The following is a 136,250-nucleotide window of genomic DNA, read 5'->3' on the forward strand; positions in this document are numbered from 1 at the left end:
GTGTCACACTTGTATATGCCATATTCCATGGGTGCTCAACCTGTGGCTCTCCAGCTGTTGCAGAACTTCAAGTCCCATCATGCCTCTGCCTTTGGGAGTCATGCTTGTAACAGTCAGTAGCTTGCAATGCCTCATGGGAATTGTAGTTCTGAAACAGCTGGAGAGCCACAGGTTGAGCACCTATGCGGCATATTCCTTTCTGTAAAAGTAGAGTTACCCTTTAAGCCATATTGGCAGCATATTTGACTTGTTGCTCATAAAAATGCCCAGCCATATGCCCGATAGGCAATCATAACATACAGTGACATACGAACAGAGACACAATGAGACATAAGAAATTGTTTTATTTGACAATAGGAAGAAAACCCTTTTAAAACACAGCACAGATTGGTAGGGTGTATATAAGGGGTAGCCATATAGGTGAAGGGAGGTGTGTGCAAAAACATTGTGTAGTGTGGGACACAGTCAGAGGGAATTGTATTGCACATGAAACTTGCATTTGCCACACCTTTGAGGCTTAAAGGGCCGTCACACAAGCACTCACTTACCCCCTTTGTAAAAGTTTATTTCATTATAAAAACCACCATGGCAATGGATATTTCTGCTGTCACTAGCCAGCACATGACGGTTTAAAAAAAAAATCCAGATATGATTTTTATGAAGGATGTTAGATCCCAATTTGATGCTGCAACGTGTTGTGCATTAAAATAAACTGAATAGAGTGCAAAAACTCAACAGCCCCTATACACAAAGGGGCGCCTGAGGAATTTTGGGTAAAAAACAAAAAAAAAACTTGGAAACAAAATGGCGCCAGAAACGAAAAGTATCTAAAGCATATTAGTTGGAAAAAAAGAAGCCAGTGTGTTTCAGGGATCCCAGGGGGCGTTACTGTAGCCCTGATAGGGGAGGGCCCCTTGAACCTCCAAATCGCACCGACTGGTCTTTTATAATATACATGGAGGAAATGAATACACTTCAAACTTTTAACATGGCAACCTTTTCATTCCAAATATTTGATTTTTATAATGAACATCTCTCTGGACAATTACATTTTCAGGGGTAACCTATACAGATTGATACCTGAAAGCTGCTTGAATGACAAATGCCCTTTAACTAGAGGGTGGCCATCTTAATATTCAGGACCAAGACAGTTAAAAACAGATGGATGTGTGTGCTTTCATTTGCACATATTCATACAAAGACATACATAAATACTGATCTGTAAACTACATCACAAATAAAATGACTTCTGTAAACATGACAGCTTCTTATCTGCACCTTACACCCAGTTAACCTGTCAGTTTATTAGGAAGTGATGCCTCATGCTTCAAGTGAACACATCCTCATGAATGTTGTCCCAGAGCAAAAAATGGCCGCCATTACTCCTCATTGATGTAGAAGGAAATGAGAGCTAACCGAAAATATTAAATCCGATTCTTGCTGGTGTCATTTCAGTACAAGGTGGAGGGTTAGAAACGGTTGCAACACTTCTGTTTCCATCTTTTCTTTTCATGAGCAAGGTCTACTTTATATTGGCATTAACATATACCAGCAGTGTCTATAGGAAACCAGCCCTTGCAGCTCACAGCAACCACATTATTACTTCTATTCTCCTATGTGGGAGAATGAAAGACACACATCCGATTGCTTCACAGTGCATCGAGAGACCGTGTAATTATAGGAGAACTGGGGCAACCAAGAGCCATTCTTCCTTCAAATACTATTGTAAACTGATCTGTTATAGGTCAAGATCAAGAGGGAGATTACAAACGCAAAATGTCTCATCTGGGGTGTGCAACAAAAAGTTTTAAACGCAAAAGAGGTTTTCTGGGAAAAACGCACTACAGAGGCACAATTAGCCCCTAGATCATGGTCATCAAGGGTCTCACTGCCTGAGAACCAGCCCCGGGTCTGTCCTCTGTGACTGACATTATGGAAAATGGGCCAAACTGCCCACGTACCTGCTAACAATTGGCTAAGACGTGGCATGTTTCTATACACCCAGTACCAGCACCGAGGGCAGCCATATCACTGTTGACTAACCAATCAAATAGTGCAGCAGTTGGCTCCATTCTGATGAGGGCAACGATGGACAGTCGGCAAGAACCTTGATTGCCAGCCTGACCTGTTTGAGTGCAATTTATTTAAAAGGGAATGGGTTCTTATTAACAAATAAAAATTTAAATAAAGTTTCACAGAAAGTTTGGAGTTTAAATGATAGGCTTTTGTTCTTTAATTTAACCAGTAAAAGCCTAACTATCTATTCCTAATAATGTTCCCTATGTTAAAAAAAAAAAGTGTGTGTACTTGCCTCTTTTTAATCTGCTCTGGTCCAGTTACATGATCCTGCAGCACCGTCTCCCTTGCGTCAGGGAGCGGTGGCCACAGAGGAGGAGTGAGCACAGACAATGGCTGAGCCAATGGAGCCTATGGATGAAATTATAGCTTCCAGTTTACAGCTGTCAAGCGCTCTCATGGGATCTGGACCTACAAGATCACATGACTGGACCGGATTAAAAAAAGGCAAGTACACAAATCTTTTTTTTTTTTTTTTTACACAGGGTAAGCAGAATGGGTAGGAGAGGGGAGGGAATGTTTTTGTGAATAGTTTGTGTTCGACTTTTCTTACATTTTTAGTTTTTACAGATTAAAGTTTTCGGGATGTCTTGAAATCCTTCTTTAGGCTTTATATATTTTGCAGAAATAAAAAGCTTGAAGGCATCCAAGACAGTCTGCATCTTTAGGCCCCATGTACAATGAGCCCAACTCTTCTAAATGCCTTTTTCCTGGCAGGAGAAAAGCAGCGTTGCAAACGTGTTTATGCATGTAAACGCTTGAATATTCATTAATTTCATTGACCAGAATATCAACTTATTCTGGCCATTGAAATGAAATAAGGTTCAAGTAGTTTGACATGCATTTAGATGAGTTTACGCACGTTTGACATTTTTTAGCAGCAAAACACTCCCTCTCCTGAACTCGCTGACTTTAGTTTTTTTTTTCTTGCCTCTAAAGGTCTATTTGTGCATGGACACATACGCCAACATGGAGAGGCGTTTTGAGGCGGGGGGAAATAAAAATGACAAACACCCTTAAAAGTGGTGTTTTTGACATAAGGCCTAATAAAAAAATAAATAAAAAAAACTTAAAGTGGAAGTAAAGTTTAAAGAAAAAAAATCTCCCTACAAGGTAAGTCATAATGTGCTAGTATGCAACGCACTGCTGACAGGGCTTCCTTCTTCAACCTAGCAAATGAATATGGACTACTAGGGGGAGAACCTTGGTAGTAAGGTACAGCTGGTCACAAGGTTGTATTGCCACAACAGTGTGTAGACAATTGGGGATGGTCCGCCCGTATAAGCAATATATGCAAATTGTGCAGTCTTTGGTTATATGCAAATTATCCAATCAGTGCAATCTCGAAAATAAAATATTTAAAATAAAGTCTATGTTTCTGCAATAGTAGCCAGTGTAGGGGAGCTAGAAAATATCTCTGCAAACAGTAATGGAGAGAGAAAACACAGCGCATCTAAGTGCAGTATGTATGGTAATGGTTTAATAATGAGAAGTCAGCTACTCACAAGAAAACTAAAATCAGCTCTTCATATGACATGGCAGTCCCCACTCTGAGACCCAAGGACAGTTCGTTCTGTTGTGTCTGTGTCTCTGCTTTTCAAGCCGGCAGCTTGTACGGATGGTATCCAGCATTGGCAGCTCAGTCCAGGCAAAGGAGAACGCTGATGGCTCAGAGCCTACCAGTGTTGGATACCACCCATACAAGCTGCAGGCTGAAAATACAGAGACGCAGACACAACGGGACTGTCCTTGGGTCTCTAAGAGCAGGACTGTCATGTAATTTGAAGCACAGATTTTAAGTTTTCTTGTGGGTAGCGGACTTCTCATTAATAAACCGTTACAATACATACTGCACTTGGGGCGCTGTGTCTCCTATTTTCCCTTTCATCTTCCTTCTGGGTTTGCAGGCTGTGGTCCTTTGAGAGGCCAAGCCGCAATGACGTCACTCCTTACTGCACAGGGCTCTAAAAGAACGGCATGGGTATGCCGTTTATTCAGAGCACATGCACCAGTGACATCACGGGCTGCAGGGACACTGAATATCTCCTAGAGAATGCAGGTTTAGGAGATCTTCCTTGTACCTACAGGTAAGCTATATTATAAGCGTACCGGTATGCAGAAGAGGCCAGGGGACTTTACTACCACTTTACGTTTGCCAATAAAAAGAATTACTTAAACTCCAACCTTTCTGTATTATTCAATGGCTAACAGGGGACAGTACTCTACTACTAAATAAAGTTTCCAAAGACTTTGCAAAAAAACAACTCAAATGTCAGGAAGAAAGATTATAGTCTTCTGTGGTTTAAGCAAAATAAACGGTTCCCATGGAGAAAGACTGTGGCTAAGCCACCATTTCATGCCAGAATGACATGCATACTTAACATACGCAGTAGTGTTTGTGAAATTACACACTAAAAAATGTAAGACAAACACACAAATTAGTAGGCTGGAACAGGCATGCATGTCCAACACCATGGCCAGACACAGCTAGAGTCTTCTGCTCTGTGCTGCAGCATGAGCTAATGGCTGACGTCCTAAAACTGGTCAGCACAAAGAAAAGTGCTGTAATGCATACAGGTAAGCCAAGTACTGTCTTATTCTGAACATGTCAGTACAAATATGGCCTGTAGCTACATAATGTTAAAAATACCTCCGATTATGGCCACAGGTAGTGTGGCCTAATTGTGCTGACTGGCAATCAAAACTAAAAAAGTATTTTCATGCCAAATACACATTTGGTGGAAGTTTTTTTTCCGTTTAATGTTGTCCTTTAGGTTTTGGAAAACATTAGGATTTATTTAAAGTGTATGTAAAGATAAATCTTTTTCTAGTTTTGGACAGACCGGTGAAGGGTTAGACCCAGTCAGGTTTTTCTTGCTGTCAGTGTCCCTGTTGGGTAGTGTCACCCCCATTTACCCTGGTGACCCTTTAGAGGAGCTGTCACCAGAGGAAGCGGTAAAGGGAAATCTTCCAATAGTTAGAAAGGTTCCAGTGGCATCTATTTAAGATGGAATTCACCGCTCTTTTGTGAGATGTCATTTATTGTTGCGTTTCCAGGACAGGACATGAATCAATGTTCCCTTGGTACACAGACAGCAAAAAAAAAAAAAAAAAAAAAAAGTTTTAACCTTCACCTATTCTATCCAAATCACAAAAGATTTGGCTATACATTCACTTCAATAACATTGTACAAATTAAAATTATGTTCTGTAACACATAGCAGCCACACATCAACATTCTTTGGTTCTATGTGGCTACTAATATGTTATTAAATAAAACCAACATAATACACATACTTTTTTGTGGACGCCATTTAGGTCCACAAATACATAAAATATGTTTATGTAGACACAACTGCACTGTTGTACAAATACATAGACCCATACAAGATGGCCACCCTCCTGCTTTTATCTTTTCATCACAGCAGGACTTTGATTTAGTTTACATCAAGTGTAACAGCTGCTGGTCAGCACCAAGTGAACTAAGCCCGTTACAAAGTCAGAAGATATCAAGCCTGCCATTGAACGTACACTTGACTCTGCTCAGCTGCCTGTGGTCCTGAATCTGCAAGATACAAAAAAGTGGCCAAGATCACAGGATCAGCACTAAATCCCAAGTACAACTAGACTTCCTTGCCACACACATAGCCCTATGTGATCTAACTATTTCTAAATCTCTTTCAGGTGAACAGCATTGTGATTTACTACACATCCTGAATAATAAAAAAGGGTAGGAAGTAAACAAAAATAAACACAAACGTCGTTCCAACTGGGGTTGAGGTCTTCAGGTCTTGGAAAGTATGGTCCACAGAAGAACATGCTCTGGTAGTCCGTATGCTAAACCTAGTAGCGCAAAATAGTTAGGCCTTTTAGAACCTCACTCCAAAAAGGAAAAAAATGGACCTCTCAGCCAGAGTACAAGTTAGAGCTTACAGCAAACAGGCTGGATTTTTTTTATAGGTGCTGTGAATAGGACATTTCCCACCCCTATATGTCAAAACCCATATATCACCCTAGAATGTCCTGGTCATAAAGATTTAATTATTTGGAGACAATACCAAACGTGTTGGACCCCAGGGTCTGAAGCTATTGTCAGGAGACTAGTGTAGTGTAACACAGTAAGTGCGATGTATAGAAGGCAAGACTGAAAAAAACCTAGAATATCATACTGCAGATAACTGGAGATACCACCATGTGAGGACAATCAGAAGGTTCAGTTAATGTCAACGACAGTCGTCCTCCATGACAATTCCCAAAGCCAGTAACAGTCCAGTGTATGGGGGATAGGGGGTTAGATATCAGCTTGTGTCCCTTTATCCAGAAACCCGTAAAATTGCCTCTTTTCTCCAAAAAGTCCCAGTTGGGGAAAGTCCCAGCATGAAGTGAATGAGCTGTATTTTTAAACTGTGCAAATTCCATTACCTGCAGGAATAGTGTCCGCCCTTATTGCCATCATATGGGGAAGCAATGTTTAGAATCAACTGAATGTCCTCAAATGGGAACCCGTTTCATATTATCCTTTGGGGCCCCAATTCTTAAGGCGAGATCACTGGGGGTTCAAAAAGTATTTAGGGAAAACAGAAGAGGAAACCCCAAGAGTCGGAAGAATCAATCCTATAAGAAAAAAAAACACAAGATTAAACCTTGAAAATGATTATCCGCATGCTGGAGAACTCGGGGTAAACAGATCCTTAAAAAGACATGTGTTATGTAAAGACTCTCGCGCCTCCACGTGAACTAAATTATGTGTAATTGGCAACTGCAGCTCAATCTAAAGTGTAAACAAGTGCACCAAGGTAAATAGAATGAATAAATATGATGAGCACAACTGCCTACATATAAATAACAAAAAATTAATATCACAAATGTGTAAAATCCCAATGATCCAACAGTCCAATGAGTGCATGTGGAAATAATTCCTAGAATGATGAAACTGTATCTTCGTGTTAGTAAACACACCATTTCCTATGAATCTTCTTTCAGGTTTCAATACTCTCAGAGCGCTTACATCCCTCCTGGTAAAATACGCCTTTGGTTTATCTCCTGGCTTTCTCTGGTGTCCGGTCCTGGTCGTGTTGTACTTCCAGCAGCCCCACTCAGTATGCCAAAAATCGTCCCGGAGATAATGTGGGTGTCCATAGTGTTTTGTGGGTAAGAGTCTCAGTATGAGGATACAAACATAAAAAATAGCCTCCCATAGTGTAATAAAGTTAAAAAAGGTGAGGATTTTATTCAAAATATAATGCTCTTACATGAAAGCAAAGGATCGTATGCAAAAAGATAATTACATTCACGTTCCACGTCACTTCCGTCCTTTCGGGTATATCCGGCCCTTACATGTTACGCCATGTCACGTCTGATGAAGCCACGTTTTACGTTTGTATCCTCATATTGAGACACTTACCCACGAAACACTACGGACACCTACATCATCTCCGGGACCATTTTTGGCATACTGAGTGGGGCTGCTGGAAGTACAACACGACCAGGACCGGACACTAGAGAAAGCCAGGAGATAAACCAAAGGCGTATTTTGCCAGGAAGGAGGTAAGCGCTCTGAGAGCATTGAAACCTGAAAGAACCCTCCAATAGAAGATTCATAGAAAATGGTGTGTTTACTAACACGGATATACAGTTTCATCATTATAGGAATTATTTCCACATGCACTCATTGCACTATTATATTAATTTTGCACTGTTGCACTTTTTAGTTTATTGGACTGTTGAATCATTGTGATTTTACTTTTTTGTTATTTATATGTAGGAAGTTGCGCTCATCACATTTATTCATTCTCTTAAAAAGACATGGGCCTGGCCCATGTTGGACAAAGTAACAGTGTCTTCAAAAGGACCCCCTCGCCACCCTATTACTCACCTTGTCTGTGCTCCCTCAACATTCCTTTTTCTATCACAGCAGGTGCTTACAATGTAAGCTCTAACGAGCAGGGCCCTCTGATTCCTCCTGTACCTCATCCTGCTTGCCCCCTCAAGAGGCTTTCTTCACACCAGGGAGAAAGCCTCGCATTACTGTGTGGAGTTACAGACAGAAGAACAGGAAGTGAGGATTTCTCAGAAGAAATAAGGACATTTAAAAGCAAAATGGAAGGATGGATGATGTAAGTGAAGGAGGACTGCACTAAGGTAAAAGAAGCTATTTAGGGGCATTTTTTTTTATCTTTACAACCCCTTTAAGCTTTCTCACTTCCTGTTCCTCCTCAGCAAAGCTAGTGCTGTTTTTATAACGCTATTTTAACGTACAGTGTGCATGAGGCCTAATGGTAACACGATTTGCTTCTGTGTGCAGGCAAAAACCATCAACCAGCCAGCAAAACAGACAGTGCCAGGTTGGAGCAGATGTATTGAGCATTGTCAGTTGCAAAGCTTTTAGTTTCAGCAAAGTTAAGCTGGACTAAGCCAAGTGTCCAAGAGATCATAAAACGTGAATTCATCTTGCAAGAAAATTCACAAAAACGTCCGCTATCACAGCACAACCTAGCCACAAAGTAGATGGTTTACTCTACATTTAATCACTTCCCACTAGAAAAGCAATGCTTTCATGGTCATTTATCAAGCATTCTTGAAGCTGAATAAGCCCTCAGTTTTATGTGTATCGCTGGTTCCATAGAAACTATAGAAGAGGCTAAATTAATACCTTATAGTGTTATAACGTTCAGACTTGGGTCTGGTTCTGAAGAGGCATCCCGCAGTAAGTCCTCTAGCTCTCTGTCGCTGTAGGTTTCAAGAGAATCTGTGTAAAAACGAGATGGGGGGGGGGGGGGGGGGTTACATTTTTTTCTATTTAAAAGACTGTTACATATATTAATTTTTGTATTTTAGCTCTTCAGATTTAGGCTTTAGTAGCAGACATTATGCTCCAAAGGAAAACAGAAAGTGTCCTGGCCCCCAGGGTAAACTTGCGGCAATGGAACCCTACTGTTTTGATGCCAGACCAAGGAGGGCCTAAGTGAATGATTTAGGTGGTAGATGGATCGGTTGTCTCTTTTAATCGGTATATTTGGTTGATGTTTTATGAAATGCAAACAAAGTTTGATATGCTCGGCTGTCCCTGCCTAACAACATTGTTTAACAAAACAGAAATTTCATTTTGAAGAGATTCATTGAGATTCAGTCTCTTGGTTCTGGGGAAGGTCAATGTAAAGCTGTGAACTATAAAGGAAATCTATAGTTGCAGGATACGCAACAAGCTATGGTAATTTTTGACAGTCCAATATCAGCTTACTTGAAAAACCTCCTTTCATGTTGTGAGTTCTGCCTGCTGGCTATCGCTTTCCATAACTTCCTGGATTCCCAGCATGCTTTGCAGTATGATGTAGTGCGTTTCCTGTGCTCGCGCTGCCTCCTGAACCGCCTCCTCTCAGCACCTCTGTAGTTCAGAAGGCAGGCTCTGTGACAGGTGTGACACAGACATGCTTACTCACCGGGCATAGCGATTGTGTGTCACAGAATTCAAAGTAGTACGTGGGATTCGTCAAAAGAAAGTTTATAAGCTTCAAAACCAGATTATTAAGCGTGGGTTAGTAATATTTCAAATTTAACACAGAAGTAAATATGGGATTTAAAACTGACCACAGATAAACATCAACTCTGAGATCACATGCTGTATAATCTCTCTTTTGGTGCCTGAGTATCCAGCACATATTGTGTGCCAGAACTCTATGGGGCCAAGTGCCAGGAGTCAAACTGTATACAAGGTTATCACAATAATAGAAAACACGTGCAATTCACAGCTTACCTCCCCCAGATCCAGAGTATAAACTATTAGGGAGAGTCTTTAACATGTAGCACAGATCAGCTCTGACCAACGACAAAGAAACTTTGTTCACCTTCATTTGTGCATAAATAATACATAAAATAAATAGCAGTAAAGAATAGAGCAGGGGTCACTAATGAGGTGGAGATCTACCTGAACAACATGGGAGAAGTAAAAGATCACCGGGCACAGTGTCACTTCCTCGCATCAGATTTAAACCTCCATTTGGCATACTACCGTGTCACAATCGCATGCATTGCGCAGCATCATGGGTTTAAATCAGGTGTTGAGGAGGCAACATATCGCCTCCTCACCACCTATCAAAACACACTTTGAGAGGAGCAGCAGTGCCCACTGGACTTGTAAATAAGCCATTTTCAGAAAGTGCACCAAACCCACAGGATATAATAGAAGTCTATGGCCAAGTACAGCAAACCCACATGATATAATAGAAGTCTATGGCTAAGTGCAGCAACCCCGCAGGAAAGCTGCAGGAACACTGCACCCGCTGTGTGGGTAAACCGCAGCACATCAGTGTGAAAGCAGCCCTATACTATTATGCCCAGTGTATTGTTTCACACTGACCCGAAGATCTCTTCTTTCCTGTTGCTGGCACCAATCTGGAGAGCGCTAGCTGGGAAAGGAGGTGGAGTGCAGTGGGTATCACTATGCATGGAACAGGAGCCAGCACTACAGAGGAGGCATTCAGCTTATGCGGCTATTGCTCCCTACTGCAGCTCCAACTTTACAAGTAGCTTCTATGTACTGCAATGTTAGATGCCCTGGGATGGGGGGGGGGGGGGGGGGTCGTCTGTAAGACAAGACTGAGATCTATCAGGTACCTGTCCTTAATCTACTGGCAGATCGCGATCTACAGGTTGCTGACCCCCAGAATAGAGCAAATAGAGTCTGCCCTATATGGTCTACTGTGCATGTGAATGCCAGTCTTTTCATGAAAACAAAGTTATAATGTAGGCTGATCTTGCTGAAGGCAGCTAGTAATGGCAGCCACCACATTTCCCTCACGATAGTCACTTCAAGCAGCAATTCTCTGATGTACTTCCATCACTTCTGTGAAACACTACCTATAAATTAAGGACAGGCAGATGAATGAGAAGTCCACCTCCTCCATTCATAGAGCACTTTTTATTTATAGAAGCTATAGTACAGCTTTTATTAATGAAGGAGAGGGAGCAGAAAGGATGATCATAGTCAACACTCTTAATAAGTGCCTGTCATAGGGCCAGTGCTTGTATTAATCCCGGCAGCACCAGAAGATTACAGCTGCAGGGGGAAGGGGGTGTAGAGGACTTCAGATTTTAACAGACCAGCCAGTAGCACAAGGGACACTGGACTGGATTCAAGTACTGTCCATTGTGCGGATTTAGGAGAAAAAAAATACGTGATTAAACTTGAACTATATTAAGGTCAGACAGATTGGATCTTTAATAATTTTTGGAATATATCTGGCCTCATTTATCGCTTGCTTTAAGAACTGCTATATGTTGCCTCACAAGCACCAATAATCATATTAAACTTTTCATTTTGCAAATAATATTTTCCAGAATATGTTTAAACCTAAAAGGTATAATAAGTACATCAGTATCTTTAAAGCCGAGTACACACTAGAAATCCCAATGGGCTGAAAAAAAAAAAAAAAACACACGGATCGCTATACTAACTCAAGTGATGTTTGTGCGGCAATCTCCTCTGCTGTGCCATTTTATTCTGACAGGGGGACTGCCCCCCCAAACCAGAACACACTTAATTTTTGAGTGCCCAGGCTGCTCCCATTCCTTAAACCAGGGATATGCAATTAGCGGACCTCCAGCTGTTGCAAAACTACAAGTCCCATCATGCCTCTGACTCTGGGTGTCATGCTTGTGGCTGTCAGAGTCTTGCTATGCCTCATGGGAATCGTAGTTCTGCAACAGCTGGAGGTCCGCCTAATTGCATATCCCCGCCCTAAACCAAACTATACTATGTCCAAGTTGTGCTAGATTTGAAGCTACTCCCTGCCCTTTCCCCAAACTAAACCCAGTCCGTCCAACTGGTCAATGAAGCTCAGAAACTGGACTGTGGAGTGGGGCTCTGTGCAACATTGTGCCCAATGTATAGTGTGCATAAAGGATCCAAGAGCTAGTTGGGAGGCCCTAACCTTGTTTACTTGCAGGCACCACATATCTGTGCTTTGGTAGTATTGTCGGGTTAGACATGCTGACGGGCTTGATAGGTACCACAAATGGCCTGCATTTGGCTGTATTGTCAGTGTAGAAATGCTGATGTACTTGATATGTAAAACATGAAGACAAATAATAAATGTGACACATTTTACACATACCCTTATTGTCACAGCTGCTTTCTTTTCTGCCCAACTCAGCCTCAAGTCCATTGGCAAGTGAAGGACCCGCTGGGGAAGTCACTCCTGTCGGCGAGGAGCCTTTAACACCCTGGGCTGTCAATCCTCCTGTTGCGTTTGTATTCTCTACACGGGTAACCAAAAAGATCTTGTGACCTCGACCTGGACTGGACACTGCCACCTGCCCTGGAGGATTCTGAACAGAGTTCACTACAGGCTTTGTCTCTGCTACAGGCTTTGTCTCTGCTACTGGCTTTGTCTCTGCTACTGGCTTTGTCTCTGCTACTGGCTTTTCCTCCTCCAATTCATCTTCTGTATCAGAGTCTGAATCTGGTCCCTGAGGGTCTGGGTCAGGCGTGATCTCTTCCTCATCCTGTTTGGATGAATTATTAGTTGTGGTATCCTCAGGGGCAGTGTTGCAATCTTCCGAAGGAAGGCTATTCTCCTCAGGGGCAGTATTTGAATCTTCTTCCTCAGCAGCGCTAGCAATCTCTGCCATCGATGCGGACTGCTGGAGGCGCTCCTCTTTCTCTTTGGCCAAGATAAAATTCCGCCGGCAGCCATTTTGAATCTCAGCCAACAGCGCTTTCTGTGTTTCAATAAAGCTCTTTACCTGGAAATAGAAGTGAAATCGGTAATGATATGTAAACCTAAAGTAAACAAGGGCACCAATGGTGACTAAAAATAAAGTTGTAAATAAACATCTGCAAGCTAAAGTCAACCTGATCAATGTTTTTTTAAACACATTTAGATTCACCAGTAGGACATTTTAAAGTCTAAAAGGCGGCCATAGACAGTTTGACTCATGGCTTGTTCAGCAGGTACCGGCCAAGATTCGAACCATGTATAGGCAAGGCTGATTGTACCCAAGTTGATCGGTCAATCAACTTGGGCACAACCAGCCTGTCAGATTTTTCATGCAATTATTGCCAGTGGCTATAGCCACTAGCAATAATCACTGTGTGTTCTCTCAGTTGGAATTGCTCCCCCCGCTGGGAGAATACAATAGCTCTGCACAGTCTATGGCTGGCTTAAAGTCACCTATATTAAATCAAGCATCTGTCCTTGTCCTATCAGCCTCTGCAAGATCAGAAACCTTTACCGAACACAAGTCCTGTTTCCAAAAACAGTGCCTGCATCCTCCTGGTTCTGAAAAAACTGCTCCAGGGAAGACATGTTGCTCATTCAGCTCAATGTTGAGCAAGCCTCCTCCAAACAGCTCCTGTTCCCAGCCTAGATGAATGCACATAGAAACCAGGCAACAGGATTTATCTTGAGACAAGGTAACCTTATATATCAGAGTTTCTTCATAGGCTGCAATGAAATGCATAGTGTTTACTTATCTCTCTCTCTCATAATTTTTTTTTAATTTTAATTAGATTATATAACATAACAATTAAAAGCATAACATATATTCCAATGATATATCACATAAACATAGAACTTCCATCGTAAAAAAAAAAAAAAAAAAAAAGTTTAAAAAGGTATGTAATCCCAGTGATTGTGTTACCACTGTTTAAGTGCAAAAATAAAAAAAGGAAAAAATGCATGTCATTTGTGCCAGAAATTTCATCAGCTGGACTTTACCTGACTTGGGAACAAGTATACATTAAATCAATAAACATTCTGAGCAGAACAACAAGGAGGGAGGTTAGTATTATGCCATCAACACTCACTGTCTCTTTCTTCGGTTCTCTGTCCAGATCCAGCCTAAGTAGTGACTGGTTAACACGAAGAGCCAACGAGAGAGCCATTAAGCCTCCAGTCTTGATCTCATTCTCCCGAAGATCAAGTCTCAGGAGCCGTGGGGATTCAGCCACAAATTCTGCTACGGCCACAGCACCTGAAGACCCAAATAACAAAAAACTCTAAAAACAACACAAACATGCAACACAAAATACATTTGGGTACAACAATGCTCACGCTGGGCTTCACTGAGGTGACACATTTAAGTCTCCAAGGACACCATCTGCATGGAGCGTGCGTTTACTTATTTCTATAGGGTATTTGACCAAATGCTCCGTTCTCCTCCGAAACAAACTGGTAGGTTTTAATTTTTTATTTTTTTTTGCTTACATATACAAGGGTTGATTTACTAAAACTGGAGAGTGCAAAATCTGATGCAGCTCTGTATAGAAACCAATACGTTTCCATTTTTATTTTATTTTTTGTCAAAGCTTAAAGGGGAGTTCCACCCACAATTTCACTTTTTAAATATAAATACCCCTGTAATACACAAGCTTAATGTATTCTAGTAAAGTTAGTCTGTAAACTAAGGTCCGTTTTGTTAGGTTGTTACAGGATTTAGATAGTTTATAATCTAGAAATAGACCGTGGCCATCTTAAGTGTGGGCATCATGAAGCCAGACTGTATGACTTCCTGGATTTCAGCTTTGCATATCTCGCACATGCTCAGTGCACAAGAAATGTAATAGGTTTCAGTCAGGTTTGCAAGGACCACTGGGAAACATGATGCCTATCCCAGAAACCCTTGCAAATAGCCTAGGCTAATAAGGAGGAGGAAGTAATGAAGGACTACAAAATAAAGGTATTTACAAGCAACAAATTAAATAAAAATTGTCCATTCTGAACACTATGAGATTAGAGCATGCAGCACAGACAAACATAAAAAAATGGGTGGAACTCCACTTTAAGCTAAAGTTAGAAGTTGATTGGCTACCATGCACAGCTGCACCCGATTTTTAACTCTCTAGTTCTAGTAAATCAACCCCATAGTGTCAACCCTATTTTCAGAGCACTTGACAAAAGGCATTTTCTGGGGGGAATACTGTGATCTCTGTGTGATAATAAATACCTGGAAGTGCTACATTTACAAAATATTTAGCACAGATGCACTTAACATTAAATATAATATCTGAAGCTAGGGCCACTTTAACCCAGGTTCAAAACACTGCAAGCCAAGAGTGCCATTTACACTGCTTCTATGCCAAGTCAGGTCAACTGGATATTTTGCAAACACTGTACATGCGCCCAAAAATTACTAGAAAGTGGACATTACCTTCGCAAGTCAGTTTAGCAGATGCCAAGCCAAGCCTGAGGACACTGCGGTTTCCAATTAGACCGTTCTTAAGATGGCGGACACCTTCATTGCCAATAGCATTGTGACCAAGATTCAAAGTTTCCAAAGTCTGAGTATGAGGCTAGGATGGAAACGAACACAACTACTGCATTAGTGGGATATTTCTACAGGTAAAGGGTAACGGACAACGTTAAATACAAAAGAAAGACGTTACAGTCAAAACTTCTGACTCCCAATACGTTCTCCTAAACCACACAGTTCTCTCCTCCTCTGTACATCATCCTCAACCCAGGTACCCCATCTCTATACACAAAAAATCTTGTTTATACACCTTTCTTAAATCACACACACACACCATCCCCATCTTTTGTACAACTTCCTGCCTAAAGATTTTTCACTTCTTTTGTCTGTTCCCTATGAATTGCCCAGCTCCCCTTTCTCTATATACTATACATCTGGGGGGAGGCAGGGTCTCACCTGCCATGAACACACACACACACACACACACACATTACATACATACATACATACATACATATATATATAAAAAATATAAAAACGAACGTCAAGGGTCGTAGCTCTGCGACCTGGGGTAAGACAAAGCCTATTTCCTACCCCACCACTGGTAACAATTTGGGGCTCCACCACTGGTAACAATTTGGGGCTTCTGCGCGGCCTGTCAGAAGTTAAATACAGAGTTGCCACTTACAAGCTGACACACGCTGTTTGCAGCAAACAGAGGTTGAGCTCACAGTGCCTCATTTCTTGTCAGAGGTACTGAGCTCAATGGACAGCTTGGAGTCTTTGACCAATGGTAAAGTACCATTGGTCCAAGCTGCCCAACAAAAATGCTGCAGTGGAGGCACGCCTCTCACTGCAGTGTCAAAGAAGTGGCAAAAAAGACAAAACGCTCCCTTCCAGCCCAGCCCTTTTAACTACAAGGAAAAAACAAGTGTTTATGTGTATAAGATTTACCCATAATCCCATGTTTTTCCTCACACAGTAAAGAGGGAAAGACCAATTCTGTTGAAAAGGTACCGTTATATTCAAGCTGAATCATATTTTTATGATAGATGTTATAACATAATCATTTATTATTTATCCATTTACTGTGAAATTACTGGTTGGAAGTTATAACTTCAGTGATTTGTCCGTTAAGCCACCTGCTTGAGTAAAGTTTTTGAAAATATAATAAATTACCTTAAAAACAATATATAATAATAATTTGTATATTACTTATGGTAATTAACCCCTTGCCCCCCAGGCCAATTCATGTAAAAATCATAATTTTTTTGCTAGAAAATGACTCGGAATCCCCAAACATATATATTGTTTTAGAATACACCCTAGGGAATAAAACGGCGGCCATTGCAACTTTTTATGTCACACAGTATTTGCACAGCAATTTTTTTTTAAACGCTTTTTTTTAGGGAACAAAACAGTTTCACGAATAAAAAACAAACACTAACGTTGGTCCCATTTTTTGTATAATGTGAAAGATGTTACGCTGAGTAAACAGATACCCAACATGTCACACTTTAAAATTGCGCACACTTGTGGAATAGCGCCAAACTTCAGTACTTTTAAATCTCCATAGCTTTAATTTTTTTTTTTTTTTTACAGATTACATGTTTAGAGTTACAGAGGAGGTCTAGTGCTAGAATTATTGTTCTCGCTCTAATGATCGCGGCGTATGTAATGTGTGTGTATCTGGCTCTGATACTAGCCAGTGCCTCACCAGCTACTGACCCCACCGCATGTCCCCGATAAGCTGAGTGACGGAGAAAAACCGAGGGAGAGGAGAAACACTCGGTACTAGTGTGCCAGTGTATTTGCTTTGTAAGAATACATCACCTCTAATGTTGGGTGTCCTATGCAGGGCTGCTGTTAGAAACCACGAGGCCCCGTACAGCCTACCTGACAGGGCTTGAGGCGTGACCCTGACCACCGCTCCCCCTAGCTCGCAGGCAGCAAGCAGAGAAAAAAAACAAGGCAGCGTGGACTGTGTGCCTTGGAGAAATAAGGATGTGGCAAAACTGCACTAACAGTGGGAGGGCAGGTATCAGGTGTATGTATAACATTTTGCAGGTGTCAAAAATTTCTAGTGTAGGACTATGTAACTTACACAGTGTAGTTTCAGGAGTATGTACTGTACAGTTTGCGGGAGTCAGAGGTACTTTATAGTGCAGGGGTCAGGAGTGTTTAATATACAGAGTGCAGAGGTCAGGAGTGGGTAATGTATGGAATGCAGGGGTCTGGGATATTTTATGTACAGAATTCAGTGCTTAGGGAGGGGGTAATGGCAAAAGCAGAAAATGAGGATATTCAAAATTATCCCCCCATTACATTCAGTGGCCAAATGCATCCCACTCCACTGAATGGAGACTCCTCACAACCATGTACAACGAACACAGTTGCAGCGAGGTGGTGCAGGTTTTTAGGGATTAAATCAGGTGGCGAGGAGCCAATATAATGCTTTCTTGCCACCTGTCAAACACCCTCTGAAAAGTGATCCACTGTGGTTCACTCTTCCGAGGGCAACACTAGTATACCCTAATCTACAGCAATGCCCTTGGATGTGTCACTCCAAATGTGCTTGGTATTACCAAAGAGTTCAGACTGCTCTCTGGGGGACAGAGAGCGGTCCATTTCTTAATTTTCGAGTTGAGGCGGACTTATCCGCTGCAACGCTCCAGGCTGGACAATGTGTATGCATATTGAGGAAGCCAGGCTTCAGCTGTGTAGCGCAATGCATCAGATTAATCTGCCTCAACCCGAAAGTTAAGAAATAATCCGCTTACTGTCCCCCGGCTCCCACTCAACATAGGGGGCCCGGAGAGCTTTGTTTTCTAAATAGCTGTACAGTGCGGGATGAGCTTATTGGTGGACAGGATTTGCCAGTCCCCACTCGCTCTACCTCCAGGCCCTGCCTCCTGAGATGGCAGCTCTGGGCCCGGTACGGAAGGGCTGGTGGTTCAACCTCATCAGTGGCCCTGGTCCTGTGTGTGTGTTGATGTTGCCACATTATGTAAAACTATTATGGCAGCATAGTGGTGCAGTGAGTAGCACTTTCGCCTAGCAGCAAAAAGGTCGCTGGTTCGAATCCCGACCACGACACTATCTGCTTGGAGTTTGCATGTTCTCCCTGTGCCTGCGTGGGTTTCCTCCCACACTCCAAAGACATGCTGGTAGGTAAATTGGATCATGTCCAAAAATTGGCCCAGTATATATATGTATATCTGTGTGTCTGAAGTGTGTCGAGATCCTTAGGGGTAAAATGACCGCACCAGCCAAGCAGACACTGGCTGGAAAAAGCACCCAGAGGCGATTCAGTTCGCATGTGTAGCGCTATACAAGTCATTCATTCATTCATTCATTCATATTATAATAGTTTACATTTTTATAATGGGGTGCCTTGAGATTGTCCATAATTTTAAAAGGGTGCCTTGACTGAACAAAGTTTGAGAAACACTGCTATATACCATACATTTTCCAGATGCCCTTCTTCTGTCCACCACCAATTTTCCAGCGCCACTGCCTCAGTACACACTTTTTAACTCGCACACCTCCCCTTTCCCAAGTACACACTCCTCATCTGTATAATCACAGATCCCCCAGCTTTCTTCCCCTGTACAGCATAAATCCCATAGCTCCCCCAGAATCTCCCTCAATCACACACAAATATCCTTGTACACAGTATTATATGCCTAACTCACTCATCTATTGGCCCCACTCTTTTGTATACCACAAGCTTCTCCATCTCTAAACACCATTCTTCCTTGTACACCCCCTTTGTCCCAAATATATTGCCTTCCTTGTACATAAAACTCATTCACCCCAAAGAGTCTCCTCTGTACACACCGCTCTACCTTGCACACAACATATATTGCAACAAATCTCACCAAGCACATGCTCATGTAGACCATGCCAGCATGCGTTAGCTGATTGTTCCAGAGGACCAATGTGACCAATCCCTGCCGTTGCTCCTTTAGCCCCTCACAGATATAAGCCAATCCTAGATGTGGAGTAAAAATATGCAAAATACTTCAGCCAAGATCTGCAACTCACCTAATGAACAAATCAAATATTGCAGTCACACTACACAGAATAAAAATACAGCTCACTGACCATTAATAATAGTCTATGCAACTTTTATATCCTAAGGTCAGCCAAACAGGCAAAAATTGTTGGGTAGCAACAGAATTGTTCCCACTATACATCCCTACAGGTTTTACCCCTCCTAGGTTGCATGTATTGTAAAAGCAACCACAGAGTGTTTACACCATGGACAGAATGTGATGAACACTTTTGATTACAATTGATTATAGTTCAGGAATTAGCCTCTGCACAGGTATTGCATACTATGTTCAACTTGCCTGCACTACTTACACATAAACTGTGAATTTCCATCTTAAACAGAGAATACACAGATACGCAGTTGTAATCTGAAAAGAATATGCAGTACAGCAATTTACCCGTCTTATTTAATAGGCATTTGTTTTAATTTAAAAAACTTACAATAACAACTAATAAGTTAAGTGTATGTAAAGCCAAAATGATTAGGTATTAGGTAGATTCACCATCTCCATTCCTGCAACAGGACCTAAAGGGAAATCTCTTTAATGGGACAAAGATAGCAAGAAAAAAAAAAAAAAAACTAAAGTGTTTTAACCCTTCCCTACTTCATCCAGCAAAGTTTTTGGTAGACACGCAGGAGGAGAAGTATAGCCAAAGCTTTTTTTGGCTGTATTTTTCTTATGGATCACAGGAGTGCAGTTTGTGCTGCACTGCCGTTTCCCGTCTTCAGCCGACAGCTAAAGTCAAAGCCGGTCAAGGCTCTGAAAAGATCCCAACCATATGGTTTGGATCCACCTAGATGCCTGGCAGCTAGCTCAGCTTCTCAGCGATGGGCTTGAGGGGCAGAGCAAAGAGCCAGTGACTGAATGTAACCAGCTCTTTGCCACCTGAAGGCTGAGAGCTGGAGCAATCAGCAGTGTTTGATTGCTCAGTTCTCAGTCTGGAGCTTGTGGGGGGCAGATGCAGCATTGGATTGATACTGCATTAACCTTTGTGAGAGGATTTTTCTTTTCCCCATGAATACCAAAACTTCTCTTTTAAAAGTGGGATTCCAGGCTAGACCAAGGCTTTAAACAGCCCTCCCTCCCTTACAACGCCTACACCAACTACTCCAAATGAGGAAGATGCTTATAATCGGAGCGCTCCGATCTGGTCATGTGATCTCCCCAGCATCCCACTTCATCGCTGACAATGACTGGAATGCCTGGGCGATGACGTCACCCATTGCCTTACCATGGAGCATCCATTATTGGCTGTTCCTCCTTTCCCCTGAAGCCGACCCCTGGGAGCCAATCATGTGACTGGACTGGAGCACCCTGAGAATAGAGAAGCATAAGCATCTTCCTTCTACGGGTTAGTTAGTATAGGAGTGGAAGGTGGGGGCAGTTTTAAGCCTAGTTAGTTCTAGCCTTGAATTCCACTTTACAGTAAACAGGTGTGTGTAAAAACTTAGGTGAATGGTCTAAAAGCTCAACGGCAACATGGGCCAGGTACATGTGCATGCACATGGCTTTCCAGAGACATGGCAAGAAGCACCACCTAGTGTAGAGTACACGTGACTGTCAGCGTAAATCTGCTGCGGGCAGTAAAACTTGGTCAGCGTGAGGGGTAGGGTCAAAGTGTAATGGAGCAACGAGTGAACATCAAGTTCTGCTACAAATTGGGGAAAACTGCAACAGAAGCAACGAGCAGAAAATGCGTTTACGACTGGTTCAACTGCTTTCGCGACGGAAAGGAAACAACCAAGGATGAGCCACGTTCAGGTCTACTGTCGACAAGCAGTACCCCAGACATTATTGAGTGAGTGTTGGCACCAGATTAGCGAATGACTCAATGATTTATGGCAGAGGAATTGGGCACTAGCAAGGACACAGCATGTACCAATGCTCACGAAGATTGGGGTAAGTGGCAATTATTTTTAAGACCAATAAAAAGGTAATTTGTTTTTATCTTCTGTTTTGTTTTCCGATACCATTCACCAAACTTTTTAGACACACCTCGCAAATATAATGAAGGTAAAGCAGAGTTTTTGATCAGCAGCAATGGCTGCTGGGATTTTCTCAGCTCTATCTGTACCAGTAATTGTGTACTCTCTCATTACTAGCCCATGAAACACAGATTCTTTAAACAGTATTGGAGAGTGAAAAGTACCACAGTCGTAGGGACACACATGCAAGCAACACTCACCTGAGTCCATGATGTGATTGTTCCGCAGGTCCAGAATCTGTATGCAGCCGTTGAACTTTAATACATTTCCCAGCTGAGCAGAGTCCTGCAGGCTGTTTAGGCGGTTGTCAGCGAGGTACAACTCCCGTAACACTATGTTCATCTTCAGTGCAGTGGCTTAAACAGGAGAGTAATGGGAGAACAGAGTTGCTGATACATTGAATAAAAAGCATGGCACTGCTGAGAAAGTTACAATTCAAAGAGGCAGCCCCAAAAAAACTCAACTGCATAGCTGACAGCGCCAGGTCTTAGGACTTGTTCACATCATGTACATTGAGCTGCGCCTTTCTCCAACATACAGGAATAGAATGAACAGGGCACAAAACAACTGTTTTCTATGTGCAGTGGTTTGAGGAAAAACTCAACGTTCATGGTGTAAACTATCCCTTAGCAATGTATTTGTAAACTAAATTCTCTCAATACACAGTATTATCATTGATATTTTCTGAAGCCATCAAGCTTCCTAGGTCTAAAGACAATTTCTAGCTACCCAAGAATGAGATTCTTAAAGCGGAGTTCCACCCAAAAATGTTACTTCTGCTATTATTTTTTACGGTTACACCCCCAACCCCCCCCCCCCCTTTCGGTGTCACATTGGACACCTTTCAGGGTGGAGCAGATACCTGTCCAATAAAAGGTATTTGCTCCCACTTCTGGCAATAGATCGCAGCAGATTCCCTGGCGATCTACGCCATGTCCAACCCCCTCCTCCGTCCGTCCGCCCGCTGTCTGGGAGACAGAGGTCTCAGAAGACAGCAGTGACCAGTGAGGATGTGCAGTGCGACTCGCGCATGCACAGTAGGGAACCAGGCTGTGAAGCCGCAAAGCTTCACTTCATGATTCCCTTACTGAAGATGCCTGCACCCAGGAGCCGAGGGACAAATCTGCTTTGGGTGAGGACATCATGGGCACCCTGGACAGGTAGTTTCCCTAGTATTAAAAAAGTCAGCAGCTGCAGTTTTTCTAGCTGCTGACTTAAGTCTCTTTTTGGGCGGAACTCTTTAAATGCAATTCTTTATTTTGTTCTTTTCGTTTCTCCAAATAGTTTAGCTCCTACTCTATTTCCAGTCACAAAACATATGGCCGCAGTAATATCCCAGGCTGCATTTTGTGAAAGGCCAAATATAGAGGTAGATGGGGACACAACACTGATGTTGGTGGTGGACCAGAAAGAGGGGGAGTGAATTATCCTGGGAAATGAAAAAAAAAAAAAACTCTTTAGCAGTTTGAAGAAAGCCAACATGTAGTTACAAAACAGCAGCATGTACATACAGTTGTGCTAAAAAATTTGCATACCCTAGCAGAAATTGTGAAATTTTGGTATTGATATTGAAAATATGACTGATCGTGCCAAAGGAACGTCTTTTAAGGATAGTGATCATATGAAGCCATTTATTATCACGTAGTTTGGCTTCTTTTTAAAACCATAACAGAAATCACCCAAATGGCCCTGATCAAAAGTTTACATACCCTGGAATGTTTGGCCTTTGTACAGACACACAAGGTGCTACAAGAAACAGATATCAGATACAATGGTGGTGTAAAAGGTACATATGGTATCCCAAAGCTAGGTGGATGCTGCCTTCCTCAGATGGGGTAATCCAAAAGGAACTACAAGAACTACACAAGGTTTCACACACAGGTTAAAATGGCAATTAAAAGGGGTAATTTGCCACATCTGTGGCTTTTTAAATTGCAATTAGTGTCTGTGTATAAATAGTCAATGAGTTTGTAAGCTCTCACATAGATTCATTGAGCAGGCTAGACACGGAGTTGTGTTAGAAGAAAAGAACTGTCAAAAGACCTGTGTAACAAGGTAATGGAACTTAATAAAGAGGGAGAAAGATCTAAAAAAGATATCCAAAGCCTTGAATATGCCAGTCAATACTGTTCAATCACTAAGAAATGGAAAATTCAGAAATCTCAAGCCAAAGTCAGGTAGACCAAGAAATATTGCAGCCACAACTGACAGAAGAATTATTCGGGATACAAAGAAAAACCCACAGGTAACCTCATGAGAAATACAGGCTGCTCTGGAAAAAGATGGTGTGGTTGTTTCAAGGAGCACAATACAATACTTTAGCAAAAATAAGCTGCATGGTTGAGTTGTCAGAAAGACAATATACCCAACAACACTTTGACACGCCTCACAGCTTCTGGCACACAGTAATCTGGCGTGGCGAGAAATAAATTGAGCTTTATAATCACTGTGTTTGAAGGGGGATTAACATGGCCTAGAGTGACAAGAATATTTATCCCCAATGCAAAGCATGTTGGTGGCTCACTGATGTTTTGGGGGGGGGGTGAGAGCTTGTGGAATTATTGTGAAAATTGATGGCAAGATGAATGCAGTATGTTATCAGAAAACACTGGCAGACAATTTGCATTCTTCTGCACAAAAGCTGCACATGGGACACTCTTGGAATTGCCAACATGACAATAATTCTATGCACAAGGCCAAGTTGACGATTCTGGAGTGACCATCACAGGTCTCCTGACCTTAATATCATCAAGCCACTCTGGGGAGATCTCAAACGTGCAGTTCATGCAAGATGACTAAAGACTGCATGACCTGGAGGCATTTTGCCAAGATGAATGGGCAGCTATACCACCTGCAAGAATTCAGGGCCTCAACTAGTCAACTAGTACAAAGACTGCACGCCGTCATTGATGCTAAAGGGAGCAATACACAGTATTAAGAACTAAGGGTATGCAGACTTGTGAACAGGGGTCATTTCATTTGTTTATTCGTTCCCAGGTTTTATTTTTTTACAATTGTGTAATTCTGTTATTGCCTACAGTTAATTATGAATCAGGGCTTCCTGTCAGCTTTTCGAAAGGTCATGAAGCCCTTAGGACAGGCGGTTGTAAATTAACCTGTATGTATTTACACCAGCCTACCTCCAGGTCCGTTCAGGTCTGAGAGAGATTAGGTTATATTATATTAAAATTCATAATATATATATATTTTTTTGCAGACTGGACCATATGCAGCCTGATCCAAACGGATAGTCCGTTTAAAGAAACTAAACAGGCATGGCTGTGACATCAGTCCCGTTCGGCTTTCACCAGCAGGGAATCTGCTCACAGATCCCCTGCTAATCAGAGCAGACTCTGCAAGAAGCCTTGCTGCAAGAAATAAAACAAGAAAGAAATAAATAAGAAATAAATAAATAAGAAAGCTGTGAAAGCACAAGGTTCAATTCACAAAGCTCAAACACCAGGCTAAGGATCCTTATTTTCAAAAACATTACCACCATTTTCAGAGTACAATAAGATTATAGTCAAATGGCTGAACATAAAGATCCCTTTCCTTGTGAAAAGCTTTCTGGATTTAGCCTCTGGTGGATTAAAGAGTAACTCCACTTTTGTTAAAAAAAAAAAAACAAACAAAACAAAAAAACATTCCCCTTTGCAGAGTCCTACCTTTTCTTATTCTGAAGAACTAGCTGTTTGTCTGTGGCCATGTGCCCAGTGACATTATAAATTATCAATCTGCTGCTGCACCTGCAGGACTCTAATGGGGGATGTGGCAGGCTCTGAATCCCTATGGGAGTATCTCACCACAAATTACATTTTTGTTCCAGGGGATGCTCAAAAATCTGACTTGTATTGTAGTGCAAACTTCTGGGAAAAATAATGTGAGCCAAAATCACATAAGCAGGAAATTGTGCGTTGTGCGCACCATCTCTGTACAGAAAATCTCCAGGTAGCCATATTGCATTGTATTTTACAGAAAATTACAGTGCTGCAAAAGGAAAAGTAATTTTTATTAAAATTCAATTACAATATGACTTTTGTAGCAACTGTATACACCATTTATTTTTAATTTGCCATATTTTTTCCACAAAAGTGGAGTTACTCTCTAAAGTATTCTGGATATAAAACAAGTCAATACAGTTGAATGCAATCTGGGGATATGTTAGGCAGGCAGCCTCAAGAGGGCACTCACCCAGTAACATGAGCGGTCTCCCAGACAGGCTGGTGTTTTCAAGGTGAAGGACGGTTAAGCTGCTACTAATGCGGAGTGCTCGAGCCACAAATGGAGCCGAGTGGTCCAGCAAAGGGGTATTGCGAGCATCCAGGTATTGCAGACAGTTTGTCTGTCACATATCAAAATGTACATGTTACATAACATTTTAAATTTTAAAAAAATATATATACTTATTTCTTTAATGATCGCCTTAAAAAAAAGCAACAAAAAGGTTAACATGTCATAAGTATGCACATACCCCTGTGGCAACATATGTCAGTGTCTGACTTTGGTCCACAGTGTATGTAAACAGACTAATATAGAGGGTGCAAAATTAACATAAGCATTATCTTACAAACCCCCTTTAACCACACACATAAAATGCATCACTTGAGTATAAAATGGGGTTGATTTACTAAAACTGGAGTGTGCAAAATCTGGTGCAGTTGTGTATGATAGCCAATCAACTTCTAACTTCTGCTTGTTCATATAAGCTTTGTTTAAAAAACAAAAAACAAAAAAAAAAAAAATGGAAGCCGATTTGTTTCTATGAAGAGCTGCACCCGATTTTGCACTCTCAACGGGTTTAGAATGCAGTATAATGTGTACTTATAGCCACTTATATTGTGAAGTTTTTTTGGTCTTCCCGATTGTGGTCACTTAGGCCGCGTACACACGGTCGGTCAAAACCGATGGAAACGGACTAAAGGACCGTTTCATCGGTCAAAACCGATGGTGTGTGGGCCCCATCGGTCAGTTATCCTTTGGTCAAAAATTTTAGAACTTGCTTTAAAATTGAACCGTTGGGACGCCTAACCAATAGGTCAAAACCGACGGTTAGTATGCAAAAGCTTCGGTTAAAAGCCTGCGCATGCTCAGAATCAAGTCGACGCATGCTTGGAAGCATTGAACTTCATTTTTCTCAGCACGTCGTCGTGTTTTACGTCATCGCGTTGGACTCGACCGTTTTTTTTAACTAATGGTGTGTAGGCACATCAGACCATCAGTCAGCTTCATCGGTTAACCAATGAGAACGGTCCTTCAGACCGTTCTCATCGGATGGACTGATCGCGTGTACAGGGCTTTACACATTTTTCAGTAAAACTTTTCTGTGTCCAAAGGGTCATGCATTATCTCACCAACCTTACATAGGTCGAAGTACACAATGAAAAGGATCGTGCTCAATCTTGTATGGTATGGTGCATGAAGATATTACATTGCTGTGACCACATACAAGCTGTATGAATAGTTCAACCCTCTTTATACTATACTGTATCCGTAAACTGACTTCAAGTACTGTATTATAGTCTAACTCCAGGCAATTTTTTTTCGTATTCAGTTTTCAACACACAAGGAAATGTTTAACCGGTTTGCGACCTGTGTCCCCCGTGCCCCTGTTGCATTGTACCTTTGTGTCACTGGTAGAGGAAGCAAACATAATCAAGAGCCAAAAACAGCAATAAAATCACTTTTATTAGTAAAGGACTCTGTATAGAACCTCTGACAACATTTTTGGCCTGGTCTGTGTCCCAGTTGGTGATTTTTTTTTTTTTCCTCACGTGTTCATCTGACAAGTTTTTAGTACAGGAAATCTTTCTAATAGGGACATGCATATCAATAAAAACCTTACATAGATTCTAACCCCTTCCTATTCAACGTAAATATATTTTTGGAATATAGGGATCTGTGGTCATCCTGCGGTGCCTGCTGTCAGGAAAATGGATACCATTAGTAAAACGTACAGTGCATGAAAAGTATTCATAACCCTTGAAAATCCTCCACATTTTGTCATGTTACAACCAAAAACGTGAATGTTTTTTATTGGGATTTTATGTAATAGACCAACATAAAGCGGTACATAAATTGTGAAGTGGAAGGAAAATGATAAATGGCTTTTTAAAATTGGGGGCCTTTCACTCGGGCGGACCGTATGTCCGCTTTTTCATCCATCCATCCATGCACGGATGAAAAGGGGACATACATTGGTCCCTATGAGATCACTGGTGTCAGCTCTCGCTTCTGCATTCCTCCGATTCTGCAGACGGAGGAAAACCCTATTGTTGCTTCCGTCTTCAGATCGGATCGGGTGAACACGGACAGACGGTCCGTGTTCATCCGCTCCCCCCCATAGGGGAGAGCGGAGAGGACCGCCCTGTCATCCGCTGGCTCAGCGGGCATCAAGGGATCGATCCCCGCTGAGCAAGCAGAGGTTCACGGGGCGGATCATTAGTGATACGCCCCGTGTGAAAGGGCCCTTACTCTGATACGCCTAACTAAAATCTAGTGGAACCAATTGCCACCTGAATTCACCTAATTAGTAAATAGAGTCCACCTCTGTGCAATTTAATCTCAGTATAAATACTGGTGTTCTGTAAGGGCCAGTTCACACCAGATGCAGTTCAGTTTTTTCTGCACCAATACAGTCAGTTCCGGTCAGTTTCTGCACCGGAAACGGACTCCATGGTGTGAAATAGAGCCACTTGAATACATGGGAAAACACTGTGAACGCATTTTTAGTGCAGAAAAAATGCACACGGAACTGAACGGAACTGCGTCTGGTGTGAACTGGCCCATAGGCTGCATTCACACCTGAGCGTAGGTCGTTCGGTCGTTTTTTTCTGGCGTTTTGTCGCACGTATTCATGCTTATTTGCACGTTTGCATACAGCATCGTCCGACGTTTTTGTACTTTAAAGTTTTTTTATTTTAGCCAATAGGAAAAATGATCATCTTTTCATCACTTGTTGGTAGATTTTTTTTATCTTCTGCCTGGGTGAAATGTTCTATTGATTAAAGCGACAAAACGCCCGTAGCAAACGCTCGTTGTCGCGCTAGTCGCTTGAATTGAGCGTTTCCATTACTTTCAATGGGAAATAGAAACGCTCAAAAACGCCCGATTCGCGCAACAAAAAGGGTCCGGAACTTGTTTGAGCTTCAGGCGTTTTGGAGTGGAGATGTGAACCATCTCCATAGGGAATAATGTATTTTTTCCCCTCTAGCGTTTTTGAGCGTCGCGCTGCAGGCGACAAAACGCTCAGGTGTGAATGCAGCCTAAAGCCTTCAGGAGGTTAGAGAACTTTAGTGAACAACTAGTATCATGAAGGCCAAGAAACACACCACGGATAAAGTTGTGGAGAAGTGTAAAGCAGGGTTAAGTTATAAAAAAATCTCACGCTTTGAACATCTCACTGAGCACTGTTCAATCCATCATCAGAAAATGGAAAGAGTATGGCACAACTGCAAACCTACCAAGACATGGCCGTCTACCTAAACTGACAGGCCAGGTAAGGAGAGCATTAATCAGAGAAGCAGCCAAGTGGCCCATGGTAACTCTGGAGGAGCTGCAGAGATCCACAGCTCAGGTGGGAGAATCTGTCCACAGGACAACTATTAGTGGTGCTCTCCACAAATCTGGCCTTTATGGAAGAGTTGCAAGAAGAAAACGATTGTTGAAAGAAAGCCATAAGAAGTCCCATTTGCAGTTTGGGGGACACAGAAAACGTGGAAGAAGGTGCTCTGGTCAGATGAGACCAAAATTTAACTTTTTGGCCTAAAAAAAAAAAAAAACACTATGTGTGGTGGAAAACTAACACTGCACATCACCCTGAACACACCTTCCCCACAATGAAACATGGTGGTGGCAGCATAATGTTGTGGGGTGATTTTCTTCAGCAGGGACAGAGAAGCTGGTCAGAGTTCATGGGAAGATGGATGGAGCCAAATACAGGGCAATCTTAGAAAAAAACCTGTTAGAATCTGCAAAAGAATCTGCAAAAGACTTAAGACTTGGGTGGAGGTTCACCTTCCAGCAAGACCCTAAACATACAGCCAGATCTACAATGGAATGGTTTACATCAAAGCATATTCATTTGTTCGAATGGCCCAAAGTTCAGACCTAAATCCAAATGAGAATCCGTGGCAAGACTTGAAAATGACTGTTCACAGACGCTCTCCATCCAATCTGACAGAGCTTGAGCTATTTTGCAAAGAAGAATGGGCAGAAATTTCAATCTCTAGATGTGCAAAGCTGGTAGAGACATCCCCAAAAAGACTTTCAACTATAATTGCAGCGAAAGGGGGTTCTACAAAATATTGACCCAGGGGGCTGAATATAAATGCAAGCCAACATTTTCAGATTTTTGTAAAACATTTTGAAAATCATTTATCATTTTCCATCCACTTTACAATTACGTGCCACTCTGTGCTGGTCCATCACATAAAATACATTTACGTTTTTGGTTGCAACATGAAAAATTTGGAAAAGGGGGAAGGAATACTTTTTCAAGGCACTGTATGTGGGAAGGAGGATTCATTTAACAGAATCACTGATAGTTGTGAGAAAATTTACCTAAAAAGGCAATATTTTCATTCCATCTACACAAAGTACTTAACCTGTGTACTCGATGTCCGCCATTGTCTCACGACCGTGCGTCATGGAGTTGCAGAACGGGGAGATGCCTGTGTAAACCTAACTGAGCCAGTCACTCCCGCCCCCTCCACAGCCCGGAGACGGTGACTGACAGTTACTACTCTTTGTTCACTAAATACTGAGAACTGAGTGATCAGTGGTCCCTGATCACTCGTGTAGACAATAGGTGACAGATGCAGCTGGGATTGGTGCTGCAGCCATCTAGGCAAGTGCGATTCTTATTTTTGATTTCCACACTTATTTAAAGTGGTTCTAAAGGCAGAAGGTTTTTTATCTTAATGCATTCTATGCTACTTCCATTTGCTGCCACTGCTGTCAATCAGTCTGCGAGCCAATGAAGAGAGAGATGGGGCTGGGCCAAGTCCCGTCTCCTTGTCTGAATGGACACAGAGCAGCGGCTCGGCTTGGGTGCCCCCACAGCAAGATGCTTGCTGTGGGGGCACTCAGCAGGAAGGAGGGGCCAGGAGCGCTGTTGAGGGATCCAAGAAGAGGAGGACCTGGGCTACTCTGTGCGAAACCACTTCACTGAGCAGGCAAGCATGACAGGTTTGTTATTTAAACAAGACTTTATAACTTTAACAAAAATTCATAAATAGGTCTCTTTCACTATAAACATACACTTACCTTGCGCATCATGTGTGAGGCAGCTTGCCATCCCCGAGTGCCAATGTGCTTATTGAAGGAAATGTTGAGATGCGTTGCCGATTCATAATACTCAATCATGTCAAATAAAGCGGAGGCACCCTGCAAACACCAGAAAAAATAAATAAAAGAGTGACATCTCTACAAAAGGAAAACTTTAGTCTCCATGCTCTTTCAGATGGGCGACGGGAGTCAGGAAAATTAAAGCAGCTGAGCCTTGGTTTTATAACCCCCTGGCTGCCCACCCAAACTGTAACAATACAGCCGGACAGGGCTGAACACCTTGTTAAACTTGGGATGCAGAGTTTAACAAGCGGCACTGCTCGTCAATTTCACCCAATAAATTAAGGAACTGTGCCACAACCGCCGGCAATGCGCGTGACCATGGAAAAGTAGGCTGGCATTACAGGGTTAAACCAGTCAGTGAGGAGGAGATACAACCCATCCTCCCTGACTGTTAAATGCGTTCAAAAAAGCAATCTGAGGATCGCTCCTCAGAGGCACTGCAGAAGTGAAGAGCCCTTATTAAAGGGACGGGCATTATTTTCCAATGAGGATCTGCTGGGTCACTTAGAATAACCAACTCATATTTGTATCTGCTTTCCTCAAACAAAGAGCAGCTAACATGCAAACCTAGTGCCTATTATCCATCGCTATATACAGCAGCAGAACACAGGCAGCTATCACAGCATTGTGTCTGGTGAGTTTTCCTTGGCTTAGAATTAACAAGACTGCAAAATGCTGAGGAAGAAGGAAACCGATTCACATATCAAAATTTTTTTTACATTTTTGCACATGCATTTGGCAACTGGAGGGATAATGTGATGCTTGAGAAAATGCTTGTAATGTTCAAGCTGAATGCACACGGGCGCAAAAACCATGCAATATTAAAATGGCCATCTGCCAGCAATCCACTCACTCACACTGCCAGCTAAGACTAAGGCAACCCATACATTATGCATTTTTTTCCCATTCAACCAGTTGGTTGAGCAAAAGAAAATGTCTTGATTCCCTCATTCAATGTGGATGGGGAAAACCTTCCTGCTGTGGCATTGTATTGTTTCAGTGAGAAGCCTTCCCCGCCGTCAGACTACAATAATCAGTGATGCCCACGGCACCGAATGTTTGGGGGAAAAGCCAGACAGGCTGGTTGCATACAAGTCAATCAATAGATTAACTTGTGTACAACCAGCCTGCCCTTACATGGATTAAATTATCTGAATTTCACCTTAAAAGGGGTTGTGGGTCCATGGAAAGCAATAGACAGCCATGCGCCATGCCTCAATTGCATAGTTACATAGTAGGTGAGATTGAAAAAAAGTCCATCAAGTCTAACCTGTGTGCGATTACATGTCAGCATTACATTGTATATCCCTGTATGTTGTGGTCGTTTAGGTGCTTATCTAATAGTTTTTTTAAAACCATTGATGCTCCACGCGGATACCACAGCCTGTGGAAGGGAATCCTTGCCGCTCTTACAGTAAAGAACCCTCTACACAGTTTAAGGTTAAACCTCTTTTCTTCAAATTTTAATGAGTGGCCACGTGTCTTGTTAAACTCCCTCCCGCGAAAAAGTTTTATGCCCATTTGTAAATTGAAATCATATCCCCTCTCAAGCCTCTCTTCTCCAGAGAGACTAAGTTCAGTGCTCACAACCTTTCTTTATAACCAATGTCCTCCAGACCCATTTTTTAGCTTTGTTGCCCTTCTTTGTACTCGCTCCATTTCCAGTACATCCTTCCTGAGGACTAGTGCCCAGAACTGGACAGCATACTCTAGGTGCAGCTGGACCAGAGTCTTGTAGAGTGGGAGAATTATTGTTTTATCTCTAGAGTTGATCCCCTTTTTAATGCATGCCAATATTCTGTTTGCTTTGTTAGCAAAAGCTTGGCATTGCATGCCATTGCTGAGCCTATCTACTAGGACCTAGGGGTGTAACGGATCGTCACCGATCCGTGATCCGAACGGGCCACCCCGTTCGGATCGGCACACCCCGCGATCCGCGGAGCGCTCCGGAGCCTAGGCCTAGGAAAGTCCCCGGCTTCGGCCTAGCTCCGGAGCGGCGGCCAGTCTGCTTGCCAGAGCCCAGCGTGACACGCCTCCCCGGGGAGGCGTGTCACGCTGTGCACTGGGCACTAGCAAGCTGAATGGGAATGTTAGCAGTGAAGCACTGGTGTGAGAGGAGGGGGGGGGGAAAGGGGGAAAAAAGAGCACAATAGCAATTCACAGGGGTGGATTAAAGAGGAAGCAGGTGAGGCTGTTTGAGACTTAAAGTACAATCTTGATGTTTTTACAGCAAAAAATAAATAAATAAATATATATATATATATATATATATATATATATATATATATATTGCTGTAAAAACATCAAGATTGTACTTTAAGTCCCAAACAGCCTCGCCTGCTTCCTCTTTAATCCACCCCTGTGAATTGCTATTGTGCTCTTTTTTCGGATCAGCAAAAAAAAAAAAAAAAGGTTCCTTTTTTTAATTGGTCCAAAAAAAAAATATATATTATATTATTTTATTATATATATATATATATATATATATATATATATATATATATATATATAATAAAATAATATAATATATATTTTTTTTTTGGACCAATTAAAAAAAGGAACCTTTTTTTTTTTTTTTGCTGATCCGAAAATGATCCGATCCGTGACTCCTGATCCGAGGATCGATCCGATCCGTGAGTTTTTTGATCCGTTGCACCCCTACTAGGACCCCCAGGTCCTTTTCCATCCTAGATTCCCCCAGAGGTTCTCCCCCCAGTGTATAGATTGCATTCATATTTTTGCTAACTTTTAGACAACTGCAGCATGCCTGACCACTCTGATGTATACTGTTCCAGTCTTTCAGGAGGCAATTGGCAGGAGTCAGAACAGCCCACCAAATTCCTCCTAGTTCAACCCATGTGAATTGGAATGCACAGCAAGTTATACAATTACAATCTATATACTCTTTCATTACATCGACAGGATTTATTTCACATTTATATCTAGGACACCGAAAAGACCAAAACATTCCTTTGAAAAGATGATGACAAGATCACAAGTCTAGATGATAAAGTTCTAATGATAGGGTAGGTGCGACTTTTTTTTCAAACACAGCAACCTGCTACTAATTTTGTCTATTAAAAGCCACAAGAAACTGACCTTTTCCTATTACTCATGACTCACAATGGAGAGCTAGGTCGATCTACAAATCGATTGCAAATGTATTGTTAGGCTCCATGCACACTGGGCTTAAAATATTAAAGGCATTTTTTTTTTTTTTTTTTTTAAACAAACATGTCATACTTACCTGCTCTGTGCAGTGGTTTTGAACAGGGCAGGGCCCAATCCTCCTCTTCTCATGGTTTCCTGTCTGGTAAAAAAAGTTGTCCCCTAGGACGGAAAGTGAAAATCTCTCTAACAGCAGTACAGTCAAAATGAAAAGGTCTTCTTTAGTAACCCAAATAAGGGAATGCTAGAACCCTTTTCAAGTTTTTGCTGTTGCCCATTTCACTATTGGAGATTTGCCATCACTTCCTGTCTGCAAATACATCACTAGAACAGAAAGCAAGGGGAAATCGTGCTGATGGAGCCCAGGAGAGCAAAAACACCTGACAGGGGTTCTAACTAGCGTTGTCCCGATACCGATACTAGTATCGGTATCGGTACCGATACTAGTATCGGTACCGATACTGAGCATTTGCGCGAGTACTTGTACTTGTCATATAAAGCCCTTCCCACTTGTCCGGGCACTTTGATAGACAGATCACCCATCCGGCGGTGGCGGGGGGGGGGGGGGGGGGGAGCTTGGCTTTCTCTTTGGGGACAAGGCTGCATTTGGGGACAAGGCTGCATTTGGGGACAAGGCTGCATTTGGGGACACATGGCTGCATTTGGGGACACATGGCTGCATTTGGGGACACATGGCTGCATTTGGGGACACATGGCTGCATTTGGGGACACAAATGTGTTAAAATTAAGTCAGAAGATCTACCGCAGGCAAATGGGGAGAATTAAAATATAAAATGATTGCATACTTAACCCCTGCCTAAACATAAGTAATTTATGGACACTGGCATCAGATAGTGTGGCTTTGAATAGCATTTTGCATGCTTGATACTCTCTCACATTTAAAAAAAATAAAATAATAGAGTCCGATGACCCTCAAGGGACCAGAAATCCTTGTAAACAACCATTTTTACTTACGGTACTTAAAAAAATAAAAAGTGATCAGAAACAGCCACAAGAAGTAAAGCAAGCAAGCCCTCAGTGATCTCTGTAGCTGCAAACATTGCAGAGCAATTTATTATCAACATTCACAACAGACACACTGAAGTCATTCAAGCTGTCCTCTCGGCATCTCAGCTCACCCAGTTACACCTCACAGTACCAGCTCTGTGCTGATATAGAGTATAAAAGTCAGCTTCGTCACTGCTGGCAAGGGGGGGGGAGCATGATGAGCTTAGTTGTTGAGAGAAGGACTTCTGTGCTTTTGCCGCAAACTTCATAAGATATTTCCGACTAGTCATAGACTTACTACAGAGTAACTTTGACATGCAATATTATATACTGCCAATGTAGAACCATCAGACTTTACTGGGAGCTTCTCCTTGGGAATGTCCATGCGACCGTTATCTGCAGAGCCTGTTGGGGATTTATGAAGATTGCTGTTTAGCTTTCTAGCCCTTCTTTTTCCTACAAGACTGGCCTATACACCACTGGTTCAGCTATTTTTTGGATCATAATGGCAGTGTTAGCAGATACTGCATATCTGGTGGACTCTACACGATTGCTTCAGAAGATTTATGTACAGTGGGAGGACTATAAAAAGATTTCTGCCCGTGGTAACTTTTGGCATATTATACTCAGAAGTCCCTCCTTGGGTCATCCATCCATAAATTAATCTGATGACAATTGTGTATGCTGCCTGCCTGGTTCCTGTATGCTCCAGTGCCCGCCCTGGGGAATCTTCCATGCCATCCATGCAAACATTTGCAAGTTACTGCTACTAACTTTTCAAGTGTCCTAATGAAGCGTAAACGGGAAAGGTGTTGACTCGTGAGGACATATTTGCATATTTTATTATTATGTAATAAAGTATAATATATTTATATGAAAATGTATGCGTTTCTTTTAATTAAAGTAAAGTCTGATGATTCTAGTTATATTATTGTTTATAAGGAGGGAAGTGAAGAAGAGGCACCCAGGATCAACTAGACTTTCAGGAACCCAGAGGAACCTGCAGTGTACTGTAGCGCAGAGTTAGGTAACTGTTTTACACTTGCAGTTCAGTTCAAGGTTAATTAGAGCTTACATCTTCATCTAGGTTGGTCTGTTCCAGATCTACCATCTTAAATTGTACACGTTTGAAGATTTCCTCCAGAGCTTCACAGGCCTTGTGATCCAGCTTCTCTCCTGAAAAAGGAAAGCAACTTAGTCCATAAGCACAAACAGCATTTCTCAGCAAGAATAGGCCTATCAAGTACTGAAGACATCATGGGTAAAAACTACTGATGTTTTCTACCTTTGAGATCCAGGCTTTCAACTCTCCCTGAAAGATCAGTAAGTTCCTAAAAAATAAATGTAAGAGAATTATTAAATATCTGCTATATAAACCAACAAGTAAATTATGTTTAGTGGCCTTCATATTCCTAGACAGAGGTTTTCTTTTTAAGGCCCGGTTCACACTTGTGTGATGCGAGAACCCTGCGAATCCACTACGGGTTCCCGCATCGCACCTGACTCGCACGGCAGTTCACACTGCCATATACAAACTGCGGGGGAGTGTCATATGTTAACGACACCCCTATTTCAGCTTGCGTATTGCACTGCGAACCGACAGTTTGGACATTAATTTAAGACGCATATGTGTGAACACCCATGCGATCCGATTCTGGTTCAAACAGAAAAAAAGGGTCCTGTGCGTGTTTGGATCTAATGCGGTGTGATATCAGCCATACTATCTGTATTGCTGAAATCGCATTGCATGTAATGTGAACAGCAGTGCGCTGCGAATCACACGCAATTTCTGGCATTGCACAAGTGTGAACCGGCTCTTACTGTTAAAACCGTGTTTGTTCTACTGGGTATGTATATACCTTCTTTAAAGCGGTGGTTCACCCTAAATAACAACTTTCTACCATGCCATTCCGCATACTAGCGCGACCTACAGTATGCCGATATTTTATTTTTTTGCGCCGTACTCACAGTTTAATCAGGTAGTGAAGTTTCAGACTCCCCGCGGGGAATGGGCGTTCCTATGCAGAGGGAACATGATTGACGGCCCGCTATGGCTCGTCACACTTCCCGAAATTAGCCGGAGTAGGACTCGGCTCTTCACGGCGCTATACGGCGCCTGCGCACAGACTAGGAGCTGACTGCGCAGGCGCCGTGAAGAGCCAAGTCCTATTTCGGCTATTTCCGGGAAGCGTGACGCGCCATAGCCGGTCGTCACTCATGTTCCACTCTGCATAAGAACGCCCATTCCCCTCGGGGAGTCTGAAACTTCACTACGTGATTAAACTGAGTACGGCGCAACAAAAATAAAATAAAAGGCATACTGTAGGTCGCGCTAGTATGCGGAATGGCATGGTAGAAAAACATTTTTTTTTTTTTTTTAGGGTGAACCCCCGCTTTAACTCTTAAAATGTTAAATATTTTGCATCTTTAAAAATAAAAGGAAAAAAAAAACAACACAGCTGTGAAGTCTTGTCAGAAGCAATGACCTGGATCCAAGGTAACCAACGGGGGCTATAATTGCACGTTGCTATGGAAAGCGACATATAATCCTGTGTTAGCATAAGATGCCGTCTGGTCACAGAACTCTTCAAACATTTTAGAAGAACACCGGTTACACAAAAATCCTTTTTCTAGCAGCATTCTGCATTACAATGTAAGTAAACCGAGGAACTTACTTGTAGCTGTCGAATAAGTTTTGGACTTTGCTTGCAGTTGAGTTTCTGGCAGGCTTGTGTATAGGATGCGATGACATCCTCCACAGTGACATTCTGAGCTGAAGGAACAAATAGAACTTATGTCACATTCTCTAACAATATCTAGTAGAAACATAAAAGCCCACAGCAGGTCATGAAAACCTCTAAAAGTACCTATACCGGATTGTACACAATAACACCAACATCAACTCTAATTTCATCCATTGAAATTTCGATTACAGCCTGCTCATTACCCAAGGAACCAACATCCCTCCACCTGTCCAGTTAGCATGGGTGATCAAGGAAACTGTGAAGCTGAACCAGGATTAACAGCAAATGTCTTGGCTGTGCAGTGTGTCAATGTGTAAATTGCAGATTCAAACAGTAAACATATATGCATTTTAATTTTTTTTATTTTTCCATCTGCCTAGATTCCCACGTTAAAATGCAAAGTGTTGTTTAGTAAGAAGATCAAATATACACTATAGTGCCAAAAGCATTGGGACACCCCCCACCAAATCAATGGATTCAGGTATTCCAATCACCTCCATGGCCACAGGTGTATGAAGCCAAGCACCTAGGCATGCAGACGGCTTCTACAAAACTTTTGTGAAAGATTGGGTTGCCACTTGTGCAATAAGTCCATCTGTAAAATTTCCTTGCTGCTAAACATTCCACTGAACTGTTAGTGGCAGTATAACAAAGTGGAAGCAACTGGGAACAAGAGCAATGAAGTGGTAGGCCATGTAAAATGACAAAGTGGGGTCAGCGCATGCTGAAGCTCTCGGTGCGTAGAAATCGGCAACTGTCTGCAGAGTTAATACCTACAGACCTCCAAACTTTTGTGTGACTTTCAGATTTGCACAACAGTGCTTAGAGAGCTTCATGCAATGGGTTTCCATGGCCGAGCAGCTGCATCAAGCCTTACCTCACCATGTGCAGTGGATGTAGTGGTGTAAATCAGTGGTTCTCAACCCTGTCCTCAAGTATCCCCAACAGGCCATGTTTTGGGAATTTCTCTTAGATGAAATAGCTGTCTAAGGCTGGGTTCACACTACTACACTACTTTCATCCTACTTTGCTCTGCTACATTGGTCCTACATTTATCCTACATTGGTCCTACATCCATCCTACTTTCATGAACAGGATACTACTTTGGTCCGACTTCAATGATATTCAATGGGCCTGAAGTAGGATCAATGTAGGACCAAAAGTAGTACAGGGAGCATTTTCAAAGTCGGACCGACTTGTGTAGGACGCTACAAGACGCTCTCATAGGGAAACATTGATTTTCACACATCATGTGACATGAGGCTCCCAATGTAGGACCGTTTGTCGGACAAGTGTGAACCCAGCCTCAAATATCAAGCAATTGATTCTGATTTAAAACACCTGTGCAAGATAAAAGGAAAACCTGCAAACATGGCCTGTTGGGGGTACTTGAGGACCAGGGTTGAGAACCACTGGTGTAAATGTATGCCACCACTGGACCCTAGAGCAGTAGAGATGTGTTCTCTGGAGTGACAAATCACACTTCTTGGTCTGGCAATCCAATGGATGTGTCTGGGATTGATGGTTGCCAGGAGAACGGTACTTAGGTGTGGGTAAAGGCATAAGTGCAGTATCCAGCCTCGCTGTTGGCAGCCTGTAAAACTCTGAAGTCCAACAGCCGCTTCTCTGGATAGTGCACTGAGAGCTACTAACATTTTAGGGCAGCATGCACACAAGGAGGATGCCCTGGATGCAAAAAGTCTGCATTTCAGGCATTTGTCCCTGGGGTGTGTGTGTGTATGTGTGTGTGTGTGTGTGTGTGAGTGAGTGTGTGTGTGTGTGTGTGTGTGAGTGAGTGAGTGAGTGTGAGTGTACACTACCTATGGGGTCCTAGTGTCTCATGCAGCGTAATGGGTTTGTTGTGACAAATGGGGAGATTTTACAGACTGGTATATCTCTTAGAACAGGCTAGTACTCACTGGAGCCATATACAGTATCTACTTGTTGATGGTCAGCTGATGTTTAGCACAAGTCATTATCTTAATAATGTGATGTAATGGGGGATGACAACTTAATCTAAACTTTAGTAGATTTTGGACAGCTTTATTTTTGCTCATTTAGAAACTGCTGTGTTATATTCTTTAACCACTTCACATCCCGCCCATAGTCAAAAGACGTCCACAGATAGGATCTCCCATCCTGGGTCGACGTCATACGACGTCCTGGGTTTCCCTGCCATCTAGGGGGCGCACGCGCCTGCGACATAGCTCGGGACCCGGTGCGCGTGCCAGGCGGCTACGATGTCTGCTGGGCACCCGAAATCATGGCAGGACCGTCAGAGGTGAGGGGGCCAATGTGTGTTCCCACCCAGCTCGGTCTCCTCCCCTTGTGAGTCCCCACCCCCTACAGTTAGAATCACTCCCAGGGAACATATTGAATCTTTGTGCATTTCTTCAAGATCTGTGCTTTAATCTAGCGTTGCCTTTGCCTTGCCTGTGCAGGAGCTTCCGGTAATAAAGACCAGTCATTGCTGCTCTCTACTTGTGCAGAGCGACTGGTCTTGTACTTCTCTCCAGGTAGATTGAGTGGGGCCGGCTGGCTTCCCCTTACAGATCATCTCTCTGCACTAGCTTCGTGCAGCACAGCGATGATATTGCTGTTACTTTTACAAGGTACAAACTAGGTTTTTAAATGCATTTGGTGCACACAAAACATTTACATGTTTTGTGGCTATTAAAGGAACACTAAAGGTTCGTTTTTTATTAGATCAATTGATTGCTGTAAGCTAGAGCATTTAAATATCACTTACCTCGTTTTTCCTTTTGACCTCCAAAATACAGTAATCCAGGTTTGAAAATGCCATTTCCTGTCTCTCCTCTTCTTGCTTTCCACCAGCATCTGAGCCGTTTTGCATGGTGGAAAGCAGAATGTGCTCACCCCCTCCCTATGACTACAGCCCTGCATGAAGATGCTCTCTTGTCCCTCACAGGCATGGAGGCTAAGCTTAATGGGAACTGTAGTTCCCATTAGGCCGTGATATAGCAAGAATGAATGTGCACCGCAAACCAGGAAGTCAGTGAGAATAATGATTCAGGAGTGACGGAGGTGAATAAAACGGCTCGATTTCAACAGGTATCAAACTAGTTATAATGCAAAACATTACTTTTTACTTTATAAGCTACTGTCAGACTTTAATTTAAGAGGAAAATATTTTTGTCTTTACAACCCCTTTAATAGTGAAAATAAATTTTTGCCTTAAGTTTAGCATTCAAGCAAACCTGCTGCTGTGACCTAAAATGGACAAAAGCACAGGCATGCTTTTAAACATTCTCCTTTCTGCTTTGGAATGACGCCTGCAATTTAAGTCTACTTTGACAATATCGGCAGAAAGATTTTTTAAGAAGAGCTCCTGCTATTTCACAAAGCTCCACCGTCTGGCTGCAAATGGCGCAAATTTTAACACAGAGAAAGAAAAACAATTTAAGCTCATTTGTTAAGCTGAATGTTACAATGCCTCATGCACACTGCATGCTCGATGCTTTTTTTTTTCCCCCCTATAGGAGTTAAGCAGCAGCAAAAATGTAGTAAAGAACATTTTGCATGGGCGTTCATGAGCTTTGTCACGTCTGGCATTAACACATTTTATTGGCTAGAATCCTGGCCATTAGAGTGCATTAATGTAAAAACGCACCCAGCGTTAACATGCGTTAGGGAGCCTTTGAGTGTGTTTTTATGCTCAAAAGCTCCTCTCCAAAATGCACAAGTGATGGGGTTTTTTTCTGCCTGTTGACTTCTGAAAACGCCTATAGTGTGCATGAACATATAGGCCAACATGGAGAGGAGTTAAAGTGTTACTAAACCCAGGACCCTGCATTCACTATATCTGGTCTCCCACAGTACACAGAACATGGAAATGCAATAATTTTTGTACATATAAACTACTAAACACCCTCTCTCATCAGCAGTATATAGCAGTCTTGTGGCTTCTATCATATAGTTACATAGTCAGGTTGAAAAAAACACAAGTTCATCCAGTTTAGGGGTGCAACGGATCAAAAAACTCACGGTTCGGATCGTTCCTCGGATCAGCAAAAAAAAAAAAATCTCCCCCACTGTAATATCCACATCTCCCCCCCCCCCCCACCAACTATAGTACCCCCTCGGTGCAGACACCCCCCTCCCTCTTAGTACAGAGACCCCCCCCCCTCCTCTCAGAACAGTGACCCCCCCCCCTCCTTCACCAGACAACTTGAGAAACACCACCCAAAGTGCAAAGGATAAATAATCTGCTTACCAGATGTATTCAACTTCTTTAATTAAAAAGAAAGTCAGATATCGTTTTGGCAGGATAATGCCTGCTCACATTTGGATATGACAGGAGTAGTGTGATCAACCTATTCCTCATAGTTAAAGGCAGGATAAATAAAAAGAATGGAAGACATCCATAGAGTAATACTGATTTAATTGTTAAAAAAAAGCATAAAAAACAACAGCCAAATGGCTCCTTACATTAAAAAGTGCCTTTCCCGGCACTGGGGCTGATGGCTTGTCTGAATCAAATTTGCGTCCACCTCCAGTGAATCAGGTGTTTTTTCACTTTTTAAGGGGAGCAGCATTTTTCTCATTAGTTGAATATATTTTATTTATGCGGGCTCCTCCTCTGTGGGTGTAAACAGAGGAGGGCCTCCGCCGGGTGTACCAAGATGGCCGCAGCTCCGGAGCTAGGCCGAAGCCGCGGCCTTTCCTAATGTTACGGCGGCGGCTCCGGAGCTAGGCCCAAGCCGCTAACTTTCCTAGCGTTATGGTCGCGGCTCCGGAGGTAGGCCGAAGCCGCGGCCATAACATTAGGAAAGGCTGCGGCTTCGGCCTAGCTCCGGAGCCGCCGCCGTAACATTAGGAAAGGCCGCGGCTTCGGCCTAGCTCCGGAGCCATGGCAATTCACGGATCACAGTGTGTTCCGGTCCGAAGGGGGTGACCCGTTCGGATCACGGATCAACTGTGATCCGTTGCACCCCTAATCCAGTTCAACCAAAATAAATAAATAAATAAAATAAAAAAATATCGTACAATCCCATGTACCCAATTCTATACCCACAGTTGATCCAGAGGAAGGCGAAAAACCCCAGCAGAGCATGATGCAATTTGCTACAGCAGGGAAAAAAATCCTTCCGGATCCCCCGAGAGGCAATCGGATTTACCCTGGATCAACTTTACCTACAAATCTTAGTACTCAGTTATATTCTGTACATTTAGGAAAGTATCCAGACCTTTCTTAAAGCAATCTACTGAGCTGGCCAGAACCACCTCTGGAGGGAGTCTGTTCCACATTTTCACAGCTCTTACTGTGAAGAAACCTTTCCCTATTTGGAGGTGAAATCTCTTTTCCTCTAGATGTAAAGAGTGCCCCCTTGTCTTTTGTGTTGACCGTGAAGTAAATAACAAAGTTCACTATATGAACCCCTTATATAATCGGTGTCTGGTTAAAGCTTGTAGGAGGAGTTTTCATTCTCCTCTGACTATCCTTGGAGGTTGCGGCAGGACTCGCCAAAATCTGGGCGCCCGGTCACAATAGCGACAAGAAATTGTGACCTGGCGCCCACGCCCACCGGAAATTGAGGCCGCGGCTTTGTGGCCTTCTGTGATCTGGCGCCATCTTGTGGTGGCTGTTTGGCATTACAACTAAAACAGTTCTAGCAGTTCTAATGTGTTTTTTCACAGTTTTCACTGCCATCTCCTTCCCTCTAATTAGAACCCCCAAACATATACATACATATATTATTCTAACCCTAGAGAATAAAATGGCGGTCATTGCAATACTTTCTGTCACACCGTATTTGCGCAGCGGTCTTGCAAGCGCACTTTTTGGGGGGGAATATACACTTTTTTTGTTATAAAAAAATAAGACAACAAGAAAGTTAGCCCAATTTTTTTTTATATTGTGAAAGATAATGTTACGCCGAGTAAATTGATACCCAACATGTCACGCTTCAAAATTGCGTCCGCTCGTGGAATGGCGACAAACTTTTTGCCTTTAAAATCTCCATAGGCGACGTTTAAAGAATTCTACAGGTTGCATGTTTTAAGTTAATGAGGAGGTCTAGGGCTAGAATTATTGCTCTCGCTCTAACGATTGCGGCGATACCTCACATGTGTGGTTTGAAAACCGTTTACATATGCGGGCGCTACTCACATAGGTGTTCGCTTCTGCGTGTGAGCTTGGCGGGACGGGGCGCGTTTTCTGGCTTCTAACTTTTTTAGCTGGCTCCTAAATTCCAAGCAAATTTGTCAAACCCTGGGTTGTGGGACCCCCGACTGTCTGGACAGTTCAGATTGAGAGGGTGCATGTGATCAGCACAGGACCAAAGAAGAGAGAAAAAAAAAAAACACACACACACACACACACACACACACACAACCTTACTAGCAATACACCCCATAACTGAGCATGTGCAGAGTGACTCCAAGGCTCTGTCTGATCAGGAGATTATTTGGGGACAGTGGAAGTGTCGGAGGATTAACCCCTTAGGTTCCACAGTGAGTATAACAAGAATGCTTTACTGCATATACAGACTGATTTTACTGTTGTGGATTAAGACTAAACAGGCAGAGAAGAACAAAAAAACACACACACACACACACACACACACACACACACACACACGGCTTAAAACGCTCCATGATTCAGCTTCTTTGAGCTGCAGTGTGCATGAGGCCTTAGAGGCACATATACAAAAAACTAAGCAGACCATGTACCCTTTTACTATTTAAATTTGACTAGAGAACAATGCAAACATTTGCTGGGTTAATTGTGTTTTATTTCAGCAATATGGGAGATGAGCTTGTACAGCAGAAACAAGGTTATTACTACGTTATCATACAGCTATTTGTACAAGGAGGAACCAATTTCTTATAAAGCAAACAATGATTCCAGGGAAGGTTACAAGCTGGAATGACATAAGGAACGCACCTGACCTACAAGGATAGGAAGACAGGACTAAACTAATGACCATACAATGGTAAAAAAAAAAAAAAAGCTTACCGATGCCTCCATCCACTACAGGGCAAATGTACGTCTGTTGGACTAATTGTATTCTGACAACCTGTGTTGGCTGTCAGAACACCCAAACAGGAGCTGCATCCAACTGGATTCATCTGCTGTTCAGGCCAGTTTGATTTAAGGTTTACTAAGCCCCGCAGTGCCTTTGTTATTTGATGCTACACAGAAATGTCATGAGTGTCTGAGTCTGAGTGACAACATGCTACAAGTTCCGATGGCAGGTAATAGAATTTGTAACTTTCAATTTCCCGCAAAATTGGAAGGTTCTTTACTCAGGCTAGACTACAGCTGGCTTTGGCAAAAAGCAACCAGTCGCTGAAGAAAAAAATTATAGAAAAGTCAGTGAGTTTTGGCCTACCAAGAAGCTTTAAGGCCACTTTTAGACATTCAGGTAAAATTGCCGTGGCTCTGAAAAGTGATTTTCATTTGGAACTCTTTTCAGAGGCTTTTGACAGGCAGTTTAACCTCATAAATGCCACACTAACACATGGGTTGCACTTTAACCAGCACTACCACCAAACTCAACCGGGTATATTTTTTGCTATGGGCACAAAGCAAACCATTGCAGCTTAACCCCTTCCATACAGGGCATTTTCACCCCCTTCCTGCCAAGACCAATTTTTAGTTTTCAGCGCTGTTGCACTTTGAATGACAATTGCGTGGTCATGCAACACTGTACCCAAATAAAATCTTTATGTTTTTTCCCCCACAAATAGAGCTTTCGTTTGGTGGTATTTGATCATCTCTGCGGTTCTTATTTTTTGCGCTATAAACAAAAGAGCAATTTTTTTATTTATTTTTAAAACACAATTTTTTACTTTTTTATTTAATAAAATATCACAATTTTTTTTTTTTTTTTTTTTAAAACATGTTTTTTTCCTCAGTTTAGGCCGATACGTCTTCTACATATTTTTGGTAAAAAAAAATAAAAATAAAAAAAAAATCGCAATAATCGTATATTGATTGGTTTGCGCAAAAGTTATAGCATATACAAAATAGGTGATAGATTTATGGCATTTTTATTTTATTAATTTTTTTACACACACAGATCCACACTCCTACCGTGATCACCGGAAATCGTGGGAACGTGCACCGGGTCACGTGCGCCCCCTAGATCGCTGGGAACAAAGGATGTCATATGACATCGACCCGGATAGAGGGAGGGTTCCTGCCGGCGTTATTTTACAATGCGCCGGTAAGGAAGGGGTTAAGAGGGAGCAGTTGGGGGGACCCAAAAATGTGGCTCAATTGCGTGTTTTTACTGCCCCCAACTGCTAGTCTAGACAAACCCCCAAGAACCCAGCAATCAAATTTTGGCATTTACCCACTTCAGCCCCAGAAGAATATACCAACTTCCTGACCAGAGCACTTTTTGCGATTCGGCACTGCGTCGCTTTAACCTCCAATTGCACGGTCGCGCGACGTGGCTCCCAAACAAAATTGACGTCCTTTTTTTCCCCACAAATAGAGCTTTCTATTGGTGGTATTTGATCACCTCTGCAGTTTTTATTTTTTGCGCTATAAACAAAAAAAAAAAAAAAAAAAAAAGAGCGAAAATTTTGAAAACAAAAAATAAAATATACAATATTTTTTTCTTTTTGCTATAATAAATATCCCCCAAAAAATACATAAAAAATTGTCTCAGTTTAGGCAGATATGTATTCTTCATTTGAAAAAAAAAAAAAAAAAAAATCGCAGGCTTTTTATCTTAATGCATTACATTGATTGCAAGGCTGGAGTCACACCTATGCATTTTTAGTGCTTCTTGCATTTTACAGATTTGCACTACAGTCCATTAACAAGGATTCCTATGGAACATGTTCTGTAGAGCAAATCTGCAAAATGCACTAAAAAAAATGCATAGGTGTGAATCCAACCTAAAGTCTCTTTGCTGCTCCTGATGGGTTTGCGCAAAAGTTATAGCGTCTACAAAATGGGGCATTTATGTAATCATTATGGACACGGGTAGGGGGCCACGTTCCCCTCACACATCTCCATACCAAGCCAGGAAGAGGATGCGATCGCCTCCACCATCTGCTACCGACGGCTCCAGTAAGCGGCGGAGGGCACTGGAGCACGGCGGGAGGAGGGCCCCCTCTCCCACCACCGATAAATGTGATCTTGCAGCGAATCCCCCGCAGAGACCACTTTTATATCGGAAAGCAGACCGCCCGCTGAAGAGGATACCGGGGTTATGGTAGCTAGCTGCTGCCATAACAACAGTATTCCTTTTCAAAGTACCAGCGTAAAACGGCAGCAGGTGGTCCGAAAGTGGCAGAGATGCCCCCTAAAAGGAAGCCCTCCCTGCAGTCACAGTGGTTTTCTCAGTGCCGCTCCGGATCGCTGGATGTCCAGACAGACACTCACAGAGGAGCAGGGAGGATCCAAGATGTTGACGGGTGAGCACGCTGCCCGTGCCACTACTCCAATTCAGTCACCTTGTCTGCCTTTACCCTCGCTTCCTCCCGCTCTTGCTCGGACAGCCAGGAGAGATCCTCTGACATGGGAGACACATTGGGAGATAGAGATCGGTGCTCCCATATCCTCTCCCTACCCACCAAGAGTGACCAGAGAGTCGAGAAAGCCCTGCAACAAACAGGACATTGAGACTCTACATTGTCTCCATTGGAGTCAAAATGGATGATGATTTCGAAAATCGGAGTCGCAGAGTTAACATCCACATTAGAGGCCTACCTGAGGCTACTGCACCTCGGTCCCTACATTGCAGGGTGTCTTAGCAAATCCTGGGCTGGGAGGCTCCTGAGCATATTGAAATGGACCGTGCTCATAGTGCCCTCCGCCCACCTTCTAAGAACCCCGACAAGCTGCAGGATACTATATGCAAGCTTCATACATATTCCCTGAAAGAATGCATCATGTTCCATGTCAGAGGAACCCATTATGTGGACATTGATGGTGCCAAAATATCCTTTTTTCCCAGATCTATCCCGACGCACCCTGATGCAGCAAAAAACAGATAAAAATATCCACCCTGCGCTGCATGGGTTAACTGCTTGTTTTTGTCTAGGGGAATTGCGTAACGAAGATATACTTATCCAATATCTAATCCACTGACCATAAGACCGTTCCAAACCCCCATAGACTAAACCCCTTAGGGGGGGGGGGGGGTAGACTGAGGGTTCTGGATAATAGCACAAATATTAGTCCCCTGCCCAGCCCCCTCCACTCTCACAATCTCCTGGGACATGCCACTTATCCCATGAGGCTGTAGGATCATTCACAGAGTGCTGGACGAACTCACGCATGTGCAGTGGGAAGACTCAGCCGGCTCCCATATCCAAGATGGTGACCCACAGCGGTAAGAAGAACCCACTGCGGGAAGACAGAGCTGGACCCCGGCACTGGCAAGTACCCGATTTTTAAAACTCATCAGCTACAGTATCTGAAGCTGCTGACTTAAAGATCAAGCTGAGGTTCCCCTACACAGCTAACCATTAGGTCTAATATTTCAGAAAGCACTGTGCAAGGATGATATACAGCAAATTTCCCCTAGAAGACCATGCAGAAATCTAACCAGATCTGTAGAGCAACTGTAGTAGATTGGCTCTAGGACTGTATAGTCTTTAGTATTTATCAATGAGGTCATGAGAGCTCCAAAACCCAGGGCAGTTAAAAACACAAGTACCAAAATTATGGGTATCCCTGGAGCAGGAATCTGTACAGGCCCCCTTAGCCAATCTTCCGTGGATAGGGGTTTGATACTTCCGACTCTCGTCTCCACATCCCTTGATCGAACCCACTTTACTGGAACTATGTAGGTACTATAGGTTGGCCAAGATTTCTGGCTTCCCTCACCACTAACGGCTATTATTGGCCACCAAGACTTCATTCCGGGTATCTATGATAAAGCCTTTCAGTTGCAGCTGGACCGGATTAGAGGTTCTGCTTTTCTTGGTCCTTCGGGATGAGTCCGTCCATCGGTCCAGTATGGACAGCTTAACTCCTCTGTTCTGGGCAGGTGGAAGATTTTGCAATGGTCTCATTTCCTCCGGTCCCTCCCAGACCATATCCGTTTCCACAGACAACCTACTTGATTTGAAGACCTTTGTCTGGGAGAGGAGCCTCACGGATAGCTCTCTCCTCCTCTTATGGTATCTTACTTGCAGGTAAATCCCAACACGATCCTCCATTTAAGCAAATGGGAAAAATACATTAAGGCTTCATGTATACTACAGATCCTAAAAACTTGACCTTGGGAGCTTTTGGCGTTTTTTTGCCAAAGCTCCTAAACAACTCCATAAAAGCCTATGCGTCCATGTACACATAGGCTTTTAGTATCGGTTAGGAGCGGCTGCGGTTAGGGGAGGTTCAACCTCCCTCAACTAAACACAGAAGAATTATGTTCAGGATAGGAACGTTTTGACCGCTGGTCGCAAAATTCAGTGCCATTTTGCTTTTTCCCGCACCCGGCGGTCATAATAGGCTATGCATACATAAAGTCTATCGTTATGTTCTTGGGGGACCAAAATAACCACATACTCCTCTTTGCTCACAAGTCTTCTCTTTGAAGTAAATACAAAAAGATCACATTTAAAATCTTGACGCACTGGTATTAGACCCTTCAGTACTAGCTTCACTATTCCCTGCACACAGCCCGTCGTGCCGACGATGTAGCACTAAGGCTGGCACATCACTCTACATCTTCTGCGAATGTGTAAAGCTCCGTCTTTTTTGGCAACACAAACTTACGGACATTTTAGTGACAGACCAGCTGCAGTGCTCTTTAACTACTATGTCCAGTAAGATATACCGCAAGTCCATGTTGAAATATCGCTTTTAAATGCCACCAGTGCATGTGGAAACAACAATCACCACTACTGTGTTGCAATGACTTGCCTGAGTGAGCGAACTTTAACAGATGGAAAATGCTATCCGGCATGCTCTGACCATTCAGTGCGACTGCTTTAAAGCAGGGGCATGGTTGCCCTCCACCATATGAGGTTTTCAATCCCCCCCACATCTCATAATAGTTATGTGCCTACCAGTCTGAACCATCTTCTCAGTGTGTACAAGTCTGTCATGTTCTCCTATATGACTCGCACCACTATGCAGTATATACCAACCATGGATGCCACAGCCATAAGTCTTTAAGCGTGGAATGTTATTGTGAAGGAACTTGGTCTATTTTCTGTCTTTTAACCCCTTGCTTGCACATCCTTAATATATTACTGTTTATGGTTATCATTGAGAACAGACTGGAATGTCGTACTACATTGTCTTGTGGCATACCTTAACCACTTCAGTACCGCACAGTCATATGACGTCCACAGAGGGGATCTCCCATCCCGGGTGGACGTCATATGACGTCCTGGACTTTGTGCGGTGATATCTAAATGATGCCTGCAGCTAGAGGCATCAGATATCATTGTTTGCCGGCGGCGATCCTGCGCACCATAAGAACGATCATAGCGGCGGGTAAGCATGAGATCGGTGAATTTTTTTTTCACGATCTCATGCTTTCCAGCCTGGAGGAGAGATGTGGGGTCTTATTGACCCCCGCATATCTCCTTAAAGAGGACCTGTCACACACTATTCCTATTACAATGGATGTTTACATTCCTTGTAATAAGAATAAAAAAAAAAAAAAGTGATTTAAAAGAAAAGAAAAGAAAAGAAAAAAAAAAAATGTAAAAAACCCCCTGTCCCCGGTAGCTCGCGCTCAGAAGCAAACGCACACGTAAGTCCCGCCCACGTATGTAAACGCCATTCAATCCACATACGCGTGCGTTAGAGCGTGTGCAACAATTCTAGCACTAGACCTCCTATGTAACTCTAAACTGGTAACCTGAAAACATTTTCAAAGTGTCGCCTATGGAGATTTAGTAATGAAGTTTGGCGCCATTCCATAAGTGTGCGCAATTTTAAAGCGTGACATGTTAGGTATATATTTAATCGGCGTAACATCATCTTTCATATTTTACAAAAAAAATTGTGCTAACTTTACTGTTTTGTTATTTTTTAATTCATAAAACCATATTTTTTCCAAAAAAAAGGTGCTAAAAAAATTATTGCGCAAATACCGTGCAAGATAAAAAGTTGCAATAACCGCCATTTTATTCCCTAGGGTGTCTGTTAAAAAAAAAAAAACATATATAATGTTTGGGGGTTCTGAGTAATTTTCTAGCAAAAGAAATATGACGATTTGTACATGTAGGAGAGAAGTACCAGAATAGGCCCGTTATGGAAGTGGGTATAAAAGCCCTGTATTGAAGGAGTTAAAGAATTAAATTATGAAATTGGCACTCGACTTTGCCTCTTCCCAATCCTGACCTCTAGTGCAATAACCTGATGGGCACTGACCAGGAATGAGGTGCCACATAGGATGAGACGGGGTCAAGTGGTGATTTCAGAGTTGGGGTCAGTATCTGCATTGTAGAGCAATAGACAATACCTTGTGCAAGCCCCTGTAGCTGCCTGCTATATCATAACCATAGTCAATTTACTACTGTAGGACTGGCTACAAGTACACTTTAAAACAAGAAGATGATGCGTGCATATGAACAAAAAGCACAAGCACGCATTGTCCCCTTAGAAACGTTGCTGACAACTTGCTCACCAATGAGTCAGACCTTTAATGTGATGGAAATAAACCTTCTGATATCTTGTCTGATTCATAACTTCAGTAAAACATGCTGGATGTTCCAGCAGCAGTGTCATTTGTTAAAGAAAATTCATCGCTATGAATACATCGATATGATTATAATAGGGCGCTCTCAGTGCAGGAACAACAAGTGTGGTTAATGAATAACTCATAAGCGCTCAGTTTAATTTATAATTAAACAACCTAGGAAAGGGTCAGATCTGGTTTCAGATGAAGGTAACACTATAAGGACCAGAGTTATCCAGCTTTACGACTGGTTACATGCCGCAATTGAACGTGCGACGTTGCTATATTACCATCACTTACAGTACACAAAATGTTTCATGATGCAGAACATATTTTAAAGCAATTGTGTACATAAATGTTGGAGTTGCATTGTAAATTAGTCAATCGTGCACCTATAAATGTATACCGTATATACTCGAGTATGCAGTGTCCTTGTCACTTCCTGAAGAATATATTCCTTCCTAGCTATCTTCTGTAAACTATCTGCCTTTCCCACCGTGGAAGATGAAGCGATAACAGACATGTCTTTAGTCCATATCAGGAGAGAAACCTAGGATGACAACCATGCCTCCCTCCAGAAATACAGTGGAGGAGTGATGTAGTCACCCAGGGACAGCAAGTGTGTTATTTGTAGTATCAACAGGTGAAAAAAAAAGAAAATACAGTCGCCACACTAAGCACTAGTAATCTGCAATGTATTAGGCTCCTTTCACACGAAGGGTCTGATCAGGTCTGCCTCTCAGGTTTTTCAGGCAGACCTGATTAGACAGCTTATTCACCCCCATTGGACTGACGGGTGTAAACAAACTTGTACCAGTTTAAACCCTACCTCTGATCTGATTAAAATAAAATGGAAGGGTATCTGTCCTTTTCCATCTAGGCAGATCGGATTGGAGGACAGACAGGTAAAGCAAAGCAGGTTCTGCCCGTGTCCGCCCTGCAGAAACTGACTGGACACAGACCCGTCATCTGCCTGCTCCGCTCAGCAAAGGTTCAGCAGACGGGATCTCCTGCTGAGCAAAACAATCCACCCCCTGTGAAAGGAACCTTACATTTTTGCTTTTGGAGTTAGATACACTTTATTTGCACTAAGCAGCCCATTTCATAAAGTAATGAATGTGACTTTTAAACAATGCACCTGGAAAATTCGATTTCAGTGAATGTCATTAACTGCTTTAGAAATATGCACTTTAAGGCCGCATTCACACCTGAGCGTAGCGTTTTCGGTCATATTTTCCGGCCTTTTGTCGCATGTTTTGTTGCGTGTATTCACGCGTTTGCATACAGCGTTGTCCGCCGTTTTTGAACTTCGTCGTTTATTTTAGCCAATAGGAAAAATCATCATCTTTCATCACTTGTTGCTATGTCTGTAGATTTTTTTTTATCTTCTTCCTGGGTGAATATTCTATTTCACAGAACAGATTAAAGCGTCAAAACGCCCGTAGAAACGCTCATTGTCGCGCTAGAATCAAGAGTTTCCATTAGTTTCTATGGGAATACAAACGTTCAAAAACGCCCAAATTAGCCCGATTCGCGTGACAAAAAAGGGTCCAGAACTTGTTTGAGCTTCAGGCGTTCGGCTTCAGGCGTTTTGCAGTGGAGATGTGAACCATCTCCATTGAGAATGGATTTTTTCCCCCTCCAGCGTTTTATAGCTTCAGGCTACAAAATGCTCAGGTGTGAATGCAGCCTTAATGCTTCAGCCCCGAAAGATTTTACCCTTTCCCGACCAGAGTACTTTACAATTTGGCACTGCGCCACTTAAACTGACAATTACGCAGTAATTCAACGCTGTACCCAAAATGAAATTTGCGCCCTTTTTTCTCCCCACAAATGGAGCTTTCTTGTGGTGGCATTTCATCACAATATTATATATATTTCATCACAATATTATATCGTCAAATTTGCTTGGAATCTAGGAGCCAGCTAAAAAAGTTAGGAGCCAGGAACGCGCCCCGTCTCACCGAGCTTGCGCACAGAAGCATAATCGAGTAGTGCCCGCATATGAAAGCGGTGTTCAAACCACACGGGTGAGCGATCGCCACGATTGGTAGAGCGAGAGAAATAATTCTAGCCCTAGACCTCCTCTGTAACTCAAAACATGCAACCTGTAGAATTTTTAAAACGTCGCCTATGGAGATTTTAAGCGGTAAAAGTTTGTCGCCATTCCACGAGCGGACGCAATTTACTCTGCATAACATTATCTTTCTCAATATTAAAAAAAAAAAAAAAAAAAAAATTGGGCTAATTTTACTGGTGTCCTATTTTTTAATTAAAAAAAAAAGTTGATGATTTTTTCCCCAAAAAAGTGTGCTTGTAAGAACACTGCGCAAATACATCTCTAGGGTGTTTTTTATATATATATATATATATATATATATATATATATATATATATATATATATATATCTTTGGGGGTTCTAATTGGAGGGAAGGAGATGGCAGTGAAAACAGACAGGGGAAGCTCCATTAGCATTGCTGGTTGTCTTGTCATACCATCGGCCACCACAAGATGGCGCCAGATCACAGAAGGAAGCATAGACCTGCAGAAGGCCGCAAAGCCGCGGCCTCAATTACCGGCCGGCGCGGGAGCATGGAGACACAGAATACCCCAGCTGTGCTACCCCAGGTGCTAGGTCGCTTATTCTAGTCACAATTGCGACCTGGCGCTCGGGTTTGTCGAACCCTATATATTTTACTTTTTGCTATAATAAAATATCCCCAAAAGTTTTTATGAGGAAATAAAATCGCAATAAGCGTATATTGATTGGTTTGCACAAAAGTTATAGCGTCTACAAACCATGGGAAAGATTTATGGCATTTTCATCATTTTTATTAGTAATGGTGATCTGCGATTTTTAGCGGTACTATGACATTGCAACGGACAGATGAAAATGCACCGATTACTGCGTAAATGTCACTGCAGTGAAGGGGTTAACACTAGGGGTTGATCAAGGGGTTAAATGTGTGTTCCCTCAACATGTTCTAACTGTGTGGGGATGCTAGTGACTAGGAGAGAAGCCATATAGTTTTTCCTACTCAGTTTACACACACAAATCCTCGTTTTGCCGATCGCTCCAACCAGCCAAACGCATCGGGTTCCCCGGCGTGCAGCAGGTGCATGCGCCCTCTGGTGGCCGAAAACGGGTAGGACATACCCGTACGGAATTTCGCCCAGGAAAGCCATTGTGCCGCAGTATATCTGTGTGACATAGTCGGCAAGTGGTTAAAGCCAGCCATAGATTTGAACCATGTATGGGCAGGCTGAATGTACCAAAGTTGATCAATCAAATTGGGTAAAACTAGCCTGTGATTTTATAGCCGCTAGCAATAGTCATTGTCTTCTCCCGGCGGGACGGCATCCCCCACGCTGGGAGAAGGGGAAGCAGCACAAGGAACCAATAAGTTGTGCTGCAGTGCTCGTGTGCTAGCAAGGAACATGCTGAAAAGAATAGGTGGGAATCGTTCTGTATCTCCTTTAACTGTCAAGTCACAGTCTGGAGGAGGGACAAGACCTGCAAGTGTAAATGAACTGCATTCAAGAACAACCAGGTTCCCTGACAGGGCTATGTTGTGTGGCAGAGCAGTGTAAATATCAAGCCTGGACAGGGATAAATGCAAATCCTTTGGCAGGTAAAAAGGCATATATACATTTCATTCTTTGTATTTTTCTGTTTTCATGGAGTTCAGTTTTAAACAAAGGCTCCAGTCAGAAAGGGTTACATTTAATAACAACCTGACAGGACAGTAATAAGGGAGTGAAGACCCCTAATCAGAATACTTATTCCATGTCTGTGACTCACCAAAGCTTATTTTCCATTAGCTTTAAAAAGGAAGTCTTTATCAGATGTTTCTGAATCCAGCTAAGAATCCCCTGGCTACCCGGTCCAAAAATATCTGTCAAAGGGCTCAGCATATTGCTACACATCGCCATGAACAGTATATGCAGAAATTAGCCATTGGAGGGGGGGGGGGGGTGAGGCAGAGAGACCACTCCACAGGAGATGCAACGCGAGGAAAGCTTAAAGCTTTACTTCTGCATCCAGCAGTGTGGAGTTTAGGCAGAAAGGATAAGGAGGTCTTCTGCTCCCTTTAAAGTGGTTGTAAACCTACAGGTAAGTCTGGATTAAGGCTTACCTGAAGGTGTTCGAAATGTCCTCGAACGATTACTTCTAGTGCTGGGGTCATGCCGTGACTGGCGGCTCCCACGCGCCATACTCTGGCCAGTCACAGAGCTGGCGTTTTCGCGGCCTCTGGAAAAAGAGGGGTGAAGAATGGACGCTCGCTGCCAGCGAGGAAGACGGGGACATCGCGGGCTTCTCCTGCAGGTAAGTGTCACATAATGGGCTACTATGCGATGCATAGTAGCCCATTACACTTTACACCTTTGCAGGGAAAAAAGGAGGAAGTAAAACCCATCAGGGTTTACTTCTTTAAAGTTTAACTACAGTCAAAACAAAAAGCTAAGAGTGGTATTTAACAAGCTCCAATATAGTAGGAATGATGCGTGAAATCTTTAACAGCACAGCCTTTTGCACAGACATTACAACTTACTGAGGTTTATACTCAGGATGATGTTGATAGGAAAATGTTCCTTAACCACTTGCTTACTGGGCACTTAAACCCCCCCGCCCAGACCAATTTTCAACTTTCAGTGCCATCACTCTTTGAATGACAATTTGCGCGGTCATACAACACTGTACCCAAATGAAATTATAATTTTTTTCCCACAAAGCTTTTTCTTTGGTGCCATTTGATCACCTCTGCGGTTTTTTTTTTTTTTTTAAACAATAATAAGAAAAATACAAAAAACGTTTTATACTTTGTTATAAAATTTTGAAAACAGGTAATTTCTCTCCTTCATTGATGTATGCTGATGAGGCTACACTGGTGGGCACAGATAAGGCAGCACTGAAGGGCATCGATAGGTGGCACTAAGCGGCACTGATAAGGCACCACTGGTGGGCATTGATAGGTGGTATTGTTTTGCACTGGCAGGCGGTACTGGTGGGCACAGATGAGGCGATGTGCCTCTTCCTCTTCGGGACTGATGTCCCTTGCACAAAAGCCAGTGATCGACTTTTTTTCCCCCCTCACACGGTCAGCGTGAGAAAAAAAAAAATGATTACTGAGCTTTTGTTTACATCACGTGATCACGTGGTAAGGGGGTCGGGATCGGTGATCACTTCGATCTGTGATCACCCGAGTCACAGTGACTCGGTGATCAAAGCGCGTGGGGAGCGTGCAAGGGGGACGATGTCTATTGATGGCCTCCAGGCAAATCAGATGCGCGCTGTAGCCGTCATTTGGCTATATATCGCGGCTCTGAAGGAGTTAAGGACCGTGTGTACGAGCATAAACATGAGTATGCATATACATGCGTAAAATATTTCTTCGTCCTCTTCTAGTTGTCAGTGTTGCAATATACGTGTACAGTTGTGGCCAAAGGTTTTGAGAATGACACAAATATTAGTTTTCACAAAGTTTGCTGCTAAACTGCTTTTAGATCTTTGTTTCAGTTTCTGTGATGTGCGTGTAATTATATTTCACTACTTCATACGTTTCAAAGGCTTTTATCGACAATTACATGACATTTTATGCAAAGAGTCAGTATTTGCAGTGTTGGCCCTTCTTTTTCAGGACCTCTGCAATTGGACTGGACATGCTCTCAATCAACTTCTGGGCTGATAGCAACCCATTCTTTCATAATCACTTCTTGGAGTTTGTCAGAATTAGTGGGTTTTTGTTTGTCCACCCGCCTCTTGAGGATTGACCACAAGTTCTCAATGGGATTAAGATCTGGGGAGTTTCCAGGCCATGGACCCAAAATGTCAACGTTTTGGTCCCCGAGCCACTTATTTATCACTTTTGCCTTATGGCACGGTGCTTCATTGTGCTGGAAAATGCATTGTTCTTCACCAAACTGTTGTTGGAAGAAGTTGCTGTTGGAGGGTGTTTTGGTACCATTCTTAATTCATGGCTGCGTTTTTGGGCAAAATTGTGAGTGAGCCCACTCCCTTGGATGAGAAGCAACCCCACACATGAATGGTCTCAGGATGCTTTGGTGTTGGCATGACACAGGACTGATGGTAGCGCTCACCTTTTCTTCTCCAGACAAGCCTTTTTCCTGAAGCCCCAATCGGAAAGAGGCTTCATCAGAGAATATGACTTTGCCCCAGTCCTCAGCAGTCCATTCACCATATTTTCTGCAGAAGATCAATCTGTCCCTGATGGTTTTTTTTGGAGAGAAGTGGCTTCTTTGCTGTCCTTCTTGACACCAGGCCATCTTCCAAAAGTCTTCGCCTCACTGTGCGTGCAGATGCGCTCACACCTGCCTGCTGCCATTCCTGAGCAAGCTCTGCACTGGTGGGACTCCGATCCCGCAGCTGAATTCCCTTTAGGAGACAGTCTTGGCGCTTGCTGGACTTTCTTGGGCACCCTGAAGCCTTCTTCACAAATGCAGTGGAATATTTTTTTTATGGGATTAAGTTCATTTTCATGGCAAAAGAGGAACTTTGCAATTAATTGCAATACGTCTGATCACTCTTCATAACATTCTGGAGTATATGCAATTTCCCATCTCAAAAACTGAGGCAGCAGACTTTGTGAAAATTTGTATTTGTGTCATTCTCAAAACTTTTGGCCATGGCTTGTATATACATGCATTTATGTACATACTGCATGTTCATGAATCACTGCACTCAAACTTAAAAATGTTAATTTACAGCTCTGTACTCATCTCTGTATTACTGAGCTTTACAAAGCTGTGTGTATTGTTCCATAGACAAAAATGCACTTGTCAGCCAGGAACTATGACGTCACCCAGGAACCATGATATCACCCATTAGCTTCCATGGCCCAGACGTAGGGCTGGGGAAAAAAAATAATAATCGATTTGAATCAAGTTGTGAGGGCAAATCGATTCAGATTTTGACCAATTTTTTATTTTTTTATCCATAGGACGAGCGCTCCGCGGACTAGGCCGAATCCGTGGCCTTGATTAAAAAATCCTGCGCGCAGCTCGCCGCGATCCTGGGAAAAGGCCGCGAGGCCGGACACTGCTCGCCTAAAAATTTAGGACCGGCGCGGTGTCCATCAGGAAAAAAAATAATAATAATTTGAATCAAATCGCAGATTTTTTTGGGGGGCCAAAATCGCCCAGCTCTACCCAGACGTTGTCGTAGCTCCCTCCTCTCCGCTGCAGCAGCTGCTCGCTGACACAGGGAAGCCAGAGCTGCGGGATCATGTGACCAGAGCAGAATGGACCAAGTATAAAACATCTTTTTTACACAGGTTAGGTAGCAGGGGGGGTGTGGGAACATTTTTAAGCATAATTAAGCTAGTAATAAGCAAACCTACAAGACAGAGTTCATACATTGTCTTAAATTATTACCATACAAAAATTGTCAAAATCAATAATGTTTTAAAGCTGAACTCCAGATATGGTGTTTTTTGCAGCGTTATATTGGTTCAGCTTAGACCAATGTAATTATGCATACGCCTCTTCTGTGGAAGACAAAAATCATTGCAGTAGTCACGAGTAGTAGTATGGTGACCTCTGCTATCTTCTGGGTCCCATGCGGAGCGCGAGCCCTAATGCAGAACGAACACAAAGGGCCAGATCCACAAAGCGTTTATGCTGGCGTATCTATTGATACGCCGCGTAACTTCTAGTTTGCTCCGGCGTATCTTTGTTTTGTATCCACAAAACATGATACGCCTGAAGCTGGGCTAGATCCGACTGGCGTACGTCTTAGTACGCCCTGGGATCTAAGGTGCATATTTCCGCTGGCCGCTAGGTGGCGCTTCCGTCGATTTCCGCGTCGAGTATGCAAATGAGCTAGATACGACGATCCACGAACGTCTGTTCGGCGCATTTTTTTACGTCGTTTCCGTAAGGCTTTTTTCGGCGTATAGTTACCCCTGCTTTATGAGGCGTACGCAATGTTAAGTATGGACGTCGGGCCAGCATCGAATTTTCCGTTGTGTACGTCGTTTACGTAAAACGTTCGCGAATAGGGCTTTGCGTAGAATTACGTTCACGTCTAAAGCATTGGCATGCTGCGGGTTAATTTGGAGCATGAGCAATGGGATACCCTCATGGACGGCGCATGCGCCGTTTAAAAAAAACGTCAATTACGCCGGCAGATTAACGCTACGCCGCCGTAACTTTAGAGGCAAGTGCTTTGTAAATACAGCACTTGCCTCTCAAAGTTGCGGCGGCGTAGCGTTACTACGATCCGCTCCGCCTGCCTAAAATTACGATCCGCTACGTGGATCTGGCCCAAAGTGTTGCATGTCTGGAAAGTGCACAATTCACACGTCTTTCATTTTTTTTTTTTTTATTCAATGAATGCAGAGCATTCTAATTGGACTAGGGTAGATTTGATTGAAATCAAGTTGATTTAACCACTTCAACACCAGGCACTTACCCCCTTTCCTGCCAAGCCAATTTTCAGCGCTGTTTAAATGACAATGCTACACTGTACCCAAACAAGATTTTTTATCATTTCTCTTGTTTGTAATAAAATATTGTAAATAAGTATGTTATCTCCTTTAATGATTAGGCGGCCCCAATATTCAGCACTGATGGGCACTAATGGGTGGCACTGGTGGGCACTGATAGGCGACACTGATGGGTACTTATGGGTGGCACTGGCAGACATTGCTGATGGGCACTGATTGCCATCTCCCTGGTGGTCCGTCAAAGGCTCTTTACAGAGATCAGTGTGTCAGACTGACACGCCGCAACAACGGTCTCCGCGATGCACGCCCCCCACGGGTGTGTGCCGGCAGATATTCTGCTGGACGTCATACACTGCCCAGTCAGGATAACAGAACCACCGCCCAGCCATCATTGTGCTATAGGCCAGACGGGAAGTGGTTAAAACACGATTTAATATCACTAGTAAAGAGGCTTGATTTAAATTATATTTTTAAAGAGAAACTGTCATCTATGTCCTGCGCTCCTCCTCTGACCCGCTGTTGACTCACCGACAGTCCCATTCACTTTAATTAGGACGGTTGGTGATGTGGAAGTGACACAATAAGGTGAGGGACATGGCGGCATCAGGTGAGTGGATGCCCGCTAACAGGCGCTGCCATGATGGATCTGAAATGACAGGTGCTCTTTAACCACTTTCTGACCAGTTAGTTTCCTCTGCAGTTATACTGCGGCAGGTTGGCACAGCTGCGCGAACAGTCGTAGATGTATACTGGCTCTTTTTAAAGACACTGTAGCAGGCGCGATGACAGCGGGCACCTGCAAACGCTCATGAGAAAACACAAAAATCCCGGTTCTGTCAGGGGAGAGGAGACAGATCTCTCTAGTCAGCCACATTCGCCCCACAGTTAGAAAACACACATAGGGAACACAGTTAACCCCTTGATCACCCCCTTCCCAGGAAGCGCACCCACATTAGTGCCCTGTTGGACTTTTGGGTCTCAGAGGGGGCACTCAATGTGAAGTGGAGCCAGGAGTACTGATGGGGGACCCCCGGAAGAGGAGGATCAGGGACACTGTGCAAAACCCATGTACGGAGGAGTTAAGTATACCATGTTTTGTTTTTTTAAACTCGACACTCTTTATCAGGTTTCTGATAATGTAAAAATTAAGGAATTATTTATGACTCAGAGGTTGATTTACTAAAACTGGAGAATTCAAAATCTGGTGCAGCTCTGCATAGAAACCAATCAGCTACCATTTGTTTTTCTTTTGTCAAAGCTTAAAGCGGGAGTTCACCCATAAAACAATTTTTTCAAACAATCCCCTTAGCTTCATGCTCATTTTGTCTAGGGGAATCGGCTAGTTGTTTTAAAATATGAGCAGTACTTACCGTTTTCGAGATGCATCTTCTCCGTCGCTTCCGGGTATGGGTCTTCGGGAGCGGGCGTTCCTTCTTGATTGACAGTCTTCCGAGAGGCTTCCGACGGTCGCATCCATCGCGTCACTAGTAGCCGAAAGAAGCCGAACGTCGGTGCGGCTCTATACTGCGCACCGACGTTCGGCTTCTTTCGGAAAATCGTGACGCGATTGATGCGACCGTCGGAAGCCTCTCGGAAGACTGTCAATCAAAATAGGAACGCCCAGTCCCGCAGCCCATACCCGGAAGCGGCGGAGAAGATGCATCTCGTAAACGGTAAGTACAGCTCATATTTTAAAACAACTAGCCGATTCCCCTAGACAAAATGAGCATGAAGCTAAGGGAAAAAAGTGTTATGTACGGGTGAACCTCCGCTTTAAATTGATCAAACTGAAATTATTAGCAGATTGGTTACCATGCACAGCTGCACCAGATATTGCACTCTTCGGTTTTAGTAAACCAATCCCAATGTGATGGTGAGCACTGACATCTAGATCTAGACAATTTTAGAAAAAGAACCAATAGAGCTTTTTACCTGAAACGTGAATCTCATCTTCATAATTCTTTTTGTACTTTTCATGTTACAAATCAGGCTGAACCCACTGCTGTTTATATTCCCTAGACACTAGCCCTTTAGTTTTGACATAATAGAAATTATAGAAGCAAAATGACATGAAGAATAAAGGATCCACATCATCAACTTTCACCAAGAGCTGCAGGACAAAACTAAAATTTTAGCTTAGGTGAGTGAATACTGCATTTGAGCTTTCATTACAGATCTTCATTTCATTTAGGTATTATATGATGGGCTACCGTAATGATAAAAATAAAAAGACCATCCAACCAAAAGAAAACACTCCTCACCATGCCTCCATGGATCTTTGGGTTCTAGGGCACCTGATACAATGTCATCATCACTTGGAAATGTGACCCTTTTGGGCCCATGTTTACTGCGCCCATTGTCGTCCCCTTGGGACCCTTCCTCTTGGACATGAATACCAGAATTCACTTGGTCTGTTCTCTCAGTGGATTTTATCAACTCCACTGTATCTACTTTAGTTTCCTCTGGATTGGAAGATGCCTCTTGGGTTCTGTGAGGCAAAGTTTCCACATTCTGGTTTATTAGTGAAGCATTGGAAGACCCCTCTTCAGTCTTTTCCTGGTCCCCATCCACAGTGCATTGGCCCCCTGAAGTCTTATCAATATTTGGTTCCTCTGTTGTGCTTTCTGGGTGGGCAGAATCGTTTGTTGCTTCCTGGTCATTGTGTGTAGGTTCCTCAAAAACATCTTCTGCGCCTTCCTCCTGTTTAGTGTTTTCATTGGAACAAGTCCCAATACCTGAACCATCCTCTGGGAAGCAGGAGTCACTACTCTTCTCTGCATGCTCCTGTTCTCCGGGTGACTCCTCAGAGGGCAAATTTGCACTTTCCAAGACTGCAGGCATCTCCATAGTAGCAAGTGCTTTACCCAGCAACAGCCGCCATCTTTTATACATGCACCATAAAAAGGCTCCAAAATATCAATAGTTCATGTTTCAATTGCATAAAAAAAAAAAAAAAATATGATAAACAAGAAAAGATCCCCGAAAAGTCCCCCTTAAGTTAGTGCAACAATATCAAAAAGTTTCAAAATGTCTTGACCACAGCTGGCGCCGGCTGAGTACTGCAATTCCAGAAACATGCAAACTTAACAAAATTTCCCAACAACTTGCAGTTTTACTTCTTCATAAAGTGGAGGTTCAGTCTCTGTGTATGTTTGTGTTATAACACTTGAAGAGATCAGACAGGGTGAAGTTCTAAGAGTGGTGTGGAAGAGGGGAATGAATCACTCCTCACAGGCTGGTGTGGAATAGTAAAGAGTCACTGCAGCTTCTCACACTTAGTCTCTACATGTCTCAGCCCAGGTCTCATGATCCATCTCACCAAGCCTGGCTGTCCTAGGCTCTGCTAAGTCAAGAGATGGTGCTCTCTCTGGTTTCTTCTCAATGTCCTGGATGACTTCAGATGGGATGTCTGCTGTTGTTTATATCCCGCTCTGTGACGGCATGTCAGTCTCTGGTTCTAGACGCTCTTGGATATCTCCAGATAGGCTGCCTCTACCTCACTCTGATGAGATGTCAGTCTCTGGGTGGGCTGCCTGCACCCTTCTCTGTGTTGGGATATCAGTTTCTGGTTCTCTCTCTGGATGGGCTGTCTACTGCTCTGTCTATCCCACCCTGTAATGGGATGTCAGTCTCTGGTTTGTGCCTCTCTTTCTTAATTGTCTCTGGATGGGCTGTCTCTATACTTCTCTGTGATTGGATGGCAGTCTTTGGTTGATGTCTCTATACTTCTCTGTGATTGGATGGCAGTCTTTGGTTGATGTCTCTGGATGGACTGTCACTATCCTTCTCTGTGATTGGATGGCAGTCTCTTGTTGATGTGGTGGGCAGTCTACTTCTGTCTCTATCCTCTGTGATTCGATGGCAGTCTCTAGTTGATGTGGTGGGCTGTCTACTGCTGTCTCTATCCTTCTCTGTGATTGGATGGCAGTCTCTTGTTGATGTGGTGGGCTGTCTACTGCTGTCTCTATCCTTCTCTGTGATTGGATGGCAGTCTCTTGTTGATGTGGTGGGCTGTCTACTGCTGTCTCTATCCTTGTCTGTGATTGGATGGCAGTCTGTGGATGGACTGCCTGTATTCTTCTCTATGATGGGATGGCAGTCTGTGGCTTGTGTTTCTCCCAGCTGGCTGTGTTCAGTGCTGCAGGTGCCCCATGCGGTCTCTTCCTCCTCCCTCTCTGTCTCTTCTTCTCCTGAGGGCTGCAGGTACCCCAGGGCGGGCAGTCTCCTGTTGTCACTCAGTGACTTCCTAAGAAGTCTCCTCTGCCCACTCCCAGACGCCCCTGTCGAGCAGCCTGCACCTTCCAGGAATACCTCAGCTCGCTTCCCGTGCACCAGGAATTCCCTACTTGTCTCTTACGCTCCAAGAATGTCTCTCGCTGTCTAGCTCAGTTTCCGGGTCACATGTCTCTCTCCGTCTCAGCTCCCTGCCAGCCTCTGACGTCCACTAATTCCGCCGAGCCAACCAGGACGCTCCGCGTCAGCAGGCACCATAGAGTTTGTGGGAGGACCGAAGAATCAAGAACGCCTCTACCGTAGAGTGGCGATGGTACTGTGAGCGCAGCGCTAAGTTTCCGAGAACCATAGAGAAGGAGAGAGGGATAGATGGGCGCTAGATAGCCCAGAGTGGATGAATGATAATTGGTTGGCACATACATGTTTGTTACTCCCAGCTTAGAAATGGGAAGTTTTTTTGTGTGTGTGTGTATAAGATGTGAATGTGTATTTTGCATGATTACACAACATTGAGTGCAACTACAAAATAAAGCCCACTTCGTTTTCATAGCAGTAAAGGCTTCTAGGACTAGGTAGCTATTACCACTTGCCTACCTGGCACTTACAACCCCTTCCTGCCCAGGCCATTTTTCAACTTTCAGCGCTGTCGCTCTTTAAATTGACAATTGCGCGGTCATGCTACACTGTACCCAAACACATTTTTATCATTTTCTTCACACAAATAGAGCTTTATTTTGGTGGTATTTAATCTCTGCTGGGTTTTTTATAAAAAAAAAAAAAAGACCAAACATTTTGAAAAAAATATGTTTTTTACTTAGTTACAAAATTTACTGACAGAAAGTAAGTAATTTTTCGCCTGCGCTGATGAGGCGGCACTGATGGGTACTTATAGGCTGAGCTGGTGGGCATTGATGAGGTGGCACTGATGAGGCGATACTTATGGGCACTGGTTAGGTGGCACTGATGAGTGCCCTGATTACATTCCTACATGTCCCCCTGTGAGGAGATGCCGCTGATCGGCTCTCCTCTCCTCACACTTTGTCAGTGTCGGTTACCGGCATCTCCGTGTTTACATGTGACCGCCTGTGATTGGACACAGCCAATCGCATGGTAAAAGAGCCTCTTTACAGAGATAGGGGCCACGCGGTGTCCTAGCAACACGGCGCGGCCGTAATCGCCACACTTTGAGTGTCCTAACGGGTGTGCAAGAGCGGCTGTTCTGGAGCGCTGTCATATGACGTCGTCCCAGAATGAGAGCCGCTCCGCCATCCTTTGACAGTGGGCGGGCAGCAAGCAGTTAAGGATGATCTCAAGCGTGTTCGCAACTCCACGTGCCCGAGCCTGCCAGGAAGCTGACACCCCACAGCGGTAATCACAGGCAGTGAGACATTTCCTCTCTCACATAAAGGCATGCGTTGAGCTACTAAGGTATTACAACATGCGTCCAACCGCTAGCATAGAAGATTACAATAAAGATCAACGAGCACAACTGCATTAAAGATTCCAATGCACGTCTCTTATGTAAGTGATTATCAGTACGGGACCCCAGGCATCACTCCAATCAGAGAACAGGAGTTTGGGGGTTCTCTACATCATATCACTGTAACATAAAGGAATGCATTGGGCTACTAAGGGAGCAGGTATGAAATACCTTTGAGCCTTAGCATGAAAAAGTTAGAGCGAACATGTTCAGCATTTTAGGGCGGAAGCCTGTATACAAGTAACAACGTATTTCAGGCACGTAGTTTCTGAGAATACTGTATGCAATAGCAAGTTACTTAAAGCGGGGGTTCACCCTAAAAAAAATGTCTAACATTACATTGAGCCGAGTTGTGAGAATGAAGGGAAAAGGGGAATGGCAGCCTCTAGCCCCCCTTTTCCTCATGGGAAAATGGCGGGAGGATAGGGTATATTTTCCCCCTGGAGTCTAGTTCCCTTAAGGGGTTAATTTGGCGGGCTCTCAGGTCTGAGGGGACAAAGTAGAGTGACCTCTCAGTGACCTGTGAAAGCCTGCTTGATTTTGAAAGGTTAGATCCAGTTTTTCAGGTCATTTGGCTAGCAACAGGGAAAGCCCGCGCAAAGTGTTCAAAATCTAGTTAGAACTGGCTGAGTTTGGGGCTATTTAAAGAGGGTTCCGTCGGCTTGGAGCTCAGTCGCCTCAGAGACAGAAGAACTGTGGTGTTCTCCCCCCCGCCCCCTTGTTTGCTTATGTCGCAGTTGTTGTTATGTGGTCGGGTCACCTTTGTGTTTTGCAGAGGGGGACGAGTTGTTAAATAAAGTTTATATTTTATATATAAAAAAAAAAAAAACAGAGGAAAAGGTTGAAGAACTAAGCTTATGCTATTCTTTGCTCAAGTGCTGTGTTTAAATTGGAGTGGGTAATTTTGTTGCAGCCTGAGCCGTAGTGGCTAGGCTTGCTAAAGTTTATTTATATATTTATTATTATCTTAAATTATCATTACCCATTAGTTATTTATTTATTTATTTATCTATCTATTTATTTATTTATTTAAAACCAATAATAAACATCCGCGGCCTTTAATATCCAATGAGTGTCTGCTTCGTTTTTTCTATTTTAAAGTTTTAAGAATTGTATTTATTTCCCGGCTATTTTCCCATGACATTATGCTGACCTTTTTTACATTCTTGCCGTACATACCGTTTTATCTATATTTTCACCGCGGCTTCTGGGTATGTAATCCTGCGGAACTGGGCGTTCCTATTCACATGCTAATTGATTGACATGCTTCATTGACATACCCGGAAGCCGCGGTGAAAATATAGATAAAACGGTATGTACGGCAAGAATGTAAAAAAGGTCAGCATAATGTCATTCTCACAACTCGGCTCAATGTAATGTTAGACATTTTTTTTAGGGTGAACCCCCGCTTTAAGAGAGACAACTTTAGCGTAATCAAATTTAAAGTGTATGTCCCTTTGAGATATTCCTCAGCGGTCAGCTGAAGACACAGCAAATAATCCCAAGCAGCAGGATAGCATTCGATAAGCCCATTTTAAATACAGTGGCCCAGATTCAAGAAGCACTTGCGCCCGCGCAACCATAGGTTACGCAGCGCAAGTGCTTACTTGCTCCGGTGTAACGAGTGCTCCTGATTCAGGAACCTCGTTACACCGACTGCAGGCTAAAATCTGCGCGGCATAAGGCTCTTATGCCTCGCAGATTTTAGGCTGCATTCTTGCGGGGGCCGCTAGGGGGCGCTCCCATTGTGTATCAGCGTGTAGTATGCAAATTGCATACTACCACTGATTCACAAGCTTGCGCGGGCCCCGCACAAGCCAGGTACGCTGCCCCTACTTCTAATAGTAGGGGCAGCCAATGCTAAAGTATAGCCGGCCTTCCCGTCGCCGTGAAATTTGAATTTCACGGCGTTTGCGTAATTGAAACGTGATTGGCGCTGGACGCCATTCACGTTCACTTAGAAGCAAATGACGTCCTTGCGACGTCATTTGCCGCAATGCACGTCGGGAAAGTTTCCCGAGGGAGCATGCGCTGTACGCTCGGCGCGGGAGCGCGCCTAATTTAAATGATTCCCGCCCCCGGTGGGATCCTTTAACTTGCGCGCGCTTACGCCGGGCAAATTTGCCGGCGCGCCCTCGCAATTCACGGAGCTGCTGCTCCGTGAATCGAGGGCAGCGCAAAATATTTGCGGGGGCGCAGGGCAAAATCGTTGCCCTGCTCCCCCGCAAATATCGCGCAATTCTACTTGAATCTTGGCCAGTACTTGTAAAGGCTATATGTGAAGCGGGTAGTTGTAATAGTACTTATCCGTTTTGCAGGGATGAGTGTTTCCCAGAGTATTGCAGCAGCAATGGGATTCTTCTATGGAGGATCTTCTGCAGGAAGATATCTATAAGGTGTCCCCAGCATTGACAATATGTATGGCAGCCTGGATCCAGTGTGGCATAGTCTGCAGCTTGGGTATGGATGGTACCTGTAGTTCCATAGCAGCCAAACCGGCTACGGCCGACAATAATAGAGCGGCGATTGCAACCTGAATGCCTTTATAGGCAGCACACAGGTGCATGGGGGAAACGCGGGTGATGTAACAGGCGCACTTCCACGTTCCACGGTGGAACGCACACAGCGCCGGGCGATGACGCCATCGCGCGGTTGCCGTATGCGTTCCAGCGCGGAACGCAATACGCCGCTGAGAGCGCCTGTCACAGAGAGCTAGTTCTCAATTGTTCCAACGGGAACATTTCTTGTCGGAAATTCCGATCGTCTGTATGCAATTTCGTCGTGCTCGGAATCTTTGAACTTAATTTTTTTCAGCTCGTTGTAGTGTTGTACATCACCGGGTTCTTGACGGTCGGAATTTTGTGTGACCGTGTGTATGCAACACAAGTTTGAGCCAAAATTCAGTCTGAAAAAAAATCCACGGTTTTCTTGTCGGAATTTCCGATCGTGTGTACGCGGCATAAGGATATTGTTTAGTGTCTCTTTAATGATTTTATCATATACAATACATAATTGCCTTCATTAGTCTTTTGTTCTTACTTCCTGCAAGTCAGCTCTAGTTGTTTTTCACATCCAGTTGTGTCACATGAGGAATACAAACTTATAGCTGCTTATGAGGCGATGAAAGTCCAAGGACAGTCACAGGTTTTGACTTTTGTCAAATTGACCTGTAAAAAAACTTCTTCATTTTTGAAGTCCTGGGCCCAGATTCTGAAACGAGATACGACGGCGTATCTCCAGATACGCCGTCGTATCTCTGCGTTGCGCGGTTGTATCTATGCGCCTGATTCTTAGAATCAGTTACGCATAGATTTCCCGTAGATCCGACTGGCGTAACTGTGTTACACCGGTGTATCATAAATGCATATTTACGCTGGCCGCTAGGTGGCACTTCCTTAGAATTCCGCGTTGAGTATGCAAATTAGCTAGATACGCGAATTCCCGAACGTACGCCCGGCCGACACAGTACATTTACGCCGTTTACGTTAGGCTTTTCCCGGCGTAAAGTTGCCCCTGATATTTGAGGCATAACTGCTGCGTACCAAGGTTAAGTATGGCCGTCGTTCCCACGTCGAAATTTGAAAATTTTGCGTTGTTTGCGTAACTCGTCCGTGAATGGGGCTGGACGTAATTTACGTCCACGTCAAAACCAATACGTCCTTGCGGCGTATTAGGAGCAATGCACACTGGGAGATTTCCACGTCAATCACGTCGGGTCACAGAAGATTAACATAAAACACGCCCCCCTGTCCCACATTTGAATTAGGCAGGCTTACGCCGGCCAATTTACAATACGCCGCCGCAACTTACGGAGCAAGTGCTTTGAGAATACAGCACTTGCCCGTCTAAGTTGCGGCGGCGTAACGTAAATCGGATACGTTACCCTGCCGCAAACATACGCGCTCCTACGAGAATCTGGGCCCTGATGTTTCTAGAGGAGGCCATAGCTCTTGAAGACAAGGAAGTTGTAGAATCTGTGCCCAGAAAGCCAAGCAGGGGCAAATTACTATTTTCACCCAGTGATCCTGCCAGTAACACACTTCCTTTTCTAGGGTGACAACATCTTCGGCCATACTGTATGGAGGAGCATAGATGTCACCCAAATCTTGTAGTCCAAGATTTGGACTACACACATCCCCTTCTACACACACATCCCCTTCTCTTTCATCTTAATTATATAATAACATGGCTCCCAACTGTCCCTGATTTAGAGGGACTGTCCCTGATTTGGAGCAATGTCCCACTTTCTGGGTTGCCACCTTTTCTTCAAGCCAAACCTGAACACTTTAGCGGCCTGGGACATCTTTGGGTGCCCCAAGGAGAGTAGTAGTGCAGTGCGCATAGTGTGCCACAGCGACAAGTGGGTGTGGCCAAATTGCTCTTGTTGACATCATCGCCCTGCCCCCCAGTGATGCCGAACCTGCCCGCAGACAGCCACCTACAGCTCCCGGATGGCAACAGATTTGTGTGTGACTATCTTGGTTACTTTAAACAAAGGAGAGAAGGATATGGGAATCCCACCTATTTATCAAATATGTAGTACTCACCGATATTGTCGGGGGGTGCAATCAAAAATATAATGTACCAAGAGAGAAAAAAAGAAAAAAAGAAAAATGACTGCTGCACACCCTTAAGAGTTATTACTACATTTTATTAAATATCAGAAAATAGAGCATAAAAGGCATTAAAAACACACAGGTAACCAATAATGGTATAGTACCCTAGAAGTGACCTGAGAATACACTCACAAAAAAAAAATTTTTTTGCCGTCTCGTTTTTTGTGAGTGTATTCTCAGGTCACTTCTAGGGTACTATACCATTATTGGTTACCTGTGTGTTTTTAATGCCTTTTATGCTCTATTTTCTGATATTTAATAAAACGTAGTAATAACTCTTAAGGGTGTGCAGCAGTCATTTTTCTTTTTTTCTCTCTTGGTACATCTTGGTTACTTGGGGAGCCACAGCCCAGTCTGAATAATGTGTCAGGTTTCAGTCCGCCTGAAACCCGGACACATGATTTAATACCCGGGTTGTCCAGGTGAAACCCGGACAGGTGGCAACCCTACAATCTTTGCTCCTCATTTGTCCCTCATTTTGGTCTGATCGCTATAGATGTATATAAAATGCACTTTTTATCTGTCAAAAAGTGTTTTCCAGCAGTAAACCTTTCATCTGATCTCTAAAGCCAATATAAAGGAATAGTAGTGGTAAAAAAGCACTTGTGGGTTTAACCAATCTTGTTTTTTTGTACAGTTCTCCTTTAAGGGGGAGTGGCAGTGGGGGGGGGGGTGTCCTATGCCTGCATACTTTTGCTGATAGGTGTCCCTCATTCCCATCTCAAGAAGTTGGGAAGTATGTAATAAAGCTTTGCTTTGTAGTTCACAGAAGATAGCTAGGAAAGCCGATTGTTTGAGACGTCAGTTCAGTGCACAGGAACTGGATTTCAAAAGGTATTTTTCCTGTATTTACAGTTAATATACTGTACTTAGTCGGAAAAAAAATCTAATGCAGCCCCCATATCTACGGACTGGTAGAGCTGGCCATACACTAGTGGAATTTTACACAAACCTTTATACAAAAATTCTTGTCAGTACATTCTTTCTAAAGCCTCATACACACGATCGGATTTTCTGCGGACAAAGCGTAGGACTTTTGTCTGAAAGACGTTGGCCAGGAACTTGTATTGCATACACACGGCAAAGAATTGTTGCCCAACAAATACGAAACTACGTGGTTTTTCAGCTCTTTAGCGCCACCCTTTGGGCAACTTCTGCTAATGTTGTGTTGTGGTGAGCATTGCTTCCGAGCATGCGTGTTTGTACTTTGGAATTTTTTCCGAAGGACTTGTGTACACACGCTCGGATAATCTGACAACGCACATTTGTTAGTGGAAAATTTTAAAGCATGCTATCCCACATTTGTTGCCGGAAAATCCGACAATTGTCCGATGGAGCTTAAAAACAGTCGGATTTTCCGACAACAGCCTGTTATCACACAATTCCTGTTCGTGTGTACGGGTCTTTACCATCATCCACTCATTTGGCCCAAAAGTCCTAAAAATGTAATCCAGACCTGCTATTTGAAGTCCTTTATTAAACAGGTTTCAATACAATGGGCCGGATTTAGGTAGCTGCTTACAATGATCAGCTTGTATTTATTTATGTAAAATCCTTATCCCAAAAAAGAAAAAAGTATTAGCTGGAGTTTGACTTCAAATTGTTAGTGTAGCTAAATATGCTAGTACTTCTAACACTACCCTTCCCCCTAACTGACAATGCTGCTATCCAAAGATGCCCCCTGTGCTCCTTTATGCAGAGTGGGGGCACTGTAACACAGGAAGCTTTCTTTCCCCTCTGTTTTCACCTGGTGATCTGGCCAGTAACACATCTCCTGTATTAGTGACTAGAAATTCCGGAGGAGGAATACACCCTTTCTGGCAAACTTTGCAATAAAAAAAAGGGATATTTAGTTCACATATATTGCAATACATGTTTAACCACTTGCTTACTGGGCACATAAACCCCCTTCGTGCCCAGGCGAAATTTCAGCTTCCGGCACTGCGTCGCTTTAACTGACATTTGCGCGGTCGTGCCATGTGGCTCCCAAACAAAATTTACGTCTTTTTTTTCCCCACAAATAGAGCTTTATTTTGGTGGTATTTGATCACCTCTGCGGTTTTTATTTTTTGCGCTATAAACAAAAAAAGAGCGAAATTTTAATAAATATCCCAATTTTTTTTTAAAAAAACTATTTTTTTTTCTCAGTTAAGGCCGATACGTATTTTTCGACGTATTTTTACTAGTAATAGCGGCGATCTGCGATTTTTATTGGGACTGCGATACTGCGGCGGACGTATCGGACACTTTTGACACAAATTTGGGACCATTCACATTTATACAGCAATCAGTGCTATAAAAATGCACTAATTACTGTATAAATGTGACTGGCAGGGAAGGGGTTAACACTAGGGGGTGGGGAAGGGGTTAAATGTGTATCCTGGGTGTGTTCTAACTGTGTGGGGGGAGGGGGGTGACTGGGGGAGGTGACCGATGCTGTGTCTCTATGTACAAGAGACACAGATCGGTCTCCTCTCCTCTGACAGCACGTGGAGCTCTGTGTTTACACACACACAGCTCCACGTCCCTGCTGTGTTCCCGACGATCGCGTGTACCCGGCGGACATCGCGGCCGCCAGGTACACGCATCGGCTCCCCAGCGATGCGCCAGGACAGTGTTTACCCGCTGCGCGCCCCCCAGAGGCGCGCGCGGGTAATGCTTTTAAAAAGACGTCCACTTGGCACTTGAGAGCCGCGCTGTTGACGTCTTTTGTCAATAGCGCGGGTCTCAAGTGGTTAAGCTGACCAACTGCATCAAAGTAATCTCTCTAATGGCCAGTCCTACTCTGCTCTGCCAATGCAAATGCTACACTGGACATAATGCCAACAAGTGGCAAACAGACACAAAGTGGGCAGAGCTACTACTATATTCAGGTCTGGTCACTTGCCTGTAATGCAAGATATACTATCTAAAGCTGCAGAGCCGGAGGTCAAATGTTTTTAATAAAATGTTAGTAATGGAGAACACTTAGATCATCTTTATTACTTTTCCATTCATTGCCTTGGATTATCTGGTTCCACTGTTGCATTCCACTGCTGCACTTGCTGATTGTTTTTTCTATTCACAACAAGATTATAATATACCACAGATTTTTTTATATCATTTTTATTTATAAAAGTATATAAAATTCTATACATACATTGCATTGGTCATTACATTCAGTAAATACGGATTAACACAATAGAGATGTGACAGATCAAGATACCATTTGCATTTTCTGGTGCTTTAAGAAAATCTTTTTTTCCTCGTTGTTTCACCACGAAACTGATGAAAACAAAATTTGTATGAAAATTCTCATACGACAAAGGTTTCTCTAATGCCCCGTACACACGATCGGAATTTCCGATGGAAAAAGTCCGACTGACTTTTTCCATCGGAAATTCCGACTGTGTGTATGCCCTCTGGAGTAATTCCATCAGAGTTTAGATAGAGAACATGTTCTATTTTACTCCAATGGAATTCCGTCGGAATTCCGATGTGAGTTTGGCCGGGCAAAAGCCTGATCGTAAGTACGGGGCATTAGTTGTTTATTGTTTCCGAATTTTTCTCATACGAAAATCGTACCAAAATGGTACACATTAAGCAAAAATCGTTTGTTCTGTTCCCACATAAGAAATTTTTGGGAGTTTGTACTTTCAAATTTCGTCGAAAGTTTTGTACACACTAAGAAAATTCTTAGGATGATTCGTTTGCCCGATTTTCTTATAGTTTGTAGGAGCCTTTAGACTGCACATTTCGTTTTCAATGCAATAGAAGCACAGAAATCTAAGCTGAGACTTCCTGCACACAAGGACCCGGGACGATACAGGAAACAGGAAAAAATAAATTAATAGTGCAAAGTAGGCTTTAGAATGGATATCCTTTATGTTAGAGAGATTTCTTCCCATTCCTTACCGTGTCTCCAAGATAGGAATGCAGGAAAATATTCCCAATACAATAAAAACTAACAGTGTGTACTACTTAAGAGAGCAGCCTGTCAGCCTCAGTGGTGTTTCTGATAGAAACTGAATATAACCTGACTTTTATGTGAGCTTTGAGAATTAATTACTCAACCAGGATGCCACCTGGGTTGCCTCTGGGTGCCTCGAAAATGAGACCCAGGTTGCCCAGTGTCAGAAGGGGCTCTGATGTATAGGGGCCCTCTAATGTATGGGGGGCTCTGATGTGATGGAGGGGGACCTCTGATATGATGGAGGACCTCTAATGTAAAAGAGGTCTCTGATGTGAAGGGGGACCTCTAATGTGACAGAGGGTCTCTAATGTGAAGGTGGATCTCTAATGTGATGGATGCTCTTATGTGAAGGGGGACCTCTAATGCAGTGTTTCTCAATTCCAGTCCTCAGGCCCCCCCAACAGGTCAGGTTTTCAGGATTTCCCTCAGATGAAAAGGCTGTGGTGATTACTAAGGCAGTGAAACTGATCAAATCACCTGTGCAAAATAATGGAAATCCTGAAAACCTGACCTGTTGGGGGGGCCTGAGGACTGGAATTGAGAAACACTGCTCTAATGTAATGGGGGCGTCTAATGTGATGGCTGCCTCTAATGTGAAGGGGGACCTCTAATGTGAAGCTGGATCTCTAATGTGAAGGTGGATATCTAATGTGATGGGGGACCTCTAATGTGATGATGGACCTCTAATGTGATGGGGCATCTAATGTGATGGGGGCGTCTAATGTGATGGGGGCCTCTAATGTAGAGGTGGATCTCTAATGTGAAGGTGGATATCTAATGTGATGGGGGACCTCTAATGTAAAAGAGGTCTCTGATGTGAAGGGGGACCTCTAATATGACAGAGGGTCTCTAATGTGAAGGTGGATCTCTAATGTGATGGGGAACCTCTAATGTGATGGGGGTGTCTAATGTGATGGGGGCATCTAATGTGAAGGGGGACCTCTAATGTGAAGGGGGACCTCTAATGTGAAGGTGGATCTCTAATGTGATGGGGGACCTCTAATGTGAAGGTGGATATCTAATGTGAAGGGGACCTCTAATGTGGAGGTGGATCTCTAATGTGATGGGGGACCTCTAATGTGATGGGGGACCTCTAATGTGATGAATGACCTCTAATGTGACAGGGGAACCTCCTAATGTGAAGTGGGGCCTCTAATGTGATGGGGGACCTCTAATGTGATGAATGACCTCTAATGTGACAGGGGAACCTCCTAATGTGAAGTGGGGCCTCTAATGTGATGGGGGACCTCTAATGTGAAGGGGGACCTCTAATGTGAAGGGGGACCTCTAATGTGATGGGGGCGTCTAATGTGATGGGGGCCTCTAATGTGAAGGGGGACCTCTAATGTGGAGGTGGACCTCTAATGTGAAGGTGGATATCTAATGTGATGGGGGACCTCTAATGTGAAGGTGGATATCTAATGTGATGGGGGACCTCTAATGTGAAGGGGGACCTCTAATGTGACGGGGGACCTCCTAATGTGAAGTGGGGCCTCTAATGTGATGGGGGCCCTCAAATGTGATGGGGGACCTCTAATGTGAAGGTGGACCTCTAATGTGATGGGGGGCCTCTAATGTAAATGGGGACCTCTTATGTGATGCGGGGAGCTCTGATCTGATGAGGGAACATATGATGTGAAGGGGGGGGGGGGGGGTGGCTGGAGGACCCTGTCTTTGCAATTGCTTTACCTCCTTTGCATGTAATTCCTGAGAAAGAATGACTATGCTGACTGGGAATAGCAGCATCCGGACATTTTAACAGTTTACAGTATATAATCAAAGTCACTGTTGATGACTGCCTGGCTAGGAATCCTTCCAAGTGATCTGTGTGTTGCTAACCTATTGGTGCTTTAACCATAACCTGTAGTGGGTTATGGATCATAAGCTCAGCAAGAGCCTGTCACTCCCGAAATCAGGTAGTATTTACTGGGAAAATGATTCTCCCTATGGCTGTACTGTGGCTTTCTACAATTTTCCTTTAGATTTACCAAAGCCATATAATAATATGAGGTCATACCTAAAAACTCTCAATTTGTATAATGAGGCCGGCCCTTGCATGACATACATGAATACATGAATGTAAATCTAAAGGAATAAGTAAATTGAATAAGAAAATTGTATAATGTATGGCCAGTTTAAGACATGCTAGTAAGTTTATTGACTCCTGTCTAATTGTCCTTTGTATGTAGTATGCATGTGAGATAAGGACCTTAGCCTATAGGCTCCCTGAGGGCAGGGACTAATGTAAATGTACAATATGAAAAGTGCTTTGAAAATGATTGGTGCAAGTAAAATACATGTAATAAATAAAAATCAAGTCAAATCATATTTCTTAATATCAGAAGCATCTGTATTCTAAGTAAGGGGTAACGTAATAAATGTATTCTATAGTGAAATATAGAAGAAAAATAATACTTTATTGTAGAGTAATTAAATTCTGTTAGTAAACATTCAATTCTGTGAGAAGGAATTTTAAAGCTCAACCCTGGGGGGGGGGGGGGGAAGCCTCCCTTGTAGTGGGGCTGCACTGCAAGGGTTACATGCTCATTTAAAGTGGATGTAAACCCAATTTTTTTTTTTATGTCACAATGTAGAGAATACGATTTCCTATCATATGTGCCCAGTCTTGCCACACAGAGTTAATCCAGCGCTGAACAATCCTCTTTTTATTGTTCAGTGGAATAAAACAGACTTTCAGATAAAGACCAAAGTCCTTGCTTGAGTGACAGGTTATTTACATATTTCGTGCACTAGCTTGCAGACATGCATAGCTTCTTGTCTATGTAAATTCTGATGGCTGTTTACACTGAACTGTGGATCACCCCATATTTTGAAAACATTTAATCAAAACACAGGAAAGACAGCCAATCCTGGGAGAACTGGACAGGAGAGGAGAGGAGGAGAGGAGAGGGGGATGTGAATTGTGCACTTTACAGAAGCTGTGCATGTCTGCAAGCTAGTGCACAAGATATGTAAATAACCTGTCACTCAAGCAAGGACTTTGGTCTTTATCTGGAAGTCTGTTTTATTTCACTGAACAATAAAAAGAGGATTGCTCAGCGCTAGATTAACTCTGTGTGGCAAGACTGGGCACAGATGATAGGAAATTGTATTCTCTACATTGTGACATCAAACATGGGTTTACATCTACTTTAAGCCTAGAGGACAGGAAAGGCAGTTTTTATTATCCAATCTGCGGCTCCTCCAGCAGATGGCGCTCCCCTTCGCTCCAGCAGATAAACAGTTCTGCCACATATACAGTTCTGCTGGGCAGGGGATCGGACTTGGTCTTTCTTTACTGCAGGTTTATTTTCTCTTATGCTGAGTACACACGATCAGATTTTTGATGGAATAAAATCCGCTGGAATTTTTTGGCGGAATTCAGATGAAGCTGACCTTCATCAGTCTTGCCTACACACGCATGCTCAGAAGCACTGAACTTCATTTTCTTGGCTTGTCGTAGTGTTGTACGTCACTGCTTTCTTGGCAGTCAAAAGTTCACCAAACTTTTGTGTGACCGTGTGTATGCAAGGCAGGCTTGAGAGGAATTCCGTTGAGAAAACCATAATTATTTTTTTTTCGAATAGGAAAACCGCTTGTGTGTACGGGGCAAAAGAGATTCATTGAATGAGTCACAATCACAGATGATAATTCACTGTGGGCCAGATCCACAAAAGGGATACAACGGCGTATCTACTGATACGCCGTCGTATCCCTGTTTCTATCTATGGAACTGATCCACAAAATCAGTTTCCAATAGATAGGGAGAAGATCCGACATGTGTAAGGGACTTACACTGCCGGATCTTAGGATGCAGTACCTCGGCCGCCGCTGGGGGCATTTCTCGTTGAAATGCCGCTTCGGGTATGCAAATTGGCACTTACAGAGATCCACAAAGCTTTTACGCTTCGTTTTTTCTCCGTAAGTATTAGTTTGCAAAGGCAATATTAGGGCTGCTTTTACAAGGCCTAAACTGTTTAGGCCTTGTAAAAGTAGACCCTTCTATCCCGCGTCGCCGTCTTTTTTTTTTCCCGACGCAACTCGTATTTTTTTTTTTACGCCCGTCACGATTCTCAAAACCCGGCGCAACGTAAAACCGCGCAAAGCACGTCGGGAAAATGACGTCGTGAGCATGCGCAGTACGTCCGGCTCGGGAGCGCACCTAATTTAAATGGGACTCGCCCCATTTCAATAGGAACGCCTTGCGCCGCCCGGAATTTAAGTTACACAGCCGAAAATTTCTAGGTAAGTGCTTTGTGGATCGGGCACTTAGGTAGAAATTTTGCGGCAGTGTAACTTAAATGGGAATATTTAAGTTACGGCGGCTGGCTGTGGATCTGGCCCTGTGTTATTTAATAAAACCTTGGACTCAACTCACAAAGCTTTTTGCACATGCATAAGGATCTGTATTTTAGCCATGTGACTGTAATTTTCAAATCTTACTTGACTCTTAAGAAAAGGTCTACATCCTGGTGTGTTAACTTTGTGAATTAAGCCTCTTGTTTCTGTAATATTTATTTTTCCATGCTTAGTACTATGAGGTCATTAATCTGACTTTGTATTTGGTAGGTGGATTCTTCATCCTTCTTTTGCACCACTATTAATTTCCCAGATAGCTCCTTTAATTGATTGCCATCCATGGCTTTCTGCTGAGTCTGTAAAATGCATTCATTGTCATTTTCTTGCATTTGTGTTATTAGTTCACCATTATTTCTATCCTGAGAGAACTCTATTCCACTTCTGGTTGTATCATATACAGGCTTACATTCCATACAGTCACACTCTGTGCCGCACAGCTTTAAAGTTGGTGTTGTGTGAATGTTAATTTCAGCTTCTTCTATCACAACGTTGAATACTTTTTCCTGCATTGCTCTTATGGATCCTTCTCCAATATCCTCACATACTTCTGATTTAAACCAGCTTGCCTCTTTCCACCGTGTCTTGTCAATTTCTCTTTTCTCGACCTCTTTAGGCCAGTCGGGAGTCGGAACGCCTTCACCAACTTTACCTGCATCATTGTTACAGATATCATCTTCTTTTCCAGTCTTATTTTCAGCAGCTTCTGCATCCTTCCAGTCATTTTGAAGGCTGTTGATTCCACGATGGAGCCCCATTTTGTTCTTTACAGAAAAATCCAGATTAATGGTGCACTTCATCAGTCTTCTGGATTCCTCCACTGTGAAAGGGAAGTCTTTAGAAAGGAACCTCTGGAAAATCTCTGGATCTCCATCCAAATCCAATAGGTTTTTAAGCCCAGCTTTCATGGCAAACAGTTCCTTACTGTTCTTCTTAAACACATTCCAAAGTAAACTATTGCTAAACCCTTCCTCTGAGCCTTGTTGTTCTTCATCTTCCAGACACTGAAGAATCCAGCTTAGCCTACAGGGCCACTGATTACAGAGGACAACCCAAGCAGCTACAGATTTAGCAGACAAGTTGCCCCACGGTATTTTACTCAGCATCATCAGATGGACCATGACTGGAATTGCATTAACAATTCGTTTCATTTGACAGATGCTGTCAGGAATGTATTCATTGAGAACTCCACGTTCACTATACAGGGCATAAAATGCCTCTTGAATGCAGTATGCAGCTTGATATATTGGTATGCCTACCTCTGAATCATCATCTTCTGAGAGCTCTTCTCTTAACAATTTCATGGACTCAGCTATACCCGTTTTAGTACCTCGAGTAGCATCATTTCTGCAAGGCCAGTCAATAAGATCCTCAGTTCTCTGTACAGCCTTTCTTAGAAGTTGCAGCTTGGTTTTCTTACCAAGAGCTGGCACAGAGAATGGCAGAGTAACAGTACGGTTCAAAAACATGTACCCATTGTCTGCCATGCCTTTCAAGGAGCCTGCATTCTCCAAACAGGTGACAATAATACTAGGGTCAACAACTAATATAGATATAAATGGAGATCTTTGGTCAGAGAGAAGAGTATTCATGGCATCCAGTACCCCGACCACCTTTTCTGGTGCACAAAGTTCCAAGCTAGTAATCTGTAGAACCACTCTGATTTTTTGCTTCTGAAAAATCTCCATGTATTGGACCATCTGAGTTATAAGTTCTACCTCCTTTTTAACTTCATTCATAAAGCCCATTTGAGAACTGAATTTCTGGCTATTGACTAAGCGTTCAATCTTCTGTTTCTGACTAACTAGGAGACTTTTGCATAATTTATACAATGTCATGGCAATGCCTGAACCTGCAACAATTGTAGCCAAACTTCCAAAAACAGTACTGGCTTTCTCTTCACCTTCGTGGCTGCTGGAGTTTATAGGTATAAGTAAAAGGCACAAACCAATGACAAGCAAGATAATAGTAACTACCAAAATGATACAGAAGGTCTTCTTAAATTTCCATTCCTTGACATCTTCTTCAAGATTCAACTTGGGGGTTGAGCCCAGGACATTAAAAACACACAGTGGAAATTTTCCAAAATGTCGTCGTATTTGGTCACAGAGTGTGGTGACAAGGCCAGCCCATAGACGGTCGCTACCTGCATACTGCCAAGCGCTAAAGTGCACAAATATGAACTGGATGCTTTTTCGTTCTTGGTGATGTGAGGTGATCAGAGGACAGTAGAATATTAGACGCCAGAGTAAATGTAGGAAGCCCAATCCATTAGGGTTAACTGTAGCTTGTTTTAAAGTTGTCTCCTCCTTCTCCGTTATACGTAATGCTTCTTCTCTCATGCACTCTAAAACATATGAACAACAGATTACTAAACCAATATTTATTTATTTTTTAAATGTATGCATTTATTAAAAAATCTGAATAATTTGGTGAAGTCTTAAAGCCCTGTACACACGTCCCAGATTCTCGTCAGGAAAAAAACGTTGTTTTTCCTGATGAGATTCCTGGTAAGATTCTCTTGCCGGCCGAGTGTACAGACGTATGATTCAAAAGTACCGTCGTTCTTTTGAATGGCACGAACGCGGTGACGTCATCAACTACAATGAGCATGCGCTCGCCACGTTCGATGCCGTCGCCGCCATCTTGCTTCACCCTACCTATGCCTTGGAAGCTACTGCGCATGTGTCAGTCATTTCGAGCATGTGTGGGTTTCCACAACGACAGGTAAGTATACAGACGCTCGGATTTCTCGGCAGGAAAACACTGCAGAGAATCACAACGAGAAAAGAGAGAGCAGGTTCTCTTTTTTTCTCGTCTAGATTCTCGGCAGTTTTCTTGACGAGAAACCTAAAAGCCTTGTACACACGCACGGTTTACTCTGCAAGAAAGCTCTGCCAGCAGTTTTCTTTGTTTCTTGCCAAGAAAACCGTGCGTGTGTACGAGGCTTTACTATGGTTACTTTTTTTTTTTTTATATTTTGGTGGCCACCTTCTACAGTATCAGGGTTTTGGTGGGTTTATTCCCATGGCCAGAAACTCTACTGTTGGCTTAGTGACAATAGGCCAGATTCTCAGAAGAGTTATGACGATGTATCTCAGGAAACACCGTCGTATCTCTGTTTTTCCGAGTGATTCCTAGAATCATTTTCGCATAGATACGGCCAAGATCCGACAGGTGTAAGTGACTTACACTGTCGGATCTTAAATGTAATTTGCCGCTGGCCGCTAGGTGGCGTTTACGTTCAGGTCTCATTTGACTATGCAAATGAGCCTGATACGACGATTCCCGAACGAATTTGCGTCGCGTACTCGTCGCTTGCGTCGTTTCCGTAGGAGTAAGGTTACCCCTGCTATATGAGGGGTAACCTTACGCCAGTCCGTCGTATGCCATGTTAAGTATGGCGTCGGGTCCGCGTCGTCTTTTCCCGTTGGGTTCGTTGTTTTCCTAAGTCGTTCTTGAATACGACTTTACGTCAATGACGCCCATGTCGGCGTCATTGACGTTTTCCGTCATGAGCTGGAGCATGCGCACTGGGCTATTTTTCAGCTCGGCGCATGCGCAGTTCAATCGACGCGGGGGCGCGCTTAATTTAAATACAAGCCGCCCCCTTTGAATTACGCGGGGATACGCCGGGCCATTTACACTACGCCGCCGCAAACTACGGAGCAAGTGGTTGAAGAATACGGCACTTCCTCCAGTAAGTTGCGGTGGCGTAGTGTAAATGACTTACACTACGCCGGCGCCATATCTACGAGAATCTGGCCCAAGATCACAGGCACATCATAAACATACAGTTTGTGATCTATGAAACATTAAATGCTGCAGCCAAAAGATAATTGATTTTACTGAAACAGGAAAAGTTAGTACAAGAAAGGAAAATGCCTTATCAAGGCAAGACTCAAACATGACGTGAAACCAAAGCAAAACATAGTTATCAAAACAGGTCACCATGCTGTGTCTGGAAAGTCATTGTCATTTTGAACATCGGGCTTTGCACAGGTTCTTGTATCTTGAAAGACATCGAACAACTTTTACTTTTATTAGAAAGCTCAACCTTTACTTTTGTCTTCAATGCCTCATACACACAAAAGGATTTTCCTGTCGGGAAAACTGCCATGACCGCTTTTGGCCAGGAAAACCGCCCGTGTGTACGCTCCATAGCAGTTTTCGCAACAGGAAAACTGCCGGGAATCCTGACGGGAAAAATGAGAACATGTTTTCTTTTATCCCGCCGGGATTCACTGCGTTTTTTAAGCCGGCAGTTTTTCTATGGGGAAAACCTGCGGTGGAGCATACACACGGCCGGGTTTCCCGACCAAAGCTCTCATGGCAGTTTTCCTGCCAGGAAAACCGGTCGTGTGTAGGTGGGAAAAGCTAATGAGCAGGTTCTCGATTTTCCCCTCAGTTTTCCCGGAGGACTTTTTACCACTGGGAAAACCGATCGTGTGTACAAGGCATAATAGTTTCCCAAAGAATAGGGTATGTGGGGGGCACACTGTTCTATGAAGAGAGCTTTCACTGGGGTCAGCAGTCCAACCTGGGGTGCTATCTACATGACCCACATTTTCTTACATTTTGTACAGAGATATGGTTTGGATTTAGGTTTTACGTTTTTACGGTTAACAGCTAAGAAACTAATATTAGTTTAGATTATATTAATTTTACTTACTTGTTATACGATCCAGAAGCATATAAACTCTGCCCCCAAAGGGGGCATATAAACCAACTGTGACTGGTGTAGCCACTTGACATAATGCCTTTGACAGACATGCGCAATAGATATCATCTTCAGTCTCTTTACCTGTAAGAGAAACTTTGAACTTTAGGATGGACTTGCATTGTGAACAGTAGAGCACATCCACTGGGGTTGATATACCAAAGGAGTAGAGTATGTTCACTTTCAAAGTGAATTTTCAGTTTGTAAAGGGCATTTTCACTTAATAATTAGGTTATGTTATGCTTACTTCGATCAACCAATCATGTAATTCCAACTGGAAAAAAAACCAACAAGCATGCTCGGAAACAATTTGACGCATGCTCGGAAGCATTTAACTTATTTTTCTTGCCTCGTTGTAGTGTTGTACGTCACTGCGTTCTTAACGCTTGAAAGTTCAGAGAACTTTTGTGTGATCGTGTGTATGCAAGGCAGGCTTCTATACTATTTTAAACTGAATAGGGTGAGGCATCACATATACTTTAAATAAAGAGCAGTTCTCCGATTTACCTTTTGATGTCATGTCTTTTCCCAGCAGCATTATCTTCACTGTACAAATGAACTCATCACTGTGAAACGAGAAACTGAATAAGAATACTGAGAAATCAACCATTCATACAGTTATACTATTGCTAATAAAATATATTAAAGCATGTCTCTACCATAAACTTTTTAGTAAGAGCAAGGCAGAGTTATATATTGTCTGTTTTCATGTCCTTTTTTTGCAATTTGTGTCCCATTGGGGAAATTCACCTCACTTTCTGTGTGTGAGACACAACAGGAAATGAAAGGAAATCTCTCTAAACTGAGAGAAAATCTTCTGTCAAGGTGGTAGTAAACCGTAATTGAAGAAAAAAAAACGTCCCCTGTAAGGCAATGTCATAATGTGCTAGTATGGATTGCATACTAGAACATTATGAGAGACTAACCTTAAAATGAAGCCCTCCAGCATCACGCTGTCACCGCCGAGGGGGCTTCCATCTTCACCCCGTCTTCCTTCTGGGTTTGTGTCCTCCAGCTACATGAGTGGCCGGGGGCATGATGACGTCACGACACAAGCTCTGATGTTATGGTATGCCAACCCTTCTGAGTGTGTGCACTTTGGATATTTCCTAAACTGTGCCTTATTTCAAGCTTACCTGTAGGTAAAAGATGAAAAAAATGTGTTTACTACCATGGGCGTCCGCAGAACTCGTTTTAAGGTCACCCATGCTCCGCCCCCTTTCGACAATGTCATGAAGGGGGGGGGGGCTTAGCCGCGACTAGCAAGTACTCATTTTTAAAGGGGAAACAGCAGACTTTATTCTAGGCATGTGCTATGTATATAGTGCCGATTCCAGGCGTGTGCTATGTCCAGATTCCAGGTGTGTGCTATGTACAGGGTGCAGATTCCAGGCTTGTGCTATGTACAGGGTGCAGAATCCAGGCGTGTGCTATGTACAGGGTGCAGATTTCAGGCGTATACAACACATGCGCACACCTATGGCGCAGACCTTGCTGATCCCTGATTCTAGGGGGGCTCTTGCCCCCCCTTGCCCCTACCTGAGGACGCCCACGTTTACTACCACTTTAATTGTTTCCAAAACAAGACTCCCTATTGTAAGATTTACTCTCACTTCCTATTGCAGAGACAATTGTATTATTTTAAATAGTCCATCACCTTCTTTCTTGGTGACAGTGATCCCCAGGACAAATGAAATGATTTACTCTCACTGGGAAAACAGACAGTAATAACAAAACAAAGAGGTAGTATAGGCAAAATTTTGGCTAGAGACATACTTAAAAACAAAAAGAAGTAACCACAGAAAAAAAGCACGTTGAGTCAGCCCCATTTTTTTTAGATAGTAGGATTTTTAATAACAGCTTACCTGTAAAATCCTTTTCTTTGAGTACACCACGGGACACAGAGCCTTAGTCATTACATAGTGGATTGTATGGTCACCAGAGGTGATTGGACACTGGCACAACCTATGAGAACAAGTTTCCCCCATATAACCCCTCCCATACAGGAAGTACCTCAGTCTTGTAGCAAAGCAGTAAGTATCCCATAGAAGGGGGGTACCTCTGTGTCCCGTGGTGTACTCAGAGAAAAGGATTTTACAGGTAAGCTGTTATTAAAAATTCTACTTTCTTTATCGTACACCATGGGACACAGAGCCTTAATCATTACATAGTGGGACGTCCCAGAGCAATGCTCAATGAAGGGTGGGAGACACAGATCCATCAGGCTGCCATAGACAAGAAGCCCTAGACCGCTGCCTGCAGCACACTACGCCTGAAGGCAGAATCCTCATGTGCCTTTTACATCTATTTGATAGAATTTTGTAAATGTATGGACTGAGGACCAAGATGCAGCTTTACAGATCTGATAACAACAAAAACCTGGGGAATGCCCAGGGAAAAACCAAGCCTACTTACCGACCAGCTTGCAGAAAACCAATTAACCTGTCTACAGTATGTGTTAAAAACAGGGGTTCAGTCCGCACGCATTTGCAAACGCATGCGTGAGCCACAGAGCCGCGCCAAGGCACCCTGCAATATCTGTGGTCCTAACACTAAACAATGAGCGTCCCCACAGTGGAGGCACATGCATTTTAATGGATAGACAAGGGCAGGTGAACTGAAGGGAAGCCACCCCTCCTTTAAAGGTACAAGAGCACACCAAGCACCCAGCATATAGCACAATGGCTGCAAAGGTGTTGGTGCACTGATGGACCAATATAAACACCACAGGTGAAGCATAAACATGTCCACTGCCCCCGTCTATAGCTGGCCATAACAGTAAGTAGCATTGGAAGGCTAAAGCAGATAACAACAAAAACCTGGGGAATGCCCAGGGAAAAACCAAGCCTACTTACCGACCAGCTTTACAGATCTGAGCCTTTGAAGCCTGGTGATGCACTGCCCATGAAGCACTGATCGCTCTGGTCGAGTGCGCCTTAACAGGAAAGGGAGGAATCTCCTTCCTTAAATCATAAGCCTGAATAATTACTTGACAAACCCACCTGGCAATGGTGGATTTTGATACCGGTTGGCCTTTTTTGGGACCATCTGGTACAATGAACAAAACATCTGTTTTACGTATCTAAGCCATAGCTTGCAGATAAACTTCCACTGCCCTCACTACATCTAGAGAGTGCAAAAACCTTTCCTCCGCTGTCTGCGGTTCAGGAAAAAAGGAAGGCAAAACAATGTCTTGATTTAAATGAAACGCCGATACCACTTTTGGAAGAAAGGTAGGATGAGGGCGTAGTACAATTTTGTCTTTGTGACAAATTAAATAAGGTTCTTTAGCAGAAAGAGCTGCTAACTCCAATACTCTTCTGGCAGAAGAGATAGCAATAAAAAAAAACAATTTCTTGCTCAAGAGAATCAAAGGAATCTGATGAATAGGTTCAAAAGGGTGCTCTTGCAGAACTGACAATACTAGGTTAAAATCCCAAGGACACAAGGGTGACTTGACTGGCGGGTTTATCCGCAGCACTCCCTGAATAAATGCCGAACTAGGGAATGAGATGCCAATGGTTTTTGAAAAAAGACTGATAGAGCTGATATTTGACCCTTTATGGTACTCAGGGCTAATTTCATATCCACTCCAACTTGGCAAAAGGCTGGAATTCTACTTATGTCATATTTTAAGGGATTCAATTTCCTGGATTCACACCAAGAAACATAAGTTTTCCAGACTCTATAGTAAATTAGCCTAGAGGCTGGCTTTCTTGCACTAATGAATGTAGAAAGGGCTGAACCCGAGACTCCTTGCTTCTTCAAGATGTAGGTCACAGTAGCCAGACTGTCAAACTTAGCTTCCGTAAGGAAGGATGGAATACTGGTCCCTGCGACCACAGGTCGTGATGGAGCGGAAGCACCCAAGGTCTTCCTACTGCCATCTTTATGATTTGTGCGTACCAGGGTCTCCTTGGCCAATTCGGGGCCACTAGGAGCACTGGTATTCTCTCCTTCTTAATCCTGCACAGCAATCTCTGTAAGAGGGGGATCGAAGGGAATGCATAAATCAGTGAGAACTGATCCCATGGAATTGTCAACGCATCCGTGCCGTAGGCTCGCAGGTTCTTTTGTCCTGGACACAAAGTTGTCCAACTTCCCGTTGAGTCTGGAGGCTAGCAGGTCTATATCCGGGGTCCCCCATTTCTGGCATATTGCCTGAAAGACCTCTGGGTGGAGTGACCATTCTCCTGGCAGCAATTGCTGGCGACTTAGATAGTCCGCTTGCCAGTTTTCTACCCCTGGAATGAAAATCGCAGACAGGTAAGGTATATGTCTTTCTGCCCATCTTAAAATCCGATTCACCTCTTCTGGGCGTCCCGACTCCGGGTGCCTCCTTGGTGATTGATGTAGGCTACAGCAGTAGCATTGTCGGATTGTATCCGAACAGGGTAACCCTGTAACCTGTGTGTCCAGGTCTTGATAGTTAATTATACTGCCCGAATCTCTAGTTGATGGGTAGGCTCTCCTCTTTTTTTGTCCAGGTACCCTGGGCTAAGTCTTCCTCCAACACAGCTCCTAACAGGCTGGGATCCGTGGATACCACTTTCCAAGTGACTGGAAGGAAGGACCGTCCTTTGCGCAAGTTTTGGCTTTTTAACCACCAACTGAAGCTTTGGCGCACTTGTGGAGACAGACTCATGGGAAAATCCAAAGTTTGTTTTTTTCTGTTCCAGACATCCAGAATGCCGCCCTTTAGGAGTCTCGAATGAAACTGGGCGTAAGGAACCACCTCGAAGGAGGCCACCATCTTTCCTAATAGCCTCATGCACAGGTCTCCTCTTTGTCCTGACCCTGTGGATTAACTCTCTTAGGGCTTTTACCTTTGGTTCTGGGAGGAATACCCTGCTTTGGGCTGTATCTATGATCATGCCAAGATATTCTACTCTTCTTTGAGCCTGAAGAGTGGATTTTTGTAGGTTTATAACCCATCCTAACTGCTCCAGGTATCTCACCATATAGAACACTGCTTGCTCTAGTCCTGCCTTTGACTGATCTATTACAAGTAGATCATCTAGATAGGCTGACACCGTTATACCCTGTGCTCTCAAGTTTGCTAACACAGGAGCCAGGATTTTTGTGAATACCCCGGGTGCAGTTGCCAAACCAAAAGGAAGAGCCACAAACTGAAAATGGCGATGCTCTACCGCAAACCTTAGAAATTTTTAGTGAGTGGGATGAATAGGCACATGTAAATAGGCGTCCGTGATGTCTATCGACACTAAATATTCTCCGCCTTGTAGGGTGGTGACCACGGATCGAATGGTATCCATTCGGAAATGGCGAATGTCCAGAAATTGGTTTAGATCTTTCAGGTCCAGAATGGGTCTGACGTCTCCGTTTGGTTTTGGAACCACAAAAAGGTTTGAGTAAAACCCTGCACCTTGCTCTTTTAGGGGGACTTCTTTGATTACCCCTTGAGACAACAAATGATCCAAACCTCGGAACAAAGAATCTCATTTTTTGGATCTTTAGAGACCCCAGAACTTCGGAACCGATGGGGTGGAATCCCCTGAAATTCCAGCTTGTACCCTAGGGATACAGCAGATACTACCCATCTGTCCTGGACCTCTGTCTGCCAGGTCGCTGAAAACTGCCGGAGCCGCCCCCCACTTGCGCCCCTTCATTAAGGGAAGATTTGGGGCTCTGCTTATTCGCTTGTTGGCCCCACTGCTTCCTGTACTTCTGGGCCTGGCCCTGATTCTTAGCCTTTGTGACTGTCTGCGGACACCGTCGCCACTGACTGGCCGATGCCTTCGGAGCTGGGGAGAGAGAATGCTTAAAACAAGGACGCTTGTTTTTTTTTCCTCTGGCAACAGAGTAGTCATGCCGCTTGATAACTTTTGGATATATTTTTCTAAATCATCCCCAAAAAGCTGTTCCCCATGAAAGGGGAAACTGGTCAAAAGAATTCTATGCATGTGCACTAGCTGGAGTGTAAGGCGAGATGTTTGCTGTATAGAATCCCTAATGGCGTCTACTGCGAAACATAAAGCCTTTGGCATTTTCCCCCAAAATTTGGCTTGCTCAGAGGGCAGGTCTTTTAACCCTTCCTTCACTTGATCCCTTAGGACTTGACACATAACCTGCCAGGAGAAAGGAATATTTTAATAAAGATTCCAATTTTTTCTCAGAAGGATCTTTAAATACCTTGGCATTGTCTACCGGACAGGTTAAACTCTTGTTTACACAAGAAATTGCTGCGTCCACTGAGGGGAGACTCAATTTTTTGGAAATGTTTTCCTCCATTGGATAAAGGACTTCAAACCTCCTAGGCGGAGAGAAACGCGTGTCTGGATGCTTCCAGTCTGCGTAAATCAGTTTTTCCAACAAAGGATGAACCGGGAAGGAACAAGCAGTCTGTGGGGATTTTAACAACCCCAGTGCGGGCACAGATGAGTCAGTTAACTCTGAAAGAGGCAACTTAAATGCAGCACGAACTGTCTCAGTGTAATATTGCACCTGCACTGCACTCTGAAGCGTCAGATCTATCAGAGTCCTCATCCTTATCCTCTGATGGAGGCATGTCCTCCTCATCCTCATCAGACCCTTCTGACGGGAGATCTGAAGCAACTGAAGGCACCCTACTTCGCTTTTTCTCCTTTTGCGAGTTTTTAGCGATTTAATGAAGCGAGTCTCCCTTCTAAATTGCTAATGGCTACTGCCAAAGAGTCCTCAGTGACAAACGCAGACCCAGACACCTCAGGAGAGGCGGCGACCCCTGCTGGAGTCAATGGCCCACCCTGCACAGGTGTATCATAAATTACCGGGGAGGAAGGTACCAAAGGGGCCCGGGTAGCGACTCTCGTTTTAGATGGAGATGGTTTCTTGTCTTTTTTAACCCCTATATTTTTTCATATTACCAACAACAAAGTCAAGGTACCATCAACTGCATATACTCTTGTGCTAGTTAAGCCTATTACATACATTATGCAACTAATCACACAATTTCATACTAAGTGGGTGTCCTCTTTTGCCAGTAACCAACCACTTAGAGACCTTACGTATCCTTAGGCTGCTGTGTCCCATCCAGGGGAGAGCTGCAGCTCTGCTGCCTCTTTTATGAGCTTTTGCCTGCACAGTGTAATGCCGCGCACACGCGTGCACACCTGCGACCGCCCTCCCCCTCATGCCCCCATAAAGCATGCTCCCGAGCACGTGCGCACGCCTAGGGATTTGCAAATGCCATCCTGGGAGAAGCTGTATGCTGGAGAATCCAGCTATACTTGCAGGGAGGATATGAGCTGGTCGGAACTGGCAGAGCTCTGCAGCTAGGAGTGTGCTTGTCTAAATGACCTCACACTGCAAGGAGTTCTGGTGAGTAATACTTCCACTCTTTACTCCCTCTAGTGGCATGATTAGAGAAGACTCCCACAAGAAAAAAGTTTGTAAGACAAAACTTAAAGGGGTGTTCCAGCCAATTTTAATGTTTATTAAAAGTCAGCAGCTACAAAAAGTGTAGCTGCTGGCTTTTAATAAACATACACTTACCTGCTCCAGCGTTCCAGCGACGCGCCTTCATTTCAACTGTGGGCACCTGGCCGTGACAGCTTTCAGCTTCACGGCCGGGCACCCACGGCGCATGCGCGAGCGGCACTGCGCATTCGCACGCGGCGCTGCGCCATCTAATTGGACAGGAGATCGCCTAGGACCTGTAACGTGTCTTAGGTGATCGCCTACAGGGAGGGGCTGCTGTAGGCGATTAAGCTTAATCGCCTAACTAGCCTCTCGGCGGAAGGAGGAAGTGGGACAGGAAGTCCCACTCATCCTGAAGCCCCCACTCCCCCCCCAAAAAAAATTACATGCCAAATGTGGCATGTAAGGGGGTGAGGAGTGGGATAAGCGGAAATTCCAATTTTGGGTGGAACTCCGCTTAAATACTTTTTTTTCTTACCTTATCCACGCCGCAGGTTTGCTGAAGACCAGACAAAACCAATTTTCACCCATGACCGCGGGTATTGTGTGCCAACCTTCAGGGATATGGGTTCCTACTTAAAGGATGCCTCTTCCCTGGGCCTTGTAAAAGACTCTGCTAGGACTTTTAGCGTTTGGAAAAAGCAAAAGTGCTGGACCCTAGAGAACAGTCCTCTCAAGAGAGACATTACCTTGTGCGCGAAGGCCCGGATACCATCCAATTGGGGCGTAATAAATTAAGCATCTTGGATGGACCCGAAGTATAGCTCTTTTGCCCAAAGGGCCTCCATGGCAGAGCTTCCTTTAGCACTCATTCTCATCGCATCTAATCTTCTTAGACACTGGCGAAAAAACTTCCTGTATGGGAGGGGTTATATGGAGGGAAACTTGTTCTCACCTCTGGTGACCATACAACCCACTATGTAATGACTAAGGCTCTGTGTCCCGTGGTGTATGATTAAGAAATATTTTTTATTTATATATTTTTTAGTATAGATCTATGATCAACTCATGTGGACAATATCAAATTAATTCACTCCACACATTAAATAAATTATATGTATAAGTCTGGCACACCAAGGAATGGTAGCTTTATGACATTTTTAGTAATTGCTATAGCTGCATATTATATGATGTCATGCTGCATTTATTCTAATTAAACAATATAATAGCTTGGATAGGTGGAGACATGCCAGGTTGAAATCATATTTAATTTTGTAAGAATATTTTGAAGATTACTTACTGTATATACACAAAGGTAAGCATTTTGCGGGCAAAACTCTCATTCAACAAAAATGTGTCTATTTGCTAAGAAGAAGTGAGCAATAGTATTGGGACACCTGCTTTTACATGCACATGAACTTTAATGGCATCCCAGTCTTCGTCCATAGGGTTCAATATCATACCTCCCAACTTTCTGAGATGGGAATGAGGGACACCTATAAGCAAAAGTATGTAGGCATAGGACACACCCCTTGCCACGCCCCCTTAAAGGAGAAATGTACAACAAAAATAAGATTGGTTAAACCCACAAGTGCTTTTTTTACCACTACTATTTCTTTATATTGGCTTTTGGAATTTACAAATGCAGCAATTTAGAAATCAGATGAATGGTTGAGCACTGGAAAACACTTTTTGATAGATAAAAAGTGCATTTTATATACATCTGTATAGATCAGACAAAAATGAGGGACAAATGAGGAGAATGAGGGACAGAGGGACATTGCTCCAAATCAGGGACAGTCCCTCGAAATCAGGGACAGTTGGGAGGTATGCAATATTGAGTTGGTCCACCCTTTGCAAGCCAGGCCTTTGCGTCCAACATCAGTGCCTGACCTCACAAATGCACTTCTGGAAGAATGGTCAAACATTCCCATAGACACTCCTAAACCTTGTGGACAGCCTTCCCAGAAGAGTTGAAGCTGTTATAGCTGTAAAGAGTGGGCCAAATCATTATTAAACCCTATGGTCTAAGACTGGGATGCCATTAAAGTTCATGTACACATAAAGGCAGGCGTCCCAATACTTTTGGTAATATAGTGTAGCTTCCCATGGCATTTGCTTTGAAATAGAGTACTGCCACTTCCGGGTATGTAATGTGCGGGACTGGGCGTTCCTAATTGATTGACGTCCTTCCGACCGGCGTATACAGCGCGTCACGAGTTGCCGAAAGAAGCCGAACGTCGGTGCGCAGGCGCCGTATAGAGCCGACTCACAGTCCGGCTTCTTTCGGCAACTCGTGACGCGCTGTATGCGACGGTCAGAAGGATGTCAATCAATTAGGAAGCCCAGTCCCGCACATTACATACCCGGAAGCGGCGGTGAAAATACGGTATGTACGGCACTGAAAAAAAAAAACAGCCGATTGTCATTCTGACAACTCAGCTGAATGTCATGTTAAAAAATTTTTTTTGGGTGAACCCCCGCTTTAATTGCCAAATTTCATAATTTTCTTGATGAAGTTAAAATGAAATCTTCAATTGTACAGTATGTCTAATCTAAACTGTCATCATGACAGACACTCATAGGCCAGAGTCTAGGGCAGTGATGGCGAACCTTGGCACCCCAGATGTTTTGGAACTACATTTCCCATGATGCTCATGAACTCTGCAGTGTAGTTGAGCATCATGGTAAATGTAGTTCCAAAACATCTGGGGTGCCAAGGTTCGCCATCACTGGTCTAGGGCATCAGTGCAAGAGAGGTAGTGCCAAATTACACCACTGTCCATTTTATAAAATCCTACCGTGGTGTTTATGTGTTTAACCTCCAGTGACAATCGAGATAAAGGAGCCAAGCTTGTTTCATCAAATCATATATATAGCATTTAACAGGAACAAATAAAAATAGCTCCTGGCACATTTTTGTTACAACACGTGTCAACATTATCAATGTACCCACATCCTGTTATGGTGTTCACCACATTGTATTACATCATTGCCAACACGTTAGAGCAGCCTTTCTTAACCTTTTTACCTCAGAAGAACCCTTAAAATAATTTACAGCTCTCAAAGAACCCTTGGAAAAACCAATTCATTGGTGGTCTGTGGGAAATATCCCACTATGTGTTGGCTAGTGGGAAGAATGCCCCCCTCACAGAGGTTACTAGTCGGAATGCCACCCTTAAAGACAGTGAAAAAGATCACTTGGTTCATGCAGCTGGCTGTCCCAAGTGACAATGTTTCCTGGAACTATGCAGGCACCATTAAATGGGAGGTCAATCAGCCACAGCTCAAGGAATCATTGTCAAGCTCTAGAGGAGCCCTAGAGTTCTACAGAGCCCTGGCAGAGACTGGCTGACTTAGACAATATCCACTTTTGGACCACCCCATAGTGTGCACCGGCGGCCCGTGCAGAAAAAAAGACGTCACCCACTGTGATTGTACACAGCATTGTGTGTCAGCAAGTCCCAGCCACTGATTCATGGCCAGGACCTCCTGATCAGCTGTGTCTATTTAGAGTCCAGATCCCTGTTTTGACAAACAACACAGGGCTCTGTACAGAGGGAATGATCTCTCTGTTTCTTATCCCTGCAATGCAGGAATAAGAAACAAAGAGATATGTTAGCAAAAGCAGCACATATTTCACATTGCTAGGCACACATTTAACTCCTTGATCGTCCTATATGTTAACCCCTTCCCAGTCAGTGTCATTAGTACAGTGACAGTGTATAGTATTATCACCGATCAATTTATTAATGTCGCTGTTGATGTCAGTGGCAGTTTGTCAGTTCCCCCCAGCATCAGTTAGTGTCAGATTTTCCGCCGCACTATCGCAGTGATCACTGCCATTAGTAGTGAAACATTTTTTTCCCAATCTAAATATACCATAATTTGGCATCGAGAGGGGGGGCTGAAGGGGGCTATAGCCCCGATTGGGTCCCCAAAAATCCCCAGGTCTCAGGCATTCATAACTGTATTATTAGCCCCGAGCCGCCGTTTACAAAGAGACTGTCTCTGACTCACTCAGCACAGAGTGCGGCCGAGTGACATACACAAAGTCCCAGGTCCTGGACCCGACAGCGCCTATACTGGACATTACACTAGTCCAATGCCGCCACTGTGGGACATGTGACATCCATTATAGGCCTTGCTGGATCCAGAAGGCGGGAGTGACACTGCACGTGTGCGAGTGGTGGGTAGAAGTTGGAGCTCCGTGCTCGCTCTGGATCTGAGTAGGCCCAGGCCAGGCAGAAGGTGGGAGTGACACTGCGCCTGTGGCCACTCTGGGTGGGAGATCCGACCGTTGACCACACTCTTGATCTGTCTGTTGGCTGTGAGCCGCCTAGAGAGAGCAGAAGGTGGGAGTGACACTTGGCCCGTGGCCAAGCCAGGTGGAATATCCAACCATGCTCTTGATCTGTGTAGTACTACTAGGCCCAGCCAGCAGCCCAGGGTCAGAACAGTAGGTGGGAGTGACACACACTGCTCTGCCCTGCGCACTAGCACATCGGTAACTTTATGCAGCAGTATAGATGCACAAACAATTTGAAGCCTGAAAATGCAGACAACCAGAAAATTATTATTTTTTTCAACTGTATTGCTTTTGTCTTTATAATAGAATTTTATGTGGAAGTGAAATGTACAAGAATCAACATTTAAGATTTTTTATTTGAATGGTACCCCCACAAACCTCAACAGTGCATGCAAACATGCAACATAACAGGTAATAAACACTACAATAGATTGCTTCGGGCTTGGTGTGCATGGGCTCTAAGTATTTTTCCTATCTTTCAATATAATTAAAAAACATAAAAACTAAAAGATAAAATAATTTAAATGTATAATTTACAGATAATAATGCGCAAAATTGTAAAGTAGGAAATGGTATTTTACTTTAAAATGTGGGAGGGGTATTTAAATTTACCTTCGGGCTGAAGACCCCGGTCTTTTTCCCACCTAGCCACACCCCTGGCTATAAGCAATCAATATGCACTTATAGGGATTTTTTTTTTTTTACCTAAGACATGTAGCAGAATACCTTTTGTTCAAAATGTATGAAGAAATTCGATTTTTAAAAATGTTTTATTGGATATGTTTTTATAACAGAAAGAAAAAAATTTTTTTACATTTTCGTTTTTTGTCACTTATTTCGCAAAAAATAAAAAACCCAGTGCTGATCAAATGCCACCAATAGAAAGCACTGTTTGTGTGAAAAAATTATATACATTTTTGTTTGGGTACAGTGTTGCACGACTGCACAATTAACCACTTAAGGACCGGACCAATATGCTGCTAAATGACCCAAGGGGTTTTTACAATTCGGCACTGCGTCGTTTTAACAGACAATTGCGCGGTCGTGCGACGTGGATCCCAAACAAAATTGGCGTCCTTTTTTCCCCACAAATAGAGCTTTCTTTTGGTGGTATTTGATCACGGTATTTGATCTGCGGTTTTTATTTTTTGCGCTATAAACAAAAATAGAGCGACAACTTTGAAAAAAATGCAATATTATTTACTTTTTGCTATAATAAATATCCCCCAAAAACATATATAAATGTTTTTTTTCCTCAGTTTAGGCCGATACGTATTCTTCTACCTATTTTTGGTAAAAAAAATCGCAATAAGCGTTTATCGATTGGTTTTGCGCAAAATTTATAGCGTTTACAAAATAGGGGATAGTTTTATTATTTTTTTTTTTTTTACTACTAATGGCGGCGATCAGCGATTTTTTTCGTGACTGCGACATTATGGTGGACACTTCGGACAATTTTGACACATTTTTGGGACCATTGTCATTTTCACAGCAAAAAATGCATTTAAATTGCATTGTTTATTGTGAAAATGATAGTTGCAGTTTGGGAGTTAACCACAGGGGGCGCTGTAGGAGTTAGGGTTCACCTAGTGTTTGTTTACAACTGTAGGGGGGTGTGGCTGTAGGACTGACGTCATTAATCGAGTCTCCCTATAAAAGGGATCACTTGATCGATGCAGCCGCCACAGTGAAGCACGGGGAAGCCGTGTTTACATACGGCTCTCTCCGTTCTTCAGCTCCAGGGAGCAATCGCGACGGAGCGGCTATAAACGAATAGCCGCGCCGTCGCCCTGGATTGCTCCCCGCAGGAATCCGACCGCCGCATGTAGAGGGGGGGGGTCCCGATCGGACCCTCGTCTAGGCAGGGACGTACAGGTACGCCAATGTGCCTGTACGTGCCATTCTGCCGACGTATATCTACATGCGGCGGTCGGGAAGTGGTTAACAGGTAAATCAGCGCAGTGCTAAATAGCAAAAAATGGCCTGGTCCTGAAGGGGGTAAAACTTTCTGGAGCTGAAGTGGATATACACAGTATGGTATAGCGTAATTAGAAATTTAGCAACTTAAAGGAGAAGTTTAGCCTGAGCTTGTTTGGCTGGACTTCTCCTATGGGTCACAGGAGTGCAATTTGTTCACTCCTGTGCCCCGTTTTCAGCAGAGAGTGGACTGAAGACCTCTCTTTGCTGACGTCACCAATATCAGTCCAGGCACCGCATCATCCCGACTCTGGGAGTCTGGATCCGCCAGGCTGAGACGGCCCCCCACAGCTCAGTGCTCCAATGAGCGTGGAGGAGCAGAGCAAGAGAGCTACTGATAGACAGGCAGCAGCTCTCCACTCGGAGAGGTGAGAGAACCGAGTCATCGGACCGAAGAAAGAGGAAATTGCACAGTGACCAATATTGCCTTGGAAAAACATAAAGCAGCATAAACTACAGTTACAGAAGGTAATTCAAAGGTAAGTGGCAACAAAATTGTAAAGCACATAATATCTGACTACAACTTAGGACAACACAACTCGTGGAGGTTGATTCTGAATGAATCTGCATTGGAAATTAGATTACCTGATGATTTTGTGCCAACTGCTTCCACGTGTGCTGGCAAATGGCAATTATGTATGCATGCTGACTTTGCGTATTTAATTAATTAAGATTCTAGAATAACTTCATAATTGTGCATTAATCATAGCAACATCTTTGTATAATGTGTAACATGTTTTCGACCAATTAGCCAAACCTTTTTTTTCCCTGTAGAATAATATTTGGGTGTGCCAATCCCTGCTCTTTTCATTACTGTAGTTTCAGTTTGCAGTATAATGAACTGGTAAGTGTACTTCAAGTCCTCTACTTGTTCACTATGTAAAAACAAATGAAATAAATCGATATGAACAAAGTATGGAGGCTGCCTCTTTTATAGAAGCTAGTTGCCTGGCGGTGTCTGGTGTCATTACTTTTGAGCCATATACCTAGAACAAGCATTGATTTCAGAATTCCTTATCTGTATGGGTCAAAGACTCAACTCCTGTAATTTCAATAATTATGATCACCTGCTTTTGTATGGGACTTATGTTAAATTTAGGGGAAACATTTACAAATTTTATAAAAAAGAAAAAAGAAAAATTGAAACATGAGTATTTCAATGAAAAGGTTGCCACTCTGGAATGGCAAAGGACCATTTTCAGGGAACTGTTAAATATTTTTTTTAGTGGGTCCAAATTAAACTCGTATGCTTTTATAAATATTAAAGCAGAAGTAAACCGCCAGCAATTTTTTTCCTTTTTTTTTTTTTACATCTGTCCCTGATATGTCCGAAACCGACATGCTTTTGATGTGAAAATCTGGAGATTTTAGCTGCCCTGCCTCTGCACTGCCTTCTGGCATGGTGGCCATCTGTAAGCCCGGGGGCCCCATAATCTTCTATTGCCCGGGGGCCCCGTGAGTTGTCAGTCCGCCCCTGAACACAGTCCCTACCATTCAGACTCAGTCCGCAAAGGACATCGTGAAATAAACAGCTATTTCAATTATTTCTTCAGAGCAGAAAAAATAGGAGTCTGCTACTGCTACTGATCATCCAGAGGGGATTATTTTCTTTCTCAACAAAAGTCGGGTTAACCAGGGTATACATAGACTGAAAAACGGCCAGATCAGCAGGAACCAGCTGAATTTCATTCTGTGTGTACCCCTGTCTGTTCAACATAGGTTGTCTCTTTACATATGTTGGACTTGATTGACTTGTGTCTTTTTTCAACCTCACCTACTATGTAACTATGTAACAGAAGCTGGTCCAATGTCAAACAATCCTGATGGGAATCAGCATTCAATCAACGCTAGCAGCCAATGGCTGCAGCACTGATCAGTGTATTCTGACAGTAGGGGAGTCCCCACTGTCATAATACAATAGGGCAGCAGGAAAGATCCCTGTGTCCACATCGCGTGGATGTGGGAATCTGTGATTTTTTTATGTTCATTACGCTGGTTGAACAGTGGATGTGGGAATCTGTGGGGTTTTTTTCTGTTAATTCCACTGGTTGAACAGTGCATGTGGGAATCTGTGATTTTTTTTCTGTTCATTCCCGCTGGTTAAACAGTGATCAAACTCAAGGGGTTGATTTACTAAAACTGGAGAGTGCAAAATCTGGTGCAGCTGTGCATGGTAGCCAATCAGCTTCGAACTTCAGATTATTCAATTAAAGCCTCGTACACACGATCGGAAAGCGTCAGACCTTTGTCCGAAGGGCATTGGCCAGGAACTTGTCTTGCATACAAACGGCACACAATTGTCGACCAACAAACACGAACGTTGTGACGTACTACGTGGTTTTTCAGCTCTTTAGTGTCACCCTTTGGGTACCTTCTGCTAATGTTGTGTGGGGCGGATCCAGGGGGGGCAAGAAATTTGTTGACGGGCGGGTGAGAGAGCAGGTGTCTCTGCAAGCGGCTCCGCGGATGGGCGAGAGCGGACTGCTATGTGGGTGGTACGAGAGCGGGCGGCTCTGCGCCACGGGCGGGTGAGAGAGCAGGCGGGGCCGGGTGGCGTGGTTTGCGGGCGGTCGGCGCAGTCTGTGCCCTGTGGGTGGGTGGGCCGGTTTGCCGGGTGGCTCAGTGTGTGTGTGTGGGGGTGGGTCAGACTGAGAAAGCAGGCTCTGTGTGAGAGTGCAGCTGGCCAACCAGCTTAGCCAGGGAGGGGCGGGGGAGCAGAGAGATGAGATCATCTCTTACAGCCCTACATTCCTGCAGTAACTTCTGCCCTCACTGTCCAGGCAGCGTGGGCAGCAGAGAGATTACATCATCTCTCTGCTGCCTGACTCTGGGACAGCAAGAGACAAGCAAAACACCAACTTAGCAGTCAAGTGACAATCTGCAAGGTATGGCAGGTGACGTGGCAAGGGACAATCCACAAGGTGTGGCAGGTGACGTGGCAAAGTGACAATCCGCAAGGTGTGGCAGTTGACGTGGCAAGTGACGATCCGCAACGTGTGGCAGGTGACGTGGCAAGTGACAATCCGCAAATTGTGGCAGGTGACGTGCCAAGTGACAATCCACAAGGTATGGCAGGTGATGTGACAAGTAAAAATCTGCAACGTGTGGCAGGTGACATGGCAAGTAACAGTCTGCAAATTGTGGCAGGTGACGTGCCAAGTGACAATCAACAGGTGATGTGGCAAGTGACAATCTGCATCTGGTGGCAGGCAAGTGACAAGTCGCAATGTGTGGCAAGTGACAATCCGCAACATAAGGCAGGTGACATGGTAAGTGACAATTTGCATCTGGTGGCAGGCGATGGTGGCAAGTGACACGCCCAGGTCTCCCACTGATTCTGCATTATGGTGAGTTGAACCATTTCATTTTATATCACAATGTAATAATAGAAATAATGCACTTCAATCACCCTGACACCATATCAACCATGGTGCCGTTATGATTGAAGCACCAACACCAGCCATTCCCCCGACAAATTGCCCACAAAAAAAAGTATTTTCTGGCAGTGCCCCTCCCGAGACTAGACTCCGGATCCGCCCCTGTGAGCATTGCTTCCGAGCATGCGTGTTTTTACTTTGGACTTTTGTCTGACGGACTTGTGTACACACGCTCGGAAAATCCAACAACAGAACGTTGTCCGCGGAAATTTTTAAAGCCTGCCATCCAACATTTGTCTACAGAAAATCCGACAACAATTGTCCGACGGAGCGTGCAAATGGTAAAATTTTAGGCTGTCTGTTAACACACAAATCCCGTCGTAAAAAATCGAATCGTGTGTATGAGGCTTTGAACAAAAAACCTGGAGCTGCACCAAATTTTACACTCTCCAGTTTTTGTAAATCAACCCTAAGCTAAGTAATTTACAAACCAAAAGGGACCAAGAAAGATACATTTTTACAGTTAACATATCTACAGGCCTGTCGCTACCAGGCAGGCAAACCAAGCAATTGCTTGGGGCCCCGAGCTGGCCTGGGCCCCAAGCAGGTCCTTGCCGCCCTTGCCGAGCTTATTATTTGCTGCAGCCGCCTGAGCGCTCTATAGAGCGCCTGCAGCATTGCTGCCTCGAGTCGTCACTTCCCCTTCTCTGTAGCGTGGCCGAGCTCCTCTTCCTTCCTCCTGTCAGTCCGGACTCCGGCCGGGTACCGTGTGGTACAGGAGATTCAGTTTCCTGTTCCCGGCCCAACTGACAGGAAGTGCTCACTTCCTGTCAGTCCGGCCGGCAACAGGAAACTGAATCTCCTGCCGCACGGTACGGACCCGGTAGGAATGGGGGGCCCGGGGGGTGTAAAAAGAACATAGGAAGGGGGGCACGGGGGAGTAAAAAAAACATGGGGGGCTTTTTTGTGCGTGCGGGGGGGGGGGGGGTGTTAGAGGGCCTCCATGTCCATTTTGCTTGGGGCCCCCAAATTCCTTCAAACGGCCCTGCATATCTAAATGGATTCTGAAAACATCCCTAGGAGAAGCAGGAAGTGCTGGACTGCAGAGAGGAATGTCTGTACAGTCCCTGATTACAATAAAGAAACCAGATTTGTTTCTGTTACCTAATCTCCTCTTTAATTGTCTCGCCATCTCCTCCCATTCTAAAGTTTGTCTATGAGTAGGTAAATTAATGTAACAAGTCATCTTAACGGAAAAAATAAAAATATCTGTAATCACCTAATTATACACTTGTCTCAAAACAAATCCTCTTACACCTCCACTACGTAATTATTTCCTCCTTTAAGCTATTTTGGTTACAACTTTACTGAGTAGTAATTATAACAGCATAGTCATTGTACTTGTAGAATAAAAGCCTTTACTGGCAGTTGCCACCTCTCAGCCCAACGATGAAGGCAATAAAGAGCAAACAGAACTACGCATTTCGGTGTCACTACTTTATGTACCCAATAGGTGTGCTCCTTTTAGTTGTTCAATTAGTGTTAAAACGGAGGTCCACACAATTTTTTTTTTTAAAAGCCAGCAGCTACAAATACTGCAGCTGGCGACTTTTAATAAATGGACACTTACCTGTCCAGCGCGCCCGCAATTTTCGGCAGCTGAGGCCGAGCAATCGCTTGTCTCTTGGCTGCCCCCGCCACCATCCTCGTTGAGGGAATCAGGAAGTGAAGCGTTGCGGCTTCACTGCCCAGTTCCCTACTGCGCATGCACGAGCGGCGCAGCCCATCCTCACTGGTCCCCGCTGTCTCTTGGGACCAGTGTGTTTTCCAGAAGACAGCGGGGGGGGGGGGGGTGTGAATCCCGCAGGAGTCTATTCCCAGAAGTGGGTGCAAATACCTGTATTCAGGGCTTTTTTTCTCAGACAATAGGTGCAGGAACTCCCCTTTTCCGAGGCACTTGTTTTCTCTGCCCCAACTCACCTCCGAACAACGTCCCTTGGTTACATCCCATACCCACGTCCCAGTACCGCCCTTTTAGACAATACAGAACCAAGTATCATTTTGTTGTGCTAAGTAATTTGTATGGAATTCGGTTTTCCCTTCAGCCAGCAACAATAGATCCCCCTAACAATGTACCACCCACAACAAAATCCCCCCCCCCCTAGCAACAATAGATTCCCGGCAGCATCAACAGATCTCCGCACAGCCAGCATTAAAGCGGTGGTTCACCCTAAATAACAAGTTTCTACCATTAAATCCAGCATACTAGCGTGAGCTACAGTATGCCTTTATTTTATTTTTTGGCGCCGTACTCACAGTTTAATCCCGTAGTGAAGTTTCAGACTCCCCGCGGGGAATGGGCGTTCCTATGCAGAGGGAAGATGATTGACGGCCAGCTATGGCGCGTCACGCTTCCCGAAAATAGCCGGAGTAGGTCTCGGCTCTTCACGGCTTTATACGGCGCCTGCGCACAGACTAGGAGCTGACTGCGCAGGCGCCGTGAAGAGCCAAGTCCTATTTCAGCTATTTTCAGGAAGCGTGACATGCCATAGCCGGCCGTCAATCATCTTCCCTCTGCATAGGAACGCCCATTCCCCCGCGGGGAGTCTGAAACTTCACTACGGGATTAAACTGTGAGTACGGCGCCAAAAAATAAAATAAAGGCATACTGTAGCTTGCGCTAGTATGCTTGATGGCATGCTATAAAAAAAAAAAAATTTTTAGGCTGGACCCCCGCTTTAACCCTCCTGGCGGTGTTCCCGAGTCTGACTCGGGGTTACATTTCTGTGCTGCGATCGGTAACCCCGAGTCAGACTCGGGCTCGCCTCGCAGCATCCACAGACAGTGTTTACTTACCTTGTGCCTGGATCCAGCGATGCCACCGCGCTGTGTGAGCGAGCGGGACCTCGCTCGATTCACACAGCGTCCTCCTGTGCCGCCGATCTCCGTTCCCTGCGACGTTACGACGCATGGGAGCGGAGAATGGCGCCAAATTCAAAAACGGAAACAAACACAATACACACAGTATACTGTAATCTTATAGATTACAGTACTGTATGTAAAAAATACATACCCCCCTTGTCTCTAGTGGTCTGCCCAGTGCCCTACATGTACTTTTATATAATAAAAACTGTCTCCCTGCAAACTGTAGATTGTCCATAGCAACCAAAAGTGTCTTTTTATGTCAAAAATGGTTTTAGATCAGCTAGAAAACAGCGATAATAAATTATAATCACTTGCAGAATTGTGCGATAGCGATTTGTGGGGAAATCCGTCATAAAAAAATAAAAGTAATGACAGCGACACTTCTGCAACTGAGCACATTTCAGTGATTTTGAGTTGATTACATTATTGAATAATTTTTATTATAATTATATTATTATTTGTTATAATTATTTATAATTATTTATTATATTATAATTTATAATTTTGTTTTTAAAAAAAATGTCATACCCGGGATGCCTACAAGACTCTTGTTTGGTCAGATTTAAGTGAGTTATTCCTAAAAATTACAGGCCTACAGTATAAAACGCCAAATTTCCTTGCAAATAATGGTACCGCTTTCAGCACCTTTTTTCTGAAAGAATCATACCGCCAGGGAGGTTAATAGACTCTCTGGCAGCCATCAACAATAGACCCATCCCCCAACAGTAGATCTTCTTCAGCAACCATAGACCCCCCTGCAAAAATAGATCCCCTCCAGCTAGAATAGATCCACCAGCAGTGAGCATCAATACCCTGCAGCACACCCCAGTACCCCTTGACATTACATACAGTCAGTCCAGGAGGTGCCGGAACTGCTTTCGCTGTCAATCACAGCGGATGACGCGGCGCGCCGGGGGGCGGGGCCGAGTGTTACAGTCAGCGGCTATGGCCGCCGCTGTATCACGGGAGCGCGCTCGCAAAAGCTTTCCACCATGCGAGGGAGCTCGCATGAACGTGAAAAGCTTTTGCGAGGAGGAGCAGAGACAGCCGCCGAGGGACCCCAGAAGACAGGGATCCGGGTCACTCTGTGCAAAACGAACTGCACATCGGAGGTAAGTATAACATGTTTGTTATTTTTAAACCAAAAAAATCTTGCCTTTAGTGTCCCTTTAAGCTAGTGCATTGTTGGTTCACTTAATGTTTTTTTCTTTGTTTTCTTTGTGTGAATTTCTCACTTCCTGTTCCTCCTCAGTAAGCTGTTCTGGCTGACTAACCCCCTGCCAGATGATATGGGCAAGCTTGCTGAGGAGAAATAGGAAGTGAGAAATTCACACAAAGAAAAAAAACATTTAGAAGTGTTAACAACACCCCAAATGCAGGTCATAAAAGCAGTGTGTTTGCCTGCACCAGATTGTATGGTACAAAACTACCATGTGATCCGGTTGCAGTGCATTACCAAAGTATGCAGTACTTTTGGCGCGGTGCGGTGTGCTGTGATTTCAGCCTATTCAAAATGCATGAGATGGAATCGCACTGCACAGAACTGCATGCCAAGCTAAACTCTGGGCTTGGCTATACCAGTCACAAAGGGGTAGGCTGCGTACACACGACCGAGAAACTCGACGGGCAAAACACATCGTTTTGCTCGTCGAGTTCCTTGTTCGGCTGTCAAAAAACTCGTCGAGCCAAATGTTCCCATTGCCCAACGAGGAAATAGAGAACATGCTCTCTTTTTGGCTCGACGAGTTTCCCGACGGGTTTCTCGGCGAAAAGTGTACACACGTCCGGTTTTCTCGGCAGAATACGTCTCCCATCGAGTTTCTTGCTGAATTCTGCCGAGAAAACCGGTCGTGTGTACGGGGCCTTAGTCTATAGTAAGGAATAAACAAATAAGTAGTTATCTTACTCAGAGCCAGGGGGAGACAGGCCATTGCATAGGCACATTTTACAGGAGTCTGCATGAATTGGGGTCTCTTAGGCCCTGTACACACGAGCAGATATGTCCGATGAAAACGGTCCGTGGACCGTTTTCATCGGACATGTCTGCTGGGAGCATTTGGTCTGATGTGTGTACACACCATCAGACCAAATTCCCCGCGGACAGAAAACGCGGTGATGTGGCGGCGACGTGGCAGCGATGATGACGCGGCGACGTGCGCGAACCAGGAAGTTCAATGCTTCCACGCATGCGTTGAATCACTTCGACGCATGCAGGGGATTTCGGTCCGATGGTTAGGTCTACTAACCATCGGACATGTCCGACGGACAGGTTTCCACCGGACAAGTTTTTTAGCATGCTAAGAAACTTTTGTCCGCTGGAAACCTTTCCGCTAGGCCGGAAAAATGTCCGCTAGGCCCTACACACGGTCGGACATGTCCGCGGAAACTGGTCCGTGGACCAGTTTCAGCGGACATGTTCGGTCGTGTGTACGAGGCCTTAAAGGGATTGTAAAGGATCGTTTTTTATTTTCTAAATAGGTTCCTTTAAGCTAGTGCATTGTTGGTTCACTTACCTTTTCCTTCGATTTCCATTCTAAATGTTTTTTTTCTTTGTGTGAATTTCTCACTTCCTGTTTCTCCTCAGTAAGTTTTCCCCCATCATCTGGCTGGGGGTTAGTCAGCCAGAACAGCTTACTGAGGAAATTCAGACAAAGAAGACAAAGAATAAATTAGGGCTGCGGAAATTAACGATTAATTGGTCGATTAATCGTTAATTTCTTTGGTCGATTAAAATTATTTTGATCGATGACGATCCGCGGAGTGAGCTCCGCGGTCTCGCCCATAGGAAAGGCCGCGGCTTCGGCCTAGCTCCGGAGCCGCGGCGCGCTGACGTCATCATCACCTGCCCGCCTGCTTGTATCTTCTTCCCTTGCGCACGTGTGTCCATCGGCTACTCTGCAGATGGGTCTGCCTGCCTGATAGTCAGGTAAGAAAGGACAACCATCTGTGTGTGGTAACATTATGGGGCAGATGTATATATTCCTGGAGTATGGGGACAGATGTGTATATTAAAGCATGGGGGCAGATGCTGTAATGTACACATCTGCCCCCATGCTGTAATGTACACATCTGCCCCCATGCTGTAATGTACACATCTGCCCCCATGCTGTAATGTACACATCTGCCCCCATGCTGTAATATACACATCTGCCCCCATACTGCAAGAATATACACATCTGCCCCCATGCTGTAATGTACACATGGGGGCAGATGTGTATATTCTTGCAGTATGGGAGGCAGATGTGTATATTACAGCATGGAGGCAGATGCTGTAATGTACACATCTGCCCCCATGCTGTAATGTACACATCTGCCCCCATGCTGTAATGTACACATCTGCCCCCATGCTGTAATGTACACATCTGCCCCATGCTGTAATGTACACATCTGCCCCCAAACTGCAAGAATATACACATCTGCCCCCATGCTGTAATGTACACATCTGCCACACAACTACTTTTAGCTGATCTCCTTGCATTGCAACTCTGCATTAGCCACTGGTAAATGTGGTGGGGGCAGTATGGGGGGCAGATGTGTATATTCTTGCAGTATGGGGGCAGATGTGTATATTACAGCATGGGGTCAGATGCGTACATTACAGCATGGGGGCAGATGTGTATATTACAGCATGGGGGCAGATGCTGTAATATACACATCTGCCCCCATACTGCAAGAATATACACATCTGCCCCCATACTGCCCCCACCACATTTACCAGTGGCTAATGCAGAGTTGCAATGCAAGGAGATCAGCTAAAAGTAGTTGTATCTGTATGTGCGTTAATTAATCGAAATTAGTCGATTAATCGATTAAAAAAAAACACGATTAATCGAACACAAAAATTTTAATCAGTCACAGCCCTAGAATAAATACATTTAGAAGGGAAATCGAAGGAAAGGGTAAGTGAACCAACAATGCACTAGCTTAAAGCGGAGGTTCCGCGGTTTCTCGACATTTTCGTTTTATGTGCAATGCATAGTGATACAGATATGAATGTAACACTCACTTGTTAGCCGCTTGTAATAGCATCGCTTCGTTTTCCGTCAGAAAGAAGAACTTTTAAGAATTTCATCCAGGGGTTTTCCATCTTGCTTGTAGGCATTGTGAAGCCCACAAGCAAAGACTTCCTGGAAGCGGTGATGCGATGCTCCCATCATGCACCGCAGAATATCGCGCATGCGCTGTGTTGACGGCGAGCAGCACGAGCTTCGCCGTCAACACTTCCTCATTACCATAGCAACGGGTGACGTCGGTTTAGATACCCGCGAGATAGCGCGAGAATACAGTTATTGCTAGTTCAGATCGTCTCCTGGGAATCTTGACACGTAACTCCCAGGAGACATTGCGCACAGCTCCCATCACACACTGGGCCGTCAGGGAAAAGGAGCGACACGCCCACTCCCGCGGGGAACAATACCCGGAAGCGAGCTGAAATAAATCAGAATCAAGGTAATCATAGACCTCCTGCAGTTCTTATTAATATAAAGTTCAGATTGAGGGTGAACCTCCGCTTTAAAGGAACCTATTTAGAAAATAAAAAACAAACCTTTTCAACCCCTTTAACCGCTTGCCAACCAGCCGCCGGCTGTGCGAGATCACGTAATATTATGTCATCTCGCGAATCAGCCAATAGGGGCGCGTGCTCGCCCCTGGTCCCGACGCGACGCACGATTACCGCCGGGCACCCGCGAGCGCTCGTTACAGAGCGAGAACCGGAAGCTGTGGGCCAGATTCACAAAGGAGATATGACGGAGTATCTGAGATACTCCGTCGTATCTCTCAGAGTATTTATGCGACTGATTCATAGAATCAGTTACGCATAGATAGCCTTAAGATCCGACAGGTGTAATTGTTTCACACTGTCGGATCTTAGGATGCAGTACCGCGGCCGCCGCTGGTGGGAGTTTGCGTCGTAAACCAGCGTCGGGTATGCAAATTAGGAGTTACGGCGATCCACGACGGTTTTTCGCGTTCGCTACGTCGCTGCTAGTCTAGTTTCCCGTCGCAAATTTAGTCGTCGTTTTGGGTGCCCTAACTTTACACAGCACACGTATGTGCTGTATAAAGTATGGCCGTCGTTCCCGCGTCAAAATTAAAAAATTCACGTCGTTTGCGTAAGACGTCCGGGAATACGGAAGTACGCTACGCATGTCGCCATTCGAAAAAATTACGTCAGTTCGCGCAAAGCACAGCGGGAATTTCAGAACGGAGCATGCGCAGTAGGTCCGGCGCAGGAGCGCGCCTAATTTAAATGGTACACACCCCTTTAAATTACGCGGGCTTACGCCGGAGGCCACCAGCGTAGGTTTTCATTGCAAGTGCTTTGTGAATCAGGCACTTGCGATGAAAACTTGCGGCAGTGTAACGTATCTACGATACGTTACGCCGCCGCACTTCTACGTGAATCTGGCCCTGTGTGTGTAAACACACAGCTCCCGGTCCTGTCAGGGGGAGAAATGCCCGATCGTCTGTTCATACAATGTATGAACAGCGATCAGTCATTTCCCCAAGTCAGTCCCACCCCCCCTTCAGTTAGAACACACCTAGGGAACATAATTAACCCTTTCCTCGCCCCCCTAGTGTTAACCCCTTCCCTGCCAGTGGCATTTTTATAGTAATCAATGCATTTTTATAGCACTGATCGCTATACAAATGCCAATGGTCCCAAAAATGTGTCAAAAGTGTCCAAAGTGTCCGCCATAAGGTCGCAGTACCGATAAAAATCGCTGATCGCCGCCATTACTAGTAAAAAAATTTATATTAATAAAAATGCCATAAAACTATGCCCTATTTTGTAGACGCTATAACTTTTGCACAAACCAATCAATAATTTTTAATGAAAAATATCTAGAAGAATATGTATCGGCCTAAACTGAGGAAAAAAAAATTTTTTTTTATATATTTTTGGGGATATTTATTACAGCAAAAAGTAAAAAATATTCATTTTGTTTTCAAAATTGTCGCTCTATTTTTGTTTATAGAGCAAAAAATAAAAACCGCAGAGGTGATCAAATACCACCAAAAGAAAGCTCTATTTGTGGGAAAAAAAGGACGCCAATTTTGTTTGGGAGCCATGTCGCACGTTCGCGCAATTGTCAGTTAAAGCGACGCAGTGCCGAATCGCAAAAATTGGCCCGGTTATTGACCAGCAATATGGTCCGGGGCTGAAGTGTTTAAGATATTTATTCAAACAATTGCAATAGCAAAGTTCAGACCATTCAGAAGTTGTGAACAATATATAACCAAAATGTCCTTCTGAGAAAAAAAACAGCCCTTCCTGTTTATTGGGTCCCATGCCTCCAACAGTCATATACATGTAAAATAATTCGCAAAAATGTGTGTATGTTGTATGTGTGTGGCTACTCCTACTCCTCCTCTGCAAGTTCCAGCTGTTGATGGTGGGGGAAATATAGGCAAACAGTAGCAGGGTTTATGTTACTGGTTTAGGAGGGCAGCTAATCTTCATGCTGGCATTATCACAGCTTCAAAGACACAATTGTTAATAGGTTACATTAGGAGCCATTAAGGCCATTCCCAGCAATTGAGGAAAGGTTAGAATCTCTGTTATGTTTGTATTGCTACGTGTGCCCCTATTAGGGAAATTTTCCCTCACTTCCTGTCCTAGTGACAAAAAAATACATTTAGGTTTTAACAGCTCTGCTTTTAGGCACTCTAGAAAGTTTTTGTTTGGACCAGAGTTGATTGAGAAAGAGGGTGGGGGGTCCTTGAACACTGTGAAATTTGTATCTATCCAATAGTGTTATAGAAGCATATGTTCTGTCAAGGATTTAAAAAAACACGTTTAACCTTCCGACTTGCCTAACATATATGATAGTAGGGAGGGTAGTGCTGCGCTAATGGGTGGTGGATGGGTGGGTGTATGGACAAGTGGGGGAAAGGAATGGAAGATGGTATAACTGAAAGTGGGAACAGTGTAACCAAAATAGCATAAACAAAAAACTGATCAGTGAACAATACTGGTGCAAATCATATAACTCCACACATTTCTCTTAATGTGATAAAATGAAATAAGGTATTGGATAGTGCAAAAAACAGTAATATGTGTATAACACAACACCCGAATAACTGTGATGGGTAACAGTATTAAACTGGTGATAAAAAGTCCATAGACAAGGCTTGAGCTGTGTCAGCCAAAATATATATGGATAATAATTAAACAGTCCAAAAAATAGGAAAAAGTGCTGGTGTAGGTCCGCAGTGTGAGGTGGAAGAAGGATGGGTATCCAGTGATCCTTTTAAGGTGAATAAGGGTGTCCCCTTACCTTACTGCTGTAAGGTAACAGCATATAGATCCAACCACCAGATGGGCTTTTATCCAGAAACGATAGATCCTCCTTGGAAATCTCGTCCCGGATTGATGAGTATCACACCCCAAAGAAAATAAAGCATCGATAGTGTGATATCGTTTAAAATTTTAATTCTCGTAAAAAGTATAAACAAGGGTACTCACATTGTTAAAAATACAATAAGGCATGTAAGAAAGGAGAGCAGTCTGTCGTCAACGTCGCCAGTCTGTAGAGCCTACTGAGAGGTATCGGAGGTGACGTTGGCGACAGACTGCTCTCCTTTCTTACATGCCTTATTGTATTTTTAACAATGTGAGTACCCTTGTTTATACTTTTTACGAGAATTAAAATTTTAAACGATATCACACTATCGATGCTTTATTTTCTTTGGGGTGTGATACTCATCAATCCGGGACGAGATTTCCAAGGAGGATCTATCGTTTCTGGATAAAAGCCCATCTGGTGGTTGGATCTATATGCTGTTACCTTACAGCAGTAAGGTAAGGGGACACCCTTATTCACCTTAAAAGGATCACTGGATACCCATCCTTCTTCCACCTCACACTGCGGACCTACACCAGCACTTTTTCCTATTTTTTGGACTGTTTAATTATTATCCATATATATTTTGGCTGACACAGCTCAAGCCTTGTCTATGGACTTTTTATCACCAGTTTAATACTGTTACCCATCACAGTTATTCGGGTGTTGTGTTATACACATATTACTGTTTTTTGCACTATCCAATACCTTATTTCATTTTATCACATTAAGAGAAATGTGTGGAGTTATATGATTTGCACCAGTATTGTTCACTGATCAGTTTTTTGTTTATGCTATTTTGGTTACACTGTTCCCACTTTCAGTTATACCATCTTCCATTCCTTTCCCCCACTTGTCCATACACCCACCCATCCACCACCCATTAGCGCAGCACTACCCTCCCTACTATCAAGTATTTATGGTTTGATACACCTTTCAGTGCCGCAGCTGTACCCTTACCCCTCCCCACTTCCCTCCCCCCCCTCTTCCCCTCTCCCCTGATAAGCGCGGTAATATTCACTTTTTTCATTGCCTAACATATAGTTGTCACCATGTAAAGCCTAGTATACATGGGCCAAATGTCGGGTGACATCGGGCAGTTAAAAAAAAAACGGCCAACATTCGACCCTTGTGTATGGCAGCCGGTCCAACAAAAGTCAGCTGTTTGGCCGGCTTCTGTTGGACAACCATGCTGGAAAACCAGCAGCCGACCGGCTCCCGATCGGTGCTCTCATGGCTGAGAGAGCTAACCGGAGTGTTCAAGCGGGGGACTGTTCCCCTGTCAGAACACTCAGCAGGGGAGATCTCTGTACTAACATCAGATCATTAGTCTAGCGCTTCATTCAACTAAAGCTTAGTGAGTTCTAGGCTTTAGTATATTCTTCACTAGTACAAGGATGGTACCTATGCGTAGAAGGAATATTTAAAGCTACATACCTAATACATACCTCTTATGCTTCGGTGTGTAGGACCATTTCCAATATCAACGATGCTTCTTACTACGTATTCCTTCCAACAGGCAGCAGTTCAATGTGTGGATTAGTGTATGTGATGTCTACGTTCAGCTTGTAAACATTTATAGGAAAACATCCCTAACCCATTACAACACTCCACCCTGTGACCCGTGACGCTATCCCAATGGCTTGCTCACTCCTTGGCTTACAACATTGAGAAGCTGCTCAGCTGGTTCATCCTGTCCATGAATATTATACTGTAAATACTTAAAACTATACTCATATATAATATCCTAAATGAGAAATATTAGAAATTGTAGAGTTGATAAATTACAGTAAGTGAATTTAATATAGCAGTGAAATGGTAATGATTATATGCACAATAAAGCGCTAGAGTGACCAATCAGAGTGCAGGTTATTGTAGTCAGATCCAGTAGATCCATTCTGAGTCAATGCGATTCAGCTAAGGGCTAGTTCACACCAGAATGCTGTACGGGAAACGCGCAGTCCGTGTGCATTTCCCGCACCATGGTGATTACACTGTCCTTGCGATCTGCATGTGGGTGGCAGTGTATGGTTAATGGCACCCCAAATGCAGATGCAAGAAGCAGTGTATTTTCAGGCACCAAATTGCACGGTAGTACAGTACCATGTGGTTTGGTGCAGTGCGTTTTTCAAAGTAGTGCAAGCACTACTGTTTCCATGGTCTGGTGTGTTCTGCAGCCTATTTATTGAACAGGCTCAAAGATGCACCACACTGGAAAGTGTGGAAATGCATACCACATGACCGTGCAATCCCAGTGTGAACCAGCCTTAAGAGAGGGCTCTGGACAGTGGCGGCTGGTGTTGCATTTTTTTGCACCTGGAAAGGGACCCCGCGAACATTTTAGAACACATGACACCTGTCACAGATATACTCCTCCCCAGCATGCCTTACGAGGAAGAAACTTCTCTAATTGGTTGCTGGGGAAAACTTGCTCTGCCAGAATCCCTCTGGCGCCAACTTCTGGCCAGGGATGATATTGCATCCCTGGACCACAGACTGACCCAGCGGACATTTCCGGAATGACAGAAGTCACAGAAATGTAAACAATTAGTGAATGGGAGCAAGGTAACTCTCCCATTCCACACTAACTTTAGTGTAGTGCCTATACTGAAAGTAGGGGGGCGCTACATAGTGCAGTCTGATTTCAGTGATTGGCAACAGGCTGCCTTATTTAAACATCTCAGCACCACGGTGTCTTTGCTGTCTGATCTGCAGCTCATACCTGTTCCTGTGAATTCCTGCACCTACCAACCTGCATCCTGTTTCCTGCTGCACCAGCTGAACTGACAAGACCAAAGCTAAACCAGGCACCCATACATCCCAGGCTCTTGTGGCCACTTTTGCAACACAGGTGGCCCTTGACCCGGGGTTGTACAAGAAAGCCTTCCCACTGCACATCAGGCTCATCCGGCAGGTATGTAACAACAGCAGAAGAGATCAGTGTACTAATGTCAATTAGTTAATACAGTGACTCCTCCTGAGCTACCAGTGTTTTTTTCGTTCAGCCCTGCTGGGTTGAACGAAACAAAAAACTACTGGTGTGTTTTAGGCTTTAGACTCAATTTTAATTAGGTTTGGTCAAACTTTGTAGATTAACCAGGGCGGAATATTATTGATTACTTTGCATCAATCAACAGCACTGAGATAACTTGTTTATGAATATGATCATGTTTTGATTGATCCGTTTATGAGAAAATATTTGGTGGAAACAGAGATGTTATTGATAACTTACGATCGTGTTAAAGTCTATTTCTTTTAAAGTGACAGCTATAGTTATATACTAATTTTCATCGCATTTATTATGGCGCAGTGGTGGGATCAATGGTATAGGTGGGTTTTAACTTTAGATCCTGTGGATTGGAATTTAAATTATTGATCGAAGTCCACTTCCCTATGTTTGGCAAATCAATTGAATGAGGGGGAGCGGAGGACCAATCCCAAAGGTCGGGGGAGAGACTACAATCCACCAGACAGGAGAGAGGAGAAATGGAGACCATGGTACCCCGTGGCACCTCCCCAACCATATATAGGGAAGGACAGAAGAGAAAGACACGAGGATGTAGATGAGGGAAAATGAAAAGAGAAACTTAATTGAAGGAATTTTTAATCTAAGCGACATCATATTTTTGGAAGATGAGCTAAGATTTTTGGAATTGGGCCTTAAATTTGCCCCTTATAGAAAGTTTAACAAATTCATTGTTTTTATAAACTTTCAGAAATTTATAAGGAAATTTTATATTAAAAAGTTTTATGCTAAAGGTAATGTACCAGTGAAAGTATAGAGGAATATCAATATACCTTTCTAAAAAATAATTCTGTTTTTAACCCTAAAATAGCCAATAATAATTTTGTGGAGGAATTTAAATCAATGGTAGAGCAGGATCTAGAAAAATTGAGTATCCACCCTATTAGGCGCAAAAAAGTTATCCAAAGAGGTTTGTAACAGTTGGAAAAGAGGAAAAAAATAGAGTAATTAGATCAGCTGATTGGGGGGGGGGGGGTCCTGGTCATTCTCAACAAGACTGATTAATTAGAGGAATTAAATAGATTGGTAGAAGACAAAGAGACCTATGAGGAATTAAAAGGGAATACAACCTGTAACGGCTACCCACTGGTAGTGAGGGGTATCGGCCGTTGGAGACGTCCTTTTTGCTGACAAGTTATGATATGCAGGTACCGCCGGTATATCCCATCGAACGCCCTTCCAAGAAACGAGACGTGCTACGTTTGGAGGGTCAAGCAGACTGACTTTATTTGCCATATTTCACCCGCTTAAATCTGGTTACAACTGTTACAAGAACAATGACAGTTTCCGCCCTCCCCTTTTCCCAGTAGGGGGCTTCAACACAGACCCCCTGAAACAATGACATCTCCTTGAATTAATCACTTGACCAGTTTCTAGACGCTTCGGCACCTCACCCCACTTAACATTTCCTGGCCAGGCACATAGAATTCAATTAACCTTTAAAACAATTATCACTCACACATAATCCCCATCAGCATACACCTCACAGGGGGCTGTTTACCTGCACACAAAAGAAGAGTTCATTATCTATGCGAAGAGTACATTAGCATTCAACAATGAAAAGAAACTTGTCCAATTAACCCTTTGAGCTCAGAATACAATGCGGTACCTCCACTTGTGACAAGCCATGCAGTTCCTTGTAGTCCCCCTGCACGAAGATTATAACTGTCTCGGCAGCATGCCTATGTCCGTTACACAACCAACAAATATAAGGCCAAATTTAGGAGATTCATCCTAAAGAAATAATAAACAAAAAGGAGGAAAGATATTTAATACCAGATGCACCGAAAGTTCCTGTCATTTATCAGCTACCCAAAGTGCACAAAAATCCACTTAGACCTCCGGGCCGACCTATAATTGGTGGAGTTGACTTACTTTTCTCTAGGTTGGGGGAATATCTTTTTTACAACCTCTCACTCAGAAATGTCCAGTCAAGTATAGCAAAGATCTTATAGAACAAATAAAACCCATGGAAGTTGAAAACAATTATATTCTGCCCAGTGTAGATGTTAATTCATTATACATTAATATCCAACAGCACCATGCATTAGAAGCAGCCAGATTGGCCCTGGGGAAGACTGACATCAATTACAAAAAGAAGGAGTTTCTATTACAGGCACTTGATTTGGCAATGAGCCATAATTTTTTTCTCGCATGAGAAAAAGTATTATAGACAGAAAAAGGATGTAGCCATGGGGGCTAAATATGCCCCTTCTGTGGCAAACCTTTTCATGATCCAGTGGGAAAAGGAAGCTATGATAAAACATACCAGAAATCAAGTTCTAGAAAATATATATAAATGATATCCTAATTGTGTGGGCAGGATCACAGGAATCATTTTGTAATTTTCTTAAAGTGATGGAGGATAATTCATATGGCATCTCGTTTTCTGAAACTTATGTCTACTTCATGGATCTTGTCATATACAAAGAGAATGGAAAATTACTAAGCCAGACATTTTTTTAACATGTGGACAGAAATGGATATATTCCATTGGGAAGTTGTCACCATCCAAGATGGCTAGGTGGTATTCCCAAAAGCCATAAACTAAGGGTGAGAATGAATTGTGATGAGAGAGAGGATTATGATGCACAGGCTGAAACAATTTTAGAACGATTCTATGAAAAGGATTAAAATGTAAAAGATCTAAATGAACCAAAGAAACAATAAAATATATAGATAGGGAGCATTTATTTAATTTATTTTATGACAGGTTACACCAGACAGTACAAACAGTTTGAAAAAATAATTAGAGAACAGTGGCTTCTGTTATTGAAGGATAGAGAGTTAACAGTTAAACCACAGTTTATTTATACCCTACAGTTGAAGTTGGCACATAATGTTATTAATCCCCAAAAACGTCCATTACTATTTTAGATCAAACTGTTTTTTTTTAGCTGTGGGAAAATGTGTGATTTGTAGAACCTCTAAGCATAGTAGGAGGAAAATCATGTCTTTTGAGTCATACTCTTAGAGGAGATCTTTTGAGATTAAGAAATTGCGGAACCACACATGTCACCTATTTGCTGTCCTGTCCTTGTGGTCTCCAATATGTAGCAAGAACCATAAGGAGGCTGGGGATAAGATTTAAGGGAGCATGTCAATAAAATTAAAAAGGGTTTTAAGCATCATAGTTTGTCCAATAATTTTAGACTATTCCACAATAAAGACCCAAGGGGGTTGACCTTTTGTGGAATCAATAAGGTAGAGGCGCACTGGAAAGGATCCAATCTCAAAAAGGGCATTTCTCAAAATTAAACCCAATGGATCCTAAGACTTGGTACTATGAGTCCATTTGGCTTGAACACAGAACTTGATTTTAATTGGAATTGGTTGCTTTTCATAGGCTAACGAGAGAGGAGGCACACAGTGATACCACATATGTGTATGTTATTTGTTGTATGTAATCGTAATAGGGCCCAGAAGCAGGAGTGCACAGTTTGCTTTTTTATTCTACCTAAAACACTTGTCTCCTATCTTTGACCCTAACCTTAACCCTAACCTTAACCCTGACATGGATCAAACCCTGATCTAACTTTTTGATCTTTATTTTTTATTATAATTTTTTATGTACTTTTTGTGTTTACAATTTGAAAAAAAATAAATAAATACAGTTTGTTATGAGCATCTACTTCAGTTATATTTACTCCTACTTCTGTTGCTAAGCATACCTGTTGTGGGGTCTACTTCCAGAAATGCATTATAGCTTTGTGGGTGCAAAGTTTAGGGACACATGTTAGCATTTGGCTCAGATTTTAGACATGGCACAAACATTGGCGACCTATGTGTACAAATAAGGCACTTATCAGTCATCTAAGCTATAAGTGTTATTTGAACCTACAGCTATATAAGATCCATCATCCTTAGGTTCCTACCATGTAACAGTATTGGTGATTACATCTGGCAGAGGGAAAGGGAGAGTAAAAAATTTGCACATAGTGGGCCGGATTCAGATACATTTGTGTATCTCTCCAGCCGGCGTAACTTATCTCAGATACGTTACGCCGCCGTAATTTAGGGCGCAAGTTCCGTATTCAGAAAGAACTTGCACCCTATGTTACGGCGGCGTAACGTATCTGGTCTGGCGTAAGCCCGCGTAATTCAAATGGGGATGTTGGGGGCGTGTTTTCTTTAAATTGTACTTGACCCCGCGTTTTTGACTTTTTTTTGGAACGGCGCATGCGCCGTCCGTAAAATATCCCAGTGTGCATTGCGCCAAAGTACGCCGCAAGGACGTATCGGCGTGAACGTAAATGACGTCCAGCCCTATTCGCAAACGACTTGCGCAAACAACGTAAAATTTTCAAAATTCGACGCGGGAACGACGGCCATACTTAACATAGGATACTCCGCACATACCCCTTGTGACGGTATCGGTATGATATCCCCGTCAACGTTCCCTTCTTCCCATAACGAAAATCACCCCAATATTCCACGAGGAGGGATATCCCTGGAATCGCCCAGAAAGCCACACATGAGACCAGCTTACTGCTTGAACAACACAGACTTTAATGTTATAACACACAGCTTATATGTCATTTCCAAAACTGTTACAATGACAAATCTCCGCCCCCCTCACACTGGGGCTTCCATACAGATGAGTAGGTAGACACGACGGGGCCGATGCTGAAACACATTTTCTTTAGACAATGACATCAATGACGCTGAGCACTAGCTGTACTGAATACATCAACCAGACCGCTCGACCCCGCATATAGAGAGATAATTACCACAATGAAGCAATCAGAATAATTAACACAAGCCACTTAAACCCAGCTCTCCTTCACACAACACAATAGATCAATTAACCTTTAGAAATAGTGAGGGGACATTAGCACATCAATAACCTGGCTAGCAGGGAGCAGTAAACTGAGACATATAGGCAAATGTATCACACCCCTCATATAGCAGGGGTAACTTTACGCCGGAAAAATCCGAACGCAAACGACGTAAAAAAAAAGCGCCGGGCGTTTGTTCATTTCTGAATCGGCGTAAATACTAATTTGCATATTCCTTGCGTAAACATACGGAAGCGCCACCTAGTGGACAGCCAGAAAATGCAGCCTAAGATACTTACACCTGTCGGATCTTAGGGATATCTATGCGGAACTGATTCTCTGAATCAGGCGCATAGATACGACCTCCCGCATTTAGAGATACAACGGCGTTGTCATGGTCTTACCTCTCTCCTGTCTCCTTCGTTTGACATGTGCTGGCGGCCATCTTGGTTTCTGGGACTCTTGTAGCCTCCCACCCTGCGGCTCCTCCTTCCCACTGGGAGGAGCTGGATGCCTGGCTCACATATATAGCAGCTCTGTGGCTTCAGTTCCTTGCTTGGTCCTCCTGTGTTCACATGCTTCTAAGACTGCTGCTGCTTCTGGTTCCGATCCTGGCTTCGTCTGACTTCCCTGCTGGTTCCTGATCCTGGCTTCGTCTGACTTCCCTGCTGGTTCCTGATCCTGGCTTCGTCCGACTACCCTTCTGGTTCCTGACCTCTGGCTTCGCAAGACTCTGTTTAACCATCCGTTTGGACTTTTGCTTTATAGCTTGATTTTCAATAAAGCCTTCTTATTTTCACTTATCTCTTGTTGTACGTCTGGTTCATGGTTCCGTGACATTAGGACCAAGCCATGAATTTTGACGGTACAGGGCCATCCTCGCTACCCACGCTGGTTGCCAGACTTGATCAGCAGGATTACCTGTTGGGTCAGTTCGCCGTGGCGTTGCAAACCCTGCTTGAACGCACGGCTCATTTCGCTCCCGTTGCCGATGGGTCGGTTGTCGCTCCTGGGCCCGCTCCTACTGCCGCTCCGGTTGTTGCGCCAGAGTCTACCCCGACACCTGTTGTTGCGCCTGCGGTGTTTCGGGGTATGACCGGTTCTGCCCCCCTTCCACAGCGATTTGGGGGAGAGCCAACTCAGTGCCGAGGTTTCCTTAACCAAGTGGGCATTTTTTTCGAGTTGCTGCCACATGCCTTTCTCACTGAGAGATCAAAGGTGGGCTTCTTGATCTCGCTGCTCTCGGACAAGGCCTTGGCCTGGGCCAGCCCTTTATGGGAGAACAACAATCCGGTGGTTGCCGAGTTTTCCGGTTTTGTTGCTTCTCTTCGGAAGGTATTCGATGTGCCGGCTCGCGCCGCCTCTGCTGCGAAGCTCCTTATGTCCGTCAGACAGGGTTCACGATCCGTAGCCGAATACGCCATTGAGTTTCGTACCCTGGCAGCAGAGGTGGGCTGGAATAATGAGGCTCTGGTCGCTGCTTTCTCTCATGGTCTCTCGGATGCCTTGAAGGATGAGGTTGCAGCTAAGGACCTACCAGTGGAGCTCGAGGCTCTTATTTCTTTCCTGATTTTGATTGACACCAGACTCAGGGAGAGACCTTCCTTTAAGGAGAGCCTGCGGAGGCCTCCTAACAGTTTGGCGCCTACGTTTGCTGTCCCACCCGTGCCTCCCTCTCCTCCCACGCCTCCTGGGGTTGACTTGTCTGGGGGTGAACCCATGCAGCTGGGGTTTGCTCGCCTGTCCGAGGGGGAGAGGGTACTCCGGAGACGCGAGGGCCGATGCACGTATTGTGGTCTCGGTGGGCATTTTCGGTTGGCATGTCCGAACCGTTCGGGAAACGCTCGCACCTGAGATCCTGTCGGGGGCAGATCTTGGGTGGAGTCTCCTCGTCCCCGGTTTCCCGTGTTGATAAACCACTGATCACTGTTGTCCTCTCCTGGGTCGGGGGCTCGGTGACGACCCAGGCGTTGGTGGACTCTGGTGCTGGTGGTTTTTTCATTGATAGTGAGTTCGCTGCCGCCAATTCCATTCCTCTGCAGGCTCGAGGTTCCCCGCTGGCTCTAGAGGCGATAGACGGCAGACCCCTCCAGCCGTCACACGTGACTCATGAGACCCTTCCAGTGGGGATAGCCATTGGTGCCGTTCACAGAGAGTCAGTCTGCTTCCAGGTTATTTCGTCTCCACACTACTCGGTGGTCTTGGGGTACCCCTGGCTCCAGAAGCATAATCCGACTTTTGACTGGAGATCGGCCGAGATCCTCTCATGGTCACCACAGTGTGGGGCTAGTTGCATCCATGGGCCTGTCAAGTTGCTGTGTACTTCCTCGGACTCTCTGTTGCCTCCTGAATACGAGGAGTACCGGGATGTATTCGATAAGGTGCGCGCAGTTGCCCTACCTCCGCACCGCCCATACGATTGTGCCATAGAGTTACAACCTGGTGCCGTTCCTCCTCGCGGCAGGGTCTATCCACTGTCGGTTGCGGAGAATGAGGCCATGGAGGAGTACGTGATGGAGGCGCTGTCCCGTGGTCACATTCGCAAATCCTCGTCCCCGGCAGGGGCTGGATTTTTCTTTGTGAAAAAGAAGGGCGGTGAGTTGAGGCCTTGCATCGATTACAGGGGCCTTAATCGCATCACGATCAAGAACGCTTACCCGATACCCTTGATTTCCGAGCTGTTCGATCGCCTTAAGGGGGCCACGGTCTTTACCAAACTCGACTTGAGGGCGGCATATAACCTGGTAAGGATCAAGGCGGGCGATGAGTGGAAGACCGCGTTTAACACCAGGACCGGTCATTATGAATCCTTGGTTATGCCCTTTGGGTTGTGCAATGCGCCCGCAGTCTTTCAGGAATTCATCAACGATGTTTTCCGTGATCTGTTGCAGCAGTGTGTGGTGGTCTATTTGGATGACATCTTGGTATACTCTGAATCCATGGAGGCCCACATTCTGGATGTCAAGCGAGTGTTGCAACGGTTACGAGAGAACAAGCTGTTCGGTAAGCTTGAGAAATGCGAATTTCACCGATCCCAGGTAACCTTCTTAGGTTACATCATTTCCGCTGAGGGGTTCTCCATGGACCCTGAGAAGGTTTCGGCTGTCTTACAGTGGCCTCAGCCCAGTGGTCTTCGTTCCTTGCAGCGCTTTTTGGGCTTCGCCAATTATTATCGGAAGTTCATCAGGGACTTCTCCATGCTGGCCAAGCCTCTCACGGATCTGACCAGGAAGGGCAGTAATTCCCAGGTCTGGCCGCTCGAGGCCATCCGGGCTTTTGAGGCCCTAAAATCCGCCTTTGTGTCGGCCCCGATTCTGTCTCATCCCAACCCTGGGTTGCCCTTTGTCCTCGAGGTGGACGCATCTGAGACGGGAGTAGGCGCCCTTCTGTCTCAGCGTAGAACACCAGAGGGTCCGCTGCTTCCTTGTGGGTTTTACTCCCGGAAACTGTCACCCGCGGAGTGCAACTATCAGATTGGTGACAGGGAGTTATTGGCCATAGTGCAGGCTCTCAAAGAGTGGAGGCACTTGCTCGAGGGCTCCGTGGTTCCGGTTCTCATCCTGACGGACCACAAGAATCTGACCTACCTTTCTGAGGCCAAGAGATTGACACCACGTCAGGCCAGATGGGCTCTGTTCTTGTCACGTTTTAATTACGTGGTCTCCTACCTACCCGGTTCCAAGAACATCAGGGCGGATGCCTTATCACGGCAGTACTCCGAGCTGTCCAGGGAGGAATCTATACCGACTTCGGTCATACCTCCGAATCAGATCCTGGCCGCCATTCGCACCAGCCTGACCTCTCCCCTTGGTGAGCAGATTTTGGCGGCTCAATCTGGTGCTCCCTCTGGGAGACCCAACGGCAGATGTTTTGTGCCTGAGGAGTTGCGCACTCGGTTGTTGCGAACCTACCATAACTCCAAGACCGCGGGGCATCCTGGTAAGAATCAGCTGTCCTGGGCTGTTTCACGTCTGTTCTGGTGGCCTTCCCTACGTTCCGACATCGCCGCATATGTAGCGGCATGCTCCGTTTGTGCCCAGAGTAAGTCCCCTCGGCACCTTCCGTTGGGCCTGCTGCAACCCATAGCCACCGGGGAGCGCCCATGGTCACACCTGGGGATGGATTTCATTGTGGATCTCCCTGCATCCCGAGGCCATACGGTCATTCTCATGATTGTGGATCGGTTTTCCAAAATGTGCCACTGTGTTCCTCTCAAGAAGTTACCCTCTGCACAAGAATTGGCCACGATTTTTGCCTGGGAGGTCTTCCGGTTGCACGGTTTGCCCAAGGAGATAGTGTCGGATCGGGGGAGTCAGTTTGTGTCCAGGTTCTGGCGCGCCTTTTGCTCGCAGTTGGGGATTCATCTCTCCTTCTCCTCGGCCTACCACCCTCAGTCCAATGGGGCCGCAGAACGATCCAATCAGGCCTTGGAGCAATTCCTTCGTTGCTATGTCTCCGATCACCAGGACAATTGGGTTGACCTCCTGCCTTGGGCTGAGTTTGCCAGGAACACGGCGGTGAACTCTTCCTCTGGGACGTCTCCCTTCATGGCCAATTATGGGTTCCAACCTGCCGTGTTACCGGAGGCATTCTCTCCCCAGGATATTCCGGCTGTGGAGGATCACCTTTCCGTCCTACGCGCCTCTTGGGTACAGATCCAGAAGTCCCTTGAGGTCTCTGCGCAGCGCCAGAAACTCCAGGCTGATCGCAGACGAGCGCCTGCTCCTTCCTACCAGGTCGGAGACCGTGTATGGTTGTCCACTCGCAACCTCAACCTTCGAGTGCCCACTCCCAAGCTGGCTCCTCGCTTTGTTGGTCCCTTCCGAGTGCTTCGCAGGGTAAACCCGGTAGCCTATGCCCTTGCGCTTCCTCCTGGCATGCGGATCTCCAACGTGTTTCATGTCTCCCTGTTGAAGCCACTGGTTTGCAATCGCTTCACTTCCTCGGTTCCTCGGCCTCGTCCGGTCCAAGTGGGCAATCATGAGGAGTATGAGGTGAGCAATATCCTGGACTCACGCCTGGTCCGCGGTCGGGTGCAGTTTTTGGTCCACTGGCGTGGTTACGGTCCAGAGGAGCGTTCCTGGGTTCCCTCCGCAGATGTCCATGCTCCTGCCTTGCTCCGAGCCTTCCACGCACGTTTCCCTCAGAAACCGTTTTTTGCACCGCGGAGGAGGGGCCCTTGAGGGGGAGGTACTGTCATGGTCTTACCTCTCTCCTGTCTCCTTCGTTTGACATGTGCTGGCGGCCATCTTGGTTTCTGGGACTCTTGTAGCCTCCCACCCTGCGGCTCCTCCTTCCCACTGGGAGGAGCTGGATGCCTGGCTCACATATATAGGAGCTCTGTGGCTTCAGTTCCTTGCTTGGTCCTCCTGTGTTCACATGCTTCTAAGACTGCTGCTGCTTCTGGTTCCGATCCTGGCTTCGTCTGACTTCCCTGCTGGTTCCTGATCCTGGCTTCGTCTGACTTCCCTGCTGGTTCCTGATCCTGGCTTCGTCCGACTACCCTTCTGGTTCCTGACCTCTGGCTTCGCAAGACTCTGTTTAACCATCCGTTTGGACTTTTGCTTTATAGCTTGATTTTCAATAAAGCCTTCTTATTTTCACTTATCTCTTGTTGTACGTCTGGTTCATGGTTCCGTGACAGGCGTATCTGAATCTGGCCCAGGGACTCCATAATCTTTAGGGACAAACACCTTATAATGTCCCTCACAATAAAAACTAGATACATTCATATATATTGGTATGGCACAATGTGTCCTGAAGGAAAATACATTACCCAATGATCCACAGGAATCTTGAAAAGGGACCTCAGCTCTCTGGTTCCTGGGGATGTGAGTCTGTTCTCCAGCATATCTCTCTGTTGACTCATCCAAACTAACCTTACAGCACACATGGTCCAATTTGCACAACCCTTAGGCCCCGTACACACCATAGAATCCATCCCCTGAAAAATCCCAGCAGATGGGTTTCAGCGGATAGATCCTATGGTGTGTACACGCCAGCGGATCTGTTTCCGCGGATATTTCTCCCCTGGGATGGATTCCAGCAGATCGAATATTTGCTGACATGCCAAGCAAATCCATCTGCTGGAATCCATCCCAACGGATGGATCCGCTGGTCTGTATAGACTCACCGGATCCATCCGTCCGAAGGGATCCCCCGCATGCGTCGTAATGATTCGACGCATGCGTGGAATTCCTTATATGACAGCGTCGCGCACGTCGCCGCGTCATAATCACGGCGACGGCGCGACACGTCATCGCCAGAGGATTTCGGCGCAGATTTCAATGTGATGGTGTGTACACTCCATCGCATGAAAATCCGCCGAAATCCTCGAGAGGATTTATCCGCGGAAACGGTCCGCTGGACCGTATTCGCGGATAAATTCTCTCGTCTGTATGGGGCCTAAGATACGACGGTGTAAGACACTTACACCTGTCCGATCTTAGGGATATCTATGCGTAACTGATTCTCTGAATCAGGCGCATAGATACGACCTCCTGCATTTAGAGATACGACGGCGTATCAGGAGATACGCCGTCGTATCTTGTATCTGAATCTGGCCCAGTGACTCCATAATCTTTAGGGACAAACACCTTATAATGTCCCTCACTATAAAAACTAGATACATTGTTATATCTTGGTATGGCACAATGTGTCCTGAGGGAAAATACATTACCCAATGATCCACAGGAATCTTGAAAAGGGACCTCAGCTCTCTGGTTCCTGGGGATGTGAGTCTGTTCTCCAGCATATCTCTCTGTTGACTCATCCAAAGTAACCTTACAGCACACATGGTCCAATTTGCACAACCCTTAGTTAAGTCACCTGTTAGCACAGTCAAATCACCAAGCTGAGTTACCATAGATTTATCCAAATGTAACTGTGCCAATTGAGGTACTATCAGTGTAGGGCTCCAATCACCCAGTATGTGAAGAGAATCCGCACTATCCTTTCCTGCAGCTGCAATTTTATTTCTATTTCTATATCAATACCATTCACAACTCCAAGAGTAGTTCGCGTTTCTCCCAGAAGTGTGTCATACCAGGCTCTTTTTTTCTGTTATGTAAACTAGGATACCAGGGAAATAACATTATGTGGTAATATTGAAATGAGGCGTTAGTACAGGTACTAGCTATAGGTACATAGGTGTTATTATTTACTGTACTTTAGGAGTTAAATACTTAGCACATACTTATGCAGCACCAAAACATGTGTGATTAGTAATTTCTGAGTCATTGGTTATAAATATACTTGAGTCCATGGGCCATATCCTAGAAGGCCCAGTCAATTTAACCTTTCTTCTCATATTGGACCTTGCCTTTTTTTACATACAAAGGGGAGGAAAGAGGGAGAGTGTGATTCCACCTTTTCCAGTGATAAGATTACTGGTAACATTTATCACATATGTAGAAGCATTATTGAATAACACAAATATCCCTGGCCCTATACCTGTTTGCAGTACTTTTCGGTCAAGGGGCACTGTAGCGTTAATAACTATACATGAGTTATTAGGCAAACAAATACAATTATCTGTGTGCAGGCTAAATCACTCTCCACCCGTCCAATAAACCTCTCCTCGGTTACTCTGGAATCTGTGCCCAATACTCCTAAGGTGTCCTATATGGAAAAGGTTTTCACATTTATTTTCTGTACTTTGTGTGTTTTAACCATGGTGCAATTATCAGCAGGAATATGAGTGCTGGGTGTATTTGACGTATTTGTCATGTCATTGTCCTCAAAACACACAGGCCTAAATGGGCCTAAGTCCTCTGGGTAATATACAGTTTGTTATGATACAAGATAGCACGAATACCGCCAGGATCAGGAGACTAAATCCACATAGTGCTTTCCCATAAGTCTGGGGAGACAGTAGCCAGGACATCTGTGTTTTCTTCCGGCTTGTCTGTTGTCTCATTTTCGGGGTCTTAACCACTTCCTTACTGGGCACTTAAACCCCCTTCCTGCCCAGAGGACTGTTTGCGATTCGGCACTGCGTCGCTTTAACTGACAATTGCGCGGTCGTGCGACGTGGCTCCCAAACAAAATTGACGTCCTTTTTTTCCCACAAATAGAGCTTTCTTTTGGTGGTATTTGATCACCTCTGCGGTTTTTATTTTTTGCGCTATAAACAAAAATAGAGCAACAATTTTGAAAAAAAACTTTACTTGTTGCTATAATAAATGGCTCAATTTTTATTTTTTATTTTTTTTTTATCCTCAGTCTAGGCCGATACGTATTCTACATATTTTTAGTAAAAAAAAAAAAAAAAAAAATCGCAATAAGCGACTGGTTTGCGAAAAAGTTATAGCGCCTACAAAATAAGGGACAGAATTTTTTTTTTTATTATTTTTTTTACTAGTAATGGCGGCGATCTGCGATTTTTATTGCAACTGCGACATTATGGCGGACACATCGGACACTTTTGACACATTTTTGGCACCATTCACATTTATACTGCAATCAGTGCTATAAATATGCACTAATTACTGTATAAATGTGACTGGCAGGGAAGGGGTTAACACTAGGGGGTGAGGAAGGGGTTAAATGTGTACCCTAATATTAGTGTTCTAACTGTGGGGGAAGGGGGGTGACTGGGGGGGTGACCGATCTGTGTCTCTATGTACAAGAGACACAGATCCGTCTCCTGTCTCCCTGACAGCACCGCTGTCTGCGAGAGCCGGCAATGAGAAATGATCTCATATGTAAACATATGAGATCATCTCTCATTGGCCGCACAGATCGCCTAGGAAACGGCCACTCCGATTGGCCGTTCACGGCGATCTGTGATTGGCTGTGTCCAAGGGACACGGCAAGCACAGCAGTTCCCCGATGCGCGCTCGGGAGCGCGCGCGGGGAACGTGCAAAGGGGCGGACGTCAATTGACGTCGCCTCAGAGAAGTAGAACCACCCTGCGGCCGTCAATAGTCGTACGGCCGTCAGGAAGTGGTTAATCACCTGTTTTGACCCTCTTTGTTACTGTCTTTATTCCGGTCGCATGAATCCACTGGGGACATCAGGACTGCTGTTCTGGTCATTGCGATCACCGTTGTCTGTGATCCAAAAGGGGAATCCGGATCCCTTGACCTTCAGTTAAGTTTTTTTACCACGGTCACATCGCCTGGTTGGAAAGGGTGTGTTGGTTCCTGTGAAGGTAGAGGAAAAGAGACAGACACATCACCGTAGATTAGGGTTGTCCCGATACCACTTTTTTAGGACCGAGTACAAGTACCGATACTTTTTTTCAAGTAGTCGCCGATACCGAATACCGATACTTTTTTTAAATGTGTCCCCAAATGCAGCCATGTCCCCCCCCATATGCAGCCATGTCCCCCACATATGCAGCCATGTCCCTCTAGCCATGTCCCTCACATATGCAGCCATGTCCCTCTAGCCATGTCCCTCACATATGCAGCAATGTCCCTCTAGCCATGTCCCTCGATGCGGCGGCACGATGCGGCAGGAGCGGCGGGGGGGGGGGAAAGGGGGGGGAAGTATTCTATTTATGTATCGGGGGTATTTGCGCGAGTACGAGTACTCCCGCAAATACTCGGTATCGGTCCCGATACCGATACTGGTATCGGTATCTGGACAACCCTACCGTAGATGCCATTCAAAGTCTGAATCAACTTTGCACAATATTCTTCTAGAATCAATTCCAAATCACTCCAATTCCATAATAGGTGTGCTTTTTGCCCAGCATGTTGGAACTGATCTCCCAATAATCACTTTAAACGGTGATAGCTTAGTTGTTTTGGACGGTGTCATTCTTTTCTCTGCTAACATTTCTGGTAGCACAGTTTCCCATTTGGCAAATGTACCTCCAGTGGCCTTCCTAATTATATATTTAATTGTCCTATTCATCCTTTCCACTATACCTGAACTCTCTGGGTGGTAGGGAATATGGAACGTCCAGTCAACTGCAACTGTTTTACACGCTCCTGACATATCTTAGAAATGAAAGCTGGCCCATTGTCTCAATGAAATGGACAGCCCCATCTTGGTATAATTTCTCTCAGTAGTTTTAAACCACTGTTCTAGCATCTTCCCTATTGCATGGGAAGACTTCCGGCCACTTCGAAAAGGTGTCTACGATTACGAGCAAATATTTCTGTGCCTTGCCTGCCTTATGCCTCGTACACACGACCGGTTTTCCTGTCTGGAAAACTGCCATGAGGGCCTTTGGCTGGGAATCCAGGCTGTGTGTATGCTCCATCGCCGTTTTCCCGACAGGAAAATTACCTGGGGAAAAAAAAAAAAAGAGAACCAGCTCTCTTTTTCCCCACCGGATTCCTGGCGTTTTTTAAGCCTGCAGTTTTCCTATGGAAAAAGACTGCGGTGGAGCATACACATGGCGGGGTTTCCCGACCAAAGCTCTCATGGCAGTTTTCCTGTCGGGAAGCCCAGGCGTGTGTAGGGGGAAGAAGTTACCGAGCAGGTTTTCGGTATTCCCCTCGGTTGTCCTGGTGGACTTTTTGCGCCAGGAAAAACGATCGTGTGTACTAGGCATTAGGCAAATGAGTGAAGTCAATCTGCAATTGTGTAAAAGGAGCACTAGGTGGCGGTAAATGCTCACACTGTACATAATGTAAAGTGTGAGGGTTGTTCCTAATACGTGTAATACATCTCTGTACATATTCCTTGCACAAATGGAATACGTTTTGTATACAAAAATCTACAGTTGTGATTTTTGTTGTTTCCTTATAACCTCTGTGTCCTATCCTGTGATACTGTGAAATAAAAAGTGGGGCACTACTTTAAGGTATCCCTACCCTCCCCTCTTTGGCAATGACCCCTTCAGGAGTCATTTCCAAACCTTGTGAAGACAAATTCTGAAGATCTTCTTTTGTTGCAAAAGTCTGCAGTGTCTGTAACATATTTTCATTGCGGCAACATTGGAGGGGACAGGGCAACCATGTCTACTGATCTAAGGACAGATAAAGCTGCATCTTTTTCTGCCTGACCTGCTAGTGCATTTCCCAAACCTTGTATGTGCCCTGCAGCATGGGCGTCCGCTGATTTTTTTTTAGGGGGGGTGCGCTTCGGCAGTGGCATTTTACCCTTTCTTCAAGCACTAGCGGGGGTTAAAAGCGCCCCCCCCCCACGTTAAAATGTAAAAACACCCCACTGTGCCCCCTGCATCTTTCAATGTCTCTTTGTCACTACTGTGTACCCCCTCTCCACAACTGCACCTCTGGACCCCTTTACATTACACAGCACCTCACAGCTCTGGACCCCTTTACATTACACAGCACCCTGCACCACTGGACCACTTTACATTACACAGCACCCTGCATCACTGGCCCCCTTTACATTACACAGCACCCTGCATCACTGGCCCCCTTTACATTACACAGCACCCTGCACCACTGGACCACTTTACATTACACAGCACCCTGCACCACTGGACCACTTTACATTACACAGCACCCTGCATCACTGGACCCCTTTACATTACACAGCACCCTGCATCACTGGCCCCCTTTACATTACACAGCACCCTGCATCACTGGCCCCCTTTACATTACACAGCACCCTGCACCACTGGACCACTTTACATTACACCACACCCCTTTCCCTTGACTGAAACACTACACTATATTGACAGCATATTTATTTCAGGTCCTTTTGGAATGAGGGACAAATGGATTTGATTCCAGAAGAGGGACAGGCACTCTAAATAAGGGACAACTAGAAACTATGCCATAGGCTACAACTCTGTGTTGTGTTTGCTCTGCGTTTCCAGACTTGCTAAAAACACATCAGAAAATAGTCTAGTGTTACCTGTGGCAACAGATGTTGGAACAAACAAAGCACAAGCCTGGTAAACGATATAAAACGGCGCTCCCTTCCCTCTGTCCTCTGGCGCTCGTATCGTATGTCACAGGGCTGGGTCTGTGTGCAAGGTCCCGCCCCCCTAGTTCGGCTCGTGTGATAGGCGGAACACTAGAAGACTATCAGACGAGCCGAACTAGAGGGCGGGACCTTGCACACAGACCCAGCTCCATGACATACGATACGAGCGCCAGAGGACAGAAGGAGGGGAGCGCTGCAGTCCCCGCTTAAAGCCCTGCTCGGCCCTGCTCCTGGCTCGGCCCTGCTCCTGGCTCTCCCTGGCGATTCCAGGGGGGTGCAAACAATCCACCTTGCCCTATGGAGCGGACGCCGATGCCCTGCAGTGAATGATGGATAGCTGTGAGGGGAGCTGGATGGCTTCTAATGCTGCGTACACACTATCGGAATTTCCGATGGAAAAAGGCGGTGAAGCAAAAGAAATGGTCAGAGCTGTAGTGGAGAGGAGAATGACCTCATATCCAGTAAGCCTCTGAGCGGACATATGTTGAGTGTTCAGACTCTTAAGTAAAAGTAATACCTGGTGTGAGATATGTAAATGGTTAGTATGTCCCAGAGGTACCATGGCTGAAATCTCAATACCCATGGCGCAGGCAGCTAGGGCGCACAGACACGCCGGCATGCCTTGAACTGGAACTACCTTGGAAAAGAAGGCTGCTGCTCTCAGCTTACCTCCATGGTCTTGGGCTAGGAAAGCTGTCAATTTGTAATAAAAACATGCATATTATTTTATATATACTGTGATTCTGTACTTGCCAAATATGCTGCAGAAATCTCCCTCCATTAAGTCTGGCTGCAACCATTTTATCTGTGGCCAGCTGAAGCTACTGCCTGTTCTTCCTGGATTTACACAGACACACATAGGCACATAGACATACACATATACACAGATGCACACACATAGACCTATATACAGACAGACAGACAGACACACTCACACCTCTGCTTACCTGCTCATTTCTCCTCTGTGGATGAATACACATGATCACAGCAGTCTCCTGTTATTTGTTATCTCCGCCCTCATCCAGCCCCCTCCAGCTCTGCAGCTCTTATTGGCCCTCCTTTGACTCATCCACTCTCCCTTGCTGGCAAACTCTCACTAGAGTTAGAGAGAGAGCTGTGCATGACGTCATTAGCCTAGGCTAATGACCAGACAAGAAGCAGGAAATAGGTTGTATAAGGTATTTACTGGCAGAAAAAAAATGTTTTACTATGCAAGGTTAAAACAACAAGGGCAGAAGATTTAATAGATGGAAAGATGAAAAAATACTGAAGAGACACTTTAAGGTATTGATTGGGGCTACCGCAAACATGTGCTCTTCTTTTATCCAGGACTTCACTGACCTGAAGTGACTCTCCTCTTTCCCATTTTAGGCAATCTGTGATGTCCCCCTGACCTTCAAGATGAGACCTTCCAAACCCTAATTGACCTTGGGTGCTATTAGCCATTCAACTTTTAGGGAGCAGATGCCTAGCCTACCCTGCAGACCTTGATGGACTCCACAGGCCCTTTTCATTGGGATTTCTGGAGGGCATTATTTTTTCCTTAAGGAAGTCACAAGGTCACATGATGAAATGCATCAGAATCAGGAGACGGACCCAGAAGTCCATGCTGTTTCCATTGAAGCTTATCCTTAGGCCCCTTTCACATTGAGGCGTTTTTCATGCGGTACAGCGCTAAAAATAGCACTGCTATACCGCATGAAAAAATCATGCCCTGCAGGCTTCAATGTGAAAGCCCGAAGGCTTTCACACTGAAGCGGTGCGGTAGCAGGAACGCTCCAAAAGTCCTGCTAGCCGCATCTTTGGAGCGGTATAGTAGCGGTGTGTTTACCGCTCCTATACCGTGCCTTCCCATTGAAATCAATGGGAAACCGCGGTAACACCGCGGTAATACCGCCCGCGATGCGGGCGGTATTAACCCTTTTTCGGCTGCCAGCGGGGGTTAAAACCTCACCGCTAGCGCCCGAATACTGCGGTAAATACGACGGTATAGCAGCGCTAAAAATCGCGCTGCTATACCGCCACCGCAGCTCTATCCCCAATGTGAAAGCAGCCTAAAGGGGGCAACTTGATTTTATGTATATTGGCTTTTTATCCTGTGCACTGGAGTTTTTTTTTTTTTTTAGTGCACCTGCTTTGTGAGTAGTTCTTTGTGTTGTGGTTTAAAAGTACTAGGTATTTATGTACTTTGCCTTATGAGTTTTTCTCTTCTTTCCTACATGGTATATGGGCTGAATACTGAGTCTCATGATGGATTCATTATCTGACTAAAGCTGTTTGGAAGTGAAGCGCCTGTGTACTTTCAGTCCAGGTGCCATCTTAAATTCAGAGGGGGATGAGAGAGGTAGTTTACTCAAATCCAGCTAATTCATGTAAATTAGGCCTCTGCTCTAGCTGAGCTGGGCTGCCAGTTCATTCTGTGTTCCAGAGATACCTTTCCTTCTCTGGGCGACAGGTGGCGGCAGTGGAGTTCAGTAAGAGGCGCCCTTTGCCAGCAGCCAATCAGAGGAGTTTCTCCCTCGCAGGGCATGCTGGGGGAGGGTACTTCTAGGTGAGACGCCATTTTGTGGGGTTCGTCTTCTGCTGGTTCCGGGTGCGGGACCCACCTTCAGGGTGTGCGCACATCACGGGCCCCGGCGATATGGCCTACCAGGCCGGGGCGCACGTGCTACGCGGTGCCCTTAGTTCCGGGACCAGGATGGCCCGGAGCAACTGAAGCTATGGCGGGGCCCCAGTCATCTACTGGGTGCCCAAATTTCTGAAGAAGATCCCAAGCAAGTTGTGCTGTTCGGTGGGGAGTCAGTCTGAGGAGAGCCCGGAGGCAGGCAATCCAATAGGGCCTAGACAATCCATCGGGGATCAAGGTGACCGGACATTGGCAGTTTGTCTGTATGGCAACCTGTCAGTCGGTGACCATTTGAGAGACTACCTGAGGGAGATTCAGGCAAATTACAGTACTGAGAAGGATTCGCTGTATTGTCTACGTTCCAGAGAAAAGGACCTGTGGCAGAGGTTCCACTTCTATCCTTATTTCAGCCAAGTCTGTGGCAGGGACTTGTTCCTTCTCAAGGTTCCGGGTGATACCCTGATACCCTGGCTGCCAGGTCGGTGTGAGAGGCCTGTCCAGATACACTATACCCCCTCGGCGGAGGGGCGACGAAAGTAAGAGTGTTATTTGAAGCAGGATTGCTTCTGTTCTATCCAAGCGTGAATCTGCAACTTCTTCTCTTCACCTATTTTTCCCTATCTATCTCAAGTTCACTGTTTGCCGTGTTGGGCAAGAATAAAAGCACAGAAAGACTGGACATTGGACATTCCATTTCTGCTCTTCTCATCATCATCATCATCCTCATCATACCCCTAGACGCATCACAGAAGGTAACACGCCGTCCCAAATCTAACCAGCGGCTCCTGCGGGGGTAGCGCTACAGAAGTATACTGCACAATTATTACCCAGCGTCTGGGAAAGCATGATATGTAAGGACAAAACAGGGGGAGGCGCAGACCTGATTGTAGTATTAAAATGATGATGGAATGGATCACAGTGTTTCTCCAGAATTCCAGCCAGCTGACCAATCCTTTCCAGCAATCCGGAACAGTGGTTGGACCCGCAGAGCCATGTGGAATGCCAGGACTGGACTTTACTTTGATTAGCATGCATCTTCTATCATCTTTTAGGTGTTTTTAATCTTATCCTATTAAAGTCATAAAGTCCCCCTCCCCGTTTTTTCTTTACATGCGTACCGCCTGTGTACTTTATGGTACCGGTGATAGTTAAATTTGAGGGTAGATCAGAGTGTAGTTAAACTCACTCCACATATCCCCCCACACAGTATTACCCCACTTCACATATCCCCCCACACAGTATTACCCCACTTCACATATCCCCCCACACAGTATTACCCCACTTCACATATCCCCCCACACAGAATTACCCCACTTCACATATCCCCCCACACAGTATTACCCCACTTCACATATCCCCCCACACAGTATTACCCCACTTCACATATCCCCCCACACAGAATTACCACACTTCACATATCCCCCCACACAGTATTACCCCACTTCACATATCAACCCCACACAGTATTACCCCCCCTTCACATTTCCCCGCACACAGTATTGCTCCCCTTCACAGTATTACCCCACTTCACATATCACCCCACACAGTATTGCCCCCTTCACATATCACCCCACAGTATTGCCCCCCTTCACAAATCCCCCCACACAGTATTACCCCCTTCACATATCCCCCCACACAGTATTGCCACATCACATATCCCCCCCACACAGTATTGCCCCATTACATATCCCCCCACACAGTTTTTCCCCCTTTACATGACCCCCATCACATATCCCCCACACAGTATTGCCGATCACATATCCCCCACACAGTATTGCCCCATTTACATGACCCCCACACAGTATTGCCCCATCACATTTCCCCCCCCACAGTATTGCCCCATTACATATCCCCCACACAGTATTGCCCCATTACATATCCCCCCACACAGTATTGCCCCATTACATATCACCCCACACAGTATTGCCCCATTACATATCCCCCCACACTGTATTGCCCCCTTTACATGACCCCATCACATATCTCCCCACACAGTATTGCCCCATCACATATCCCACCACACAGTATTAACCCATCACATATTCCCCCACACAGTATTGCCCCATCATGATGCCCCCTTTACATGACCCCCTCCACACACACAGCACTGCCCCCGCTCCCCATCCTTAACATTTTCAGACATTTTCCTCCCTTCCCTCTCCACTCCTACCTTTCACAGAGCGGAGGGCGGGAGGCAAGACAGTCGTGGACTGAAGGCGTGGGAGCTGTCGGGTTGACTTTTCGGAAAACTGGTGATTGGCTGCTAGGACCGCCTCCTAGCAGCCAATCACCTCCCACCTAACATGACAGGCAGCTACCTCTCTGGTCCTGCCCACAGTCCGGGATTGTCCCGCCTTTCCCCGTCCGCTCCTCTTCTCTGCTAATAATAGCGGAGGAGGCTGTGGACAAAAGCGGCGACTAAGTGGCGCGATCGCCGCGGTCCTAAAAAAAAGAGCTGCAGCTCGGGCCGGACGCCGACCGCGGGCCGCCATTTAGTGATGCCCGCAATAGATTGTAGAAGAAGTGAAGGGGTTCATTACAACCTTTGTTAGAGACTGTTTCAAGATTGTTGTCATAGGTGACAGCGGTCCTATTCATGCAGATGTGGTGTCCGGCTGGATGCCTTTCCCTGCATGGCTCTGTCTATAGAAGTCTCGGAGTCTGCCAAATAACATTGCATCTACTAAAGGGTGTTCTGGCCCTTAGGGTCCTTTCACACTAGCGGACCGTTCGTCCGCTCATTACAAGTCCGTTAACGGACTTGTAATGAATCCCTATGGGATCGCGTCCGTTAGCGGATGGAGCTAGCGTCCGCGTCAGTCGGGATCCGCGTCAGTCGGGATCCGCTTTTCTGAACGGAAGAAACCCTATTTTTCTTCCGTTCGGCGGAACGGATCGGATGCAGACGGACAGACGGTCCGTCTGCAGCCGATCCCCCATAGGGGAGAGCGGAGCAGAGACAGGGCGGTCTCTGCACTGTGTGCGGGGACCGCCCTATCCGCCGACAGCTCAGCGGGGATCCCCGCTGAGCTTTGGCGGACACACGGAGCGGACCCAGAAACGGTCTGCTCCGTGTGAAAGAGCCCTAACCCTCTCTCCCACAGTTCTGTTTAAGAGACAATAAATCTTTTTGCATTCAAGAAGTGTCTAGTGCTCATCAATCTACCTTGCATTACACCCACCATGCCTTGTAACCAGTGGCGGTGTGTCACTAAGGGCGCACGGTGCCGCCCCCTCTATGACCAATGGATAGATTGCATGAATCTATCCATGGCTGCCACCCCCTATTTGAGCACTCGCCCCCTTTTCGGGCACCTGAAATGCAGTGGGGGGGGGGGGGTTGTTTTTGAAGCACCTGATTAGAGCCACATGAAGACACCGCTCACCACCGAAGTGTCGGGCAGATGGCGAGGGGGGGGGGGCACAGTGGCTGCGTTTGATGTGCACAGTGGCTGCAATTGATGGGCACAGTGGTTGCAATTCATGATTATTTTTTTTTTCAGTTTTGTTTGCGCACCCCCAAAATTTGGAGCACCACTGCTTGTAACCTGCCACTCTACACAGAAAGATGTCAGCTGTCCCTAACTCTGAAGGTCATCATTGGGCTTCAGGGACCCCGGGACTTGGCTACATTTTATTTTTCT

The 136,250-nt window shown here is 44.4% G+C and overlaps 3 protein-coding genes across 6 annotated transcripts; all 3 read right to left on the minus strand.

Annotated features, from left to right (window-relative positions):
• Positions 1-324: 324 nt before the first annotated feature.
• On the minus strand, positions 325-62,583 carry PPP1R37 (protein phosphatase 1 regulatory subunit 37). The gene is made up of 13 exons (XM_040323576.1): positions 61,930-62,583; positions 37,509-37,606; positions 36,119-36,164; positions 35,909-36,009; positions 30,574-30,693; positions 25,501-25,651; positions 21,510-21,665; positions 19,148-19,260; positions 15,225-15,366; positions 13,882-14,048; positions 12,188-12,818; positions 8,728-8,823; positions 325-6,689 (listed from the first exon to the last, which is right to left on the minus strand). Exons 1-12 carry the CDS (start codon positions 62,558-62,560, stop codon positions 8,729-8,731), a joined length of 2,451 nt encoding a protein of 816 aa, XP_040179510.1. The 5' UTR covers positions 62,561-62,583; the 3' UTR covers positions 325-6,689; position 8,728.
• A 716-nt stretch (positions 62,584-63,299) lies between these two features.
• LOC120914555 lies at positions 63,300-64,962 on the minus strand. The gene is made up of 3 exons (XM_040325232.1): positions 64,957-64,962; positions 63,428-64,018; positions 63,300-63,384 (listed from the first exon to the last, which is right to left on the minus strand). Exons 1-3 carry the CDS (start codon positions 64,960-64,962, stop codon positions 63,346-63,348), a joined length of 636 nt encoding a protein of 211 aa, XP_040181166.1. The 3' UTR covers positions 63,300-63,345.
• A 13,405-nt stretch (positions 64,963-78,367) lies between these two features.
• On the minus strand, positions 78,368-111,884 carry NKPD1 (NTPase KAP family P-loop domain containing 1). Of its 4 annotated transcripts, XM_040323578.1 has the most exons (5): positions 111,770-111,884; positions 83,952-84,161; positions 83,533-83,591; positions 82,978-83,109; positions 78,368-80,652 (listed from the first exon to the last, which is right to left on the minus strand). In XM_040323578.1, exons 2-5 carry the CDS (start codon positions 83,972-83,974, stop codon positions 78,464-78,466), a joined length of 2,403 nt encoding a protein of 800 aa, XP_040179512.1. In that variant the 5' UTR covers positions 83,975-84,161; positions 111,770-111,884; the 3' UTR covers positions 78,368-78,463. The 4 variants fall into 4 exon arrangements, with proteins under 4 accessions (XP_040179512.1, XP_040179514.1, XP_040179513.1 ...); XM_040323580.1 differs by lacking the exon at positions 83,952-84,161 and having other exon boundaries at positions 111,759-111,884; XM_040323579.1 differs by lacking the exon at positions 83,952-84,161 and having other exon boundaries at positions 111,770-111,883.
• Positions 111,885-136,250: the final 24,366 nt, after the last annotated feature.

Source organism: Rana temporaria, chromosome 9, assembly GCF_905171775.1.
Source record: "Rana temporaria chromosome 9, aRanTem1.1, whole genome shotgun sequence".
Classification (NCBI taxonomy): domain Eukaryota; kingdom Metazoa; phylum Chordata; class Amphibia; order Anura; family Ranidae; genus Rana; species Rana temporaria.

Coding starts and splice junctions, on each gene's coding strand:
- PPP1R37 (XM_040323576.1), bottom strand. CDS start 62,560: ATGTATAAAAGATGGCGGCTGTTGCTGGGTAAAGCACTTGCTACTATG. Junction 37,607..61,929: donor CAAAGATCCATGGAGGCATG/GTGAGGAGTGTT, acceptor TTGTTCCTTCAG/CTCAGAATGTCACTGTGGAG. Junction 15,367..19,147: donor TCTACATGAGCATGTGCTTG/GTGAGATTTGTT, acceptor TTTCCATCCTAG/CCTCATACTCAGACTTTGGA.
- NKPD1 (XM_040323577.1), bottom strand. CDS start 91,186: ATGCTTAATTTATTACGCCCCAATTGGATGGTATCCGGGCCTTCGCGC. Junction 83,592..91,133: donor TCCGGGCCTTCGCGCACAAG/GTAATGTCTCTC, acceptor CTCGTTTCACAG/TGATGAGTTCATTTGTACAG. Junction 83,110..83,532: donor AAAAGACATGACATCAAAAG/GTAAATCGGAGA, acceptor TTTCTCTTACAG/GTAAAGAGACTGAAGATGAT.
- LOC120914555 (XM_040325232.1), bottom strand. Junction 63,385..63,427: donor GTGACAGTCCATCCAGAGAC/ATCAACCAAAGA, acceptor AAGTATAGAGAC/ATCAACCAAAGACTGCCATC.